The sequence below is a fragment of the Mustela erminea genome, chromosome 11 (genome assembly GCF_009829155.1).
Source record: "Mustela erminea isolate mMusErm1 chromosome 11, mMusErm1.Pri, whole genome shotgun sequence".
NCBI classification, from domain to species: Eukaryota; Metazoa; Chordata; class Mammalia; order Carnivora; family Mustelidae; genus Mustela; species Mustela erminea.
The window spans coordinates 26,176,366-26,320,544 of NC_045624.1; the positions used below are offsets into that span (position 1 = coordinate 26,176,366).

At 34.9% G+C, this 144,179-nt stretch overlaps 1 protein-coding gene, 1 long non-coding RNA gene and 1 pseudogene across 7 annotated transcripts; 2 read left to right on the forward strand and 1 right to left on the reverse strand.

The window, feature by feature from the left end:
- The first annotated feature begins 18,450 nt into the window (after window positions 1–18,450).
- On the forward strand, window positions 18,451–96,212 carry POT1 (protection of telomeres 1). 6 transcript variants are annotated; one of them, XM_032304456.1, is made up of 20 exons: window positions 18,451–18,643; window positions 19,954–20,137; window positions 27,855–27,927; window positions 31,277–31,368; window positions 43,329–43,442; window positions 44,199–44,246; window positions 46,177–46,291; window positions 60,903–61,033; window positions 64,399–64,689; window positions 67,691–67,846; window positions 73,221–73,390; window positions 74,490–74,578; window positions 78,645–78,701; window positions 80,916–81,072; window positions 83,596–83,801; window positions 87,103–87,238; window positions 90,250–90,338; window positions 92,145–92,236; window positions 93,926–94,031; window positions 95,952–96,212. In XM_032304456.1, the coding sequence occupies exons 2-20, from the start codon at window positions 20,015–20,017 to the stop codon at window positions 96,062–96,064; spliced, it is 2,358 nt and encodes a 785-aa protein (XP_032160347.1). In that variant the 5' UTR covers window positions 18,451–18,643; window positions 19,954–20,014; the 3' UTR covers window positions 96,065–96,212. The 6 variants fall into 6 exon arrangements, with proteins under 6 accessions (XP_032160347.1, XP_032160350.1, XP_032160344.1 ...); XM_032304459.1 differs by having other exon boundaries at window positions 19,957–20,137; XM_032304453.1 differs by lacking the exon at window positions 18,451–18,643 and adding an exon at window positions 18,644–18,755.
- Window positions 38,492–38,588, reverse strand: LOC116569742 (annotated as a pseudogene).
- Window positions 96,213–99,294: 3,082 nt separating the features above from the next.
- On the forward strand, window positions 99,295–116,080 carry LOC116568811. Its single transcript, XR_004276750.1, has 3 exons — window positions 99,295–99,870; window positions 103,623–103,789; window positions 115,710–116,080. It is a non-coding gene; the product is annotated as an uncharacterized LOC116568811 (long non-coding RNA).
- Window positions 116,081–144,179: the final 28,099 nt, after the last annotated feature.

Here is a 144,179-nt window from a genome sequence, read left to right on the forward strand (position 1 = left end):
ATAAATTAAATCTTTTAAAAAAATCACTAGATTCTACTCCTGAAATCAATACTATACTATATGTTAACTAACTTGAATTTAAATAAAATCTTGGAAGAAAAACAAACAAACAAACAAACATTGATAGCCAGCACTGAGCACAGTGCCTGGCACAAAATTGATGCTTAATAACTTTGATAAATGCATGCATGCATAAATAAACTAACAAATAAAGATCCAGTTCAAGCATCATATCTTGTAAATTTTTGCTACACACCTTAGTAATTTCTTTCTTGTTATAATGACGGCACCTCCTATATACAGTTGTATTCTATTTCAATAAACACATCTGTTTACTTTCAATATCTAATAAAATATGAGTCCCCTAAAAATTGGGTTATGTATTATTTCTGTTGGAATTCCCAACCACTTAGTATATAGTTTTGTGAGCGGATGAACAGTTTTGAGAAAATATTATTAGGTTTCCAGAGCCATACTGACAACCTGAGAAAATTAAAATTTCATAAGCTATCAGATGTGGAAAATATAGTTTATGATTCAGATAGTAGAGATGTTTATATTATTTGCTTAAGGAGATATATCATAATCTAACTATATGTTTTCTCCTTGCCTATAATTCTGGTCAATTTTATCCACTTCCTTGGCAAAAAAAAAAAAAAAAAAAAAAAAAAAAAAGTCTATTTAATATAGGCAAATTCAAGTCTCAGAAACATTTCTGTTGTATTCTTTTTAAGAATTGGTTTCTAGCCTTATACTTCACCATCTTCAACTTTTAGATGCTGTGGTGCTTGAAAATAATTGTGAGTTTCTCAAGCATGCTTAATAAAAATTCCAGGAGTACCAGAGACTTCTTGACAACAGACATTAGTTTAAAGGAAAAGTCATTTTCCACTGCTTTGCAAACTTTTCGCTTAATAAGATGCCTTACATTTAATCAAGTTAGAAAGAGACAGGATACAAAAATGTGGACTTTTTTTTTTAACAATATAGTATGCATTAAGGAAAACTGTTAATATTTTTCTCCATTATGGATATTAACTCTTGGTCTTTTTGCCTGAACATTTATTTAGAAGAATTTTCAATAAAAGGTATAAGATGTATGTGCTTTGACTTTCTTAAAAGTGATATTATTGAGCAACCAAGCATTCCAGATGCCCAAAGAGTTTCCTGGGATACAGGATTTTCAGTGCTAAAATCAGGCAAAACAGGATGCTTATTCTCCCTAGACTGATATAACACTTTTTTTCTTTTTTAACTTAAATAATACACTTGAGTTTCTAGAATTTTACAAGAATGCATCTCTAAGGTATAAAGAGAGAAAGGTAACTCATTTTTGTTTGAAAGATTGACACTTTTATGTTTCATTTTTATCCCAAGATGATGATGATTATTTATTTATAATAGTTGTAAGGGTACATGGCACTTACAAACACCTAAAAGACAAAGCTCCAGTGAGGTTTCCCATCTAACTCGATTTACAATACGCCATGTAAGAGCAAAAGGGGAGACAGAAAAAGTTGGAAAAAAATCAATACTGGAAGGCTTAGTGAAAGAAATGTGTTCTAAGCTTTCAAGGAGAGATGTCAAGAAATAAAAGGAAGTTTGTTCAAGTAGGACTAATCTAGTTTTAAACCTTTTGAGAATTATACATGCATAAGTAATAGGAAAATGGATTTTTCTACCTTTTTTTCTTACACATCGTCTTAGTGAAGTTTTTTTTTAAAGTCATCATTTTACAATGACCCTCTTTAACCTTACTACTGTTTTCTGCCTTAAACTCTTTTCCCTGGGAGTTGTACAGCTACACCAGCTTCTTATGGTTAATATTTGTTAGGTATATAATCTTTATTCTGCTTTTTCAAATTTACCATGTGACTATGTTTAAGATGTGTCTTTTAAAATAGCATATAGCTGGGTGCCTAGGTGGCTCAGTTGGTTAAGTATCCGACCCTTGGTTTCAGCTCAGGTCATGATCTCAGGGTTGTGAGATGGAATCCCTGTGTTGGGCTCCGTCCTGGGCGTGGAGCTTGTTTAACATTCTCTCTTCCTCTCCCTTTGTCTCTCACCCCTTAGCAAATAGCATATAGCTGGAATCCAGTCATCAAATTTTCACCTTTTAATTGTCGAGGTTATTACTTTTTTCCTTTATCGTGTTTTTTAGTATTTTATTCCTGCCAACTTACTTTGTATTTTATGTTTTTTTTTTTTCCTCTACTGCCTCCAGTTGCACTGACAAACCGTCTTCTTTCCATTTTCTTTCCTTCTAAACTATTGGAAGTTATACATTATTTTTCTGTTATTTTAGTGGTTCCCCTTAAGTTTCTAATATATGTAACCTAACCTAACAAAGTCTAACATTAATCAATATCCTTATACTCCTCACCCCATGATATAAGTAACTTCTAACTCCTCCCCTGTAATTTATGTCTAATATTTTCATCGTCTTATTTTTAAACCACACACAATCAGTCATTATTTTTACAGCAATTTTCATTTAGGTTTACTTCATATTTATCAATATCCATTCTTACCATCCATTTATGAATCCTGTTCCTACCGTCTAGGTACAATTTTCTTCTTGCGATAGTCAATTACTGAGTGGTACTTTAAATGATGGAGTCTCTAGTGACTAAAAACAAAAATCCAGTAAATGAAAAGTCCTTTATCTGAAAATATCTCCACCCTCCCCCACAATTCCTGAAGAATTATTTAGTAGGGTACAGAACTCTAAACTGGTAGTTATTTCCTCTAAACATTGTGAGACTATTACTTTTTATTTTCTAAGCTTTCTTACTGTTTTTGAGATATCTGCTGCAGTCCAAATGCTATTTCTGTGTAGTTAATCTCTTCCTCTTTCTCACCTTTTCTTTCCTGGTAATCTTCTTTCTCCTAATTGTCCTTATTTTTTTGTTGTCTCTGGTGTCCAGCAGTTTCAGTTGGATATTATTGGCATAACTTTATTTGTATTTATTCTGGTTAGAAATCATTGTGCCTCTGGACTGTAAGGAATCTTATTTATTTTTCCTCAACCTGGAAAAACTTTTAATTATTATTATTTCAAATATTGCCCCTCTCTTATTCTACTTAAGTTTTATATATCTATCTCAGAACAGCCCAGAGAGATCCATATACATACATTCATATATATATATATATATATATGATTTTCTATTCTGTCTTTGACATGTCTTAGTCTCTCTTTCATTTGCTTAATCTTTGTATCTCCCTGGGCTGTTCTGAGAAATTCAAACATTTCAACATTTTCTCTTCAGCTTTATTTCATCTACTGTTTGACCTGCTCATTGTTCATTTTTATTCCAAGAATCCTTAAAATTTTTTACTTTTTAAAGTTTTAAGTGATGAGTTTTCAAATCAGTCTGAATTTTTTCCTAGTGCCTAATTCTTTTCTTATGGTTTCCATTCATATATGTTTTTAACTATATTAAACAAACTTTTATTATTTTCTGTCACAAACTGTTTTATTACTCCTTATATGTTCCAAATATGTTTCTTACATTTGCTAGATCTCAGGTAAATCATTTTCTTGTGATTTTTAAAATATTTTATTGTGATCATATCTTGCAAATCAACTATTTACTCCAGAGGCATTTTGTGCAGCATAGATTATAAAAATCTCTTCAAAGTAGTTTTATATTTATTTTTTCCAACTGTGTTAGAAGAAATGGTCATCCAGGAATCATTTTTTTAAACATCTTTATTGAGATATAGTTCACATGCCATAAAATTCATGTGTTTAAGGCACACAATTCAAAGGCTTCAGTATATTCACAGAATTCTGCAACCATCATCACAATCTAAGGCTAGAAAAAGTTATCACTCCAAAAAGAAACACTGTACCTATTAGAAAGTGCTCATCTCTTCCCCTTCCCCAAGGAAATGCTAATATACTGTCTGTCCTTAATGATTTGTCTATTCCGGAATTCTTTTATGTAAATAGAATCATGTAATATGTGGTGTGTTGACTTCTTTAATTGAGCATCTTTTCAAGGTCCGTCAATGCTGTATCATGTACCCATACTTTATTCCTTTTTTTGACAAATAATATCCTGTAGTATGGCTATACTGTATGTTGGTTATTCTTTCATCAGTTGATGGACATCTGGGTGGTTTTCACTTTTTGATTATTATGAATAATGCTTTTATGAATATTCATGTATAAGTTTTAGCATGGATGTATGTTTTTATTTCTCTTTGAATATAAACCCAGGAGTGGAATTACTACACCATATGTTAACTCCAGTTTAGCATGTTAAGGAATTGCCAAACTGTTTTCTGCCATGTTTATAGCATTGTACATGCCCAACAGCAGTGTTTGAGGGTTCTGATTTCTCTACATCCTCATCATTTGTTATGATCTATTGTTTTTATTATAAACCACCTAGTGAGTAGGAATTGGTATCTCATTATAATTTTGATTTGCATTTCCCTAATGGCTAATGATGTTGAGCATCTTTTTATATGCCTGTTGGAATTTTGTATATATTTTCTGGAGATGCGTCTATTCAGATTATTTTTCCCACTTTTTTGAATGTGTTGTCTTTTTATTATTGAGTTATAAGTGTTTATATATTCTGGATACTAGTCCCTTATCAGATAAATGATTTACAAATGTTTTCTCCCATTCAGTATGTTGTCCTTTCCTTTCTTAATGGTATGATTTTCAGAAAAAACAATTTAATTTTGATATAGTCCAATTTACCTGTTTGTTTTCCTTTCATCCACATTGCTTTTGGTGTCAAATCTAATAAACCACTGCTTAATCCAAGTTCATGAAGATTTAGGTTTTTACTCTGATGTTTTCATCTAGGAATTTTATAGTTTTAACTCTTTTAAGTCTATGATCTACTTTGAGTTTATTTTTGTGTACGGTTTAAGGAAGGGGTCCAATTTCATTCTTTTGCATGTGGATATTTGTGGGTTTTTAGCACCATTTGGTGAAAAAGACAATCTTTGTTCTCGACTTGTCTTGGTACTTACAATGATGAATTTTACATGTCCATCTGGCTGGACCACAGTAGCCAGATATTTGGTCACATATTTTGAATTTTTCTGTGAAGGAGTTTTTTAAATGAAATTAACATTTAAACTGGTAGATTTTGAGAAAACAGATTACTCTCCATAACGTGGGTTAACCTCACCCAATCAGTGGAAGGCCTTAATAGAACCAGGACCAAGAAGGGGACTCTAGCAGAGTGCCTTTGGACTCAAACTGCAACTCTTCCCTGGTTCTCCAGTCTGCAAGCCTACCTTAAAGATTTGGACTTGCCAAGCCTCCACAACTGTGTAGGCGAATTCCTTAAAATCCATCTATTCATCATGTATCTACATATCTATTTATCTACACACACACACACACACACACGTTTATCCTGTTTCTCTGGAGAACACTGACATGCCTAACTAACATAGCACCATTGTCAAAAATCAATTGGCTTCAATAGTAAGGGTTTATTTCTGGACTTTCAATTTTCTTCCTTCTATTCCATTTATCTATCAGTCTATCCTTAAACCTGAACTACCAACTTTAATATTTATTTTTCTATTTCAGGATTTACACATACTGGATTCATGCATATGAACCGTAGTTTAGGATCAGAGTTCAAACACATGCATGGCAAACACTTGGTTTTGAACTCTTGTGAGATATTTCTGTATTCTACCCAGAGAACTGAACATACACACGGTAACTTGATTCATATTAGGTCACTGGAAACATTTTGTTACCCCTTTATCACCAAAGGTTAAAAAAAATCAGAGGACCCTAGATTTTGCAAGTTCCTTCATTCCAATTTCGTTTCTCGATTGCCCCCCCAAATCCTACCTTTTGTCTCTGCATGGCCATTAAACTCAAGACTTTGGGCATTGTAACTCATCTCTGAATTTGAAAATCACCTCCAATTGTATAGCAACTTGTGTTCTTAATCTTTATTTTTAACACTTCAAGATTTGCATTCATTCATTGCAAACATACATATAGATACATGTTTATATATTAATACCTGTATCACTTTGAGTTACAATTTATAATGTCTTCTAAGTATTTATGGGAGCTGAGATATTTTCGTCAAAAGCTTTGCTGGAAGTAGAATTCAAATATATTGGTTACCTTTGACAATTTCAAAGGTCCACATTGAAAATTCAAATACAGTTGAAAGAGTTCAAATATGGATTATCTTCTCATATGGAAACAAAAAATAAGTACTCTAAATTACATTATCATGAATACTCTAAAATTATTTATATATTGAATACACAAAGCTATTATCAGGATTAAATGAAATAATCTGAGCCAAGCTAATATATTAATAATTAGAATATGTCAGTTGCCACTCAATAAATGGAATTATTACATTAATTTAGTTAGACATTGAGTTACATGTATGTCTGACTTACCGTTGGAGTTAATATTACAATATTTTTTCTTCATAGGAAAACATACATTCTGAGTTCCAAGTAACTAATTTACGAGTGGATTTTGAAATAAAAAGAAGTGGTGTCTGTCATTCTATATTATATATAAGGCTGTATTTACTTGAAGTTGAAACCATTTAGTCAAATACATAGGCAGGTTATATTGCAGTAAAGCATACAGTTTCTAAATGTTGTTTCTCTCTCACTGCAATGAAACATTCATGGAGATACATGATTTGAATAATTGATTTTTAAGGTCTCCGAACAAATGTTCCAGAGAAAAATTTAACTATTTTACTGAAAAAAAATAATTAGCTACAAGAAAGTTTCTAATTTCAATTATTAATGCATAGAAATGATGCAACAAACCACAATAGTCTTCAGAACATTTACCTCTAATTCCTGAGATGAACTATATCCATCTTTCATTTCTACTAAAGGGGTAATAAGATACTTATTTCTAATTTTACTTTTAAGCTCTGATTGTCTTCACATTGATGATGTTATTCTAAAAGTTCATCTATGAAATATATTTTTAAACTAAAAAAAAACCCTAAAATCTTAAATATTTAAATTTTTTCTTATCAAAATGTCTTTGTTTCTGGAAAGTTATTCCTGTGTTGTATGCTGTCAAATACATTTGAGAAGCAACAAATCAGCATTGTACTAGCACTAACTTTTTCTTAATAAATATTTTAAAGAAACATTAATTACAAATCATAGGTTTTCTTACAAAACACAAGTGATTTCACATGGTCCCCAAAATATTTTCTAGTCATAGAACTTTAACTACTTCTATCTTAGAGAGCTAGCAAGTTTGGTATCTGTATTAAATTTCTATTAATTTATTTAGGAAAGATGAGCAAAAACAAAGATATAAAATGTGCTTAGCATGTATAAATTTACCAATATGGCTTACTCCATCAATTAAAACAACTGCTAAGCGATACACCTCATAACTATATCTAATACATTGTATAGCCATAATTTTTCTTAGCTTCAATACAAAGATTTTGCAAGAGCAGATGGATAAGTTCTACAGAATGTAAAACTGTTTGATTTTATATAACATGCTGAAATTATTTCATATATTTCTGAACTTGTGTTGTGGATGAAAATTAATCTAATTTAAGTGCACTTCCAATTTATTAAAATAGACATTTGGCTCTGCATAATTCTATACATTTAACATAGAATGAAGCTTTAAACATGCTTTCTCAACATGATTAACAGCTGATACAGTCTGCCTTAGTTATGTGAACTTACTTCATAAAAAATTGTTACGCTCAGTTGCATTTCCCAATTGATGTCAATCTCATTTTCTCATAATTTAATCTTTCAAATTCTTAAGAAGTGTTGTTTTTATTAAAGAAATATTTTTTAGAAAATAATATTTCTTCCCCCTGTAGAAATAATCTACTCACTTTCACTTTCAGGTGAAAGTATAAAATTTTTTTTTTTAAGATTTTATTTAACTATTTGACAGACAGAGATCACAAGTAGGCAGAGAGGCAGGAGAGAGAGAAGAGGAAGCAGGCTGCCTGCTGAGCAGACAGCCCTATGCAGGGCTCGATCCCAGGACCCTGAGATCATGACCTGAGCCGAAGGCAGAGGCTTTAACCTACTGAGCCACCCAGGTGCCCCGAAAGTATAAAATATTTTTAACATACCTGTTTTTACAGCTTATTTGCTTTCATATCATTCATCATTTAAAAGATTCTCTTGAGGGGCTCCTGTGTGGCTCAGTTGGTTAAGCAACTACCTCTTGATTTCTGTTCAGGTCATGATCTCAGGGTTAAGATCGAGCCCCACATTGGGCTCCATACTCAGCACAGACTCTGCTTGAGATTCTCTCTCTCCCTCTCCATCTGCCCTCCTCCTGCTCATGCACTCTCTCTCTAAAATAAATAAATATAATCTTTAAAAATAAACAAATACAAGTTTCCCTTGAGTTGTTTGATGTCAAATAACAATAGTGCCATAAAATAAAGGACTTTTCATTAAATAATATAAGATCTAATAGTCTCTCAATGAGTTATTAATAAAAACTGCATTCTCCCCCAAAATGCTAGGAAGAAAAGCCTCACTATATTTATCTCAGAATTTTTTCTGCTAAGATGAAGGGAAAAGATATGACTGCCTACATCACTCATAATTAATAGATAAAAATTCACAGTAAAAAGGGGAATTTATTGCCCATTCCAACAGATTCTGAAAATGACTTCATTTCCCAGATATTAAAACTTAAAAATTAGTTCTAAAAAATTCTTGAATATTTTGAACCAATTAGAATTGCAAGAATAATGTCAATTACAAATATAATGTATAAGTTTTTGTCACTTGTTATATTTACATTTTCTAAAGAGATTTTCATTGGTGTTAAAGCTCACCTAGCAGATTTCCTGATGTGTTCATAGAAAGATTTTGAAGATCAGCATAAGAAAATGGCTAACCATAAAAATTTAGAGTAAATATGACTCTTATTTTTATTTTAAAATATCTTTATTTTTCAGATGATTTGTTTCACATGAGCTTTGTACATGAAAAACAGATTGTGAGGGCATACTCTTCTCACTATAGATTTTGCTGTGTTTTCACAATCTAGGATTCTAGTTACCAAATATTAAAACAGCTAGCCTCTCTGGCTGCAGAGATAGCTTTCATGCTATAAATCAATGCACTAGCTTCTTGTAAACTGCTATGAAGCCTGGAACAATTTAACACCAAGAGAGGTGTGAATTTCCTCTATTTATCTTAATAAAGTGTTAACTTCAGAGTATTTCAGTGCTTGCAGTTATATTCCAACATAAAAATGCTCAGATCCAGTTATGGAAACTTAATTAAATAACTTCATTTCTTTGTGTTTTTCTAAGGTTCTACTACTTAACCAGTACTATTTCAAAAAGGGTTCTTAGAACTAATGAAAATAATTGGCAAAATAAATTTCTGAGCATAAACACAAAAAACATTTTACAATACTTCCAAAAGATTTTATCAACAATAAAAATAACATTGAATTCATCTATCATGTGATAAAACTGCAATGCTACTACAAAGTAATACATTGGCTAGAACAGGAATTGAGCTTGGTTTTAAAACAATGAGTCTGGAGTGAGATTTTCTGGTTTAAGATCTTGGCTCCACTATTTACTATCTAAAGCTTTTTTGGGTAAATTATACAACCACTCTGTACCTCAGTTTAGTCATCTATAAATGGTGTGATAATTGTACTACTTCACAGGGCTACAATAAAGGTTAACTGGGTTTATATTTCTATTTAGAACAATGCCTGGCATATATGTACATTATAGATGAGTTCAAGACATACTCAGTCTAATAACATATTATTACATCAAGTGTTGAATGATATACATTTTCAATTTTGTGGTTTCTATTATCTTTCTGGAAATGGTATTGTTCCAGAGAATAACTAATGCTAGTCAATTTCTCACCTAGAAGAAAAATAAAAGATAAACTTATCCGTTACTAACCCAGAACTGAAATCATAGCTAATACTTGGAGAACACGTTGACATTCAAAAAGATCTGCTAGAAAAAAACGAGCTGAATATAGCCAGATAAAACTGAATCAAAATGTATATAGTTCTATGTTTAGATTTTTTAAATTAAATGCCAAGTCTAGAATAGAAGAATTTAGTTTACCAAGAAAGAGAACTTGACAGCACTATTTGTCACCACACAGTTCATTCTAAATTTACCTGATAATTGACATGACCATCTGTGTGAGTTAATTGGCTTTATCCAAGGGAAAGACAAACTTCTATCTTTATGCTAGGAGGAAGTTTTGCAACTTGGAGAAAGACAGCCACTTAAATGAAGGAAGCTACAGGAATGGGGAGGGATCGGGATGCTATCTCTCTTCATAATTATATTTCCAAGAGACGGCTCACGGGTCCTTGGAAGACATATACTTGGGTCATAAAGCTGGTGACAGGTCTATTTTTCTTTAAAAAGATTTACATACATTTCAAAGAGATAGAGAAAGAACTTATAAGTTTTCTAAAGTTCCCTAAGAAAATGGGTGAGGTGGAGTCTCTTATTTTCAACATGGAGAATTACATCTCTTATTTTTAATTTATATTTGAAGAAAGAAATTGGAAATGAAGAGAAAAAGCAAAGAGAGAGTGTCTGCCATATACCATCAGATTTAAGATGCAGAAGATACAAGTGGATAAAGAGAGAAATTAAGAATATTTGTTTTTCAACTACTTATAAAGAAATGAGTAATATCAAGGCAGATGGTTTCCATTAAAAAAAGAAATACATATCATAGCATAATTTAAAATTATTTTAACTATTTACCATTTATATCTAATATAAGTTCAGCCCAATAAAATTATGCTTACAAATGTGGGGGAAAAAAGAAAACTTTCTTCGTGTCCAGGCACCATTATTTATTTTCCCAAAAAGATAACTGACAAACTAAAAAGAATTGTGCTGGGAAGATCTGTACGACATTACCACAAACTCACTTTTGGGAATGTGCTCTGAGAAAAGAAGAATGCATAGAATAAGAAGAGTAAGTAGGAGAAACATTTATTTTACCTTCCTATGTTGGAGGTTCACAAGGCATATTTCCATATTAAAGCTTCTATGAAGCTTTTAAGAAGTCTTTTTAAATTTGGTAGAAATTATATAGGCTACGCAAATGAGAGCAAACAGCTTATATTTTCAGAGCCGGCTATATACCAAGGGAGTCAGCCACTATCCCTTATCTTGCCTTTTATAGATAAACCAAAATTTAGAATGGTATAAAATATTTAAGTCACACTTCATCTACTTGAGGATTTCCTAGAATTGCTTTATTTTGTTCTCAAATTGAAAAATGCTGTAGAGAAGATTAAAACCAACAGAGGTTTTTTGTTTTGTTTTGTTTTGACTTAGTTTTGGTGGCTTATATACCATAGAAATCTCTCTTTAAGTTCGGGAAATTTATGTGAAAATGCCACAGTATTAGTAAGTCTGAGTCCATTTTAATTAGAATACGATGTCAACCTTCAATTTGTTGTCAAGTGTTTTCTTAATTTTGGGATTTTTTTTCTTGATTTCTATTTTTAAGTCTACTTTATGCTCTAATTGTTCTTTTCTTTCTTATGTGGACCCTGGGTATGGGTATAATGATCTATTTTTGGCAAGTTGTCGCTTATCTTTCTTCCTAGTTATTTAAATGCCTTTTTTTTTCTATTATGTAATTCAATAAACTGGAATTTGTTCTTCATTTAGGTAGATTTGTTTTCAGTGGTGTGGATGCTTCAACTGTTGCATCACTCATATGGTTTTATCTTTGTTCCCACTTACTTTGTTGCGTTATTTCTCCTCTGAGTTCCCATATTTCTGTCTTGACATCTTCACACATGGAGAATTTTTTTCTTTAATTAATCTACTTGATTTCACAGAAAAATACTTCACTAAAGTTTTTATCTACTCCATGTTGAAATATTTTGTTGACTTTGTTTTTAGCTTTTCTTTTTTTTAATGACTTTTTGCCTTGTACGTTCCTTCTATAATGCTACATACCTGTGAAAGTGAGAAGCTCTTTCTGGCTTCAGTTATTTACGGGATTTGATGCAGGAGGAGACAAGATGAGAACTTTGGGGGTTAACATGAAGAAGAGTCTGGTAAACTGCTTTGTTGCAAAAAATATGTAGGTTTTTTTCCTTCAACTCTAACTCCCTTGCCATTCCATGAGGACAAAGGATTGGGAAGGCTTTTTCAGCCCACACACTTGAGCCTGATGTCTAACACAAGAGTTACTTTTTCACTGGATGGCACCAACTACTCGGAAACATGCTGTTCTGACAGATTTGCTCATGATCTGAAGTGGTCAGTGATCTCTCAGCCTTCTCTCTCAAAATGGTCCCCTGGTTCAATACGTATGGTATGACTTATTAAAATATTTTGAAGTTTGGGATCATCTTTGCTATTATCATCTAATATAAAAGTTCTACTTCATCATTTTTCTTTGTTAGAAGTGGACAGAGATTTTGTTTCTTCCCCAGCTTAAAAGTGAAATGTTTTAATCAAGTATTTTTTTTTTTATTAACAGGTAATGTATTGTTTTCAGGGACTCATGTATTTTTCAAGAGTTGATCTTTTACTGTCTCTTCCATTTTATCTATAATTTCTCATTAATTCAGTTTCTATCACTCTAGAGCAAATCTAGATATTTATATCCCCCACAATTATCCATTTCATTTAGCCTTTAAATTTTATTGGTATAAATTTTTACAATTAATGTTGTTTATTTGAACCTTTTTCCTCAATACAAGCATTTATTACATAAATTTCACTCTATTTTCTGTTTTTGCTACATCCCATAAGTTTTGGAATATTGCATTTTCTTTTTATTTTGTTTTGAGACACACTTTTTTTTTGAGAAATATTTTGATTTGCCATTTGATATCTTATTTGGCCCACTGCTTGTGCAGTAATGTGTTGTTTAATATTTACGTACAAAATATTTCATATTTTCAAAAAACTTGTCATACCAATTATTTTATACTCATTTACTATCCTACATCTTTAATAGGTCCCTTTATTATTTCTGATATTTTTGTAACATTTTGACTCACTTTGAATAAGCTAATTAGATTTCTTTTAAAGTCTACTTACTGTTTGCTCTCTACAATCTTGAGATTCATTTCTTGTCAGATTGGGTTTGGTAACTGACATTAGTAAAGCATATTTTCCTTAAAATTTTGGCAATACTAGCTCCTGATATTTTTGTTTGATAATTTGTTTTTGCCTGACTGTGGATGTACATTCTGACATAAGAGCTGGCCTTAGGAGACTATGGGAGCAAAATGCTGGTAGACTATGCCAGAAATTTCTGTCTGATTATGTCTGGCTTCAATGATGCAGGCACTCACCCTTGCCACTTTGTTCCAAGGACAAATGTAGCTGATGCCCAGGGAAGAAGAGGACTCTATCCAGCTATTCCACATGCATTCACCCAAATAATCCCTTCTCTGGGGGCCTCCCCAACTGTTTGAATGTGTTGCTCTGGGCAAGAAGCATCCTTTGGTACCATTTCACATCTGCTGCTCAATCCTCTTCTGTAAGCCTCTTTCCTCTTTTTTCTGTATTTAATGGAGTCCTCAAATGACATGACTAATTGATAAAAGACATTCTAGTTTTCCATCACCACTTTAGATTTAATATTTTGTAATATTTATGGCCATTAAAGGTGATTTGTGTTGGAGAGAGTTTTTATATTTTGTTAGCCATCATCATCCAAGGTCCTTGTTCAACACTTTTGTGATTACTGATTTGAAACCTGTTTTTTCCTGTGGCCTGGGTTAAACATTTCGAGAAGGTAATTTAGTAACTTACAGACTTATCTTTTCTAGGTATGTCTCCAGCAAATATCTCTTCATCTCTCCTTGGAATGCATTAGGTTATGTGCTCCTTCCTGAATCTTTAACTGTGGCAAAGAGGATAGGATTTTTTTGATGGAGGAACAGATGATGTGATATAAAGAAAATCAGGAGGGGGCACCTGGGTGGCTCAGTGGGTTAGGGCCTCTGCCTTCGGCTCGGGTCGTGATCCTGAGGAACTGGGATTGAGCCCCGCCTCGGGCTCTCTGCTCAGTGGGGAGCCTGCTTCCTCACCCTTCTCTGCCTTCCTCTCTGCCTACTTGTGATTTCTGCCAAATAAATCAATAAAATCTTAAAAAAAAAATCAGGAATAAATGGAAGGAAAAGAGGCATTTCCAAGATAAGGAAAAATTAGGATGAGACTGATTAAAGTTATTATTAGCATTTGGGAGTCTAATATGTATAGAATTAGCAGATTATTTGGAGTACATTAAAAAATCTTAATGGTTAGAGAAAAATGACAAAATGAAAAAGAATGTATTTCCTCTTTATCTTTTTAAAAAATTTTAATACACTTACAAGACTGTTAAATAAACATGCCTCTAGACCTTGGACCCATTTACACCATTTTAATATGAAAATAAGTAGGAATGGCAGAGTATTTGTTTTTCTCCATCTGTTGTATTCCTTTGGCTGTGCCAGACTCTGACACTGCACTCTGGGTTGAATATACCCTAATTAAACTGAAGTTTTTCAAATGTGATTATATGGTAATCATTTCTATTCTGCTGTAATCATAGGAAGGATGTGTTAGACTAATTTTTTACTATGGAGAACTAGATAAAAGTAGGGCCAACACAAATGATATTTTACTCTCTAATTAATTCAGTTGGCTACAGCCCTATCATTCTAACAACACATAATCTTTGATGGGCAAGTTGTGGGAAGAAAAGATACACTGCTATTTAGCCATAGAAAGTCTCACTGTTATTGTACACAGGTGAAAAAAGAATGAAATACCTTCAGTGTTCATTAAGGGAACTCTGTAATGTTGGCTTCTCCATTCCTGAAAAAAAGTAGGAATATAATGAATAAATGCAGACTCTATTTAATAGAAGATCTGACAAAGTTAAGAAATGTCTTTTTGTGTTAAAAATGCATTTTGAACCTAAAGCAAATGGTTCTCTATTATTCCAAATAACCATGAGGAATTTAAAAAACATGCAACCTTCTCATCAATTTTCCATTACTTAAAATCTTTTATTATAAAGGCTTTAAAAGCATTCCTGTTTTGGGTCACTCAATAAAGAAAGGAAAAAAAGAGAAAAAATATTGGGCAGATTAAATAGCTACCTGCTATGGTGCTCTCCAACTTTTAGATGACTGACTTTCCAAAACAAACAAGCCATCAGTGCAATATTTTATTCTAAGATTACATAGAAATGAGGTTCTATACGTGAGTGTTACTGCAGGATTTTCCAAGACATATCCTCATGGTATAAAATATAGGGCATGTAAAAAAGAGGCACTCTAAACTCTAGACATAAACCCCTACTTTTACAGTGCTAAGAAGCTGAAAAGATCTTCTAATTTATCCTTCATGTTTGTTAATTTCCAGCAGGTCTTTTCCTCTTATTTTTCTTCATCTCTTCTGTGTGCTGCCTCGGTTATAACGGTATCAATATGAACATGAACAAAGCTCCTTGCTTCCTTACTGTGAGCTCAGTAACTTTACTCTAGTAAAGTTTTTTTTTTTTTTTTTTTTTTTAATTTGTGAATGGAAGACAGCACAAGCACCAGAGAGTACACACCATCTAGCTTTTTGATGGTTCCTCTTTAATTTCTCTCTTCTTCACCTGTACAGAAAAACCTAAGAACCAACCATATTATTAGGCAACATGGTTCTTCCCACACATAGGCACCTGCAAGTCTTAGTTTTGTTCTATAAGTCAACTTGTCAGAGAATCTTTTTCTGAATTAATACTCATGTTAATTTTTTGAATGGAGGTTTTGTTTTCCATCTCAACATGTATCATTAGTATAACTCAACAGAAGGCTACCTCTGTGGAGTCAGCCTATCTTAATCCTTTCACTCAGTATGAGTCACAAGGTGCCATGTGGCAGGATGCAAAACAGGAGAATGACCCTTTCCTCCTCATATGAAAATCTTGGCCCTTCTTGCTTAGTCTAGGCCTTGCTTTGCACATTTAGATTCCCTTTTATGTTACCTTCCTAATATGCACTAAGTGATTACAGACCTCATCATTTAAATTTATTAATTTAAACATAAATTTGCTATAAATTTGTCTGAATTATCTTGTTTCAAATATATCATATAAAAATTTGATGCTTTATTGAAATAGGATTTTATAAATTGATTTAGATGTTCAGTAGGGTTGGACAAAAATTCCCTTAGGTTACAAGGAAATGAACTCTGACCAATGTCACCTAGCTAGGAAATCTGCTAGGGAATCTCAGAAAATGTAAGATGATTTTGTCAAACTGTAGGGATGCAACGTGCCAACAGCTTGCAGGAAGATTGTAAATCACAACAGTAATGGGCTAATGATGCAGCAATTATTGCCAAGAAAATAAATTTGAAGTATTGGGTGATGAGGAAATTCAATTCAGAGTTTCAGGTTAAAAAGTAAAAAGTAAAGAGCAATGTAAAAATGCTAACAAGAGAGAAGTGTATCAGGGAGAAACTTAGCATGTCTGACTCCACATTGCTTGCTTCTTTTGACACTGTGACCTCAAGCTTAGAAACTTCTGCTTAGCCCGGCACATAGGCATGCTACAACTAAGATTTATAAAAATTGATTTTTACCCCAAATCTACCTCATCCAAGGATAAGGAAATACATATAGAATTGACTATGCTATGTTTAAGAAATGGCATGACCAGATTCCTGTATGTAAAGATCAACTGACCAAAGACAAAGAAGTTATACAAGCTTCCTGAGATGTCTACAGAGGTCAGTAATCGTTTTGACTCCAACCTCCCCCTGACTTCCTCCTTTTGCTAACATAAAAGAAACTTGAATTTCATACTAGGGAAGATGGTTGTTTGGGATGATAGTCCACCATCTCCTCAGTTTGCTGGCTTTCCAAATAAAGTTGCTTTCCTTACCCAACATCTTTCCTCTTGACAGGCCTACTGTGCAGTGAACAGAAGTAGAGCTTGGTCTCCATTACAGAAGTACCAGAAATATGTAGATTAATTCCTTTTATCTTTGCTTAATAACTTATAAATAGCACCATATCTTTATATTTATGCTTTTATTAATAAAAATACTTATCAGGCACCTGGGTGGCTCAGTTGGTTAAGCGACTGCCTTCAGCTCAGGTCATGATCCTGGAGTTCTGGGACTGAGTCCCGCATCAGGCTCCCAGCTCCATAGGGAGTCTGCTTCTTCCTCTGACCTTCTCAGCTCTCATGCTCTCTCTCTCTCTCAAATAAATAAAATCTTAAAAAAATACGTATTGACTTTTAGTGCTCATTATTTATTAGTGAGAATCTCATTTTAACTTTGAAAAAATTGAGCATTTCACATTGTAGTATGAAAAATTGACACGACTGCAGCCATTCTGAAATAGAGCCAGAGGGTCCACTGCAAAGAAAGTACTTTGCTTCTTTTGTTTGAACTGGACTATAAAACTTTGGACTGGGGGGTGCCTGGTGGCTCAGAGTCAGTCTCCTATGGTCCAGGCTGGAGGCGCAGGCAGGAGGAAGCGGGGGCGGCCCGCTGGGCGATTCATAAATCCTGTAACCAATAAAAACTCTGTTCCAAACCCGGGGCGGGATTTGATATTAGAAGCTCCTGTGGGCAGGGCACTTCCTGTGCCCCCCGTTTTTTCTACCTAAGACGCAGTCGCCCAGATGCGCCCAGATTTTACGAAGAAATAACTTAATCAATGAGTAATGCTATTTTTAGATAGACTGGATTAACGTCTTCATTGGTTTATAGGGCTATGGCTTGGGAATATAATTAATAAGACGTATTATTAACTGTGAATCTTTTGCTAATTTCCTATTTATATTTCCGATCATTTGATAAAAGTGAAACCCACCTCAATGCAAAGACAGGATGTAATAAATAATTGCATAAATATTTGGTTCCAAGGCTAATCTGGACTAAGATATCCGCTGTAGATATGTATTTGCAGGAGGAAATAGCTATGTTTAAAGTAACTATTTTTTAAGCAGGAAGCATTCTGTTAGCCCACCTTCTCTTTCCCCTCACGCCCTTGTATGCACATACCGTGCACAAATCAGCGGGGACAAGAAGCTGAGTTCAGGGTCTGAACTGTCCATTTGAAAAAAACGATGCTAAGTAAGGCTTAGATCCTCTTCAAGTTCTTAATGCCTCATCCAACTCAGAAATACTGTGCCTTCTCTCCCTAAGTGAAATCCTCCACTTTGGCTCCGGATTCTGGCCACTTTCATTTCACCTCCTATCATGAATTATGTATCTTCTCTCAACAGATTTTCAGCTTCTCCTTATTCTTTCCCCTTGGCATTTAAACATATTTGTCCACAGCCTAAGTTTATTAAGGGCAGGGAGAACCGGGGGCACTGGCAGTGCCCTGCCCACAGGAGCTTCTAATCTCAAATCCCGCCCCGGGTTTGGAACAGTTTTTATTGGTTACAGGATTTATGAATCGCCCAACGGGCCGCCCCCGCTTCCCCCGCCCGCGCCTCCCGCCTGGACCGTAGGAGACTGACCGGCGGCGGGACGAAAATTGCTAGCGGATACTGTACTAAGGACCCGTCCTCCCCCTGGCCCGCACCATCTACGTAAAAGGCGAAACTTCCAGGATACCTTAGCCTAGGAACCATCACGCATGCAGTTCATCCTCCGCGGGCCTGGGAGCAGTAAGTTCAGCCCTAGAGACCGTATACGCATGCGTGAGACCTGGGCCGCCGCACGCGTGTGATGTCACTTGCGCGCCGTTCTAAACTTCCTTGTTTTTCTTTTAGTGCGTAGGTGAGTGAATTTCTATGTCGGTGTGGAGTTCGTTGCATGGGTGTGAAGTCTTGCGGTTTGTGAGCGGGTATGCTTAAAAAAAAAAAAAGGTTTAGTTTAGATCAAAATTTGGTGTCGTTATTGCAAAAAGACCCTTCATAATTGTCTTTAGCGTGAGAGGGCCGTGTTCAGTATCTTGCTTGGCGTTTTGTGAGCCTCTGAGTTGAGTTAGTCTAAGTCCTCGCCCTCACAGAGCTTCAGGGGCCTGGGGAAGGTTGATGCGCACATATTAAAATTAAGTTTTGGCATTGGTGCGTGTCCCACGCAAGACGTTTGAGAAATAAGATTGAAACTACAAATCACAAGTTAGTATCAGTTTAATAGTCCTTGAGATTGTATAGGGGCTGGAGGCAGGAGGCAACATAGGTGGCTCAGTTGGTTAAGCAGCTGCCTTCGGCTCAGGTCATGATCCCAGCGTCCTGGGATCGAGTCCCGCATCGGGCTCCTTGCTCCGCGGGGAGCCTGCTTCTCCCTCTGACTCTGTCTTCCACTCTATCTGCCTGTGCTCACTCTCGCTCGCTCTCTCTCTGACAAATAAATTAAAAAAAATAATAATCTTAAAAAAAAAAAACCTTTTGGTGCCCAATTTTTTTTTTAATTATTTATTTGTTTGACAGACAGAGATCACAAGTAGGCAGAGAGGCAGGCAGAGAGAGAGGAGGAAGCAGGCTCCCTGCTGAGCAGAGAGCCCAATCCCGGCTGGATCCCAGGACCCTGAGATCATGACCTGAGCTGAAGGCAGAGGCTTTAACCCACTGAGCCACCCAGGTGTCTCAGGTGCCCAATTTGAGTACACAATATTACAACTGCTAAGGGATGAAAAAAGAAAACCAAATTTTTCAATCCCCCTCCCCTTCCCCGGTAGCTAGTACATTTTAAAGCACAGTTTTGCCAAAGGACATTGTCAGTGAAGTTTTCACAGGTCCAAAAACTGGCTTTTAGAGGTACTTCTTTAAATAGAAAACTAAGTAGAAAAGGCTTGAGTTTCAGTGTCTTAGGGGAAGGCGTATATAAGCCCTTGTAATAAAATTACAGAATAATCCACTCCACCTCCAAAGAGTGATTACTAACTTAAAGGAAAGAAAAAGCAAAGCTAAGTCAAAGAAACTTAAAACTACTGACTATACTTTGGGTAAAACGCTGGTCTTTGTGTTTTCAGCAGCAAGCTGTCAATTTCCTAGTTGAATTTGCTTTAGACAACATTTTGAAACAGAGCTGATATGCCACTTGAATTAATAAAAGAAGTCAATGGAGTGCCTGAAGTTGAGCTGCTAAGTGAATTAAACAAAGTAGATATCAGTTCTCTACAGCCAGGTTGTGATTATAGCAAAAAATACATCCAGGTAAGAATTTTCATCACTCAGAATGCTTTTTTCTTCTAAAAGGAATGCTTATTTTTATGTTTAGCTTATTTCTAAGAGTTGTTTTAGGAATAGTTTTATGTGTGTCACAATGTTTGTCGTTATTTGGTGCTGTTATTCTTAATTATTTAGTGTTCATTTAGCAAACATTTATTGAATTCTTCTGTGATACAGTGGAATAAATTCCGAGGGTACAAAGATGAATGAATATGATCCTTGAACTAAAGGGGACTGCATTCTTTTGGGTTTGTACAGTTTACCTAATCTCTGATTATAATTAATAGGTTGGTATTAGCATTGTGGTATATGAACATTTAGGAGAGAACCTTTGGTTCTGACAAGTTAGGTCAGGAAGATGGAGCTGGAACTTAAAAGGATGATTGAGATTATACCTTTCATTTTGGGTATAAGCAGCCCTCAAGTGCATGTTGAAGAATTTGGGTGTTACCCTAAAAACTGTGGGAGACCCTTAATAGATTTTAAGCAGGACAAAGACATGATTTACTTTGAGTTTAGATTACTCTGTCTTGTGGGTGAAGAGTATATCAGAAAGGGCAAGAGAGTGGCAGTAATTTAGTTTAGAGTTGATGTTGGTCTGAACCAGGGGCAAGAGGAGATGATGGGATGGAGACAGACAAAATAGTAATGAAATAATAATAATAATAGAATTTAACATTAAGCCCTTTTAGGAACTTGGTAGTGCTTTATGTATATCAACTCATTTAATCATCATAAAACCCTATGGATTGGGTACTATTATTCATGGGCTGTGAGGAGACTGCATTTCTAAAAGGTTAAATGATTGGCTTAAGATGCAGTTAATAAGTAGTAGAGCTGGTGTTAGAATTTAGACATTCTTGCTTTGGAACTGACAAGATAAGAAGCAGAATCAATAGGTTTTGGAAGATGATTAGATGAGAGAGGTTAAAAAGGAGTTCCGGAAATTTCCCTGCTTTTAAGTCCTGTCAACCCTGCAAGAATAATAGGCATACATTTAGGAAGAAAGATAATGAGTTCGGTTTTGGATATCTTTCAGAGATTATTAGAGGTATCCAGGTAGTAATGTCCTGTAGGCAAATAGATTTGGGGTTCTGGAGCTCATAGGGTTCCTCCTCAGGGAGATTTGGGCCAAAGAACAGAATGAGAAGATGTATTGAAGGATGTCAATATTAAGAAAGTAGCGTGAATAAGAGATAGATAATCCAGAGGCCTAGGAGAAAAACCAGGAGAGAGTGATGTTTTGTATACTTAGTAAGGTAAGATTCAAGGAGTAGTATCATAACTAGTAACTCACAAGTAGTAACTCTTAGATAAATTGCTTTCTGGTACACACACTCAAGTGATTTACATATGTTCCCTCTTTTAAGTCTTGAAAGAACCCTGTGAATAGATACTATTATTCCCATATTATAGTTGGGAAAACAGATACAGGTTAAGTCATCCAAGGTTAGCTAGTAAGTGGCTGAGCTGTGATTTGAATTTTCATTGTCTTTGCCACTAACCAAAGCATTAAGTTCCTGCTAAACATGCAAAAACATTTGGAAAATATCTGTTAGATTTAATAATCAAGAAAGTACTGGTCACTTGGAAAGACTGATGTTGCTGGGTTGGCTTTCAGTGGTTTGAGGATTCAGTGTTGGGTGAGAAAGTGAAAGCAGGAATTGTCTTTCAAGGAGTTGGAGTATGTTGTGGTATTTAGATATTTTGATTATGGAAGTCATAGTCCTGTAATAGGAACAGAAAGTTTTTAAATTTTAGCTGAGTCAGTTTTGCATTTGGTTAACAGTGACTAGCTTTTATACTATCTAAAGTCAACTTCACAACTACTGCACTAAAGTGAAATAAAACACATTACATTTTTAAAAATTTATCTGCATTTCCTTTCCTCTTCTATTCTTTCCTCACCCTGTCCCCTTTTCCTCCCAGTACACTCACACTCAAACTCATAGACCACGTTCACAAATTTATCCTATAGCAGTTTAGCACCCTGAAAAGGAGTGGAAGCCCTGGAGACTTCCAGGCTGGTTGGATTCAAGCACAGACCCACCATTTACTAGTGTTGTAATTGGGAAAGTAATTTTATCTGCCTGTGCCTTATCTTTTCCATTTGTGAGCTAGGAATTGTAATAGAACCTACTTCATAGAAATGCAATGAGGATTAAATGTAAAGTACTTAATGACTTCTAAGTATTCAGAAAGTGCTGATTACTGTGGTCAGTATAATAGTATCATTAACATGCCTTTGGACAGGAATTTACCTAATCTCATAGTTTTCAGTGAAAATAATGTATCATAATCTCATTCACCAGAGACAGGATGATTTTGCAATTAGTGAAGTTCAAGCTTCAAAGGCTTTACTTGAACAAGCCCAATACCATGTTAGGAGTCTTAGAAACGAATTTACATTTTCATATTTGTAAAATACACGCAAGTGGAATGTTTTAACCTAAAATGGTTAAGATTGCTATCTCTTTCCATTTTGCCTTCCCCCTCCATCCCATTTCCTGTCTTATCAAGTGACATTGGAATGGCTGAGAACATTTTTGGAACATGTAGGTAGGGGGAAGTTGACTTGTGGAATAGGTTTAATGAGTTGTATTTGTGTGCTTTGCAGTTAGTTCCATTTATAGCCAGATATACCACCTCTCCTGGGGTAAGAAATGTTCTCCAGGAACACTCCCACTCCTTGGGTAGTATAGAAGAAAAGTACAGAGTCAGAAGTTGTAGGAGGGTATGAATATATACTGTTAAACCTAGCATGGGATGTATAGTTAGTGGATAAAAATAGGTACTGAAACAATGGAATCAAGCTACTTCAAGGACAGTTGTTACAAATCTTAGGCTTATATAGGAAAGAAACTTAATAGAAATTTTTTTCAAACTTGTCAGCAGTCCTAAAAATTTACACAAGGTTACTAATAACAAGTGGTGAAGTAAATACAGTTGTTGTAAACTATCAATAACAAAATAATTATGATTTCTCACTTTAAATATTCTATTTCATATTAAAGAATACATTTTGTTGGAAAGAAGAGGAAGGGATGCATTTAAAGAGGATGTAAGATTAAAGGGTTAATAACATTGGGGACAGTTAATAACACAGGGATCTGTCTAAATATGTTATTGTTACTGATTTGTAATTTCTGCAAGATTTCAGGTTTTTTGAAGTTTATTAAGACTTAATTGAATAGGTCGCATATGGTTTGCCTTCCTGAACATTCCTGTAGTTGATAACAATGTGTTTTCAGCAATTGTCTGGTCTGTTGATCTGTGAATGTTAATGGTATAAACTTGTATGATTGTGTTTTCAGGTCTTCTCTATTTGTACTGATTTTATTTCTCCTTGTTCTATCAGTTACTGAGAGAGAGGTGTTAATACCAGGTATGATTGTGGATTTGTCTGTTTCTTCCTTTAGTTATATCAATATTCATCTGTTTCAAAGCTTTTTTATTAAGTGTCTTTGTATTTTGGATTGTCATTTCTTTTTGATGAATGTATCCTTTTGTCATTATCAGCTGTCTCTATCTCTGGTAACTCTTTGAGCATCTGTTTTTTCTGGTCATATAGCCATGCCAGCATTCCTAGATTAACTGTTTGGCTGGTATGTCTTTTATTTTTAATTTATTTATTTTTATATTTTAAGCATCCCTTAGATAGCATTCATTAGATCATGCTTTTTAATCAAGTCTGTCAGTCCAACAAAATCACTATTTAACCGGATGGAGCCACTCTGGCTAAATAGGCCTTTACACTCACCATTTATTTGGAGTGCTTAATTTATATGTAAAGTAATTGTTATAATGGTGTGTAAGTAATACTGTCTTGCTCTTTGATTTCCATTTGTCCTTCCTGTGATCCTCTTTCCTCCCTTCCTGAGTTCTCTGGGTTCTATTAAATATTGTTTCCCATTCTATTCTATTTTCTCTGTTGGTTTGAACAGCACCTGCCTTATTAGTGGTTAATCTAGTACTAACAATACATTCTTATTAAAATCTACTTAGAGTCAATATTGTACACTTTTCACATGACATTTTTTATTTCTCATGTTCTGCTTCATTCTTCTCACTTGAAGAATGAAGTGAATAAAATAAAAGAATTTTATAGCATTAAAATTTCATTTCCTACTCCCCTGTTCCTTGAGCTGTTAGGATATATCTGTTTATATGTATATTATAAACTTCTACCTTACAATGTTAGCTCTTGCTTTTAAATGGGAAATTGTCTTTTAAGGAAATCAAGAGAAGACAAAAATACAGTTTTTTATACTGACTGACATATTTACTATTTCTGATGTGTTTTATTTTTACCAGTAGACCCAGTTTTTCCCTTCATCTTGAAAAATATCCATTAGCATTTCTTGTAGTACAGCCAGAGATGAATTTGCTTAGTATTCCTTCTTATAATTGGGGGTGATACGGGGCACCTGGGTGGCTCAGTTATTAAGTGTCTGCCTTAGGCTCAGGTCATGATCCCAGGGTCCTAGAATTGAGCCCCACATTGGGTTCCTTGCTCAGCAGGGAACCTGCTTCTACCTCTCCCACTTCCCCTGCTTGTGTTCCCTCTCTTGCTATGTCTCTCTCTGTCAAATAAATGAAATCTTTAAAAATGGGGGGGGTGATACATTTAATATCTAATATTCACTTTTATCCTGAAAGCTAATATGAGATTTGTGGAGTATAGGCCAACTATAATTTTTACTCTCAGCAATGACTCAGTTTTCTGTCCCCCATCTTCCTCATTCACGGCAATGTGGTGAGGATCAAAAGTCTTCCTGTGGGTGAAAATTGGATTTCTTGGACTGTAGAAAAGGAACCTTGAAATTATGAATCTGGGAGTTTATGTAGGACAGCTATCCAGCTTTACCCTCTCCCTCTGAGAGACAGGACAGAAATCTCATCTCCTGAATGTAAATCCATCATTGAGAATGTAAAGAACTGTCTCAAGGATTTCTCCATCCCTTATTGAAATGTAAACACATAACTCTGAGGACATAAATCTCCCTGGAAGTCTCTCACTATTCAGTCATCCTTAAACTTCCAGAGCTTGTTGTTTAGTTCAACTTCCACTTTTTTCTCTTGATGTTTGAGGAGTACCTTTTCCAGGTTTGAGGGCTCCTCCCCAGGTGCTGGGCGTCTCTCCCTAGGTGCCGGGCGTCTCTCCCTAGGTGCCTGAGTTTTTGGCTCTCCATTGTTGTAAAATCTGGGTGTCCCATTCCAGAAAGCAGAATGTCATTTTTCAGTCATTCTGAACTCTCACTTAGAGCTTTCATCCAGGTGGATCAAGTGTAAGAGTAACAAAAGCACCTGTTTTAAGTTCATTTTGATTAATTTAATCTGATCAAAGTTCTCTTGATTACTTTGTGTCTTGATAGTGTGTCCTTTCCTGTGTTTTTATATGCCTCATAATTTGTTGTTGTAGGCTGTACCTCCTGTGACGGGCAGTGGGAACCAACGGCAGTAGTTTTTTATTCCTGGGAATGTGCGGGTCTTTCTGCGAGGCCTTTAGTGTGGTGTGTTGAGTTAATCTAGTTAGAAGTTGAGTGAGGTTTCAGCTTTGTTATTTTGGTTACTTCAGTGTGCTATAAGCTTTAAATTCCTTTAGAATTTCTTTGTATTTAGAAGGAAGTTTGGTTGGCCAGAGGGGTTTTCTCATTGTCCTTAGTTAGGTCTTTACTTGTGCTTAACTTCTGCTGAAGTTTCTCTCGCAGCTGTTGTGCCTCTGTCCCAGTGGTACATCATGTTAATTAATCTTGTGATAAGTGGATGTCCTTTGTTCTGCTTTAGTCTTGGTGTTGTCAGGCAAGGTGACTCAGGCAAGGTAACTTGGGTCTTGTGGGTGAGGTCTGCTAGTGATTCTGCCCTGTCCCTAGCTGTAGGTCTGGCGCTCACAGCTGTATGCTCCTTTCTCCTTATCCCTAGAAGAGTAGAGAGTTTTTTTCTGCAGTACGTTTTCACGAAAGCTCTAATGAGAGTCAAAGCTTTTGTCCTCCTAGGAGTTTAAGAGCTTTGCCCTCCTAAGCAGTTTAAGGACTTTATTTTGAGAGAAATATGGGGAAGGGAAATGGGGAACCCTGGCAGGGTTTCCTACAATAACTGCTACCATCCTTACGCTGACTCCTGGCCTGACTTTTGTCTTCAGATTTTTGGAGAAGAGCTTATAAATGGGTGTGAATTCCCGCTTGTGTTTGCAGCTCCCACAAGTTCCAGGTCTTCTCAGTGGCCCACACTTAGCCTTAGCAACTCATTAAAATGTTAGATGAATTTTCTGACAGATGTCAGGCAGCATTTGCCATTTACTTCAGGTGAGCAACTGCTTGCCACCCATCTCTCCTTGAAGATCTTCCCTTTCTTTAAATTTCTGATTAGTTGGTTGCCTTGTGACCTCAACTCACTGTTGCCCCTCTCTTAGTGGAGATACTTTTCTTTTCCTAGATTGCTGGTTAGTTGGTTGTCTTTTGATTTTAGTTCTCTGGCAGGTCAAAAAAAGGTTGAAATTTGTACATTGTCCAACCTTTTGTTGTACTTTCCAGCTTTCTACCTCCAAGTGGAACTATTTTTACTTCTGACCGAATCATGCGTGACTGAAAGCCTTATTTTAATTTTTTTTTTAATTCCTAGTTTTATAAGTAAAACTGGTGTAGGAATGTAGGTTTTTGTTGTTGCTGGCTATATCAAAATCTGGAATATTAATGTGGGAGATATGTATTAGAGATCCATTTTTATTTTTTTAAAATATTTATTTATTTGACAGAGAAAGAGAGAGAGCACAAATAGGCAGAGCAACAGACAGAAGGAGAGGGAGAAGCAGGCTCTCTCCGCTGAACAGGACCCTAGGATCATGACATGAGCCGAAGGTGGCCGCTTAACTGACTGAGCCACCCAGGCACCCCAGAGATCCATTTTTAAATTTTATTAAATTTAAAATTTAAAAATTTTTAAATTTTATTAAATTTTATTTCTACGTGGAAGTTTTCAAAGAGACCTATAATGTATTTATTCATAGGATCGTTAAATTTTAGAGCCAGAAGAAAGTATAGAAACTACCTACATTAAATACTTCATTTTATCTGGGAGACTGTGATTAAATAGCTTTTTTAAGGTGACAGACTTTGTTAGTTATAGAAGAATGAGGACTAAACTCTGTGTGCTGTAGTTCATTGCTTTGCCCTCTCTGCACTGCCCTCATTTATGACATTACCATTTTGCATTTTTTTACTTTTTTAAATTAGTGTTTATTTAGTGTTTAATTAGTTTTATAATTTAGCTATTTTAATAAATTATTAAATAATTAAATTTATTTATTTAGTGTTTAATTAGTGTTTATTTAGTTTAAATTTATTTCTTTCTAGGAGCAGACTCTTCATTTTTCTTCTGTAGAGAACAGCCTTCTGGGGGTTAAAAGGCAGCTGAAGTTGAGCTAGCTCATCTTTATTTGTAAAATGAGGAATTGGATAATACTTAACTAATAAGATTGCTTAAAAAATTAAATTATGACCCTAAATAATTAGGCCTTCTGAAATTTATTCAGTAAAATCACTTTCATTTTTTAAATATGGCGACTTGAACATAGTACTTCGATTTTTTTTTGAAAAATAAAAGATTATTGCTTTTAAAATAGTTTTTCCAATTTTAACTTATCTCTTGGTGTTATAATAAGCTCTTTTGCGTTTTCTGTATAATCATTTTTCTCTCATTTTAGGGAAAACTCTCACTTATTTCTTCTTTAACTCATGGTGGAAACAGAACAGCTGTTTTGAAGATTGCACTACAAGGTATACTGTGTAATAAGACAATTTCTGCTTAACCTTTTTTTTTTTTTACCTTATCATCTACAAATGGATAACTTATATATGTGTACACGCATGAGCACAGAAATGATTTCTAATGGGTAATACATATACAGTAGTGTAAAAAATCTATAGAATAAATAAATTTTTCCATACCACCTATCCTCTTTCCCCTCACCCATTTCTTCTATTTTACTTCAGATTCCTTTAATCTCACATCTAAACTGTTAAAATAGCTAACTCGTACCCCTGCTTCTAGTTTCACTAGTGTGACCTAAACAGTTTAGCAAACTTAAAACACTGCTTTCAGCGTGTTATTTGTTATCTAGGTATAGTTATATGAGATTATGCCTTCTTCCTAGTAACCGTGAAATAATCCTGGTAGGCTAGGAAGATCTGCCATGGAATATTTGAGGACTGGAATAGGTCTCATCTGAGTCGTGAATTGGACTGAAGAATGGCCTGCCGCAGTCAGTGGGAAACAGACTTTGAATTACAACATACTTTAACTACTGAAAAACAGTTTTATATTAGATACTGTTCTAGGTATGGCATATACAGCAGTGACCAAAATAAAGCCTTTGCCTTCATGAAGTTTACATTTTAGGGGAGTACATAAATTCAATAAATAATTACATATGTAGTATTAGATAGAAATGTGGTCTGAAGAAAAACAAAGCATAATAAGGTAGTAGGCCTGATGAATCATTCTTTTGATATATTGTTAGGTTTAATTTACAAGTACTTAATTAAGGATTTTTACATCTAAGTTTATGAAGGATGTTGTTCCATGTCTTTCTTTTCTTGTAATGATTTTGAGTTTAGTATCAGCGTAATGCTCTCTTCCTGGAAAGAGCTGTTAAGTGCCTCCTTCTATTTTCTGGAAGAGTTTATCTGTAATTGCTTTTATTTCTTTTCTTTTTTTTTTTTTTTTAAAGATTTTATTTATTTATCAGAGAGAGAGGTGGGGAGAGAGTGAGCACAGGCAGACAGAGTGGCAGGCAGAGGCAGAGGGAGAAGCAGGCTCCCTGCTGAGCAAGGAGCCCGACGTGGGACTCGATCCCAGGACGCTGGGATCATGACCTGAGCCGAAGGCAGCTGCTTAACCAACTGAGCCACCCAGGCGTCCCGCTTTTATTTCTTTCTTAAATGTTCGTAGAATTCATCAGTGAAGCCAACTGTGCCTGGAAATTTCTTTATGGGAAAGTTCTAAACCCTCAATTCAGTGTATTTATTTATTAATAGGGCTTTTCTTTTTTTTCTTTTTTCCTTGAGTAAGCTTCAGTAGTTTGTTTCTGAAGGAATTTGTCTATTTCATCTTAGTTGCCAACAATATTGGTAAAAAGTTATTCATAACATATTTTTGATACACTTTTAATGTTGGTAGGACCTATAGTGATGTCCTGTTTCATTTATTTGATAATTTGTGACTACCTTCTCATTTTCCCCCTGATCATTTTGGCTAGATATGTATTTTATTGATATTTAAAATCACCTTTTCTTTTCATTGATTCTTTTCTGTTTTTTAGTTTTCTTTAACATTTAGTTTTTGTTAATCTGCTGTTATCTCCACTCAATGTACTATTAACTTCTAATACTATATTTTTCAACTTCGAAAGTTCATTTTGAGATTTTTAAAATATCTTCCATTTCTCCTAATCATGTTCATGGCGGTAATTTTTTTTTACTGGACACCAAACATTTAGAATTTTATATTATCATGTTGGATTTATTTATTACCCATCCTTTAAATATTACTTGTCTTTATTTTGGGATACATTTAATTTTCCTGGAATCAGTTTGATTCGCTTCATTGGGTGGATATAGAACAGCCTTTATTTTCAGACTAATTTGGCCTTATCACTAAGGAAATAACCTTCTGACAGTTCTGCTCTCTGCCTTGTGTATGAGGATTCCATTCTGTGTGGTTGGAACCAGAACAATTCCTAGCCCTGTGTGTCTCAGAATTATTCTGCCTTTTCCTTTCATGTGGTTCTTTCTCTACCTGAGGTACTTAGACCTGAAGGACCCATCTCAGGGTTGCAGAGCATTCTTTATCTGTGCTGCTGTTTTGGGCACTCTGCCCTGCAAATTCTAGCCACCTTGCTGTCCTCGTATCTGAACTCTTCTGAATTTGGTGAAGGCTGCTGAGCTTTGTTGCATTTTAACTCCATTTTCTGCTGCGTGGAAATTCTTCAGGAAGTAAGCCAGGGGTGATGCCTTATTTTCCTTCTCAGAACACTTTCCTGCTCTTCCTCTTGTCTGGTACCTGAAAACTGTTGTTTCATATATTTTTCCTTAGCTTTCTAGTCATTTCTAGTCATTTTAAGACTGGAGAATAAACCTATTAGTCCGTCATGGCCAGACACAGACATCTGATAGGTCATTTAAGATATTAACAGTGTTAGAAATCACGGTGTTTTTATATTTGATATACATTAGTGATTCAGTTTATGTATACGCTTGTTTTGAGGAGTTGAAGAGGTAAGTGAAGGGAGGCAGTAGGCAGCTGTGAGGCAGTTGTTTCACTGCTGCATGCCACCAGCCTGACAGAGTAGCAGATTCGAGAATTCTAAGTCACACAAAAAAGGCTATCATTTTGGGAAAGATCTTTCATATACTCCTGTAGATGCATAAAAATCTGATACAATGGCAGTTTCTTGGAGTAGCTGAATATTTGAAAGCTGATATGAATGAGACTTTCCTCAGATGATATAATCGAGTCTTAGCATTTTGGCCCTGCTGCTCTGGTTGTAGAAGGTGATCTCTGAAGAGTGAAAATTGTGGAAATTCTTTTTTTTCCCAATTAAGTTTCATTTTCAAAAATCATAGATAGTTTGGTCTTTACACATACACTATTCTTTTACTCTTTAATTTGTGTGTGCTGGAGGAGAAAATCACACTTACCTATATTAAAACTTAATGTGCTGACACTAGATTGCTGGAAGTTCAGAAAATGAACTATTTTGGGGGTGATATGTTATATAGTATAAAAATTGAATAATTACCACACTCAATTTCTTTTTATTATAAACATGGAAAATAAATAGAATGTGGATATTTTATACTGTTAATGTAATATTTATCAAAATTTATAAAATGTATTCTAATTGAATCTTATAATAATTTTGGTTTTAGTACCTAATAGTATTCTGTGCATTATCTTTGCATTACTTAAGGTCTTAAACTAAAAGTGAATTATAAAAATTTTACATATTCTTCATAATTATATTTTGAAATAACTAGTTTTTAGAATGTAGTTATCAGTTTTCTTATGTGTGTAAAACTGCTGTATCTAATTAGTGTTTTTCTGTATGTGTTTTTTCCTCTATAGAACAAGAAAATTCAAATTCAGAGATCAACACCATCAATGTATTATTTTTTGGAAAATTAGCAAAGGACTGTGCAAAAGTTTTCTATGAAGGGGTAAATTATTTTCATGTTACTTTTTGTTTTAGGAGTATAATTTAAAATTATTGATGTTATATTCATTCTGTAGATCTTTCTTTGGTTTTATTTTCTTTTGTTTTGTTTTACATATTCATTATGTATTTGCAGGTATATAAAAAGGATACTTCAGAAATAGTTTTAAAATTGTAACATTCCAAAAGAGATTATAAAACTTAACACTGGCATAAAAACGAACAATTTTTTCTTTCACTTCATTTTAATATTTAATATTTAACAGAATGTCTTAAGGATATATACATTTTCCCCTCAATTAAAAAATAATTCTTAATAACTAAAAAGTTATAAGCTATAACTGTATTTTTTTATTATTTTCTGATAATTGTTTCAAAATACATGCCTGTTAAATCCAACAAAATGCTACCAAACTGAGCCAACAGCAGATTAAAAGGAGCAGACACTATGACAAAGTGAGATTTATCCCAGGAGTACGGTTTGGTTCAGCATAAAAAAATCAGTCCATGTAACATACCACATTAATAGAAAAAGGGAAAAAACAGGTGGTCATCTTAACTGATACACAAAAGGCATTTGATAAAATCCTGTACTCTTTTGTAATCAAAACACTTGGGAAACGAGGAACATAAGGAAACTTCCTCAACACAACATAGGGAAATTATGAGAAACTCACAGGTGACATTAAACTCAGTGGGGAACAACTCAAAGCTCCTCACTAAGATTAGGAACAAGACAAGGATGCTTACTTTACCACTGCTTTTCAACCTTCCACTGAAAGTTCTAGCCAGAGCAGTTATATAAGAAAATGAAATAAAAGACACCTAATTTTAAAGGGAGAGGTAAGACTGTCTCTATTTTCATATGACATGATTCTATATTTGTAGATCCCAGAGAATCCAAAAGAAAGCCACTAGGATTAATAAATGAATTCAGCAGCATTGGTGGGTACAAAGTGGACACATAAAAATCCGTTGTTACTATTTACCCATAATGAGTGGTCTAGAAAGGAAGCTATGAAAACAATTCTATGTGTGTTAGCATCTGAAGGAATAATATACCTATGAGTATATGTAACCAATGAGGTGAAGGATTTCTACATTGAAAGTTAAAAAACATTGCTAAAAGAAATTAAATAAGACCTAAATAAGTGGAATGACATTTGTATTCTTGGGTAGGAAGACAATATTGTTAAGCTATCAGGACCGACCAAAGTGACTTGTAGATTCTATCAGACTTTAGAAATGGAAAGGCCAACTCTCAAATTCATTGAGCGTTTCAAGGGACCCTGAACAATCTAGTAAAAGAATAACAGAGTCAGAAGACTCACACTTCATGATTTCAAAACTCAGCACAAAGATACTGTAATCAACATTGTGGGACTGTTATAAAGATAGATATGTATAACAACAGAATAGAGTTAAGGGTCGAGAAGTAAACCCATGTATCTATGGGCAGTTGATTTTTGACAAAGGTGTTAACATCCATTCAGTGTAAAAATGATAACAGCCACGGTGGGAAACAGTTGGACGTTTCTTCTTAGAATCATGATATGACCTAGCAACCCCACTAACAGATATACAGACAAAATAATTGAAAAGAAGAATTCAAACAGATATTTGTACACAAGTGTTTGATGGAGCATTGCAGCAGTTCCCCCCTTTATCTGTGGGAACAGGTTGTAGGACCCCCACTGGAAGCCTGAAACTGTGGATGGTACTGAACCCTGTATACATTGTTCTTTCTATATATACACACCTGTCATAGTAAGTTTAATTTATAAATTAGGCATAGCAGGAGATTAATAGCAATCAATAATAAAATAGAACATTTATGGTAATATACTGTAATAAAATTAATGTGAATGTGGTTTCTTTCTCTGAAAATATTGTACAGTGCTTACTCTTCTTGTGATGATGTGAGATGATAAAAGGCATACATGATGAAAGGAAGTGAGGTGAATGGTGTAAGCACCGCAGTATAGCCTTAGGCTACTATTAACCTTCTAACACTACGTCAGAAGGAGGATCATCCGCTTCTGGACCGTGGTTGACAGTAGGCATCTGAAACCATGGAAAGCAAAATCACACACGAGGGGGGACTACCTCATTTATAATAGCCAAAAGTTGGCAAGAACCCAAGTGTCCATTAGCAGGTGAATAGATAAAGAATGTGCTATAGTCATATAATGGAATATTACTCAGCCATAAAAAGGAATGAAGTTCTGATACATGCTACATCATGGATGAACTTGGAAACATGATGCTAAGTGAGAGAAGCCAAACACAAAAGGACAACTATTGTGTGATTCCATCTATATGAATATGTGGAATAGGCAGATTCACAGAGACAGAAAGTAGATGAGAGATTACCAAGAGCCTGGGTTGGTGGGGGGAATGGGGAGTTTTTCCTCAGTGGTTAAAAAATTTCTACTTGGGGTGAAGAAAAGGTTTGACAATAGGTAGTGGTGATGGTTGCACACATTGTGATTGTAATTAATGTCATTGAGTTATACACTTAAAAATGGTTAAAATGGGGCACCTGGGTGGCTCAGTGGGTTAAGCCTCTGCCATCAGCTCAGGTCATGATCTCAGGGTCCTGGGATCGAGCCCCACATCGGGCTCTGTGCTTGGCAGGGAGCCTGCTTCCGCCCTCTCTTTCTGCCTGCCTCTGTGCGTACTTGTGATCTCTCTCTCTCCTCCTCTCTGTCAGATGAACAAATAAAATCTTAAAAAAAAAAAAAACTTAAAAAATAGTTAGATGGCAAGTTTTCCATTATGTTTTGCTTCAGTTAAAAAAACATGTCTGCAGTGCAATATTTAGGCAATACAGATATGTAATAGAAAATGAATCCTTCAGAGTTCTTATGCAGCATACTTTCTATTGGAGAAAGGTAGATAGTGAACAGATAAACAATTTTCTAAGTGGCAGACAGTGCTGTGGAGAATAAAGCAGGGGGAGAGAGAGGTGTGAGGATATATTTTAATTTGATGAAGGAAAGACTCTGATAAGGTGACATTTGAGCAGAAACTTGAAAGAAATAAAGTGGTCCTTAGATATTTGGAGTAACCAGGAATTTGTAAGTGCAAAGGCTGAGAACATGTTCCAGACACAGCAGGGGGGTCAGTATCTAAATCCCAGCAGGTGTGATTGGGGCAAAATGCTTAACTCTGTTCAGTGTTTTTCGATTTTATTCTTGAAAGATTTAAAAAATTCTTCAAAATTTTTTGTTTAAAAAATTAATCTTTAGAGTAAAATCAATAAAAATTAATTTTAAAATTCTTTAAAAAATCAAGATAGGAGTATTAATACCACCCTTTCTGGATTGTTGTCAGGATTAGAGATAAATGTACCTACTGCTGGCACTGTGTGGGAACTTAGTGTGTGGCCAGTTATTATTGTTATGACTCTATCTTGCTGTAATTAGATGCAGCCCCAATGAGGAAAAGCAGCGAGAGAAAGTGCACCTTGGTCTTAGCCCAGAAGTGTGGCTTCCAGTTAATTACTGGATTTTGAGTAACCATTGATAATCTCCAGATATAAATTTAATCAAATATAAAGTAAGAATGTTGGATTAGCTGAGAATTCTGAGTAATTCTGGAATACTGTGGTTTCAGAAACTTACCATTTATAAATAATTTAGTGGACTTGAGAAATGCTGTTTTTGTAAAACCTGTCTTTGGAGTCTAGAATAAAGATTTATTTCATGTTAACTGTCAGAAAATCTATCTTTTTTTTTTCTTCTAACCAGTGTTTTGGGAATAGATTGCTGAACTCAAATTTTGTCTTTTTGGCGAAAGCTTCTATGAAGAGGTGGTAAATCCATTAATGTTTTCCTAATTCATAGTTTGAATAAAGGAAAGGAGAATCAGTGTAGTGATTTTTCACTTCTGTGAAAAGTTTGTTATTAAATCCCTGGTGTATTTTAAAATTCTAGAATTTAAGGAAATAAGTATTTCCTGTGTGATTGACATCCTAAAACTCCTGTGATATTTCATCAGCCTTTCTCTTAGGATGATAAATAGAGTAATTTTAGGTACAATTTTAAAAATTGGAGATACATAGTTCTAATCTAGTTGTTATGGCATAGCAAAGTTCCAGAAGCAAATATACTAAAAAAGAGGTGTTATCTGACAGTTTGCTTCAGGCCACTTAGGTAGGGTAGAAATCAGTAGCTCTATATACCTATTTTGATGGGGTACTTTTTTGTGGGTGCCTCCAGTAAAGGCATGTTGTCATTACTATTATTATTCCTATTATTATTATTCTTGCCCTTTAAGGCATGACTTTATTTCGGCTTAGGTAAAATAATTAATATTCATGATGACAGTTCGGAATTATTAAGAATTCAGTGCTCAAGGAGATCTGAAGTCATGCCATTTTTTTAAGGGCCATAGTCTCCAGAAATGATGAAGTGGAGAGCGGGAAAAAGGGAGAGAGTATGGATGAAAGTGAGAACATGAAGTAGGTGTTTAACAGGGGAAGATTCACTCGTTAAGAAAAATAACTTATATAACATTTTTCCTTTGAACTGGAAAACAGTATGTTACAGTGCTTTGTTGAGATAGGGAAAAATAAAAAATACATCAGTTCAGTGATGAATTTGCATGTGATACTAAGCTATAACATATTTTCTCTGACTCCCCATCCTTCCAAAAAAAAAAAAGTAAACAAAACCAAATAAATGCTGTTAACAGCTTCCTTAATCTTCAGGCTGCTAGACACACACAGGGAAGTTTTGCCCTGATACATTGAGTTAGTAATATTTGGTTTTCAAGAATTACAGAATTTACGAAATAAATATGAAATGTAGTTTAATGTTCTTATTTCGGATGATTCTTTCCATTCTGTAAAGAGTTCCACTTTTTTTCCCAAAGATTTTATTCATTCATTTGACGGAGACTGAGAGAGAGAGAGCCTAAGCAGGGGGAGCAGCAGGCAGAGGAAGAGGGAGAAGCAGGCTCCCTGCTAGGCAGAGAGCCCAGTACGGGACTTGATCCCAGGACTCTGGGATCATGACCCAAACCGAAGGCAGACACTTAACCAACTGAGACACAAGTTGCCCCAAGAAGTCCACTTTTAGCATTTTTAGACCAACTTGCTAAGATCTTTAAAGTTGCCTTTCCTTTCTTCTGTCCTGATATTTTTTAATAAGTAAGATATTCAACTCTCTGCTTCAAATTCTGGCCAGAGAAAAAAGACAGTTGTAATGCATGGTAAGGAGGGAGGCTCTAGCATCCTTAGTGGCTCAGTCGTTAAGCGTCTGCCTTCAGCTAAGTTCCGGATCCCAGTATCCTGGGATTGAGTCCCTGGAATCAAGCCCCGCATCAGGCTCCCTGCTCCACAGGGAGCCTGCTTCTCCCTCTCCCACTCCCTCTGCTGTGTTCCCTCTCTCACTGTGTCTCTCTGTCAAATAAATAAATAAAATCAACTAGCTGTAAAAATTTTTGTGAAAGGACCATCCGTTTGTAAAAGAAGACGAGTATTCTAGGGTTCAGGGATCTTCAGTGAACTCCCAGCAGTGTACAAATCATTAGAAGAAATCCTTTTTTTTTTTTTTTATTAAATATTTTATTTATTTATTTGAGAGAGAGGGAGAGCACAGAGGGGAATAAAAGGAAGAAGCAGACTCCTTGTCGAACAGGTAGCCCGATTCAGGGTTCAACCCCAGGACCCAGAGAGCATGACCTGAGCTGAAGGCAGATGCTTAACTGACTGAGCCACCCAGGTGCCTCAGAAGAAGTTCTTGAACCAGTTAAATGTGTATGTAAATGTATTTATGTATTATTTTTCCCCTCTCTGAGAAGGTCATTTATAACTCATTCTCAGAAAGATCCATGAACCCATGATCATTAACTGCTTTTTAAGGACAGAATTTCATATGATTCTATCATGGTGTATAGTTGAGTTAATATTGAAGTTCCAAGAGTAATTAGTTATGTGCCCATATACAGAAATAATAATGATTTGATATTGGAAATTAGTGTCTTATAAAAATCCTGTATTATTTTTAGTGGAAGTCCTATAACAAACCTTAGCTTTATAGTGGCTGTCTTCATAAAACTACAGATGACAGTTACTGCGGAAGATTACTAAAGGCTCAAATGATAAACATGTATAGAAGCACTTTGTAAACTGTAAGATTCTATACAAATATAATATCCTAAGTATTGTTATAGAACTTGTAGTAAGTGGAGATACTGCTCTGTCTCCACAACTGTATTATTTTCCTGCTCAGGAAGGTAGCATGGACTTAGATTAGATCTTGTAAATAATTTGATTTAGAAGATTTTGTTCTTTTTGCCTGGTCTTGAAGGTTTTAAAAAAAACATTCAAGTTGTGTGGAAAGGTATGACCAGAAAAGCAGAAGCTGCCCCTTTCCTTCTGAAGCCACTCATAATGCCTAGTGTGATAAAATTAGATAAAATCCCTGCTTCCTTACCTGTACCTTTCCAGCTTTTATGTATATGTGTGTATATCTGTGTGTACTTATGCATGCATGTCTTTATCTATATATGCATGCAGATAAGCTCATACATGCACATTTTTCATCAAATGACAGTACTATTCATGTTTTATAAATTGCTTTATTTAACAGCATATCTTGGACATCTTTAGAGGAGAAGGGTTTTAAAAATGCATGGTATTGAATATTAGGGATCTGTTTATATTTTAAATACATTTTTATCTTTTCCTTGAAGATTCTTATCTTATTATTTGGAAACACAATAAAAGGGTTATAATACAATGAATTAGCAAAATATGTGCAGTGCATCTACAAAATATGTATGATGTATGAGATATTAGTATTTTCCCTAACTGACATATGCAAGGTGTTTTCTGCAATTGAAATATATTTTAAATAAGTATTCATTAAAACAGAATAGAACTATACTGGCTAATTAGTACTTGTCAGCTAACGGAGAATGTTAATAATGGTAAGCCAAAGTTTTTCCTTTTTAAGATATAATTATACAAGACTGAGGTCACAGTTTACTTTAAAATCTTTCTGGGTTTAAAATCCATGAATGCTGATCATTGGGGAGGTCTAATTAGGCTATTTATTTAAGAGTTTATAGTAGTAAGGTTAAAAATTATTGAAAGTCAAAGGTAAAACTCTTTGTGTAGAAGAATGGGTTTTCTAATTCAGTTCTTGTGCAGTGGCCATGCTAATCTTCTCTGTATTGTTCCAATTTTAGTGTGTGTGCCTCTGAAGCAAACACTCTTAATTCAGTTCTTAAACCTTTGTTATTTGTCATTGGCTTATTCCCTTAAGGTTAGCTCCACATTTGATTACCAAAAAAAAAAAAAAAATTGTAAACATTAAAATGAATTTTAACAAAATTTTAGTCCTTGCTTTGCGAGACTAGTGATACATTTTGCAGGAATATACACCCTGTAATTGAACCTTTTTTTGTATGAAATACTTTTTTCAGTTTTAGCTTTCCTTTAAAAGTAAGATTTAACGTTTAATAAATGGACATAAAATATGGAGAAGGACTTTTTCAAAGTATTTTGAAAGTTTAAAAAAACATTTTATCACAAAACCATCAGAATTACAGACGTTTATCAATACATTGTTTTCCCTCCATTTGAGATTTAGTTCTGAAAGATGTTGTAGAGTAGTACCTGTCTTGGAAATTAGGAGATCTTGATTCGTGTCTTGATCTACAACTACTTAGCTGAATGTTATCTTAGACTGTTCATTTATTCTCTCTCGCCCTTATTTTCTTACCTGAAAAATGAAAGTGTTTGATTACATGATCTCTAATGCTGAGATTTTTTGAATTAAGTTTCATAGTACTCATACAGTTTATTTAAGATTTAATGAAGGTATCATATATATAAGTAATATGTATTCACATAGTTGGTTATTCATTTAATTGTCCAAATACTTGTTGATTGTTTTTGGTCTTCTGTGCTGGATGTCCTGAATAAGAGGGTAATGGACCTTGCCATCTTGGGACAATGTTCAGTGGAGCAGAGGAAATTAAACAGTTATTATGTAATTGATTATTTTATCCAGATGTAATATGACTGAAATTGAGTAGTAGAATTAGAAAAGTAGCAGAAAGAATGAAGATGGGTTCTGGGAGAGTGGGTTAGTAAAAGAGAACAACATGTACAGAGCCCCTAACTGAGGAGCCTGGAATGCTAAAAATTACAAAAAGGAACTATTCAGGGGTATGTTGCGTAGTAGGTAGCTGGTGAGGTGGTGGGCATCAGATCACTCAGGGATTTGTAAACCATTTACAGATTTTGGATTTTATGCTAATATTGCCTATAGTACTTCCAATTAAGTTCTTAGCATTATATAACCAAATAGATGTTAATGTTCATAAAATACATTTTTTATATTAGAGAAACATTTTCTGTCAGTCACTGTGTTATCAGTGGCATCAGATTCCTGGCTTCTCCCTTCACTCTTTCACTCTTAATTGGTGTTTTAAAATATAATAACAGGATTTGCAAGGGCAGCATAGTAAAAATCACTTAATGCCTGTCAAAGTCACATAAGTGTTTTTCTTTTCGGTTATCAGTTGTTTCATATTTCCTGTGTCCTTTTCCTGCTTGCTGAAAGTGTAATAACGTGGGAATTTTGGATACACTACCAATTAAAAATCAACAAGTTAATATACTAGTCTTGCAGTTTACATTTTTTTTAGTTACATACTGATTTGTTTCTTGTTCCACTACTGATTATGTTCTATAAGATATTAGCATGTAAAAATGACATGTTAATATGCAAATAAGTTGTCTGCTCTTTTTTTTATTGTTTATTTTTAAGAACACGTCTTTATGTTAAAAAGATCTATGCTATTTTCATTGATTTTTTTTTCTCTGAAACTGGTTTTCAGTAGAATATTCCTGTTGGCTAACCCAAAAGGAAGTTGTTTAATGACCAAGTCTCACCCCTTTTAAGACACTGACAGGGTAGGTTAGACAAAAGGAAAATGACCCACTTGCGGATATCTGAGTATCCTGAGTTAGTTCAAAGATTTCAGGTCTACCAATGTGTTTTTATTTTTAGACCATTGATACACAGATATTAATAAAGCCTTATCACTTTTAGTAATATGGTATTCTTCTCAGGCTGATTTCCTAATAACTTCAGCAGATTAAGATAAAATATCTACTCTGTATCAATCAGAATGCATTCTTAGCGCTGAACTGTGTAATTCCTATTCTTGTTTGAATGGCTTCAATATGCTCTTTTCAGAAGCTTAGAACTTTGAACAATACGTATTAAATCTCATTTTCAACTCAGTCTAATGAGTGTTTATACAAACTAATACTGCCTATTATGTGTTTATCTTTCTTATCCTCTGTGCATTTGAATTAATTTAAAAGCTATTACAATTTGTAAATTCATGGAAACTAGATACTAAGCGTCATTCATTTTTTTTCTCTCTTCTATTTAGGTTTGTACTTTGATTTTACTAGTATTAATTTATTCAACATATACTTGTACTATGAACAGAAGCTCCTTCCAGTCACTTTTATGGTGTATAAAGGTAGATAAGACATTCTTAGTCCCAGGGAGCTTATAGACTTAAAAGCATTAAAAACACTAAGAATCATTTGTAAATAATACACAGGCAAAATATATTAAAATACTGCATAGGAGAGTTCAGAGGAAGGAAGAATTATTTTTCTCAAGAGAGAAACAATCTAAGACCTCATAAGAAAAGTTTTTACACTCTGGGTTTTAAAAGATAGATAGGATCAGATACATGCAAAAGAGAAAAATGCTGTTATTGGGGTTTCAGAATAAGCAGAGAATATACATGGAAAAGCATTATGCATGTAAGAGAATCTGATCTTTATAGTATTAAATAGACATACATGGAAATAAAATAGGCCAGGTAGATTGGGATAGGATCATTGAGGGCCTTCCATATAATTTATATAGATATATTCAAATATAAGTTCATGTTTAGAAATATAATAAATTAAACACATTAGTTTTCTTAAATATTTTTGGTGGTTATTTCTATGTTGTAAAATTTGTGCTAGAGGAAAAGTTATACTACAGCCTTCTACTGAATTATATTGCTAATATTGAAATAGAATTAGACTTTTGAAGAAAATTTTCTTATGAATGCTGATGTCCTGCTTTTAGTGATTTTTTCTATTTAAAATGTTTTCTCCATCATAAAATAAACACTCCTTAAGTTTAGATTATATGGAAAAATAGAAAAATGTTCATCTGTGCAACTAACATTTGCATTTTATGTATTTCTTTCCATATAATATTTAAGACATTTTTCAGTAAAATAGAAAATAACATGAGATAGGTTATTTTTTGTGTGTGCTTTGAAGAGAATTTAGAACTGAAAAACTTCCCTACTTCTGTTTATCTTTCCCTGTGAGTTTGATTAAACAACTTTAAATATTTGACTAAAATCTCAAGTTTTCATTTAAATCAGAAGTTTTAGGCAGTTGAAACCATTGCTTTTTTTTAGTTTTAAGAGTAGTATATCCCAGAAGCAAGCTTACTTTTTATTTTATCCCCCTTTAAAACTGCCTGGGGATGCTTGGGTGGCCTAGTCAGTTAAGGGTCATCTGCTTTCAGCTCAGGTCATGATCCCAAGGTCCTGGGATTGAGTCCCATATTGGACTCCTTGCTCAGTGGGGAGCCTGCTTCTCCCTTTGCCTGCTCTTCCCCCAGCTTGTATGTGTGCACTCTGCTCTCCCTTTCTCTGACAAATACATACATACATACTGCCTAAAAACATGGTCAAAACAGAATATTCAGTGAGAAGGAATATTTTCTCCCATTTGTATGTGAAGAGTTGTGGTTATTTAGCATTATCAGCACGAACACAGTTATGTTCATAGTCTCATGTAAAGAAAGAAAAAAAAATGTAGAAAGTTGCAGAGCTAAAAGTTCTGAACAGGGCTCGAGATTTTAGGAAGGCCATATAAGATCCATATTTTGAGTCATGGTTTGTTAATGGCAGGCCTACTTTGTGCCAAGCCTTATAAATATAGAGCAGAATAGGACATGACCCTGCATGGGGAACCTGGGTGGCTGTGTTGGCGTCCGTGTCTGTGTTCCGCTTGTGTCATAATCTCAAGGTCTTGGGATCGAGCCCTGTGTTGAGCTCCCTGCTCAGCTGGGAGCCAGCTTCTCCCTTTTCCTCTCCCTCCCGCTTCTGCTCTAATGCGTTCTCTCTCCCTCTCTCTCAAATAAATAAATAAAATCTTAAAAAAAAAAAAAAAGACATGGCCCCTGTCTTTCAGGGTGTTCACAGCCTTGTTTAATGGATCTAAATAGAGAATCCTGGGACTTGACACCAGACCCTTCCTCAAATGTGCAAAGCAAGTCTGTAATGCAGGATACTTCCATTTGGTAGAAATTAAGATTATTGAAGGAAGCTGCCTAAAACCCAGGAATGTATCTTAAGATTTTGGTGCTAAAATTAGAAGAGTAGGATAATTATTTTTTTATGTAGCATATATTATTGCATACCCTGGATTTATATGCACATGTATTAGCTTTGTGACAGTATGGAGTTTTTAATACTAATGGCATGTCTTTCTCAATGTAGTCTCTCAACTCTGACATTTAGTTTCATTTAAATTTTTAAATTCATTTAAATTTCATTCTTAATACTTTTGGATCATCTGTTATCTCTTCATTATTTCTGCAAACCTATTCATATAAATTGAGATACACATGGATTTTTGAAGTCCCACTAAATAAATAAAAATTTTTGAGTGATTTAGTTAGTGTTTTCCTGGTCTGTGAAGTGAGACATTATGCTTGTCTAGGACTATGTTGAAGCCCTTTTAGAGGAAGTCGTAGTCTCGGTCTTATATTCAGGAAGCATTAAACCTGTTTTCTAACTAACATGTTGTAGAAATTACTCCTGTTTTTAAATAATAATAAAAATAAGCATTTATGTGACATTCAGAATTACAGATATTGATGATTTAAAACCATTTTTTCTCTGTAGGACACCATTGCAGTAGCTGGATTTACTGTGTTGTCGGCATCTTCACCTACAAGCAGAGATGGTAAACATCGCTTATTTTTGAAAGCATTTGAAGACTTCAGATCAACTGTTTATGTAAGTGTATAACTTTTAGTCCAATCATTTTGTGGTTTTAATGAGGTAAGGGGATGGAATTGGAGCAGTATTTCTGTAAATCTGCAGATAAACTTTTTAGCCTGACTGAATTATTTTAATTAAATATTTTAAGTTTAAAGCAAAAATTCTTTTCAGCTTTATGTTTAGAATGATTCCAGGTAGAAAAGAAAGATCCCTTAAAAATAATTTACTAATGGAATTTTTAAAACTTTGTAGATACTCTAGATCTCATTCTTTACTCTTACATCATCAGCCTTTTTTGATGGTCTACTTGATTTCACTTTAAATTGATCAAGTGCCCTTTTTTAGGTAAAACTGATTTCCTTCTATTTTATTCTTTACAGAGATGCTGATTCTCTGCTTCCCACTTCACCCCTCCTCCCACAGCCCTGTGTGTGTGCATGTGTGCATGTGCACACATGGAGACCATCAGTTTGGTCAAGGCTGTCAGAGAAGTAGAATTGGGCCAAGTCCTGTGCTTGCAGGCTACCATCTGCCTGTTTTTCTGTAGTATACAAAATATGGGCTAGGGGTGATCCTCTGATATTGAAATTAATGGATTACACTGAATCTTAGACAGTTTTGCACATGTCAGTCTTAATGTAAGGCATAGTTTTGTGCTATTCTAGTGAATTTGAATATTACGCAGTTAAGTGTGTAGTTTTGGTGCAGTTAAAGGTCTGTAATCACATTGGAGGATGGTTGTATACAAGTAAATCCTCTTTTTCTTTTCAGGTTTATGTTAAATCTGTCAGAGATTCTTCTGCAGAATCAATGTCTTTGGTAAGATAATACTCAGTTTAATTTAAAATATGCACACCTGGGGTGCCTGGGTGGCTCAGTGGGTTAAAATATGCACACCCACACACACATAAAGATAACACACATGTATGTATTTTGTATATATATGATATCCACTTCTAGTCTAATTTTTAAAATAATAATATAATGGGAAAACAAAATATCTACCTTTTTGATACCTAATAATGTTAAATTTGAGTTATATATTTACCTAGTAATTAATAACTGGTTGTTCTTTTATTTGGAATATCTGTTGGTATTTTCTATAAGCTACACATAAAAAAAATTAAAAGGGAAAACATTTTATTTTGTGAAGATACTAGGATTAGTACTTTTAAACCTCAGGTGGATACTTTTGTTTCTTTTTCAGTTATATTTATAAACAATATCGTGTGCCAAATTGTGATTTACAAATTATTAATTTTAAGAAGTTTATTATACTTGTGATACATTTTTCATTTATCTATTTTTAATATTTTATAAAATTCTGTTATAGCAATAGGAAGGTTCCCATTTTTATAGGTGAGCTACATGTAGCTGAGTAAAACTGGAAAAGGGGTAATATATATGATGAAGTTCAGTATAAAGTTTACCTTCTGCCTATGTTCTTAAACCTTTTGTTTCTAATCGACAGAGTCCAGGAACTTTGTTTTAGTTAACAATGACTATAGGGTACAACTTTTCAATTCTGAATAATACTGTATGGAAATATAATTCAAATTTGTTATTTAAAGAAACTGTAACCAATAAAAGGGTTGATATACATTTTTAAAAGCATGAATTAGGTGCAGGTATTAGTTTTTCTCAAAATTATTTTACATTGCTCAGCTTCAAATATTTGATACATCCACAAACCTGTATATAAGGAAGAAGTAAAGGAAAGAACTTATGAAATTGGTAAAAATGTTTTTTCAGCGATTCCAGATATTCTGATCTATTAGACTATAACTTAGATGCTCTGCACGTATATACTAGCTTATTTACATGGAAAGACAAATTATAATCAAGAAGTTGTTTGTTGTTCATGAATTAACAAGTACATTGCATGGATGACCATAATGGTTAGTGTCATTGAGCTATATGCTGGCCTGCCCCATTCATCTATACATTAGCGAGATAACTTTAATATCTTGGATCTAGTTATTTGTCAGCTAGGTACATATCTTTCCTTTCTGTCCCATATGCTGTCCATTATTTTTCTTCCATCATTTATGAGCTACAACATTTTTTATATCAAAGTTTGATGAGATTCCTAAGCATTACCTTTCTTATACTTGAACTAAAGGATCAGCTTCCTTGAAAAAACTAATTAACTCATTTTGATTAGAATTTTAAAGTTTTAACTCACAATGCAGTAGGTAGTAACCTTATTTCTGGTTGTTGGTGGGATGGATAGGTGATGGGGGCCAGATGTGTGATTGTTTGACTAATATGCAGACATGTCCTTGTAAATCACTTTCCCCTTTCTTTCCAAACCTGTGTACAATTATTTCAGACAATTTTCCTTTTCTGTTTTTCCCATTTTTAATGTATTTATACCATTTACAATCAAAACCTGTAGTAAAATCTTTATATAATATAGGGGGGAAAAAAGAAATATATACCACAAGTTTTGAAGTGATATTACTCAAAGTTAAAATCCAGAACCAAAAGTTCTTAAATTGCATTTCTTAGAATTATGTACAAATTACATAATTTATAATCAAAATTCTTCGTAAGAAAAACTGGTTGGTTTGTATAGTAACCTTTATAAGCTGTGTATTTCCTTTTTTTTCAGGCTATATCCTCTTTTTAGACACTTAAAAGGAAAAAACTGCAATTAGATTGGTTGTTATTTTAAAAATTGAATTATAAAATTATTCTAAAATGTAAATACTTAGTGTTGATATATTCACTGTCTTCGCTTTCTTAGGTTCCAGCAACACATTATATATATACACCCCTGAATCAACTTAAGGGTGGTACAATTGTCAATGTCTATGGTGTTGTGAAGTTCTTTAAACCTCCATATCTAAGCAAAGGAACTGGTAGGTATTAAAATTGGTAAAGATTTTAATGGGCTGGAGCTGCTTTTTTGGTTTCAGAAACATAGCTCCTTCAATACTGTTAAGTCTTAGAAGCTCAATTCTCATTTATTTAATTTTTTTAAATATTTATTTGAGAGAAAGCATACGCACGCACATGGTTGCATGTGAGTGGGGGCAGGGGTTGTAGAGGGAGAGGGGGAGAGGGAATCCTCAAGCAGACTCCCCGTTGAGCATAGAGTCCAACACAGGGCACTGTCCCAGCACCGTGGAATCATGACCTGTGCCAAAATCCAGCATTAGCCATGTCAGTGACTGAACCACCCAGGCACCCCTCAGGTCTGATTTATAATTGCCAAATAATTCATATGCACATTTTTGGCCATTTTCACTTATAAAGTAAGTATGGTCTTTAGATTCCAAAGACTAAATTAAGAAAAGGATGCTAACCTGCAACATGACAGCATATAAAAGTATGACATAGGCTAAATATAAAGTATTTTAGTACTATAATGGTGGTATGTAAGTCACTTTTAATTCTGGTGTAGAACTTAAAAAAGACCAAAATATAAAAACTAAGTACCTGTGAACATGTTAATGAATACACGATATAAAAAGATACCAATTATAACGTTAATAACAAAGTATATGTGAGGAGGAGTAGAAGTATAGTTTTTATATATAATATTTATTAGCTTAAAATAGGTTGTTCTAACTTTAAGATGATTTATGTGAACTCCATGGTAACCAGAAAGAAAATACTTACAGAAGATACATAAAAGGAAATGAGTATGTCGCTACTTTAAAAAAAAAAACAATGAAATACGGAGGGCAAAAGTGCTAAAAGACAGAACAGTTAGCACAATGGCAGTAGTTAAGTCCTTTCCTACCAGTAATAACTTCAAATGTAAAAAAATTAAACACCTCAGTCAAAAGGCATAGTACTTCAGTTGTTTTTAAAGACGAGTAAGATATAACCTACTAATTCTATAAAATACAAGCTTTATTTATTTATTTATTTATTTATTATACAGTTTTTTAAAACCATTTAAACAGTCTGATTTTAAACAGACTGACATAGAAAAGAATAAAAAAACATGAATTTCAGTTTTCTGAGGGTTAATTTAGTAAAGACACCATATAGCTTTACCTTGGTTTAATTCAGTTCAACTGAAATTTAACAGTTACTAATCTATTTAATCTAACCTGAAACAGCATTTGTAAAAGGCACCGTTAATGTATGTATCACCAAGAAAAGCTCTGCCAATTAAGTTATGCTTCACTGTTAATTTTAAGATGTAGCCATATTTTAGAGATACTAAAAATGCACAGAGGTGGTGTTGATGAAATACTGTCTTTATCTACTGCATGCCAGGTGCCATGGTTTTTCCTAGAAACACAAAGATGTTCACATTGAGTTTATATTTTAAAAAATATTTTATTAAATTATATATATGTAAATTTTATTATTGTGGAGTGAACTCAAAGTGTACTCTTTAGTGTGAGATGAGGGAAACATCATATTTTCATGTAGTCAGAGGATTTTGTTAATGCACAATGGAAAGACTTACTCTGTGAAAGTGACTGAAGACTATGAAATCCAGAAAAATCTGAAATAGGTGGCAACTAAGTCTGAAGGCGTCAGAGGGATATGTTATTAAAAACTCTGGTGATTTCTGTTTTAGCAGAAAGGGAATGTTAAACACTAAGGTTGAAGCAGAGAAGTTACTGTTTAAGTGTTTATTTCTCAGATATTTTCATTTGACTTGACTTTATCCCCACAGTCTGCATTCTCCAAGCTCTCATACTTTTCAGTATTTACTTGCATATGTTCATGTTGGTGGTTTGTTTACATCATCAGGTTTATTGTCCCCTGAATCTTAATATTCTGTAAATTTGCTATAAAGGTGTGATCACTGTGATCCTCTTCTGTTTGTAAGTGTTATCTGGCAGCTCTAATTGGCCTGCTGATTTATGAAGAGGCTACATGACTACCAGTTATGTCCATCTGACTTGGTAAAAGATAGAACTTAAAAACTTTTTGAACTTGCTACATCACTAATTCTTGTCACTGAAAGTTTTTATTAAATTAATCAACAAATGTATTCAAGAATAACAAATAATAGTGTAGACTAAAATGATAGTTGTTTTTAAAACACTGATGACTCAATATTAATTTTAAGTTATTACTTGACAGCATAATCATGTTTTCTTCTGACAATGTTATTAAATCATGTGTATATAATGAAAGCCTTGGGGAACTATTATTTTTATTATATATTCATATATATTTTATGTCTTTATCAGATACGTTTAGTTGGATCCAGTCCCTTAATAAAAAAATTCATGAGTAGTAATGAACCATCTGTTAATACGACGATAATATGTTTCTCTATTTTTTCTGAGATACTGAATTAAAATGAATGCCATCAATTTTACCACAACATATTCATTGAAACTCAGTCACATGTCTTTACTGCCAGCAAGGGTAAAGTTTTAAAATTATCTATTACGTAACTTTAGTTACACTTTTTATTTCTATTGATAGCACTCATCCTTCAACATGCTGTAGGAGAGTCGGACAAATAACACTTTCCTGTTGAAGAAAGGATCAACTTCATTAGTATTACTACTGAGATGTACCAGAATAAATGTGCAGGAACAATCCACAGCTCTGCCTTTTTTGTATTACATAAAGCAATATTATTTTGCAAATGTGGGACCACAATTTTAAATACTACATCCAGAGGTACATAACTGGTTATTTGGAGGAAAGTTACGTTTATGCAGCTCAAATTTAGGTAAATGGAAAGAAGTTTATTCTATTCTGTATCATTAGCTGGAATTTTTCATTAAAATTTATTTTATAAATGTTAAATTCAGTGCTACTGAGGCTATTTGGTGCACTCTAGCCTTTGTGCTTCTTGACTAAAATTTTTCTTCAAGACCTTCCTCTTCATTCTAATAGTGATTATATATGACCTACATGCTGCTGTCTTATTTCTGGTAGCAAATGTTTATTCCCCAATCTTTATATTCAGTCTTGGAGAAGTTGTAGCTTTTTTTCTGTAAGTCTGTCAGTCCTGTTGTTAAAAGGATAGTATAGATAATTACATTCTTTCTTATTCAATTGTGATAAGATTCATCATGAAAACCGAGAATTTCTCAAGGATTGTGGAAACATTTAGTAAAAGATAATTGCATCATCAAAATTGATTTTGATAATGATTCATCAGGGGTACATAATATGTCCTCTTTTATATGAAGGCAAGGGCATTGCTGCCTTAGGATTTTGAGATTTTATAATTATCTTTGAAAGCCTCACATTTACTTTTGCTTCAGAGAACTGGCTAGACACAGTTGGGTATGTCAGTTTTTGCCTTACACAGATAACATATTTCTTTAGTTAATATCTGTTAAGAAGTTTAGTTTTAGCTTTGTCTCAGATTCTAAGAAATAGCCTCCAATTTCTTAAAGCTTGAGACACATTTATTCTGTTCCTATTGTCTGTTCTTGCTAAATAGATCAATGTAAGCTGGCCATAAAATACTTCCTGGCTTAATAGTATGTGGCTTGTCCTTGCTTGTTATCAGTATCATAATGCTTGTTCATTCTGTGAGCAAACTGGAGGAGTAGAGGGAACTCTGTTTGTGCTACTTTTCTAATATTCGAATCCGGAGGAAAGGAGAGGATAGCCAAAATATTTATATCATTTTTTGACTGTCCACCTCTGCTCCCTCCTGCCTTTTTTTTTTCTTTCCCCAAACTCTGCGATCCTACAGGTCTCAGCCTTTTTGTGCCACATGATTTGGCACATTGCCTGTTACTCCCTAGCCTACCAGGGGAATGCGTTATGTTCCAAAATTACTTGATTTTCATACCTGCCTCCCATTAAAAGTCTCCATTTTGGAAAGCAGTTTGACTAATCTTGAACAGTTTTGGATGTTACAGTGTTTCGAGAAGCACATCTTTCTTTTGCTGTTCATTATCTTATAAAACGATACCTCTTTTAGCCACAAACTGAGCATTATAATCAAATTTTTAGAGCAGTATCCAAAACACTGGACTTTTGAGAGACCCTGTCTATGGATAGGGCCCTGGGAGTTTTTTCCTGTCTATAGAACATCCCAGCTAGCTCTAGGATGCTATTTTTGGCTGTGTAAAAATATTTTCACTCAGGAGAATGATTTGACATATATACATTAATGTCATTAGCATTATTATTTGATTATTTTCTTTTGTATGAGTAATATTGGTTGCATATTAAATGATTATGTAGTGTTTTAATTTTTAAAAGTATAACGAACTACATATTCCACATTAAAGAGAATTTATTAATTACTGAATAATTTATAACTTATTGGTGTTCCATTAGATCCAGGACACTTCTTATTTATCAAAGAGAGATTAAAGCATCTAGTATGATGTAAAATTACATGTATATTAATTATATTTTTTATATTTTAAAATTTATAATGCATATTTGAAAGGTTTTTGGTTTGGTTTTTTTTTAGGTTTTATTTAAATTCAAGTTAGTTAACACATAGTATGTATTATTAGTTTCAGGGGTAGAATTTAATGATCCATTATTTACATATAACATCCAGTGCTCACCACATCCCATACCTTCCTTAATGCCCTTCATCCAGTTACCCCATCTTCTCATGCTCCTCCCTGCCGGCAACCCTCAGTTTGTTCTCTGTAGTTATGAGTCTTTTTTTTTTTTTTTAAGATTATTTATTTATTTATTTATTTGACAGAGATCACAAGTAGGCAGAGAGGCAGGCACAGAGAGAGGAGGAAGCAGGCTCCCTGCTAAGCAGAGAGCCCGACGTAGGGCTCAATCTCAGGACGCTGGGATCATGACCTGAGCTGAAGGCAGAGGCTTTAACCCACTAAGCTACCCAGGCACCCTATTTTATGGTTGCCTCCTTCTCTGTTTTTTCTTTTTTTTCCCTTTTTTCCTCTATGTTCATCTGTTTTGTTTCTTAAATTCCATATATGATTGAACTCATAGGATATATGTCTTTCTCTGATTGACTTATTTTGCTTAGCGTATTATATTCTAGTTCCACCCACATTGTTGCAAATGGCAAGATTTCATTCTTTTTGATGGCTGAGCAGTATTTGATTGTGTGTGTGTGTGTGTGTGTGTGTGTGTGTGTGTGTATGTGTACGTACATATACATACTGCTGCTGCTTTCTCCATTCATCAGTTGTTGGGCAGTTTTTCATGTGTCTGTTAGCCAGCTGTATGTCTTATTTGGAGAAATGTCTGTTCATGTCTTCTGCCCATTTTTTGACTGGATTTTTTTGTTTTTTGATGTGGAGTTTGATAAGTTATTTATAGATTTTGGATACTAGCCCTTTATCTGATACAGCATTTGCAAATATCTCCTCCCATCTCATAGGTTGCCTTTTAGTTTTATTGATCATTTACTTCTCCGTGCAGAAGGTTTTATCTTGATGAAGTATCCCAGTAGTTGAGTTTTTTGTTCATTTGTTTTGTTTTGCTTTTGTTTCCCTTGCTTTCAGAGATACATCTAATAAAAAGCTGCTGTGGCTGGGATCAAAGAAATTGCTGCCTGTGTTCTCCTCTAGGATTTTTATGGATTCCTATCTCATATTTAGGTCTTTCATCCATTTTGAATGTATTTTGGTGTATGGCATGAGAAAGCGATCCAGTTTCTTTCTTGTGCATGTGGTTCTCCCAATTTTCCCAACACCATTTGTTGAAGAGACTGTCTTTTTTCCATTAGATATTCTTTCCTTCTTTGTCAAAGATTAGTTGACCATAGAGTTGCAGGTCCATTTCTGTGTTCTCTGTTCTGTTCCATTGATTTGTGTGTCTGTTTTTGTGCCAGTACCATATGGTCTTGATGATTACAGCTTTGTAATACAGCTTGAAGTCCGGAATTGTGTATATCTTTGGAAGTTTTAACCCTTTAGGAGTCCTTTACCCTTATAAAAATGTGATGACAGCTGTAGCATTTGCCGCACAAAAATGCACATGCATGCCTAAAGACTTAAACATACCATATCAAAAGTTCATGCCCCCCTCCGCTGAAGTCCAGATTGCAAACTACTAATCTATAGTATGTTCTTATGTTATTTGAATATTCAGGCAAGGGACGCCTGGGTGGCTCAGTTGGTTAAGTGGCTGCCTTCGACTCAGGTCATGATCCCAGCGTCCTGGGATCGAGTCCCACATCGGGTTCCTTGCTGGGCAGGGAGCCTGCTTCTCGCTCTGCCTCTGCCTGCCACTCTGTCTGCCTGTGTCACTCACTGTCTCTCTCTCTGACAAATAATTAAAAACATATTAAAAATATATATTCTTATGAATATTCAGCCAATATCAAAACCACAAATATATTTTTGGTTTAATGCATGGTTTTTAAAATAAATAAATTTATAGTTTTTTTTCATTCACTCATTTCCTCGTTTATTCAACAGACATTTATTAAGTACTTGTTAAATATATATATATATTTCCCTATATATATATATATTTCCCAAGTCCAGGTATTACACTAGACTTGGGAAACGCAAAGATATCTAAGACACTGTTTCTACCCTCAAGGAATGTTTAAGACAGATAGTAATAACAATACAGTGATTATAATTGTTCATGATTTCACTTTGTTTTTAGTCTTTCCTCAATTTTTAAGACTCAACTTTTATTTCTGCACTTATTGTTGGCTATGTAAGATAGACTATTGAACAATGAGTTTACTTACCTCTTCTAAAGGCTAGAGGTTGTGGATTGGGCAGGCATGGAGTTTTCCATTTCCCAAGAGCTAAAAAATTATGTCTAGTTGAGTGAGATAAGACTCTTCACAAGTTCTTGACTGTCTTTCAGGAATGGAAGGCATCTAGGGGGCATGATTAGTCATTACTTACCTCTTTAAGGCCTTGGAGAGGTGAGCTAAGCCTCTCTTCATTACTTTCTCCTGCTTTTTTGTCCATGACAGTAAGAAGTTGGTTTCCACTTGGAAAATGAAGGTGGAGAAAGACCTTTCTTCCCCTGTCTCTGAACTTTTGTATTGCTTGCTTGCTTATATTCAGGAATGACTGTGATGAAGCTTGAGGTCTCCATCTGGCTTTCAGTTCATATCATAGGACTGAGTCTTTTTTTATGACCTCTTCCTCTAAGAAATTATTAGCCTGCTAATTTAGAAAACCACCCTTATGTTTCATTAGTTTATAATTAGAATTGCTTTAGTGGGTCATAAAAACCAGTACTATTATTTCCTCATTCTCTCTTATAACTTAGGTTGCATGCTTTTATTCATTTAATTAAGCATTTTCTTTGCCAGCCTTGTACTAGACTTAGTTGTTGTCCATAGTGATAAAGTGATAAACTCTCAGAGAGTTTATCATGAGGGAGATGAGGAAGACCTAAATTTAATCAACTGGCTAAGGCATAGTTGTGTGCTATAACTAAAGAAGCAAGCAGAGTGCTTTGGGAGTGAGAATGGAGAGATTAATGCTAACAGGGGAAAGCCTTCTAAGAGGTACTGAATTTGAGCTGAACTTTTGAGGATAAATTGGATGTTGATAGATGAGGAAGAAGAGGCCAGCACTCCAAATCTTGGAATTGCAACAGCAGTTGTCAGACTTTTATAATGAAAATGTGGACTTTCAGTTTCAAAAGCTAACTGCTGAAGAAGTTGACTTAAGTATAATTTTAAGCAATGGAATGTCTGCAGGGTACTGATACATGATTTCATGCTCTTGTGGCAGTCTTTTTCAGGGATCATTATTAAAGACTTAGGATACTTTGTGCTGTACACTTTGTTTATATTCTAAACCATAATTTAAAAGTATATTTTGTATTTATGGTTTCTATACATGGTAGAACTGATTTTTAATAAATATGTAACCAGTAACCCTATTTATATGATAGAATTATAATATAGTTGGCCCTTAGAAGATGATGTACTCAGAATTACTACAGATAAAATGTTTTAAGCAGCTATCAGTGGAATGCTTTGCTACATTACTTCTCAGGTAAAATGGATTATAGTAATATTTAGGTTCACAAAAATTACTTTCAAGTTACAAATTGCTTTGTTTTCCATCTGCATTTTTAAGTTCTTCTATTTCAGTTTACTGCTTTCTCTCCACTTTACAAATCATGATTGAGAAAAATCAAAATGTATACTCTTTTTCAGTTTGGTTGTCTTTTTTTCAGCAATTTCTGGAATCTTCTTATGTGTTAATGATATTAGTCTCTTTTGTCATAAGTGTTAAGATGTTTTTCCCGGCATTTTAGTTAGAGTACTGATGGTCTTTGAAATACAAATGTTTAACCTGCATTTGGAGTTGTAATTTTTTTTAGAGAGGCTTTTCCATCCATTATAAGATCTGAAAAACAGTAGCCCTGATTTTCTTAAAATTCTTTCATATTGTTAAAAACAGATAATTGCATATATTTCCTGGAATTTTGTTTTGTATGTAGTGCAAAATGATCTTTTTGGTGGCAGCTCACTTATTTTAAAAGCATTTATTAAATAATGTGATGTGTAAGTCACATACAGTATACATACCTGTACATAAAGATCTGTGAAGCAACACTTATCAGAGAGCCTAAGATGAATTTTCTTCTCACAATATGTGACCCTGTGATAGTTCTCCTTAACTGAGAGGAGGACTATTCAGATGTTGTCCAATTTTTAATCATTAGAGTATTTGCTGCAATCTCCACATAAACTTTTTGGAGATATAATAATACAGTCTTACTGTTAAATTCAGTTTTTTAGTTCTTCATTTATCATTTTAGTATTTTTTTAAGACTTGGAGGAATATGTTGCTTGCATTTGCAGTATCCATGCTAATTTGCTTTCTGTCTCTATCCCCTTCTGGACACTTCATATAGATGCACTCATTCAGCATGTGGTCTTTGCTTCTGGCTTCTTTCACTTGACATAATGATTTTGAGGTTCATTTATGTTGTAGCATGTATTCATTTTGCTGAGTATCAGTATACTTTTATAATTATTTAAAAAATTATTCTAATTGTTTTGTCTTTCTTATTTTCAATACGAACTCTGTTAGGATAGAGACCATTGCTAAAGTATTACCATAAATCCTCATACCCAGGAATACCATCTATTGTGATTGCTCAGTACATGGAGTAAAATGTAAAACTCCAGAACATAATTCCAGAATAACATTTATGAACTTATGAAATATCAGCCTGCATACCTATCTATCTATTCTGTGGGTTTTGTTTTTTGTTTTTGTTTTAAATTTATGTATTTATTTATTTTGGAGAGAGAGGGAGAGAATGTGAGATAAAGTGTGGCAAGGGGCAAAGGGAGAGATCTTTTTTTTTTTTTAGATTTTTTAATAAACATGTAATGTATTTTTAGTCCCAGGGGTACAGGTCTGTGAATTGCCAGGTTTACACACTTCACAGCACTCATCACAGCACACACCTACCCCTGCACACACCCACCCTAGTGTCCATAACCCAACCCCCCTCTCCCGACCCCTCTCCCCCCAGCAACCCTCAGTTTGTTCTGTGAGATTAAGAGTCTTATGGTTTGTCTCCCTCCCAATCCCATCTTGTTTCATTTATTCTTTTCCTACTTCCCAAGCCCCCCATGTTGCAGCTCCACTTCCTCACATCAGGGAGATCATATGATAGTTGTCTTTCTCTGATTGACTTATTTCGCTAAGCATAATACCCTCTAGTTCCATCCACATCGTTACAAATGGCAAGATTTCATTTCTTTTGATGGCTGCATAATATTCCATTGTATATATACACCACATCTTCTTTATCCATTCATCTGTTGATGGACATCTAGGTTCTTTCCATAGTTTGGCTCTTGTGGACATTGCTGCTATAAACATTCGGGTACACGTGCCCCTTCGGATCATCACTACATTTGTATCTTTAGGGTAAATACCCAGTAGTGTGATTGCTGGGTCATAGGGTAGCTCTGTGTTGGTATGTATATTTCTAGCATAATATTTATGCTTCTCTTTCCTTCCTTCCATTACCTTTTTCAGTATAATCAAAACATGAGGGGATATTTATGTAATTTCACACCAACATAATAAAGCCAGTGCTGGGTGCCTCGCCTTCAGCTCAGGTCATGATCCTGGAGTCCCGAGACTGAGTCCCACATGGGGCTCCCTGCTCAGTGGGGAATCTGCTTCTCCCTCTGACCTTCCCCCTCTCATGCTCACTCTGTCCCATTCTCTCCTCTCTCTCAAATAAATAAAATCTTAAAAAATAAAAAAAAAAGCAAGTGCTACTATATAAAATCTCCCTGTGAAATTATAAGATTGTAGTATATAATATTGTCTTGATTCAGTGATTTGCTTTTATAACTTTTACTTGGGTGTTTCAGTAATAAACTTTTATATAAATGGAAACTTACTGAAATACTGATTGGTTTATAAACAGTGCTATAGTAGATAAAAAGAGGTAAAACAACTTTCATGGGGGAATTTTCTTGTGGATTGTATAATTTGTACGTGCATGCATGCTTCTTTGATTGGATGAATTACCAGCTTTCCCTTATAAAACTCCAAGGCAATTTACACTTAATCATGCTGATGAAATTAGGTGAATTACTCAAGATTGCAGAATATAGGACTTAATTTATCATTTGTTATCTTTTCCAGATTTAATCAGGTTACATGAACTTAAAAGTTAAATACTTTGTCAGCAGTTTACATATGAAGTCTTACTAAAGCATGGAAGTCAAGTCTTTATCAAGTTTAAATATATATTTTAATATCCTAAAATGTATTTTAAGTAATTTATATTTATTTTTATATTACATTAGCACCTAAATGCACTATTTAGGTAGGTAAGGTAAGAATACTGATTTATGGAAGCTCTTTCTATTCTTCCTAACTTTCCTGCTGCTGGTGTTAACTATCAAAATGGACTGTTGTCTTTTAATTTTGTAACTTCATTGTTAAAATATAAAGTTGTAAGTTGGTTGTAATTTCGCAAGTTATTCTTCCTACATTTGGGAATAAGTTAAAATGAGGCATTGGGAAAGAAATTATTTTTATTAGTTTATGTAGCCTTTTTTGATGGATTATTTATTTGGTAAGACACTTCACTTCCTTGAAGCAATAAAATAAAACATTTAGCAGTTTGCCTTGTTAGTATTTGTTAAAATGGGTAGCTTTGTTTCTACTCATGAATCATGTTAATTGAAAGAACCTGAAAGCTATTTAATATGTCATTTAGATTGTTACTTGTTTTGTTATTGAGAGCTAGTTATTGGACAGATTTTTTTTTTTAACATTTTATTTATTTCAGAGAGAGCCTGCATCTGTGGGGGGAGGGATGGGCACAGAAGGAGAGGGAGAGTATCCCAAGCATACTTCCTGCTAAGCATGGATCCTGACCTGGGGCTCAATCTCAGGACCCCAAGATCTCAGTCTGAGCCAAAATCAAGAGTTGGATAAACCCAGGCACCTCTGGACAGATTTTTCTGAATGCCACTTGTTTTCTTGAATCTGAATTTTTGTTTCCTTCTTTCTTTGTTAATAAAAATCATATTAATTTGAAATCATAAACGATAAAAGTCATGGATGATACTTTCAAAAAAAAATAAGCCAAGAGAAAAAGTAAGGAACAGGGACTTAGCGTATGATAGCTCAGATAAATGGTGTACAAATATGCTCCATGTAAGGAGATGCCACTTTCATCCACATAGTCACTTATATGAAAACATGCAAGTGTGGCGATTTTAGGCTTGTCACTCAAGTCCTGATGCAGCTGGAGACTGCCCTCTTCCACACAAATCTGCACAGCGCATGGAGCCAGCCCGTTTACCCACTCAGAATTCTGAGCATGCCCTTACCCATGTGGCACACACATACCTGTTGTGATGCTCTCTGGGCATCCCCTGAGGTTGCTTTTGTCTCTCCACAGTCCATTCCCACCCCAACTCTGAACCTGACACAGATCCTAACCACCCTAACTCTGAACGTGACACAGATACTGGGGCAATGGGGAGAGGGAAGGGTCTAGAGAAGCAATGTGTACATTGCAAGTGGCATTTGTGTCCCTCTTCCTTTTTTTTTTTTAAGATTTTTTTTTATTTATATGTCAAAGAGAGAGAGCGCGCGAACACAGGCAGACAGAATGGCAGGCAGAGGCAGAGGGAGAAGCAGGCTCCCTGTCAAGCAAGGAGCCCGATGTGGGACTCCATCCCAGAATGCTGGGATCATGACCTGAGCCGAAGGCAGCTGCCTAACCAACTGAGCCACCCAGGCGTCCCTGTGTCCCTCTTTCTGATGGCTTTTAAGAAAAGGCTGGATATAGATGCATGTGTGGTTGCAGCCAAGACTTCGCCTCTCTTGGGCTCAGTAAACTTCCTCTGGAAAGGTTTTTGGGTTGTGCAATATTTCTGTTTGAAAAAGGAAAGGCTTTTTTTCATTTTCAGGAAAGCAGTGCAAAAACTAGGGGTTGCCTTATAAAGACTCTGTAGATAGTGGACCTGTTCTCAGTTTCCCATGGTGTCTTTTGCCGTCCACCAAGTCATTTTTTGGAAACAAAAACAAGATACAGGAATAGAGATGATCAAGATTCCATAATGCATGTTGGGTTTATAGAAGGGTACAGTAGAGCCATAAGATACTTGCAAAAAAAGAATGTCATTCTGTTAAAAATAAATAAAATTGATCTTTGATTTTTTTGTAAGACTGCTACGAGAAAAATGTCTTGAAACAATACTCCTCACAAATAGAGCTACTGAAAAAGCAAACTTAGAATATAAATTTGGTTTCAGTGGATCCTGCTGATGTATTAAGAAGTGAGATGTAATATTATTTACTCTTTGAAGATGCTTACCAAGATTTTGATTTTAAGTTTTTTTAATGTTCTCTAAATTATTTCCCCTTCCTCAAAGAAGCAAATTTCTTTTCCTCCCGCCTTCCTTCTCTCTCTTTCCTCCCCTCTCTTCTTCCCTTTCCCCTCTCGTTCCTTTTTCCCTGTCCCTCCATTCCGGCTCTCTTCTGCTCCATCTCTTTCTCTCCCCTCCACTCTGCATTGTCTGTCCGTCCTTCCTTCCTTCCTTCCTTCCTTCCTTCCATTTTTTGCTCTATGTCTGGTAATTGTTTACTGTCTTCATATTTTAAAATGTAGGTATGGTTTATTCTAGGTTATAGACACTCATCTTGTTTGCTTTATATGTAAGTACTTTGTTTTTCCATACTTTTTGGATTACTGCAGCTTTGTAGTACATCTTGAAGTCTGAGATTGTGGTACCTCCAGCTTTGTGCTTTCTCAAGATTGTTTTTCCTATTTATCTCCTCCTGGAATGGGAAATCAAAACTAGTAGAATTTTAATAAGGCGCCTTGATTGATAATGTCACTGTGGGGTGGGTGGGAAGAGAGCTGCCTGTCTGGCTATAGGCTCCCTAATGTGGTAATTCAGAGGGACTTATTCTGGGTGGTAACCCCCACACCAGAAGCCTTAGTACTTCCCGGTTAATCAGTGAAATGTCCTTGAAAAACAGCTTGTGTTCCTGGATGTGGTCTGTTTAAATATTCTGCCTCCCAACCTGAAATAATTTTCCTGGGCAGTAGAGGTCAGGATGCATGGTTATGGAAACAGTTGCTGTGTGTGTCAACTTTTAATTAACCTTGATTTTGGCTCTGCTTTTCACTTCCACCCTTAATCCCAATGACTCCCATCTTCACTGTAGCCACTTTATGCTATCTTCTGGATCGTCTCCCCTCTACTTTTTTTCCCTAACCCTTTGCTTTCCCATCTTCCTGAAACATAGTGCTATCTTCTCCCCTGTTCCTTGACTCCCTTCTCCTCTCTTCCTTCACTGTTCTGGGTGGATGCTCTTCAAATATTGATACTGTAATTACTATGGTACTAGGTAAGACTAGAAGGCAACACATTTTCTCAGTGTGCAACTTTCTGAAACATGCATATCAAAAGGCAACATCTGTTACAGTTTTTACTACCACCAGTATTTGAAATTTTCATTTTCATAACATCGCAACTATTAATTTATTTTGCCAGCTAAAGTGTATATGTTTCTTGTTCTAACGTGTAATCTTCTGTAAGAAACTAGCAAATCCTTATTTTTATTTTTTTTGAGCTGTTGTTATAATTTTCTATAAATTGTTTGTTCCTTTGAATTTCATAGTCACAGTGAAGTCCTGGGCTTTATAAGCAGTTTTCATAGAATTTTTATGCAGTATACTGACTCTTCATCACATTTGCTTCAAATATCTTCTAGTCTTTGTTTTCACCCCAATTTTAATTACATTTACTTTATAAATTATATTTTAATTGAACATGTTTATCTGCTTCATGATTTCTAAACTTTGAAGTAATAAAAAAGTTACTACCCCTCCAGATAATTTATTCTAATTAAGAATTTTAGTTTTGTTTTACTAAACTTTCTAAAATTAATTTTTGTGGAATACTCTTGCAGAATAATTTGGCAGTGCATTTTGAGAGCCAAGAAACTGTCTCTGTATTTTGATCCTGTTCTCAGAAGGTTTAATTAAAAGGAGGGATAAGAGTTTGTTTAGTGGTTTGAATTCAACCATATTCTTACTTTGTCAAAAGCTTTGAAGTACTAAAATGTAAAATATTTTTGTGTTTTCCAGATTATTGCTCAGTTGTAACAATTGTGGACCAGACAAATGTAAAGTTAACCTGCCTGCTCTTTAGTGGAAAATATGAAGCCCTTCCAATAATTTATAAAAATGGAGATATTGTTCGCTTTCATAGGTTGAAGGTATAGTTTGTACTGTCCAGAACTCATATCTGTTTGAAGAGAACTGTGTATTTTTCTAGCTAGCCCTAATTATATAGTTGCTATGGTAGAACATGGCAGTAAGCATTTCAAGAGACAAGAACAAATATAAATAATATTAGACATCAAATATTAATATTCAGAAACCTCTTCATTTGGACAAACGGCCTGCCTTCCCTCCACAAGAAATGCCTTAGATGCCGTAATTTAGCCACGTTGCAGCCTGTCTTCTCACTTCGGAATGTGGACTGATGCTCTGAAGGTCCATGTAGAGCTGATTATAAAAAAACAAACAAAAAAACACCCTAAGCCAACAGGGCTTTTCTTTTTTTTTTTATATAAAATAATTATACAGTGATTGAGAGGTTGTATTATTTTTCCATTTGTTGTATTAATTCATGTACACTGAAAAGCATTGAGACATTAAGTATAAAATCAAAGTAAGTTGAACTTCATTTATGAAAAATGTGTTAAAACATGAACAGATATGTTGGTACTTTTAAAATTATGCTATCAACTGAATGTAAGGAAACCTTTAATATGAAGGTTAAGCTATCAAATAGTATGTGATTTTTTAAAAAAAATTAAATACTTTAATATTTTAAATCCCTTAGGGTTTAAGCATTTCAATCCCTTCATCTTTTCCTCTTATTTTATGGGTTTCCATAAAGTTCTTTCATTATCTTGGTTGTCTTTTTTCTTCTAATACTTCAGTTTATCTATGTCCCTCATGGTCAGTGCAGTGCCCATAGATGAGCACAATATTCTGGTGTGTTCTCTCTTGAGTTTTGGTGGGAATTACCTTCTTTATCTCTTATGCCTTTCCCTGAGAATAGATGAATAGTAGAGAATATTTGTGTAAAGTTAAAAAGGAAATAGAAATATTATTATTGTAGCAAATTTATCCCAACTTCAAAAAATAACTTATTTCTCACATACTATTGTTTCAGACAGTGCACTCTTCCCTCCTCATGTTTTTAGTTGTTATTCTTGCTGTTGTTTAACTGAAGTAGGATATGCATCTCTCAGTTCTATTTATTTTAAAGAGAATAGACTGTAGGTTTTGTTTTGTTTTGTTTTTGTTTTTGTTTGTTTTAGATTTTTGTTTATTTATTTGACAGACAGATCACAAGTAGGCAGAGAGGCAGGCAGAAAAAGAGAGAGAGGGAAGCAGGCTCCCCACTGAGCAGAGAGCCCGACATGGGGCTCGATTCCAGGACCCTGGGATCACGACCTGAGCTGAAGGCAGAGGCTTTAACCCACTGAGCCACCCAGGTGCCCCTAGGTTTTGGTTTTTTAATGTCTGGCTTATACTTGTGTGAGTCAACCATATTACTGCATATAGTTTCACTTTGTTCATTTTCATTGTTAAGTGTGTGAATGCATCAGAATTTATATATTCTGTGGGACATTCAGTTTGAGGATATTATGCTGCTATAAACAGTCTAATACATAACTTTTAGTGAATATATATATTAATATTTTTATTATTAATGAAAAATTTACTGGCTAGGCTTAGTATATTAGCTGTATTATGTTTACTTGAACATAGACCAATAGAATTTATCTAATCTGAAGAATAAGGATAAATAAGAGATTGACAGAACCCTGGGGACCTGTGCAATGATATCAAATTGTGAAACATCATTTGAGATGCACAAGAAAACTGTGTGAATGGGAAACAGAAATATTTATAGGAATACATAGAAATGACCAGAATTTTTCTAAATGTGATAGAAAACATTGACTTACAGATTTTAGAAACTCCGTGCACTCCATGCATGGCACCACAAAGCAAAGCATGCCTAAACAAATCCCTGTGAAACCACTGAAAAAGATTTGAAAAAAGAACTTGAAATGAGCTGGCAGAGAAATAACACATTCCGTATAGGAAACTTTAATACGAGCCGTCTTTGATTTCTTATCAGAATTAATGGCACTTGAGTAACAAAGCAATGATAAATTTAAAGTGGTGATAGAAAATTGATTCACCTGGAATTTTGTAGAAAGAGAAAATATTTTTCAAAAATGAGAGAATCCACGGTCAGCATATCTTTACTACTATTAAATGCTAAAGGATGGTGGTCAGGACAAAAATGAATGCTACCAGCCAGAAACTTGATGGTTAGGAAATAACTAAAAACAAAGGAAATGATAAAAGACACTGTTTAGTTTTTCTTCCCATAATTTCATTAAAAGATAAATGACTATTTAAAAGAAAAATGGTGACATTAGTAAACATGGAGTTTATAAAATATGTAGAAGAATATGAACGATAGCACAAAGAATGGTTAGGGTGGTTAAGTGGAATTAACCACCGAAGGGTTAGTACATACCTTCAAAGATTATTACACTTTAAGTGTAAAATGGTATATGGGCAAGTGGGAAATATGACCTGGAAAGGAGGGATGATACAGTGGAACTATATTGATTCCAAATAAACTTTGAGATAAGGATTCTTTTATAGCTCAGAGGAGGTAAACAATACTAGTAAGTTCAGTGTTACACAGGAAAGGAACAATAGAAAAACAGTTTTTAAAAGGCAAAGAGGACACAAAAGGAAAACAAATAAGATAGACTTAAATATAATCATATCAATAATTTTATGTAAATGGACTAAACACTGGACTGAATAAAAAAAGAATAAATGCCAACTTCCTACAAGAAATGAAGACTTCACAAACAAGTTATAAGTAAAACTGTAGAAAAGATATACCAAGCAAACAATAAGCGCAAGGAAAATGAAAGCACTTTATTAATATCAGACGGAGTATTGAGGGAGATTAAAAGGGGGGGGAATTTCATAAGGATAAAAAGATTGCTTAATGAAGAAGATGTAACCATGGTAAATGCACCTGCATCTCCCAGCCAGGCCTCAGAATTCGGAAGCCAGTCTTTGTGGCTTATCTTGGCCCTCAGCCAGACCGGTGACACCTTCGCCTCCCTGCTTTTTATTCACTTTGAAGTCTTGTATTTAAGCATTCTGATTTACCTTGTAATGGTCATAAATAATTGTCACTTACTTATTTTTCCCTTTGTAAATTATACGCTAGTAAGAAAAGTAAATGTAAAAGTGCAAGCCTGGTAGGATCAGGGAGTCGACTCCCTAGACCTTTAAAAAATAGAAATAAATACTACATAGTGTTCTAAGTTTACATGGTGCTTGTGAATCTTGATACAGCCCAGTTGACTTTTATAATTTTGTGTGCTAATTAAGTAAAATATATTAAATAAGCATATCCTCTATTAACTATCCTGGCAAGACTTTAGAATCTTTCAGATTTCTTGAGTTTTGGGGTTCTCCATCAGTAAGCTGTTTTGTTTTCTGCTTTGCCCAACTTCGTTAGATCCAAGTGTATAAAAAGGAGACTCAGGGTATCACCAGCTCTGGCTTTGCATCTTTGACATTTGAGGGAACTTTGGGAGCTCCTATCATACCTCGTACTTCAAGCAAGTATTTTAACTTCACCGCTGAGGACCACAAAATGGTAGAAGCTTTACGTGTTTGGGCATCAACTCATATTTCACCTTCTTCGACATTGGTAAAATTGTGTGATGTTCAACCACTGCAGTATTTTGACCTGACTTGTCAGCTCTTGGGCAAAGCAGAAGTGGATGGAGCATCATTTCTTCTAAAGGTAGGTATTTTAAATACTTGAAATTATAAATTAGCACCACCTACATATCTAAACAGAGCTTATATTTCACTCTGGTGGGATAAATGTGCATACTATGTATTATATTAAGAACTTTAAGTCTAACTTACCATTTTTGATAAGCCTTGGTATTCATGCAACTCTACTCTTGAACTTACACTTTCAGAGAAAAATAGCATTCTCAATGGTTTAAATATAGTTTATGCTATATTTATTAATATTAGTATTAATTAATAATTAGTATTAATAATTTAATAGTTTTTTATGTTATATTTTAGTTGCAATTCTACATACTCATATTTCTGCTTCCCTGTCAGGGTAGCCTTCCTATTTACTTATTTGGCTAATTCATGTTGGGTTCTTTTCCCATGTCATTTCACTGCCTGTTTCATTGGGTAGATCACAGATAGTTTTGAAGTGTTTATCTTTGTTCTTGTTCTGTTTTGTTTTTAAATCAGCATGATTTTTTTTTATTTCTTTTCAGCGTAACAGTATTCATTGTTTTTGCACCACACCCAGTACTCCATGCAATATATATCAGCATAATTTTTAAAAAGTAATGTAGGGGGCACCTGGGTGGCTCAGTCTGTTAAGCGTCTGCCTTTGGACTCAGTTCATAATCTCGGAGTCCTGGGATTGAGCCCCGCATCAGGCTCCCTGCTCAGCGGGAAACCTGCTTCTCCTACTCCCCCTGCTTGTGCTCCCTATCTCTCTGTCTCTGTCTCTGTCAAATAAATAAACAAAATCTTGAATAAATAAGTAAATAAATAGTAATGTAAGACCCATCTGATATTTGTTTATACCTACCTCAATTTACTCATGAGTAGCTTCTTTTAAAGAAAAAAAAAAAAAGACTTTATTTATTTATTTGACAGACACAGTGAGAGAGGAAACACAAGCAGGAAGACTGAGAGAGGGAGAAGCAGGCTTCCAGCTGAGCAGGGAACCCGATGCAGGGAGCGCAATCCCAGGAGCCTGATCCTAGGACCCTGGGATCATGACCTGAGCTCAAGGCAGACGCTTAACGACTGAACCACCCAGGCTCCCCAACTCATGAATAGCTTCTGAAAAAGTCAGTTGTCTGATATTAATCCACATCTACCCATCCTATGCAGAATACATTTAAACAAGCACTGCTTCAGTTCTGCTCCTATCTGACTCAAACAGTGGGATAAGAAACAGTACAGAAGCACGAGTATTGGGTTTAGCTTTATCATCATTTATACCTTGCCCTTTTGAAGGAATGGGGAAGATAGAAATCCCTGAATAAAAGATGAAGTTTTTAAAGTTGAAAGTGGCACATTTATATGCACGTGAAATACTGTAAAAAAATAATTGCATGCTATAAAAAAAGTTAAGTTGGGGAACCTGGGTGGCTCAGTGGGTTAAGGCCTCTGCCTTCAGCTCAGGTCATGATCCCAGGGTTCTGGGATCGAGCCCCACATCGGGCTCTCTGCTCAGCAGGGAGCCTGCTTCCTCCTCTCTCTGCCTGCCTCTCTGCTTGTTTGTGATCTCTGTCAAATAAATAAATAAAATCTTAAAAAAAAAAAAAAAGTTCAGTCAAGTGTCTGCCTTCAGCTCAGGTCATGGTTCCAGGGTCCTGGGATTGAGGCCCACATCAGGCTCCCTACTCAGTGGGAAGCCTGCTTTTCCCTCTCCCACTCCCCCTGCTTGTGCTCCCTCTTTCTCTTTCTCTCTCTCTCAAATAAATAAATAATTGTAAAAAAAAAAAAAAAAAACTCTACACTGTATGAATAATATATTCATGATAAACAATCATCATTTCAGATTGATGAAGACAGATTGTTGAATAGTTATTGTTATCTATTTGGAAAAAGGAGTCAGATCTATTTATAAAATATACAAATTCCTAACGGATTAAGTATTGATACAAAATTAGAAAAGTTCTAGAATTTATTAAAAAAGAAAAAAAAAGACTAGATTGTAAGTGATTAAAACTGAAGCATAAAATAATGTAGGAACACTACTCTCTCAGCTCCTCCCCCAAAAAGACTGGTAGCTTCGTCTAGAAAGCTATTTTGAAGTCACAAAAACAGTATACATGAAATGAAGGAACAGTTTCCAAGGGGAGAAAAATGTTTGGGACATATAATGTAACTATTCCCAAAGTGTTTGTTCTGGTTCTTTGAATAATCTAGGGAACAGTGAGTGACCCAAACTCAGCGATTGTTTATTTGAAATTTGGCAGTCACCAACATTATTGAATACTTCCTCTGTTAAGCTGACCCTGGCAGACAACCTCACTTGTAGAAAAATCAGTGTTTTCTGTTCAGTAAGCCTGTTTCTCTTGTCCAGCCAAATTTCTTACATACAGAGGCATTCTTACCTCATGCCAGATGTCTCTTGCCATGCCCTTTATAACAAAGCGTAGCATTGTCTTAAAAGCCTAGCACAACACAGGCTAGCTGACATGTTGAGGGTGATGTAGTGCATACTTACTCATCCTGTGCCCTTTGTCTCAACATGGTTTACATAGCAATCCAATATATCTTTTCCTTTTCCAGCACCCATGATTTTCAGGCATTTGAATTCATAGCCTCTACCATAAACCAAATGTTTCTATCTGTACTTTAAAGCCCTTTTCCAAATTAGAACAAAGTGAAAAAATGAGCAAAGTTTAGAATACATTTCTAAAAGTTAGGGATTTATACTAAAGAAAATTAGCAGATATAATCATAAGGGTTTATATATAAGATGGTAAGAAGGATAAATTCAACCATATGTTAGTACTTTTTTTTAAGTAGTGTGAATTTTTTTCCTCTTTACATTTACTACATTGTCCTATATCTATGCAGTCCTTTACAATCAGAATATACACCATATTTAAAGTTTAGCCGGTATTTGGGGGGAATACCTTTATTGACGTTTAAGTTATATTATTAACAGCAAATAAAACTCTTTTAAAAATCTTTTACAGTTACACAAAATGATCATTAAACTTTGCTCTACCCTATCATGGCAGGTATGGGATGGCACCAGGACCCCGTTCCCATCTTGGAGAGTCTTAATACAAGACCTTGTACTTGAAGGAGATTTAAGTCATATCCATCGGCTGCAGAATCTGACAGTAGACATTTTAGTCTATGATAATCATGTTCAAGTGGCAAAATCTCTGAAGGTGATGTTGAGTAGCAAGTGTTTGCTCTCTTTGTTTTTATAAATGCGGGTTAAATCACATTTACAGATGATATTTGAGGTCTAGAAATTAACTCCAAATTTATTTTTTCTTTAATTTTTAATTTATAAAATATATTGGAAAAAAACTCAATTATTGGAAGATGCATTAAGTTATAGTGGCTTAACAACTTTTTAAAGTAAAATTAAATTCCCTGGAAATTTCCAGGAAAAATTTTTTGTATGAGGTTGTATAAAATATTTGTAAGCTTAAATGTTAAGCTTTATTAATTGATTTTTCAAAATCTAACCTACAACTTTGTACTCATTAATTTAAGAAACTTTTTTTAAGATTTAATATTTTATTTGATAGATCACAAGTAGGCGGGGGTGGGGGGGAACCAGGCTTCTCCCTGAGCAGAGAGCCTGATGTGGGTGTGGGGGGTGGGAGAGTGGATCCCAGGATCCTGATGTCATGACCTGAGTCAAAGGCAGAGGCTTATGTCACTGACCCACCCAGGTGCCCTAGTTTCAGAAATTGTTAATCCACCTCATAAATTGTGTGTGTTTATACTATATAGTTTATTAGAATTTGCTCACTGCTTTTGAGTTATTTTTTAGGTAAAAGTGAACTGTCCAGATATGACACTTCTTGATTATTAATAGTGGGAATATTTTATTTTATTTTTTAAAATTCCTTTATTTGCAAGTATCTTTTCTAGCAACAAGTGGCATCAATAATAGCAATAATAATAGTAATATTTGTCCAGCACATCATATGTATTTAGTACTATCCTGTGCGGTTGGTATTGTCACCTTTCACATTTTACAGATGGGAAAACTGAGCAGTCACAGGTTAAGCGCAAGATTTCATGGCTACTTGGGTGAAGCCAGTATTTGAATATAGTGTTTGTTTCCAGGATCAGTCCTTTTAAGCAGTATAAAGAAATGACTTTCTTTATTGCAAATAGATTCTGTCCTACCTTTAGGGAGTTATACAGCCTACTTATAGAAAGTTATATGGCCTACTTATGGGAAGAAAACAGTAAAAGTAAATTGCAGTTGTTTTAGATCTGAATTTTATGCCCAGTTTCCCTTTGTAAATAAATGTTCTTGAAGAAGGAAATCGTTTTCACACACACAAATAAACCCACCCAAATAAACTCAAATCAATAAATTAGGTTAAAGTCAGGATCCAAGAAGGTGATAACTGAATTTTCTTGTCCTTTTATGTGTGTGTGTGTACATGCTTTCATACCTAACATATAAAATGACGCTGAAGATGCATTTTGATGCTTTTCCCTAATTTTCTCTACATTGATTACTTTATTTTGAAAACAAATGTAATGATAAAACCAACTCAGAGTCTTTTTTAAATACAGAGTTTTGGGGCACCCAGGTGTCTCAGTAGGTGAAGCATCTGTCTTGGGGTCAGGTCATGATCCTGGGGTCCTGGAATCAAGCCCTGCATCCTGCTTTCTGCTCAGCGGGGTGCCTGCTTCTCCCTTTCCCTCTGTCTCTTACCCACCAGCTTGTGTGCTCGCTCCATCTCAAGTAAAATAAATACAATCTTAAAAAAGAAAACACACATAGAGTTCTTATGAATGAAAAAGATTTACATTTTTAGATTCTACTTTCACAATTTAATTCCCTTCTCTTTCTCTGTGCTGCTTTTATAGGTTTTTCTGTTCTCCCTCGCTTGTCCTGATTCCCTTGTCCAGGTCATGAACAACAGCTAGCACAGTGTTTTCCTTATAGTAAGGTTGAAGTAAATAATATCTGCTAGTGAATGAGTGTAAATTTATGTCAGATTTTTTTCAGATCCCTTTTTGTCTGCTTTATCTCACCCACTAGAGGGTGCTCTGAGCACACATTACTAAGAAACTATAGGGCACTTAATCTTTTTCTGAAAATACCATAACATTACATTATTTATCTGTAATATAATAGAAAAATGAAAAGGATTTTCTCTCTGTAAGTAATGTAACTGGAAGCGTTTATTTAATGTAAATGTTTATTTGTTTTAAGACAACTTTATACAATTTGATATTAAGAAATCCTGAGTCAGATGACATTGATACAAATGAATTCTTATCAGTACTTGAAGACAGCTGTTCGAAATTGCATTTTTATACTGAAATACATGGAACAGAGTTTTGTTGTATAGGAACAGGAAAAATTTTTTTTAATAAAGAATAATTAAAACAATCTTAAAGTATAATATAATTGGCTTTTATATATGTTTTATAATTGAAATCATTCGTAACATTTTTCCTCAATTTTGCTTTTAAGTGTTAACACAAGTACACATGCATAAACCCACATATACATGGAAACACACACACACACAAATATTTTGAACTTTTTGTCTAGAAATTAAGTCGTTATATTCCCAATCATTAGTCCTATCCTGACATAATTTAAAAATAATTATAAAAAATACTTAGTCATAATTATGTTTTGGCCTTCGGGGACCCAAGGGCTATAGTTCAGCTGGTTATTTTCAGACATGTAGAGGGAATTTCTTGATAGTTTGTAAGGAATATTAAAATTATTTCTAAAGAGATAATAATTTCTTAATAGCTTTATTTGCTTTGCTTTATTTTTGATGTTTACTGAAATGATTTTATCACAGTTTTTGAAAGTGCATTTTTATAATTTTGGTTATGACTCCCTCACTTCTATGTTTAGAATCTTATCCCATTACTGACAAGACTAAGCGATATGTGTCTATTATAGTAGAACATCTGGCACATTTCATAGTATATTTAGCAAGCTTAAAAAAAAAAATACAATGCTGCCTCCAGAAGGAATTTCTGGAAATAACAGTTTGTCATCTTGATAGACTATATAAATAAATTCTCTCTTGGTCTTTGTTGTTTTATTATGAAAGACAGTAGTAGAAAAGTTAGTGTAATAAATATCCATGTGCCTATCAATCATCTAAACTTAACATTTCCTTTAAAACTTAACATTTTTAAATGCTCTACTACACTAATTTCAGGTACTTTTAATTTTTAGGACATAAAACTCTACATACTGAATCTTCTTTGTACCTCTGTTCATTCTTTTTTGTTGCTCCCTATTATCTTCCTTCTGTTTATCCTAATATGTAGTTATGTACACCCATGTTTATTATGCTTTAAGTACTTATCTCTGAAAAATACGTATGGTATATTCTCTAATTTACTTTCTTTGAAATTATATTTTTAAGATACATCCATGTTTATATATGTATCTGCATTAATACCACAGGGTCTTAATTATTATAGCTTTATTTTTATTTTTTATAGCTTTATTTTTAAATGATACTTTGTAGGGATACCTGGGTGACTCAGTCATTAAATATCTGCCTTTGGCTCAGGTCATGATCCCAGGATCCTGGGTTCGAGTCTCACATAGGGCTCCTTGCTCAGCGGGGAGCCTGCTTCTCTCTCTGTCTCTGCCTGCAGCTCTGCCTGGTTGTGCTCCGTCTCTCTCTCTCTCTCTCTCTGACAAATAAATAAATAAATAAATATTAAATAAATAAATAATATTCTGTGGATCAAGCGAACCCTCCCCTCTCCCTTTCCAGTTTAGTCTTCAGACTTGACTTGCTGTTCATGTTCATATACATTTTCAGATCAGCTTTTCAAATTCCGTAAAAGACACTGGGGATTTTGATTGAAATTACACTGATTTTAAAAATTAATTTGGGGGGGAGGATTACTATCTTTATAATGTTAAAGTTTTTTGTTTATGAATATGATATCTTTCTCCATGTGTTTAGGCCTTTAAATTTTTTTTTTTTAATATCTACACAGTAGGACATTTCTCTAGAGGGAGGTGGTTTTTATTTATTTATTTATTTTAAGTAAACTCTTCACTCAATGTGGGACTGGAACCATGACCCCAAGATTAAGGGTCACAAGCTCTACTGACAAAGCCAGCCATGGACCAGCACATGTTTAGGTCTTCTTTAAGTTCTTTTTATATACTATCCTGGTGTGTTACCTATATTTTAAAAGAATCACAGAGTGATAAATGTCCAGAAAGAGTGAGACAAAAGTAAATAGAAGTTTTTTCTTCCAGTGTCTTAGTTTGGACACCGTGAGGAAAATCAGTTTTGTTGTGTTTTCTTTTTTCTTTCTGTGTTTTCCTTCTCTGACTCTTTTTATCCTGCACCCATGCCATATTGTAGTTGTCAGTGGAAAAAGAGAAAAAAAGACCTAAATCCCTACCTCCTTACAGTACTGGGAGGAAAAGGTTTATATAGCTTCTTTCTTTGAGTAGGTGTCAGTTTCTTTGATTAACATTCTGTATCTGTCATTTTAAGTCTTCTACATTAAAAGAACATCAAATACTCTACATTTAAGGGACATTTTTAAGATTAAGCAAAGTATCTAAAATTATAGAATATTTAGTTCAAAATTATAATTGGTTTAATCTTGTATTTGAACTCAGAATTGTATAGGCACAGTGCTTATTACAAAAGTTTTCTTTCCATAAAACTTGTGGAATAGGGGAATATTTTAATATTACATTTTTAAAAATTCCAGTATTCTCATAAGGAGAATATTTTAGCAGTCATTTAAGTCTTTTTTTAAAGATTTTTTTTTTATATTTATTAGAGAGAGAAACAAAGATAGCGACAGAGAGCATGAGTGAGATGAGTAAGCATGAACAGAGAGGAGGGGGAGAAGCAGATTCCCCACTGACCAGGGAACCCCCTCCCAAGGCGGGGCTTGATCCACCTGATCCAGGATCATGACCTGAGCCAAAGGCAGACGCTTAGCAGACTGAACCACCCAGGCGTTCCAAATCTTACTTTTAAGTAGCTAAAACAAGTTATTTTCAGTAACCTCAGTTTTCCAAATCAAGTAGAGGGCTCGAGTTTGAGTTTAAGCAATGGTTTCTTAACTACTGCATTTTATTAATACTAAGACTCAGTCTTACTTCACACTTTAATATCTCTGACATGGAAATATGTCTTCCATTTGGAAAAAAAACATACAGATGGATACATATATATAGAGAGAGATACATGCATGTTTACATGTACTGATATATTGTATGTAGATGTGTATACATGCATTTATGTAGACATATATATCTGTATGTGTGTATATATAGATACACACACACACACCCATGTACTTTTCTGTGTATACACATGTGTGCATGCACACACAGAAATGCACACACATTTTGGTTTTGATACAGCGTCCTTAGGGCTATTATTACCTAGCACAGACCGGTATAACACACCAGGACCTTTCTGATCAGTAAGTACCCCTGATTGTTGGTCTTATGCCCCACATTGCTTTGTTAAGTATTTTATGTATCAGAAATTATTTGATCTTTTGACATTTTCTAAATAGTAAATCATATATTTTTAGGTTGGAAGCTTTCTTAGAATTTATAGCCTCCATACCAAACTTCAGTCAGTGAATTCGGAGAACCAGGCAACATTGTTAGCTCTAGAGTTTCATCTCCATGGCGGTACCAGTTACGGCCGGGGAATCAGAGTCTTGCCAGAGAGTAACTCGGATGTGGATCAATTGAAAAAGTAAGCATATTATATGCCTATTTAGAAATTGTAAATAAGGTATTAATTAAGCTGCTTCCAAGATCCTGTTGTACTGGACTGGGGTGGATGGATCTGGTAAGTTCTTTGTAATCGATCCTCATAACTTGTGCCAACTATCCATTTGTTTAAATAGATGAACCAAATGAAATAGAAATCAAGCAATCACAGGTTCAAATAGCTAAATAATAGCAGAGCTAGGAATGTAGTCTTAGGTTTCCAGTAGTTACTTGTGCACTTAGGTCTACTCTGTGCTCGTGCTCTTTTTTCTTCCACCATTTGGCACATTTCCCAAGTACACCAATAGACAGTTGAATCTGGAGTTTAGCTAGAGTTTGGAAGACCTGATACATATCTAGAATTCCAAACATACATAATTCTGCCATGAAAAATATTATCTGTTTAAAGTGCCTGTGACTGATAAAATAGGTATCAGAAGTGTTTTGGAGTATCATATTTTAAAAACTTTTTGATGTCCCCATAAAGTGAATAGTATCTTAAGTCCTTCTACATTGGCAATTTTCTTTTTTGTGACACATCCCTAATGCTCACTGTGTACAGAAACCTTTTCACCAGTAATATACAAAAGTAAAAATAAATCTTCTGCATATCTTCAAAGAGCTCTAGAAAATAAACCCCATTCAGTAAGTTGAAATGAAATAATATTTTTACATTTTAACGTATTGAAATCAGCATGACTTTTAAAACAAATTAAATTAGCTATTTTAATAATCTTGTCTCAGTTTTACTTACTTCTTATATTGCCCGATACAGAGCACTTTCACTTTGGACTCTGGAATGAGATTCTTCTAACAGAATGCCATCATTAAATTCCCAGTTTATTTTTGTTTGCAGCATTTCATCATCCTACTGTTTTACACATATCTTTGTAGAATCAGGTTTTTTAAATTTAGAGTACCTTTGGGGTAGCCATAGACCTTCTACTGAAGAAGTTATACACATACACACATAATTTTTATACAATTTCAGTGATTTCTTGGTTTCTAAGGATAGAACTAAACTGATCATATCGACTTTGTTTTATGCAATTTGATTTGAAATTATATTCTTTCAATTGTAGGGTTTTAGAATCTGCCGATTTGACAGCCAATCAGTGTTTTGATGGTATATGCCATTCAGAACACGAGGACAGCTTTCGGACTCTTTCAAGTAAGGACAGTTTTTAATGTTAATGGTTTAGTCCTTGCTAACTGAAATGGCTTTATCAGTATTAGTTCTCTTTTTTAATATCATCCCATCTCTGCCTCTCTTTTTTGGTTAAATCCATATTCATTGTAAAGGAATAGGGTAAATCTATCTCTGTGTCCTATGTAAAGGTAACATTATTTCTGCCTTAATTGTATAATGGCATTTTCAAATTGGAATGGTAGGGATTACTTAATTTGTGATATACGTAGTTATTTATGTATATATGATACGTTATGTGTATATATGTGTACATGTGTATCTGTTCATTAAAATTCTGTATTTCCTAGGCAACCACTTGCCAGTTTCTAAAATGAACAGTGGTTGTTTTTGCTGCTTCATTTCAAAGAGCTAGATTATTTTTTGATCATACATATTTTAGAAATACACATGGTCTCCAGTCTTTATCAAATTCATCAAGTTCCTAGTTACAGGATCTTAAACAAACACTTGGTTCTATATTTATATTATTGCCTACCTGAATAGGTGACTATTCAAATCCAAATTGAAATTTTACAGATTTTCTCCTTCACAATTTTGCTTTCATAGATGCTGGTACTTTCTGGGGCCTAGATGTCATGTTTTTATCCCATTTTTTTTTTTATTTCAATGTAACTCCTTCCATTATGATATTAAATATTTTATGAGTATTTTCTCTTCTATACCAGTAATGATAAGCATTAAAATTAACATGTATTACTTGGTTTAGCCACTTACTAAGTACCTAATCTTAACAGCACTCCCTTGAGTTTGAAATTTTTTTGTCCCTTTTATAGGAAACTGAGGCTTTGAGTGACGGGGGTCATGTCATTTTCCCAGGGTTACTAAACTATTAACTGATGGCAAAGTCAGATTCAAGTGCAGCTTATTTATTTTTTTGTACATATTTTAAGTTTATTTCTTTATTCTCTCTGCCTTATTTAGTCTCTCCACATTTCCTAGCATCTTGGTGATGGCATTTTAGCCAATCTGTGATTACTTAAACTACCATTAACAGGCCAGTCTACTTCAATTGACAGTCATTTGGGGACAGCATAATTTGTAATTATGCTTTTTGAAATGTCTTTTCTCCTTTTACAAAGATTTTTAAATTGTTTTTAAATTATAAAGTTAATACATGTCATGATATCAAGTTACAAAGCTTCCCCATGCCCTTGTGCCCACTTCTGAGGTTATGTTAATAGTTTAGTGTGGTTTCTTCAACACTTTCATGTTTATACAAATATATATACCTATACATAGACGGACACGACTTTCCCCTCTGTTTAAAATATCTGTCAACTTGGAGCACCTGCGTGGCTCAGTTGGTTAAGCCTAACAACTCTTGATTTCAGCTCAGGCCTTCATTTCAGGGTTGTGAGTTCAAGCCCTGCATTTGGGCTCCACGCTGGGCATAAAGCCTACTTAAATTTAAAAAATGGGACCATACTCGACTGTTGCTTTCTTTATCAGTAGATAATAGACCTTTTATAGACCTTTTATCCATGTTACTCGAACTTATTTTTTTAATAGTATACAGTACTTCATAATGTGATTCTAACATTGTAAACCCAGCTATTTTCCGTGTGACAGACATTCAGGTTGTTTCCAGTTTTTAGCTCTTAACAAATAATGCTTTGAAAACCATCCTTGAACAATTGTATGTTCCTGCTTTTCTTTCTCTAAAATAAACTAAAAGGTTGGTAAATCAAAGGGTAAGCACATCTTTTATTTTAATAGATGCTGTCAGATTATATGACAGAATGTCGTAAGATTCATATGCAAATAACACTCTAGGAAAATGTCCTTTCCTCATACTCTCAGTGGTATTGGAGGTTAGCAGTGTACGTTACATTTTGACAGTTTGGCAGGTTAGATAAGGTGATATCTTAGTTTCCTGAGTACTTGGAAACCTGAAAATATTACATATTTATTAGCCCTTTTTACCTCCTCTTCTTTGAATTGTCTGTTCTTATCCTTTACCTGATTTTCTGTTGGATTTTTTAACCTTTTTTTTCCCCTCAGTTTGTGGGAGACCATGTGTATATTTTACACTTATTATTACACTTACAGTCTTATTATTTGACTGCTTTTAAGGTTTTTGCCATTGCTTTCACTCATGCAGAATGGCTGACATTAAGGAATCAGATTCATTGAAATTATACTTTGCCAGCTTGAGTTGTCCATTCAAGTTCTCTTGTCATGGATTCTTAGAACATTTCTTAGTAATGTTGAAGAAGAAGGACAATGAATCGTATGTTTATATATGATGCCACATAAAATAAATTAGAACTTACTATACTATTATCTGTAATAGAATGTAAGCTAAAGTAATTGCAAAATATGGATACCTTTTTAGTCTCAAACTCTTCATTTTAAAATGAAAGTACTATTAAAACCTACTGCTCTGTTTACTACTTCTGCTTTCTTTGTTAAAGTAAAATCCTATGTTATGGTGTTCGTCAAGTCATCCTATTCAGTTTAGTAAGTTTAATTAATATCTTACCTACCTCTCCCTTTGTTTCATTTACAATGTGTTTTTCCCAAAATAATAAAAATTTTCAAACATGCAGAAAAATTGAAACAGTTGTACAGTGAGCACTCAAATACCTACTACCTGGGTTGTCTTTGCTCTGTCATACACTTCTCTCTGTCTTTTAATCCATTAGTCCATCTTATATTTTGACATATTTCAAAGTAAGTTGCAGATGTAAATGTACCTCCTAAGCACTTCAGAATAAATATCATTAACTAAAATTCAGTATTTGTTGAGGAATTTTTTTAATTTTTGGTGTAAAAAAATTTTTTTTTAAAGATTTAACTTATTTACTTATTTGACAGAGAGAGAGAGAGACGGAGATCACAAGCAGGCAGAGAGGCAGGCAGAGGCAGAGAGAGAAGCAGGCTCCCCACTGAGCAAGGAGCCTGATGTGGGGCTTGATCCCAGGACCCTGAGATCATGACCCAAGCTGAAGGCAGCATCTTAACCCACTGAGCCACCCAGGTGCCCCTGGTGTAAAATTATATACAGTGAAATGGATACGTTAAGTGTACCATTCCATGAGCTTTGGCTAATATATAAGCCCATGTAAGTTAAATCCCTTTAAAAATCTAAACATTACCCTTGTTGAAGAAAGTTCCCTCGTGCTTCTTCCCAGTCAATCCTTATCCCCACTCCAGCCCCATGAATTCTGATTTTTTTTTCCCCAACATAGATAATTGTGCCTCTTCCAGAACTTCCAATAAATGGAATAATATATTATGTACTCTTACGTACTGTGTGTTTTTAAAATTCATCCGTATTGCATGTATTAGTAGTTTGTTCCTTTTTAATTCCTAGTAGTATGGTATGAGGTAGACATTTTCTTAAATACGAATTTCCAGTCACTGTAGCACCATTAGTTTCCTTTCTATAAGATTACTTGTGTGTCTGTCAGAAATCAAGTGAATATAAACATGGATTTATTTCTGGGCTGTCCAGCTGGAAATACTTAATAGTATGGTGTGAAGTAAGCATTTTTTTTTCCCTTATACTAATTTCCAGTTGTTGCAGTACCAGAGTTTTGCTCTCCTTTTGGATTGTCTTGCTGCCTTTATCAAAAATGAAATGCAGATTTCTTTGTAGGCTTTCTTTGTAATTTTTGTTGCTAGGTTTGTCAGTCTTTATACCAGTATCATATATTTCCTTGATTATTACAGCTTTATAGTAAGTCTTGAAGTCTGGTAGTATAAGTCTTCCAGTTTTGTTCCTTTTTCAGGATTGTATTTTATATTCTAGGTTCTTTACATTTTCAATTAAGTGATAGAGCCTCTTGTCTTTTTCTGCAGCAAAACCTCCTCAATTTTGATTAGGAATATATTGAATCTATAGTTCAATTTGGGGAAAATTGATGTCTTAACAGTTTTGAGCCTTCTAGGCGATGAACTTAGCAAATTTTACTCTTGTTTAGATTTTCTTCAGTTCCTGTCAGCAATGTTTATAGTTTTCAGTGCCACATGGGATTTTTTAATGGATTTTAAAACTGTATAACTTTTTCCCTTCTTCATGTAGGCTCTGGATCAGTATCGCTATATGAGGTAGAAAGATGTCAGCAACTATCAGCTACAAGTAAGACCGTGTATCATTTCTGAAATGTGGGTGTAATACTGTGCATAATAAAGTCTGTCGTTACCAACTAAATTTGTTTCTATCTAATTTTGAGAGCAGATATCCATGAGGGCAAAAATGTAGCACTATTTATATTTTATTTCCCTCCCTCATAGTAAGTGGCATAAAATGGCACTCAGAAAAATAAATGTTTTTAAATCAGCTATATATTTAAGTTACATAGCTGTAAGATTTATAAAATATAATCTATTTAACAGTGCAATGGGGTTTATTTTGAGAATGTAAATACTTATATGACATAATTTTTATCTGCTCACCCTGTGTATTTCGCTCTGTGCTCATAAAGAAGCTCCTTACAATATACCCCAAAACGTTAATGTTAGCAGTGAGAGTAAATCTGTCAGATGCCCTCTTCCTGTTATTTCAGCTAAGGTTAAAAAGTTGAAGAAAAAATATTTTTATGCAGAAGTCTATTAAGTGAAATTCTGTAATATATTTATAAAAATACAAGTTTCTCATTATTGGAGGAAGAACATATAACTATGAAATGGGGGAAGCTCTAAGAAAGAAGCTTGTTTGTGGTGGTGTTACTGGAATAGGAAGTGTCTATATGTACTCATGATTTTATAGATAGATACAGAAGTAGATGTAGATAGGTCTTTGTATATATGTATTCATTCAAATACATATTCATACATATTATAGATGCATGTGTGCAAGTATAGGTATGAACACGTGTGTGTATATATACCGTACATCTGTGCAGTTAAAGGGCTTCAAAATAATGGCACAGCCCACTAGCAGTGAATGCACCTAGTACACAAATCTTGGCTTATAAATAATATTACCCCTTAAAAGGAATCAGGGCAGCTTAAAGAAATACCAGACTCCAGGACTGGGGCAGGAGAACTACAAGATGAGTCTGGAACATCTTGTGCCATGCTCAGTGAATGGTGGAGCATACCAAATTTGATATAATTTGAGCAGCAAAATGAAAAACACTAACGATGAAATAAAACTGAATAAAGTAGGAATTCATTAGTCCATGTGGGTAATAAACAAAAGAACAAATGAGTGAATAAATAAATGAGATGAAATGGAAAGCTCTTAGTTAAAGTAAGAGTGTCGACTAGTAAATGTAAAAGGAATGATGAAGTTAGGGAAGAAAATCATTCTGCAACCATGATAGTAGTAATTGATTTAGCCGTAAATCATCAGTGGGCCCTAAACTTTCAGGATCCTAAATGTTACTGAGGAGTGGGATATTTGTATTTCCCCAAGTACTTTCTTATTATAAAGGGGAAAATAATAAATTTATAGTGGAGAGACCTGCTGAATACCACCCTAACCAACTGAGCGAAGTTAGCATTCCCAGGAGTGAAAACACTCATAAGATATATGGCTCTTTAAACACACACACACACACACACACACACTTAGTTACATATATGTAACTAAAATGATAAATTATATGTATAATAAAAATATAAAAATTTTTATAAATTATATATAAATAAATATATATTTAAATTTATACATAAAATTATAAATTATTACACATATTATATATAACATATATATATGCCTCTTAATATGATACAGAGAAGGACACTTGTAGCACTTATTATATAGTATCCTGCCAAAAATGCATGATCTGTATCTGATCGTGAGCAGAAACAGACACACCCAAATAAATGGCCTCTACTCCAAATATTATCAATGTCATGAAAGATGGAAAGCTGAGGGACCATTCTACATCAAGAGAGTCCAAGGAGACAGGAAAAACAGATGCAGTGCGTGGTTCAGGATTGGATTCTGGACCTGAAAAAAAAAAATCTAAATAAGAACATTATAGGCACATTTGGAGAAATTTGAATAATGTCTGTTGATTCAGTGATAATATTACATCAACATTACAGATTCTGAGAGTGAAAATTACACTGTAATAGGTCAATGAAATTTTTTGTGAAATACACACTGAAATATTTAGGGAAAAAGGAGCATGATATCTGCAAACTGTTCTCAAATGATTCATATATATGAATCTGTAAGGAGATATATATGGAGAGAGAGCTAAAGACAGATGATGATAAATGTGGCAAAATAACAAAGCTGACAAGATATTTCAATTCTGTATCTGGTTTGGGGGAGTTCATACGATGAATATTCTTATTATTGTAGATTATCCTAATTGAATCTAAAAATTCTTTTCAGTACTTACAGATCATCAGTATTTGGAGAAAACCCCAATATGTGCTATTTTGAAACAAAAAGCTCCTCAACAGTATCGTATTCGAGCAAAATTAAGGTCATATAAGCCCAGAATACTCTGTCAGTCTGTTAAACTTCATTGTCCTAAATGTCATGCACTGTAAGTATTTTCCATAATAAAACAAGTTTTTATTTCATAATGTTCATGAATACATGGTTTCAAATATATCAGTTTAAGTCCTGGCAATGAGTAGATTATGACTTTGTGTATTGTATTTTGAAAGAGTGGTAACATTTTTAAGAGAAAATACTAAAATCTTAGTAAATCGTTCTGATATTTCTTTTATTGGTAAATAAAAGTAGGTGCTTTTTTGAAATCTGAAATTCAATTTAGTAGCTCTGATACATGCAAACAAATAATAAACTATAAAAATATTTGGGGAGGGGCATCTGGGTGGCTCAGTCAATTAAGTATCTGCCTTCAGCTCAGGTCATAATCTCAGGGTCTTGGGATCCAGTCTCATGTCAGGCTCTCCGCCCAGTGGGGAGTCTGCTTCTCCCTCTCACTCTCCTTCTTTGAGGGTGTGCACTCTCTCTCAAATCTTAAGAGAAATATATATATTTGGGGAGACTCTTTGTTCACAAAACTTCTTAAAAATAAACCTTTAAAGCCTCTGCCTCTGGCTCCGATCATGATTCCAGCGTCCTGGGATCGAGCCCCGCGTCAGGCTCTCTGCTCAGCAGGGAGCCTGTCCCCCCCCTCCATATATCTCTGCCTGCTCTCTGCCTACTTGTGATCTCTGTCAAATAAATAAATAATATCTTTTAAAAAAAGTAAACCTTTAATAACTAAAATTTTTTAAAGAGTTCTGGGTTTTTTTTAATTCTTTTTAATTTCTTTAATTCTTTAATTCTTTTTAAAAGAATTCTTTTTTTTTTTTTTAAGATTTTATTTATTCATTTGAGAGAGAGAGACAAGAGAGAGTGCACAGAGGTTAAAGGGAGAGGGAGAAGTAGACTCCCTGCTGAGCTGGGAGCCTGACCTGAGGCTTGATCCCAGGACGGGGTGCTCATGTCCTGAGCCTAAGGCAGATGCTTAACCATCTGAGCCACCCAAGCACTCCTAGATGAAATCTCTAAGTAAGTTACAGAGAAAGACTTGTTGGCAATATTTCTATCTTAAATATAGCAAATATAATTTAAATTTTTATTAATCATTAAGAATTCCCAGTGAATCGGACTTTATTCCAAACATCATTTATTATATATAAATAAATTTATGAGACAATAGAATGAGTATTTACTTATTAGCTTAAGACATAATCTGAAATTATTTTTAAGCTCTTTTTCTTTTTTATACAATTTGACTGTCTTCCCTCTAAATTTATAATGTGTAAATAAAGTACATTTCCATTTTAAAGCACATATTTGTGTGTGTGTATATTATTTGTATGTACACATCTGTGTGTACACTAATACTAATATATGTATATTTTTCCCTTCAAAATCTGAGTATGGTACTGTTTGTAGAAATTTTTTTAAAAAATTATTTTATTTGGGCGCCTGGGTGGCTCGGTGGGTTGAGCCGCTGCCTTCGGCTCAGGTCATGATCTCAGGGTCCTGGTATCGAGTCCCGCATAGGGTTCTCTGCTCCGCGGGGAGCCTGCTTCCTCCTCTCTCTCTCTCTGCCTGCCTCTCTGCCTACTTGTGATCTCTCTGTGTCAAATGAATAAATAAAATCTTAAAAAAAAAAAATTATTTTATTTATTTATTTGTCAGAGAGAGAGAGAGAGCGCACACAGGCACGAAGAGACAGAGGGAGAAGCAGGCTCCTTGCTTGGCAGGGATGTGGAACTTGATCCCCAGCATGCTGGGATCATGACCCAGGCCAAAGGCAGCCACTTAACCTACCAAGCCACCCAGGTGCCCTATGTTTGTAGAGATTTTTGATCATCAGATCAAACCTTAAATAAAATGGGGACCATCTGCTGCCCATTTGAGCTTAAAATGATAGTTGGAATTAAAATATAAATACAGATTTTAGGTATTTGCTGAAGTATTACTAAATTACAGTTTGTCAAATTCTCTAAAGTCATATAGCTTTGCCAAACAAAATCATCCTCTCTGAGCATTTTTTTAAACAAGTAAAACCATCTTAAAGGTTAAGAGGTGGTACCTAAAGTTACACAGCTGGTTGGGGACAGAATCAGGATGAGGATATAGACCTTTTGATTCCAGATCATGCCATTTCTATTGTATACATACTTTACCATGTGACTTTTTGAAATTACTATTCTAAGTTAAAATTAGATCCCCTATGAAACGGGAATTACTTAGGTGGTAAATGGATATTTAATGGGCAGCTGTCTTTTTATCCCCCACAGAGAAGTTTAATGTTCTTTACAAGAGGAGAATGAATTGGTGCTAGAAATAGTTGTAAGATCCTTGTTATTACAAAATCAGATAAGGAAATTGCTGGCAGTTAATGTAATTATGATATGGATCTACTCAGTCAGTGACCTTTTTGGTTGAATAAGAGTCATTTAATCTGCAAAGTGAATTATCTCTGTATTTTAAAATAAGTAGCTGGCCCATCAGCATATTTTAAATTGGATAGTTTGTTAAATTTGAATTTCTAAGCTTATACCGATTGTTTTGTATTATTTCGTTGTGATGATTTTAGGCAAGAAGTTCCACATGAGGGTGATTTAGATACAATTTTACAAGAGGGTGCAAGTAAAACCCCAGATATCAAACTACAAAATACATCATTATATGATTCGAAAATGTGGACCACTACAGATCAAGGAGGACGAAAAGTAGCGGTTCATTTTGTAAAAAATAACGGTATTCTTCCACTTTCAAATGACTGTCTGATTTTGATAGAAGGTAAAGTATTTAAGTAACTGTTTTACTAGAATACAGCTTTTGTTTATGTGATTAATGATTGTTAAATATACGTTAGGGGCAACTTGGGACATATAAAGTCAAAATGTTATTTTAAATCCCATATATTCCATAAAATGGAATATATTATATATAGTAGGTAGATTTAAATATATACATACACACATACATAAATTAATCTGAATGACATTTTGTAATTACACATTGAACTCAGGTGTTTGTATTTGTCCATCTTAGATGTTGGATATAATCTTAATCAGATTCAAACTCATTGTGGAGCTGAGTATCAAGAGGCTTCTTGTTATATACAGTTGCTGCTGTTTTTGCCTCTGGATGTCACTGTTGTTCCATTAAAGTAGAATGACTAAAGTCATGTATTGATACACAAGTCAAGGGGCCCTTGAAACAAGTAAAAATAACTTGTTTTAAAACATATGTTTTTTTTTGTTTTTTGTTTTTTGTTTTCTGTTCAAATTCTTTCCTTTTATTATTTACTAACATTTTCTACTGGTGTAGAATATATATAACATATGTTTTAAAAGAATGAAACTCTTACTTATTTTTGCATTTCCTTTCCACTTTTGTCTAATTTTAATTTGATGTTTATCTCATATATATACCAAATATTTTTTCCTTTACCAATTTTAAAACTTCATTATTTTCCTTGAGACTTTTATTCCTTGAGAACATTCCAGAATAAAAGGAGAACATCATCTTTAATTTGCAGAGAAATCTTTAGTTAAATTTTATAAATGAACTGACCTTTCTTACAGTAGATTATGATCATTTCTATTACTGACATTTTTCTGTTTATAAAAGTAATACGTAATTGTTTTAGTCTATATGTATGTATGAATACAGATGAATATTACCATTGGTATTATTTTCATGAACATCTTTTATTTTAGTGTTAAAATTATTTAAAATTATTTAGTGTACACCATTTATGGTGTACCAGAAATGATTTTCATTTCTATATACTTATATATATTTATTTAATTTATATATATTTAATCATCACAATAATCCTATTCAGTTGGTACTATTATAAGCTGTTTTTCATACATGAGAAAGCTGAAGCATAGGGAAATTTTAGGTCTTTCCCATAGGTAGTAAGTGGAATTGAATTGGTTTCTATTTCTTTGACAAGTAACTCTACAGTGACGTTTATCTTCCCTCTGGATAATTAGAGGGGCACAAGGAATTCAGTAAATGTTGCCCAGTTACTTTCCAATAAAGCTGTCATACTATTCCTATGCTTTAGTAGCATATAAGATTATCTGTTCCCCCATCCTCATCATCATACACTAGCACTCAAAAAAATTTGTCCACCTTGATGAGTGAAATATGGTATCTTATTCCATTAGCAATACTTTAATCTCTACCAGGAAGTAGATACAGAAACAAAAGACACAGACACCTGCAAACACAAGAAATGGAATAAGACTATTTGTGTACCCTAAAAATAAAGCTCTGGACCTACCAGATTCTGTAAGAACTATACTTGTAGGACTAAGAGGATATTAGATATACCATAGAGTTCTTCTGGGTTATATGGCCTCCTACAATTCTGTGCTGAAGCCAAGTTAAACTTGAGAGTCCAAAAGAAGCTTGAAGAGGTACCTTTAGCTCCTGATCCTGTCTTTAATTACTGCTCATCCCACAAACCTTCAGTCTCCTCTCGTATGATTTCTCAGTTCTCATTCCACCTTCCAGCCATATCGAACTGGTGGCAGTTCCTAAACCCAGGATATTTCTCTGTGCCTCTTTGCCATTCCATTGCTATTCTGAGAATTTTGCTCTAACACGTGTTCATAAGTAACTCAATAATTCCCTTTCCTCAGCAATTCATTTGAAATATTTAATGAGCATCTACAGATACCAAGCAGTCTTCTGATTCACCAGGCAGTTTTGAGTGGTTCTTACTGCATAGCATATGAACTTTCAGTTCATCACTTTTCTTCTTGTATTATATTTGCATTATTTCTGTCTGTTTATAGACTTGTTTGCTTAGTAGAATGTAACTGCCCTTAAGTGCAGGGTGCACGTTTATTTTAATCTGTATCTTCAGCACATAGGGTAGGAGGATAGGCATGCAACTGGTTCTCAGTAAATATATAGTGAGTGAATAGGTGTATTCAGAGTAATAACACTTTACCTTACAGAGCTTTTTAATGAAAGTCAAATGAAAATATATCTGAAAGCACTTTAAAACTTAAAAGTGTTTTATCAAAATGCAAGCTATTTTTATCATATTTCTGAGTATTATAACCCTAATCAGAGCTGGGATCTAACTGCAGAATGACATGGCAGAACTGTGGTTTCCACAAAGTTGTGGAAAGAGGGGAAGTTGCTGTCCTTACCGATATTTATCTTTTTCTGAATAAATACTCCTTGGATTGTTTCAAGACTTTGGTTAATTTCTAGAGTTCCAGAAAAGTAAAATTTGACAACTTTGGCCAATGTTCTTTTTCCTTTTATGGAGAAGTGTATTTTTGGACGTTCTTATTACTCTGCTGTGCTGGAAGTGCTTCCCCCTCACGATTGAATTTAACATTACAAATTTTAGGAGTACACAAAAAAAAGTATTTGTATAAGCCATATTCTCTTTCCTTAGAGAGGAAGAATTATCATCTAAGTGACAAATACACCAGAAGAGGTACCAGTAGGTTTGAGTGATTAGAGAGAATATTGCCTTCTGGTGGTAGCACCCAACTGGGTGTCCTCTTTCCTTCCAGCCAACATGATGGCTTTAATGGCCACTTTGTCATAGAATTGGAAATAGCAGGATTTTTCAGGAAAAAGCAACAAATGCTATACATGAACTGTTTCCATTTGTATTTAAATAAAATGTTGATCTGAAAGTTTGAAAGATGTATTTCAAACTCAAGACTAAACCTAGACATTATTAGTATATAGCAAATTTAATGAGAACCCTGTTATACTTTGGCTCTCAGTTTTATTTTCTTTTGAATACTTAACCACAGTGTTGAGGCATAAAAGCAATTTGTATAAAAATTTAGGAAAATGGTTAAAATTTCACAAGCCTTGTATTTTGCTCAAGTCTCAGCACTTTTGTGCAGCGGTTTCTTAAATCAGGGCAGGATACTAAGTTTACAAATTACTGTATTTTACAATAAATGTATAAATGTATTAATCATCTAAATTCATGCCTTCATTGTCTTTTTCTTTCAGTCCCCTTAGTCTTTTTTACTGTACCTTATATGTTACTTAATAGACACTCAATTTTGCCTAGAAGGATTTATTTATTCTTTGTTAATAGGAGGTACACTTGGTGAAATCTACAAACTCGCAAACAAGTTTCATAGTGTAATTCCTGTGAGATCTGGCCAGGAAGACTTGGAAGTCCTTGATCTTTCAGCACCATTCCTTATACAAGGAAAAATACATCACTACGGGTATGCTTTCAAATCTGGGAGTTTTGAGAAGACTGCATAGCAGTAATTTTTATTATTTTATCCTAGTAGTTGCTATATATATATATTCAATGGATACTTTGAAAAAAAAAATATATATATATATGTACAATTTATATGTACTAGATTTTTCTGGTATATATTTATTCTTTTGATAGCATATGCATCAGTGACCTCCAATGCACTAAGTATAAAGCTAACACTCATTTGTTTTCTTTCACAAAGATTTAGATAATGGTACAGAGAAAGGCTCATAACTATATCCTCATAAAAGTTAAGTCATTGAATTCCAAAATTTCTGTGCCAGGAAGTTACAGTTTAGTTACCACTGAGGAGGTAGGAGATAATCAGAATATATTAGGAGTTAGAAAAAGGCATGTCTTTCAAGAAATTTGTAGTCTCTCTTGAGCCTGTTTAACTTCATGGTTTCTTTTGTTTTATAAATTTTTAAAATATTAATATGATTATATTTCTCAAAATGCTTGTGAAACCTTATAGGATTTCCTTACTTAGGCTTTAGTTACTTTACTCAGAATTCTGGACCTGATTCTTTTTAAACAATTTTAAACTAATGCTTCAGTTTCTTTAACAGTTATCCATCTCCTATGGTTTTTTATTTCTTGAATCTATTAATGAATTTTTTTTAGAAAAGTCTTCATCTCTTATGTAAATTTAAATTTAGTGACATAAAATTGTTTATAGTACTTTTGATGATCTCTACTTTGTTCCTGAATCCACTAAATACTACTTGCACCTTTTTTTTTTACGTTTTTTTGCCAAAGCAACTAGATTTGTTCTGACATGCTCTATTTTTATATTATTTTTCATATCTTTATTTTTTGCATTTACTTTTTTTGGGTTTCCTTGGTTTTTTCTTTTTTTATCTTTATTTACAGCATTTACTTCCTTTAAGTTTGTTTTTTCTTTTTCAAATGTTTTTAATTGAATGCTTATCTCAATTATTAATTTTTAGTATTTTTAAAATATTTACATTTAAGCCCATATTTCCCTCGAGAAAATGGCCATAGCTTGAAACCAAGATTTTTTTTAAAAAATATTTTATTTATTTATTTGACAGACAGAGATTACAAGTAGGCAGAGAGGCAGGCAGAGAGAAAGGAGGAAGCAGTCTCCCCACTGAGTGAACAGCCGATGTGGGGCTCGAGCTGGAGGCAGAGGCTTTAACCCACTGAGCCACCCAGGCACCCCTTGAAACCAAGATTTGATATGTAGTAGTGTTTGTTCTTTTTTTTTTTTTTTTTTTTTTTTGTCTCTTCTAAATTTTCCTAATTCTCATTATGGTTTTTCTTAGGCCCATGAATTATTTAGCTGTGTATTTTAAAGTTTTCACACACTATATTAGGTACTATTAGGTACTTTTTTTTTTGCATTTTAGTCAGATTACTTTTTTTCCAAATAGATTGCTGTATTTCATAATGATTTTTTGAGATTCATTTAGCTTTGCTTTATCCCAGAATATGTTTACATTTTATATATATTGCCTATATTTAAAAAAGAAGATGTGTTCTTTAATAGTTGTGTTTAATGTTTAATAGTGTTTAGTTACACACATTAGTCAAGCTTGTTAATCATATTCAAAACTTCTTTTTCCTTTGTAACTTTGTCTATTTAATCACTTCTTCAAGAGTGTGCTTAATGTCCTCTGTAGTGGAACATTTGTGATCTTTTATTCTGTCAGTATTTGCTTTGTATATTTTGAGGCTCTTTTGCTGGTTTGCTTTCATGTTTCTTTGTTGTTACATTTTAGAAAGTCTCATAAATAAATAAGACTAGATTTTAGTTTTTTAATAGATGAATTTTAAATATGTTAATTACTGATATATTTGGGTTTTATTTCTACATTTTATGTTGTTCTCCACTTACACTATTACTCTTTCTCCTTTTTTTTATTATTAAGCTTATTTTTTCCCTCTAGTCTTCTATTGTTAGGTTTTTTCCTTTTTTTTTTAAATTTTTTATTTACCCTGTATTCTTCTATTGGATTCATTTATAAAAATGTTCTTGATTTTCCCCTTTTTCTGCTTTTACTGCTTTCAAAGTAATGAATTCTGTACTTAATATTTACTTGTTACCCTTACATTTTAATTTATATACTTAATTTTTAGCTTGCATGCTTGCTTTATCAATGTCTAAACTTAGTATCACAGCCTATTTTTGAGGAAATAATATGTTTTCATTCTATTGCCTTTCTCTGTTAAAGAAGAAATATTTATATATTTGATGGGTGGAGGAGAAGAATATTTAATATAGGGACCCTCTATTCTTCTCCAGATTAGAAGTGAAAAGGAGTCTGCATGAACCTTTTGGACATTGATTTTTATATTTGTATTCAAGTATATTTTCTTATCAATATCTCCTAATCTTATGATGATATATAATAAAAAGTAATTACTTGTATTTATTTGTATATAAGTAAAGCAAAATACCTATACAATAATAATACCTATACAATAATATTGTATAGTTTCAGATTAATTTCTGTTACAAAAGATAAGTATAATATTAGGCATTATAAACTGTGAACCTCTGAATATGCATTCACTGCATATATTATCCAAAGTCTTATTAGTACTGACTTCCTTAGAATAATTTTCTCCTATTGATTATATTTACTTAAGACCTTAGCTGTTATCACAGAGCCATCGAATGAGAGTCCTAAGAGATTGTCCCTTTCAACTTTTTCATTTTGCCAACAAAATCAGCCAAATTATCAATCTGAATCTGGACTCTCTCTTATTCTCAACTTAGTTACTTATTCTGAACCATACTATCTTTTTAATTGCTTCTATTGTGAAAAGCTTATTTTTTTACAATTCTGCTTGTAATATGTGCATTACACTATGAAAGGTGCAATACTGTTATTTAATAATTAACTTTAAACTGTGCATGTTTGAACAGCGAAGAAAAGTTATAATTAAATGAGTTATAATTATTTTTAAATGCCTATTTTTTTTTTCTGTCATTAATTTCAGATGTAAACAATGTTCTACTTTGAGACCAATACAAAATCTAAATTCCCTGGTTGATAAAACACCGTGGATTCCTTCTTCTGTGGCGGAAGGTTAGCAAATTTCTGTGTCCTGCAACTGTAACTGTCTTCATAAAAGGTGACCTCACTGATTCTATTTCAGTTGTCAATCAAGTAAAACCAGAGCAAAGACTGAGCTAAAGTTTAACTGTACTTAAGCAAAACCTTTCACGGTGATTATAATAAGACTATAAAGTGAAGTTTAAAATATATGAAAACTTGCTTCCAGGCTTCTGCCAATATTTTTAATCATTACTATATTTATTGTTCAGTGATTTATTATAGTATTAATTATTAATCACAAATACAGATTCTGAAAAATCCCTCCGGTTCACAGTATTTTGGGATTAAAAACAGATTTAGAGATGGCTCTTACAGCTCTTTACCCAATACACATCTTTATCTGGAGCAAGAAACTTCTTCATCCAGCTTGGCTTAAAACTCTTTCAGTGACAGGATACTCATTACATTGCAAGACAGCATACCTCTTAATTTTTAAGTAGTTCTTAGTGAAGCAAAACCACCTACTTATAATTTTAGCACAGACCACATTCTGTTCACTGGACTTAGTGTACATGCCTTCTATAAGATCAGCAGGCTTTGTGCATTTGAAGATACCTGTCAAACCTTCACTGACTCTTTATTTCTCCAGCTGGGCACCCTCACTTAACTTGGTATTTTCTCACATTCCCTACTATTTTGTTTCTCCTCCTTAGTAAACATTTCACTTTACCAATGTTCTTAAGTTTGGCATTAAAAGCTGCAAATAGCGCTACAAATGTTGGCCAATGCAGAATATAAACAAAACTTTTATTTTTCTAAAATTGGACACTTTGCTTCTACTAGCCTGAAAATTTTATTGTATTGATATTTATTTATATACTTGGTTTTGTTTTGGTTTTTTCCTTAGTAATCTAGCTATAGATAGTGTTATCTCATATTTTGTTTGTGGTCCAGTGAAATTCCAGGCTCCCTGCTTTCCAGCATGGTCTCCTCATCCCATTCTTAATGCAATTCTTTGTGTGGTCTTTGAGGGTAGATTTTATGTTCATTCTTCTTGGTTTTAGCTCAGTTTTAACCTGTGGAGAGCTTTAGAATCCTATAAATCGGTTCCTCTGTATTAATAATTTTAGTCATGTCTATATGCCCTAATTCATTTCTCTGTACCCTGATTCATTCTTCTTATTTGCCCCTTAATTAATCCTTTTACATATGGATTCCACAAATGGAAGACAGTGTTTCATTTTATAAACATATTAAATGTCTTCCATTTCCAAATGCAAAGTACCATTTTAACCTATGAATTTTCGTATCATTTAGTATCTCTTTAATTTCTTCTTCCTCATCTTACCAAATCATGAAATCCCATCTTCTAACATTTTTATCCATTCTACCAGATGATATCTTAAAAAATAAGTGATCCCTATGTTTATAATACAAAGGGGAGAGATACATTACAAAACCATAAATATTGAATTGCATGCAGTTTTTTTAGAACATTCTGGTATTTTAATTTTGTCTTTCATGAGGCTATCATGCAATGAATTATAGTTCGTAAATCGGTTTTTATGTTTTCTATCAAATTATCAAAGATACTTTATATTAATATTTCATCAATGCTTATGGGTCATTGTCCCTATAGAGATACAATGTAATGTCTAAAATGAATCTGTTAAATTAGTTTAATATATTGTTATTGGAGAACAAAAGGCATAAATATAAGTTATTTATGTTTATTTTAGTAAACAAAACTAACATAACATCATAAAGCAATTTTCACTTTACTTTGATTATAAGGATTAGAAGATTCATATGGTTTCATCTTCTTTCCCTTACTAGTACTGGGTATTGTACCCCTTCAACATGTGTTTGTAATGACATTTACTCTTGATGATGGAACAGGAGTATTGGAAGCTTATCTCATGGACTCTGTAAGTAACAGAGGTAGTATAGATATTTCTAAGTAAAATATTTTTTAATTTTGATGTATTTATTCATTCCCACTTTATTACTGAGAGGATTTAACGCAACCTAAATAAAATGCAAGCACATAAATCTTGGAAGTGTCTATATGTATATCCTGTTTTGGTTTAACTTTGTAAATTTAATATCCATATAATGAAAAATTGAAGAATAGGAATTTGAGGAGAGGCTCTTCAGAAGTTTTATTCCAGGAGTCAAAGTCAGGTATTGACCACACCTTCTATCTAGCAGCATTTCACTAGGTTTTTGAAGTCTCCACATTTCCATTTTAGATGGAACTAAATTACTTTGGAAGGTCAGTGGTTATATTATGTGAAACTAGGGAGCTATCCATAAACCTCCCTCATTTCTAACACCACTTCCAAGTTTGGGGGTTCTCAGGACCACCCTTAAGTTTTGATAATCCACTGGAAAGATTCCCATTAACTTCCTATAAGTTATTATTGCTATTATGATTTATTACACCTAAAGGATACAAATTAAAAGCATCCAAGGGAAGAGGTACATAGGGCAGAGTCCGGTTGTCCTCTTCCCATGGAGTAGCAGGCAGTGTTACCAGCCTGATAATGATTTATAAGGAGTACATATGTGATAGTATTGAGAGCCAGGGAAGCCTCACTGAGCCTTAGTGTCTAGAGTTTTTATTGGTGCTCTGTCATGTAGTCATGGTTGACAGCCCATATAGCTGGTCTTAGTTTTCAGCCCCTCTGAAGATCAAGCTAATATCATATGCCCCAACCTCCCCTCCCTATATCTCTAGTGTGACTGACATACAAGGACATTCCTAACAGGCATATTTTAAGGGCTTAGAGATTATTTCCAGAAGCCAAGGGCAGAGACTAGATTTCTGTTAGTGGTCGAATTTTTTTACTGCACGCATTCTGAAACAATCTGGGGTAAAGTTGAGAGATTTTTTTCCTCCTGCTTAACAATTCATTTGTCCATTTATTGAATAAATATTTAATGAGCACCTGCTCTGTGCTTAGGTACTGTTGTATATGATGGGGTTATAGCAGTGAACAAAGCAAACAAAATCCCTTCTTTCTTTTAAGAAAGTATAGTATAATATGTTAGAGAAAAGAAAAGTTAAATAAATATACAACATATATTCTACTCTTTTAACCTTAAGACTACATTTTTTCCTATATACAAAGAGAATGAGAGACCTCACATTTTTCTAAATACCATTATTATTATTATCATTAATTCAAAGTAATTGGATTTTTTATATGTATATCTTAATGCTGTTCTTAAAGTAGTAAATTAGATTTTAAGAGATCAGACTAGAATTCTGTGACTTCTACAGTCTTTATAGAGTAAAATAGTCTAGATCATTTTCATTAAAATATATTGAAATACTTTCATGTTAATTATGACTTTAAAAAAAGATAAACTTCCAAGGCGCCTTGGTGGCTTAGTCAGTTGAACATCTGCCTTTGATTCAAGTCATGATCCCAGGGTCCTGGGATCGAGCCACTTGGGTTCCCTGCTCAGTGGGGAGTCTGCTTCTCCCCTTCCCTCTCCCCCGCCCCTAGTAGTTGCACGCTCTTGCTCTCTGTCAAATTAAAAAAAAAAAAATCTTAAAAAAAAAAGAAACATTAATTTCCTTTTTTCCTTCTGTAATTTTTTTTTTTAAGGACAAATTCTTCCACATCCCAGCATCAGAAGTCCTAATCAATGATGACCTTCAGCAGAGTATGGATATGATCATGGATATGTTTTGTCCGTCAGGAATAAAAATTGGTAGGCAATAATATTTTTAACAATCTCATCATTCTTTTTCTTGAAACAGTATTTAACGTGTCTAATCTGTAGACTTAGAGGATGAAAACTTTGAAGTCTGATTGTAAGTAAATTATTGTTTAATCTGCTTTTTGATGAAAACAGTGGCATGGAGAAAAGAGTTAAGAATCATAGTTTGTCCTCTGCCTTCAGCTCAGGTTATGATCTCAGGGTCCTGGGATCGAGTCCCGCATTGGGCTCTCTGCTCAGCCAGGAGCCTGCTTCCTCCTCTCTCTCTGCCTGCCTCTCTGCCTACTTGTGATCTCTGTCTGTCAAATAAATAAAATCTTAAAAAAAAAAAATCATAGTTCCTGAAATGAAAAAATTTTTAATTTTTTGAAATAATAAAAAAGGAGGGAGGCCGTTTTGATCACAAGCATGTTTGATATGTGTTTATGCAAACTTTTTTTTTTGAAGTTATACCAACAGAGATGAAATTTTCTCAAGAATCATTTTCTATAACAGACTTCATTTAGCCAGTTTAATTGATTCATGAATTTCTGTTCAGTATTAACCAGTTTCAGATTTTATGCATTTTATTTTACTAATTGTTCTTTTATCAGCTTTAGTTCTCTGGATAACATTTGTCCATCAACCAGATCTTCAGATCAAATCATATCAATTATAGTTACTGACACTGGCTTCCGTTTGTAGCTATTATTTCTGTTTACATTGAAATTTGAAGACCTCAATCATAGTAAGATGGTTTGACTCTTCTAACAATTTTTCATAAGTAACAAATTTTGCCAGCTGCAGGTTTAGATGCTGTCAGTTTAACTTTTTAAAATTATTTCTAATCAGACTTTATTTTCTCCTGGTCAGTCTTTACATCTTATAACGATTCTGAAAAAACAGCTGTAACAAGGTTTAACTTACATACTTCTCTTTGATATCACTTTAATTTTGGTTTTAATTCATTTGGATAGATTTCTGGAAATAAAACTCTGATTAAAAAGCACAGGTGTGGGGTGCCTGGGTGGCTCAGTTGTTACATACCTGCCTTCATCTCAGGTCATGATCCCAGGGTCCTGGGATTGAGCCCAACATCAGGGTCCTGTTCATTAGGGAGCCTGCTTTTCCCTCTCCAGCTCTCCGTACCTGTGTTCCCTCTCTCACTGTCTCTCTAATTAATACATAAAGTATTTAAAAAACAAAAACAAAAAAAACCCACAGGTTTTGTAGGCTTTTGATTCATGCTGCTTCATTCATGCTGCTGATTCATTCAGATTGCTTTTCAAGAATATTTTACGTATTTGTAGTACCACCAGCAGTAGAGAAGAGGCCTGTCTTGCTTGACTCTTGCCAATATTGACTATATTAAGTGTGTTTCAAGCTTGAACTTGAAGAAGCGTTAAGCACCTTTTCTAGAAGTTTTAAACAGATTTATTGTAGTCATGACCAAAGCTTGGAAACAGCATCTACAGCTGCCAACATTGTCTGGACACAGTGCCTGGTACCTGATGGCAGTTTCAGCTAGACAGGTGTTTAAAAGCCTGAGCTGATGTGAACCTCAGGTTCGGTTTCTTTACAGTCAATCAAGGAAAAAAAAAGAAGAGAAAAAAAGAAAAAAAACCTGGGGTGGTCAGCAGCAGGAAGAAAACTTGGTAATGAGGTGGCTGCTACCTTTGCTATCAAACATTTGGAAAACTCCACATTTAATTGTTGTTTTCTGTTGGGAAAAAGTCAAATTAGGATTGTTACAGAACAGTAACAAGAACCCAGTGTATATCTGGAAGAGTAGATACTATTAAATTTGGTAAGTGTATTTATTTTTCAAGCTAAGTTAAATGTTAATTTTTCTAGCTAAGCATTATGGTTAGGTATATATTTCCGAGATATTTGGTTAGTTTTAATGATTAACCTTTTTTTTCTCATTTGTAGATGCATATCCATGGTTGGAATGTTTCATCAAGTCATATAATGTCACAAGTGGAGTGGAGCAGCAGATTTGCTATCAGATTTTTGACACCACAGTTGCAGATGATGTAATCTAATATTGTCATTCAGCTTAGCGTGTGTAAAATACTGTAATTTTAGAAAACATTATTTTCTGTGAGATTGTTACAAAACACGTAAAAGGTTTAAATATAGTTTATCTTCCATTTTAACCACAATGTAAATTCTTTTCACAAATAGTATTGTGTTATCTTAATGCCTTCTTGTGAATAAGTTTAAAATGTTCCTTTTGCTCAAATTTCCAGTATGGTGGCTGCAAGGGGCATAAAGGAGAAAGGGGAATAAAGAAGGACTATCTTCATTTACGCCTTGCAGCCCTTTCAGAGAACTATTCTGATACCCTACACAAGAAATCACTTTCCCTGTTGGATTTTCCATCTGTCATCCACTGATTGGTCTGCCCGCCATCATCCATGTTTGACCTTTTCTTGCCCTGATTTTTATATCAGTAGTGTTAGTGATTTTAGCATAGGTGTGGAGTTACAAAATGTCCTTATGTTAACTCATTCAGCTTTTACTGAGTGGGAGGTATGTAGTGGCTAGCAGTTTGGTTTTGTACAAAGGCATCTGCTTAAACAAGTAGTCTTGTTTAGAAGTGCCCTTCTGAGTGAGTTAGAAGGCACTCACAGGAGTGGTTTAAGTGTATGTGGCAGAATTGCTGTCTTTCGGTGCTGTTGACCAATTTAGGATAAATCCATTTTTTAAGACCTGAATTATGTGCTTTTGATTGCTTGTTTCTCTACGTGATATTAGAACTTATTGCATTCCACCTTGATCTAATAAAGCAGTCAGATTTATTACAGTGTCACTGACTTACTTACATTACCCTTTTTTAATAGCATTATGTAATTTATATCTGTATTTCAGATTGAACATGGCATGAGATATTAACTCAGTACAGTAGTCTGCTTTTTATCTGACAATGTGAAGTTTAAAATCATGACTATTCAGGTTTATACAAATACTTCTGTATACTTATATATATGTATAGACTTATGTGTATTATTTGGTAAAGATTAAGACATACAGATCTGCCTAATCCAGTATAAATGAAGAATAAATTAATGTACATGTTTCACGTGTTTTCTTTATTTGCCCTGTGTTGAGTTGAAGTGTAATTGAAGGTAAGGAATCAGAGCAGGAATGCCAATATAGCAGATATTTAAAACTGTCTATACAATAGGTACTGTGCAAAGCATTTAACATATATTTGAGTTTCACAGCAACCCATTTCCTGATAAAACTGAGGCTTGATTGATGAGCTGACTTCACCAAGTTCGCAGTTACTAAATGGTAAATCAGTTCTCGCATTCAGGTGATCTGTGTTCAGGGGCTGCACTGCTAACCACTCTAGGATTCTAGGGCAAAAGCTAGCATGGGGTTTTCTGCACATGAGTCCTCCCTTAAGTATTTGAAGTAACATTGGAAACAGATTTATGAGAGGAGTCTGTGTTATGTTTTCTTACACTATCAAAAGGCTTTTAATATTTTATTTGCAAAAAAGGCAAATATCTGATTTCCTCTGCTCATAATAACCCCAGATTCTAGTTCCTGCATACATTAGCCCATCCCCAGACCTAAGTACCCATCTCCCATCACTGAGTTACAAGGTTCTCGGAGATGGTAGAAAAAGAGGCTGATGCTGCTGTTTTGGGGATATAAACTCCTAGTTCAAAACATCTTCAGGGAAAAGTTTAGGAACCTTGTAAATGAAGACATAGGTTTCAATATCAATGGTACATGGGGGAAACAAAGACGGGAGGGCCATTTTTTCTTCAGGAAACACTCAGTCTAGAAGAGGAGGGATCTGAAGTTACAGCGGGTCACGGAGTGGTCTCCAATTTATAAAACTCACATGAATCTTTACAGTGATAGGTCATTTCTCTCTCTCCTTTTTTTTTTTTTTTTTAATAAACCCTCACATTGTCCTCATTTGTTTTGTTTTTAACTTTCAGCTTTGAACAAGAAGAGTTCTGTCAATACCTAGTTTTTATCCAGTGATGATGTATGCATCTTACCTTAATCAGGAGCCCAGAAAGCTAGGAGAATTCTGTTTCCGGAACAACAAGTAGACGGGCATTCGTTGCTCCCTCACTTGAGCCATGTCCCCTTTACTGCCCATGTGAATACTGGTAGCCTTCCTGTCAGATATAAAATTACATAAATTTAACAGTATAGTTTGTGTACAGCCTTTTGCTCAATTTCCAGTCTCTGCAGCATCCATTACTGGATTGTCTTGTTAGCCCCTGAACTCTTCTGTATGAGGAAGAGAAGGCGTAGCTTAGAAAATCTGAGGCAGTCTGCTACACAATGAAAAATGCACTGTTCATGCGTTTTTTCTGTCTTTACCCTCCACTACACTGCTTTATTTGAGGGAACTACACCAGCAGAGATGCAATGCATCATCCCCCCCCCACCCCCTTTTTTTTTTTAACCCCTGATCATGTTGCACATTGGGAGTGGTTTATGAATGGAGAGCTGGTGTGAATGGAATAGAAGAAGCCAAATACACCTCTCTACCTGAGAAAGCAGTCCCCACGCAGTAGGGCTAGGGTTAGGGTTTGGGCTTGTGTAGATCCTGTGCTGTAGCGACCTACAGGTCACAGGGGTGGGCCAGAATCTTTAACTGGCTGTGCTCTTCTGTTTCCCAAATCAAATCAATGCATGAGTTTGTAACAACTTGTCACTCTTAATCCAGCCAATTCTCTAATACACTTTCTGGAAACTTTCCTTGGTATCTGGGGAAATAGCTAGTTTCTTCTGATTATTTTCAGTGTTTTGAATTTTGACCATATATTTGACCAAGTTTTGTTTTTATCCAGAATTTTTAAAAATAAAAGTAGTATGTATTTGTAAGAATTGAAACAATATCAAGTATATGAAGCTGAACTAATTCTTACTCTTTACTAGTACCCCAGAGGAAACCACTTTTAACAGTTTGGTGTGTAATTTTCCAGGTTCTTTTCCCTAAGAATGGGTAAATATGTGTATATATACTTTTTAAAAATAGCATCGTGCTATAAATGTATTTCTTCAACTTGCTTTTGTCGCTTTATAAAGTAGCCTTTACTCTTTATGTCCATATACATAGAAGGAGAAACTTGTGTGTAATTACTCAGCATAAGTGACTTTTTAGGGAATTCTCTGATTATTTCACTTTCTATTTTTGTCATGGTTTTTGGTCTGTTTAAGTATTCTTTTTCTTACTGTAACAGTTTTAGAATTTTGTATTTTATAAGAATGTATTTGTGTTACCTATTTTGTTTACTTTATTGCCTTATAGTTATTCATAATAATAATATAGTTATTCATAATAATCCATAATAATAATAATACTATTATTACTTTAGTCTGTGTTTTGTCTGGTGTTATTTTCCCTTTAAATAAATCTGAACCCCCTGGGACCTGGTTTCACTGTATCTAGTGGAGGTTCTTAAGGTGATGAGAATCTTGAAGGCCTGTCCAACTTCTGGTACAGATCAGGATTCTGCCATGACACAGTTGTCTTGAAATACTCTTTCATGCTTCAAAGGACTCATGGGGGGAGGGGCAGAGGAATTTATGGTAATGTAAGAAAGAATGCCTCCTGTAATGCTTTTCATTACAAAAAAAGGCTCTGAGGGCCATGATGAGTCACCCCAGCGTTCTAAAACATTATTAGAGAGGAAATAAAGATATCTCTTCCTGTGCTTGCCCTCTGGATGGCGTCAAAGCCTCCTTCCCACTCCAAGAAAAAGACCTAGTCAGCTAGTAAAATCTGGGCCTAGTGATCCTTCTTCTCTTCCCTCTGGTACTTGGAAATAGTATCAGAACTCACTGAACAGGAAGTCTGCAGTCTGCTCAGGTATGTGAGATCACATCTTTGTTTGGCAGCCAGGGAATGAATCAGTAGCACCATGTATTATTTTTCTCTGCAGTATTGCGATTTAAACTGTTAGGAAATTTGAGATCACTTAGGGTTTCAAAGTGATGGTCATCTTACATTGAGATAAATGTCCTTCCATTCAGGACTGCAAATGATGGGTTGAGAAGTGTTAGGTATCAATTACAGGGATAAGGATAATGCATTAATGTGTACGGGAGCGCTCCCTCAGATGGGCCAGCTGCTGAAACATGGATAGTTCAGAAATGACTGCTATTTTTAGACTGTAGCAACATCTTAATAAATGTCTGTTTTTCCCCCCTTGAAATCTAGGCCACAGAGGCACATTGGTATAGCATGCACACATGTGCGCATGTGTGTGCACGTGCTTGCTTTTATTATCTGCTTGAGTTCACTTTGCAGGGTACTATATTGGAATATACCTGACAGACTAGTCCACAGCTAGCAAAGAAAGACATCTTCAACTTGTATGAAAAGTTTCTTTTATTTCATCTGTTGACAGTAGTCTGAAGATTTGGAGCATGTGTTCATTGAAAACCTTCTTATCATCTATTAATACAGTCCATCAAATATTGCTACAGTTTTAAACAAATACCTTTTTATATACGACCCTGAATCTCTGGTATATACTTTTTTTCCCCCCCTCCACTTTCAGAATGATTTTTTTCCCTTCTTTGAAATAGGAACTCGCGGATAAACTCCAGTTTATTTTTACATCTATTGCTCAGCAGATTTTTGTCCTCCATTGGAGGGCAGAGTCCTAGAATTTAAAATCTTATACCAGATTAGCTACCTTTTAAATGACTTTCTGTCTCAAGTTTCCATAGCAGGAAATAGGGAAGACAACACATTTTAAATCAAAAATGTTAACTTGGGAGTCACATGAAAACACCTGCAGTAGATAGGCATCGTTGTGGTTTTATTTGATTAGATAGGAAATCCTGTGTGTTTATTCCCATTAGATTAGATTCAGGAGCAAAATTAAATTTTAGAATCATTGACAAATATTTCTGCACAATGATCAAAGCTTGAATGGAGATTAAGAAAAAGAATACAGAGTACAAAATAGGTATATATTTTAAAGTCAGCTCAAACATTTACATTCGCTTGTTATTCATATAGTGTCTGTATCCGTAAAGAAATTCATATGGTTTACAATAAAATGACAGGCCTAGGACACAACCTCTTGAAATAGGGCAAGAAGGCAAGAGCCAAATAGGGGAGTGACTATTAAAACAGTTCATTATTCCGAACCTAAGGGATGCTATAGGCTTTGAACAAAACTTATTACACATGCAAATGCAACAAGTTATATTGCTCTTATTAACAAAGTTCTTATATCATTAGTAGATACAAACCTTTTATTTATTTTAACATTAAGAGTAACAAGGTGGATTTTTAGATTAGGTACACTAAATAACAGAATATTTTATGTAACTAATAGTAGTTTAAAAATGTAGAAACTTGATCCAAAATGGTAGGATGTAAACTCTTAAGATGGGAGAAATAGAGCAGGGGAATTTTCTATGGACTCTCCACATTTTGGCTCTTTTTTTAAGATTTTATTTATTTACTTGACAGACAGAGATCACAAGTAGGCAGAGAGGCAGGCAGAGAGAGGAGGAAGCAGACTTCCCGTTGAGCAGACAGCCCAACATGGGGCTCGATCTCAGGACCCTGAGATCATGACCTGAGCCGAAGACAGAGGCTTTAACCCACTGAGCCACCCAGGCACCCCTCCACATTTTGGCTCTTATTTGAAGCACTTTCTTGTTTGTTTTTTTTTTTTATTGTTAATGATGGATGTTAAATGTTTCCAATATCTCCACATACTCAAGAATTATTAGAGCCATTCATTACTACAGGAACAATTTGTTTTTCTGGTATTAAAAAATCAATTCCCTTCTGATACAAATATCACTGAGAAAAATAGCTCTTCTTACCTTTACCTATTGTAGTTACTGGTAATGAAATAACTGTCTTGTTTTCAGTGTTTCAAGTCAGGAAGAATACGGGTTCTAATGAATCACAGTTGTTTGGAAGATACGTACTCCTGTATTTTGCCTTCAGTGATCCATGGAAGTTATAAATAAGACAAGCTTCATACTGTTTTATTTATAAAACTGGGAATTTTCTGGAAGAGTATTTTACCTATACCAGATTTACTAAGTTCTAAATGCCCAAACATTAGATCTAGTCATCCTTGATCCCTCTCTTCATTCATGGCCCATAGCCAATCCATTTGAAAAAACATTATGGTGCATTCATTAAAATATATCCAGAATTTGACTACTTCTTACCACTTCTCTACCAGCATGCTGGCCATGCTACCAAATTCTCTTACCTGGACTACAGCCATAGCTCCCCAGTTGGTCTTCCTGCTCCTATAGTTTCCCCACACAATATATCCTCTATACAGTAGCTAGGCTGATCCATTAAAACATAAGGCAGATAATGTCACACAGAGTTGAGATTACCATGGCCCTCAGCACTCAATGTGACCCATTTCTTAAAGATTTATTTATTTATTTATTTATTTATTTATTTATTTAACAGAGAGAGAGAGAGAGAGACAGAGATCACAAGTAGGCAGAGAGGCAGGCAGAGAGAGAAGGAAGCAGACTCCCCACTGAGCAGAGAGCCCGATGTGGAGCTTGATTCCCGACCCTGGGATCATGACCTGAGCTGAAGGCAGAGGCCCAACCCACTGAGCCACCCAGGCGCCCCTGTGATCCATTTCCTTACTACCTCTCCAACATCTTATACTATCACTTTTTTTTCTCCTCTCTCACTCTTGTGCAAACACTGGTCTCCTTGTTTTTTCAATGTACCAGACAAACTCTCCCTTCACAGACTTTGTGCTTTTCTGTTGTTACTTCAGTCTGTACATTGTTGACCTCTTCCAGGATCCATGGTTCACTCTCTCACATCCTTTTACCTTATCAGAAAGCCTATCCCTGACTGACTTTTCTTTATTGCATTTACCCATGTGACATATATTTGTTTGCTCATACTGTTCCCCTTCCCCAGCAGCATATAAACCCTTTGGGGAGGGAGTTGGGTTTATTCCCTGCTGTTAACCAGTGCCTACACATTCCTTTTTTATAATAGATGCTCAGGAAATATTTCTAGAATAAATAAAATGATCATGTGATATTTGAGAGCCCAGACTCAAAATCAGAATACTAAAATGTATTAGCATGTAAAGTGATTTTGGAGCAGTGGTTACTGTGGACCCAGAAATTTGCATTTAAAAATAAAATGTAGGGGGGCACCTGGGTGGCTCAGTGGGTTAAAGCCTTTGCCTTTGGCTCAGGTCATGATCTCAGAGTCCTGGGCAGGAAGCCTGCTTCCCTTCCTCTCTCTCTGCCTGCCTCTCTTCATACTCATGATCCCTGTCTGTCAAATGAATAAGTAAAATCTTTAAAAAAATAAAATAAAATAAAACGTAGGTAGTTTTGATGGAGACTAAACAAAGATTTTATGGGGCTGAGTTTAATAATTTGCATTTGTAACAATCTCCCCCAGTTGATTCCGTGGCAGGTAAAAGATTTAGTATCATTATTCTAGAAGTTAGAGGATGGGGTCTGTATCTGCTTGCTTCAGACATACTACCTGAATGATCCTGTAAGCATTTGAGTTGAAGCACCTCGATGTTGCCTCTGGACCAGTCAGTGATTCTTAATCCTGGCTTCATATTCTAATCATCTCAGGAAGGAGCTTTCAAAGCATCAGATCCTGGGATGTCACCCTTAGCCCTTGCTCCAGACCACACGGATTCAACCTCTGGCCGCACTCTCACTAGGCAAGTTGGTAGTCCTCTCTGGGAAGCTGTGAGTAGTGATAGTGCCAACCTCAGAAGACCATGGAAGGGTCCAAGGTAGATGAAATTATATACAAAAAATACTCAGAATCTGGCAGATAGGAAACCCTCATAAAGGCTTCGATATTATTATTATGTTTTGGTGACAAAAACTCATCCTCTTTACTGCTACTCTCCTACAAAGAAGATTTGGGATTTATTTTATTCTACTTTGCTGATTCCTTAATGTTCAAGCAAACCCAACAGCAGTGGGACAGAGGGAAACAGCTACATACTTGGGTCATTTCAGGTCCAATCTAGTGAAGCTGCTACAAAAATGGGAAGGGAATGGAGTGAATAGCATTGAACCAATTGACCAAAGAATCCTCTGCTGAGAGGGTCATTTTGGATAGTTTTATTATTTCAAATCCCATTTTCTCAGTATTTCATTCTTATTGTGAGAAGGAAGAGAAATAAAAGAAATTCAAGATAAACATGCATCATTATGTGTCAGTAAGGCCACTACTTACTTCAAAATAGGGGATAGCTTGACTAATACACGGAGGAATTTGAAAGTAACACTGTGCAGGCACTAAAAAAGAATGGAAATATTTAGTTTGATTAGAAAACTCTGAAACGATGGTAGAAGAGGAAGAAAATGTTATATGTAAATTTTATGCCATGTGGAAATTCTTTGGCAGTATAGTCAGTTTATAAAAGTCTCTCCAGTTTATTTGAGTCGCTTAAAACTAAGATACAAATAAATCTGTGGGTTTCCCAGTGCCTTTATTACTCAAAAGAGGTTATCCTTAATGTCACTCACTAGCCATCACATGTTTTTCAGAAAGTCCTCAGGAAAGTTTTTTCTTAATATTTGGAATAGGCTTCTATGAATCCATGTACCTGTCTCTTCTTATAATAGAGATTTAAACAAAGAATAATGATGTAATACACGACTAGTGTTGAGTCCCTATGGTTTTAGTTAAATCTAAATGCAAATCAAAATGCATTTTTTATGCCAGGATATTTGGTGAGATACTTTAATGCTTATTTTATGGTTCCACAGACCATAACTGACACCTATTTGAAAGCACTGAATTTCCCATAGTGAATGTGCAAAATTACTTTCTACTCTAAGATCACGAAAAGAGCATGTGGCACATAATTTATCTGCCTCAGAAAATAAGATTTCATACTTATAAAAAGGATACATGTTCAGTACTTAAAATTTACTGAAACTTGGCTTCCAGGCATTCTTCGGTCTTTATGGCACAACATGTGGTTATCCTAAGGCAGTGATAAGAAAATCCTTCAGACAGCACTGCACCCGCAAAATCATGGCAGAGGTTAAACCACATGCTATACTCCAGTTACTTCCCTGATAAGGGACCCCAACTCTGCAAACATTCATTACCTAATTCGTACCTCTTGGTCCTAGTGCTAAATTCATCTACTCCTAAGCAAAAGCAAGGAATCAGCGCAGATTTCTCACAGGTAATTGTACAATTTTTAAAGCTTTTTGAAATGTTGCAAATAGTTTAAAAATCTCACTTTCTACCTGTTGCTTTTCTAAAGTCCTCCAATAGTTCAGAAATTCAGATTGTAAGATTTGTAAGATTGTAAGATTCAGATTATCTGCCAACCAGATAATTTTTAAAATAATTTCTTTCCTCTTCCAAAAATGAGACCATCTCTTTGGCATCTGAAAGATCTTTCTCGGAGAACTTTAAGTTGTCCACAGTCATTTCAGTGTTTTAAGGAAAAAGAAAATCAGTTACTTAGCTCCTTCTTCATCTGGAGTTCTTTTTTTAAAAACTACTGATTTCAATCTTAGTAGGTCAAACACTAGTGTTCTGGCAAACCAAAATGTAACCATTAATAATACTGTTTAAGTTCCTGGCAGTTCATTTAGGAAGTAGGTGGTATTCTAAATGGAAAATTACAGACTTAGAAGAAATAATAATGTACATTTGAATGACTTTCTACAATTTGTAATACATTTTTATACCGTCCAGATTGGTGGTTTTGATGTGCTCCAGCTTCTCTTAGGTACCCCCTCCAACCTTGGAACAATAATTAATTTGATTTTCTCCATTTGTAGAATGAATTCACAAATATGACTCTATGTATGCGGTATGAGTTAAATAGATAAAGAGATAAATAATATATTACAACATTTATTTAGAGTCTACCTCTCTAGGGGATCATGAGAAAATCTTCAAAAGGCCTTTCATCCAGTGACAACAGATAAAAAATATTGTGCTCTTTTGTTCCCATCTATGTATTAGAAATTCTTTTTCTGAAGATAGATTTTTAAAAACACCTTCGTATGTTGTTAGGAGTTGAACTTCCCTGTAAGGTTATTTAGTGGCACAAATATAAAGCTTTTTAAAAACTGTCTTCTTGCTGTCAGTTTTTCCTTTTTTACCAACTATGAAAAATTGAGAATGACTATAATACCCAAAAAATGATGTTTAAAAAAAAATGGAAGCAACTATAATGTCCCTAGAATACTGATTAGATAAATTACTGATCACCTAAGGAAAAAAAAAAAAAGGGAATATAATGCAACCTTCAAAGCTTATGTTTTAGAAAAATCTTAAAACATTCTTACATTTATTGTTACATGAAAAAAGAAGTATCTTAACAGTTTGGCCCCATTTCAGTATGTAAATCAGATGCATTTATTCAGTGAGCAAATTTCACTGAGCATTTACTTTGTTCAGAGCACTGTGATAAAATGAGAGCTGGGAATGCCGCAGTAAACAAGGCAGTCCCTTCTCTCAAAATGACAGGCATTCTAAAAATTACAGGCAGAACCAATCAGAATGCTGACAGTTTAGGGTTTTGGTGTCTATTTTTTTTTTTTTAATTTAAAAAGACATTTAGGAGACTTCAGTTAATGTTTTCATGTTTGATTCTTACCCACTCCAACCACCATTCCGGCAAGAATATTCACCAGTTGGTGACCTGGAAAATGCTCTCAATCTCCCAGGTCTTCCATTTGGAAACTCTCAAGAGGGTTGTGCCTCACAGCACTGTTGTGAGGCTTCAATAATTCCATCTTCTGAAAGTTTATAAATTGCAACACAGTATGCAAAGCCGTTTGTCAATGTTAACAACCATAAGTCTAGTACTGTACTATCTCCACTTTAGCCAATACTACATTTACAAAAATAAAGATTTCTCTGAAGAGAGTTATGCAAATCCCTGTATTACTGGCCATGTCTTTTGTCAGATTTGTTACTCAAGATTCTAGTTCCTTTTTTAAATCTATCTGTACTTTTCAGGCTCCTAGGAGGATCATGTATCAACTCATATCTGGACTGAAGTATAAACATGTTGTAACTTCATGTATAGTTGAGAAGAGACCATAGCAGAATAGAAATGTTTTTTTCTGAAGCAGCTTGAGAAAAGCAATCTCAGTGTATCCAGCTTATGGTAGTCTTAACATGTTGCTACTCTCTAAGATAAAGAGAGAAAGGAATAGAAAGAGCTCTCTGGGTTTTGGTATTTCCATTTTTCACCTAAGAGAGGCATTATGTTAAAATGAATCAAATGTCTCCACGGAGAATTGATAGGAAAATGGAAGAACTCTAGTATATTACTAATGCTTGGACTATTCAGAACTTGTGTAAAAATCACTAATTTACTATCTATCCAATAAAGTAGAATACTACAAGTGGCCCATCATTTTTAATTAAGCTGAAAATCCCACTTAAAGATGTAATTAAGTACTTGAAATATCAATTCATAATTATCATTAGAAAAACTTTTTTTTCATTGTCCAAAAGATTCTATAATTTATTTATGAAAAAATACATATAGAAATGGAAATCAAATAGTTCACAATATCATAAATTCCCTGAAGAAAAGCAAAATAGATCTGTGACATGGGACTTTAAAAACAAAAGTACATAGAGTAAGGAAGAAAATTAAGAAATACATGTATATCATTAGAAAAACTTTTGATTCCACTGCGCATAATTCAAGGAAACCATTGCTGATTTTAAGTTAACATGTAAAATAAGTCTTACACATTTTTCATAAGTTTAACATTAAGCAGAATTTATTATTTCTTAGGTCCTTGGTGAGGTCAATTTTTAGGTCCTGATGAGGTTAATTTTTGTTAGGACTTTGTGGATGAATAGAAGTTCAAGTTAATACTAAAAGATTTGACAGGAATTTTTGCTGCCTTTTTTAGTTGTGAATTGGGCCATGATTTTAATGATCAAATTTTGCTACACCCTTAAATAGATACCAAAATCATGCTACAGAGAAAATAACACACTTGAAATAACTAAACAAATTCAAATCTCAGCTTGCAATAGGCCATTTGATCCTTACTCATAAAATTATGATAATTGATATATGTCATTGCCTTCACTTTAGCAGCTTTGGGTTTGATAGGCAGAAAATAATCCATTAGATCTTTTCTGTGATACTCAAATTTTTCTGTTTCACTGACTGAGCAGATGTATGTGGTTTGTGTACTTTGGATTTGTTATTCCTCCACAAGAAATTTATGTGAAATTGCTTTCCACAAGGAGAAGGGAATGAATTTGGGGCTTGTGCTGCCAAATAAAAACTTACTGCACATGTAACAGAGATGTGCTTTAAACATCAAGCTTTAAAATACTTTGTATCAGATGCCTAACATTCGAGTCATAAGTATGATGGAGAATGTCAGAATACTAAACAGTTTTTCTACATAGCCACTATCCATATTTCTTTAGAGAGCATCTCCTTTTGATCCCAAATAAATCTGAGTGAAAGTATCTTAAGGAAAGTTCTATGAGATTAGTCTCGTGTTAAACCCAAACCAAATTGTCCTTGCTCTTGCCCATTCCTATCCTGATAGTCTAAAACTATAACAACAAAAACAAGAAAACTATGTCTATTTGAAAGCCAATATTCTTCTAAAGATTGAAAACCAGGCATGAATTTAGATGAGTTCAGGAACCTTTGATTCCATAGTTTTAATCTCAAAATTTTTGTTACTCAGTGAATTTTACTGAATAGTTTATGTGGTTCATTCAGGAGAGTCTTTTGTCCTTCACTTAACATATATGCGTAAATATCTGCTCTAACAATATAATTCATAATCCATTGTGGTTATCATGAACAAATTCCACAACTCAGTGTGAGATTCTGAGTAAGAATGGAAATCTCTACTAGGCCAGGAATGTTCTTATAACTGAGTAAAGTCACTGGACTCAAATATCTTACTGGTTCTAGCATTCTTACTGTGTGATCTACCACAGATAATTATTTCTTCGGGCTGTGCACTATTAACTACCTGCCTTCTGCAGTGAACTTTTGTAAGGGTTAAGGAAGATGCTTTTGTAAATCTTAATCAGGTATTTGTTACAAAATTAGTGCAAACCATTTTCATTAAGGTCAGCAGAACACTTTCTTCAAGGTTTTAGAAATCTTCATTTTCTGATCTCACATGCCAATATATTTGGCCTTTAAATTTCCCCCACAAGTTAAGTCAAAATCACAAAGATTATTTGCAACTTTGTCCTAAATACCAGATTTTGCTCTTCTGTAGTGGTAGAACGAAATAGCAAAATAAATATTTTATGGATGTGTTCCCTCATATGAGAAAAAATGTGCTAAGGTAGATTTATTTAATACTGATTTTATTTCAATTAAGTAGAGGCAGAGAGAGTCCTAATTTAGTTTGATGGTTGCCCATTCACTCTTCAGGCATCCTTTTTTAAAGTCCAGACATATAACACTGTAAATGTAAGGTATACAGTGTGTTGATTTGATACACATATATTACAGAATGATTACTTCCATTGCATTAGTTAACACCTTCATCACGTCAAATAATTACTCTTTATATATTTCTCACCACATATAACAACTGATGAGACCTCTCTGCTCCCCTAATACATTTATTTGAAACTCGGATTCTCTCTAGTCTGTCATTCTCTCCTTCATGACTTTTTCTTAGAAATGAGACATTCTCTGATTAAAATGAATCAGATTGGGACTTCCAGGGAAGATGATGGGTAAGAAAATCCTAATCTCATCCTTGTCCCATGGATACAACTAGATAACACATGTATTAGTGTAAGTCACCCAGAAAACAACCAGAAGACTGGCAGAACAAACTCTCCACAGCTAAATGTAGAGAAGATTCTACATCAACATGGCTGGGAAAAGTGGAGACAGGGTCAGAAGCCAAATGGACCCATGGGAGAGAGGGATCAATAGGAGACAGGGCTGCCACAGATGTGAAGAGGAGAGAGGATAAGATCCTCAAACCAGATACCCCAGGCATAGGAAAAACAAATCCCCATAACATTTGGCTTTGAAAAGCAGAGGTGCCCAACAATCCATGGGGCTTAACACATGTAGCTTTAAAAATGAGCAGGCTCTGCTCTGAGAGAGCCTGGAGGGTGAGAGGAAACTGAGTGCCCACCCTTAAAGAGACAGCACATTAAACAGCCTTCCTCACATTAATACAGCATAGAAGTTTGAAAAATACCTGGGCTATATGAGAGAGATTTATTTACTAATCTCAGAGCATGTGCTGGAGGGGCAGGGAACTTTAGGAGACTTGAGGAATAGCTGGTGGGTACCATTTCCCTCCCCAGCCCCCAGGCCAAGACACATGGACAACCCGTGGGAAGTAGCTCAGTGCCACCACTCTCCTCCTAGTTTGCTAACATTGTGTCCTGTTCCCCATGTTCTCCATGGACATGCCTTCTCCAACCCAGCACCTGGTTGGGGGTTTCCCCTCACACAGCAAACTGGCAAGAACCTTGCTGGCAACTTGTGCACTGCCCCCATACTCTCCTGGAGACACCCTTCCAACACTATGATGGGAGTTATCTAAAGCAGCTCCAGGTCCCCCCCCACAGCAGACCTACACAAATCTTGCTGATACCATGTGCTCTTCTCCCATGTTCTCCATAATCCTGCCCCCCACCCCCAATACACTATGGGCTGGAGCCCATGCAAAGCAGTGTCACAAGTCTGGCAGCATGTAAGCAGCCTGCAGCCCCACCAGGGGCTAGCACAACTCCAAAGTGACTCTTGCCTTGTGGAGAGGGAGAGATAACCACACATACCCCTCCGACTGTGGCCATAGCAATGGGCTTGGGGCGGTCATCTGGTCTGACTGCAGGCCCTGCCCACCAATGAGTCTCTCAAGGGACAATACATGAAAAGTATCTTACAGTTCACTACCACTGCATTTCTGGCAAGTTCCTAATCTGACACAACTCAATCCCAAGGCAGTCCCAGATTGGCCCATTAACAAAACAAGGACAACACTCTGCCCACAATAGGCAAAGAGAGCCATTGCAGATAACAGGACTGAAGGCAAATACAGCTTAGCCACAATAGCAGGTCACATGCAACACAATAGGAGACACCCCTGGACCACCAGATTCTAATTATTAGGAGACTGCACAGCAGGGCACTATAGGACCTATTCTTCATAAGGCCACTAGTTTCAACATCAGGAGACAGCTGACTTCCCTAACACAGAAACAAAGAGATTTATTTATTTTTTATTTTTTATTTTTAAAGATTTTATTTATTTATTTGACAGAGAGAGATCACAGTAGGAGAGAGGAAGGGAAGAGATCACAGAGAGAGAGGAAGGGAAGCAGGCCCCCCGCCGAGCAGAGAGCCCGATGTGGGACTCGATCCCAGGACCCTGAGATCATGACCTGAGCGGAAGGCAGCGGCTTAACCCACTGAGCCACCCAGGCGCCCAGAAACAAAGAGATTTAGATAAAATGAAGAAACAGAGGAATATGTACCAAATGAAAGAATAGGACAGAATCGCAGTGAAAGAATTAAATAAATGAAATAAACAATATGGCTAATAGAATATTTAAAGTAATGGTCATGAAGATATTCACAGGACTTGACAAAAGAGTGGAGGACCTCAGTAAGGCCCTCAACAAAGAGATAGAAAACAAAAAAGAACCAGAGATGAAGAACTCAGTAAGTGAAATTAAAAATACACTAGATGGAATAGACTAGAGGAGTCAGAAGAATGAAGGAGCAACTTGGAAGAGAAAGTAATGGAGAGCAGACTGAACTAGAGATAGGAAAAAAATAATAAAAAATGAAAATAGATTTAGGGAACTCAGTGACACCATTAAGCTTAATATTCCCATTGTATGACCCAACAGTTGCACTACTAGGTATTTACTCCAAAGATAGAGATGGAGTAAGAGAAGGGACACATTCACCTCAATGTTCCTAGCAGCTATGTCCACAATAGCCAAACTGTGGAAGGAGTCAAGATGCCCTTCAGCAGACAAATGGATAAAGAAGATGTGGTTCATACATACAATGGGATATTACTCAGCCATCAGAAGGGATGAATACCCACCATTTGCATGGACCTGGATGGAACTGGATGGGATTATGCTAAGTGAAATAAGTCAGGCAAGGAAAGGTAATTATCATGGTTTCACTCATATGTGGAACATAAGAAATAGCGTGGAGGACCACAGGGGAACATAGGGGAAACTGAATGGGAAGGAAACAAACCATGAGATTCTGGACTCCAGGAACCAAACTGGTTACAGAAGGGACAGGGATGGGGTAACCAGGTGATGGGTATTAAGGAGGGAACATGTGGTGTGAGCACTGGGTGGTATAGGCATTAATTGTTGAACTCTACATCAAAAACTAATGATGTACTATATGTTGGCTAATTGAACCTAATAAACAAAATAAAGCAATTGAATTTAAAATTTTAAAAAATATATTCCCATTACAGGGATCCCAGAAGAAGAGAGAAAAAAAGAGGCAGAAAATTTATTTATAGACACAATAGCTAAAAACTGTCCAAATAAGGAGAATGAAACAGAAATCCAGATCTAGGAGGCACAGAGATCATGGAACAAAATCAACCCAAGGAGGTCCATACCAAGACACACAGAAATTAAAATGGCAAAAAGTAGTGATGAAGAGGAAATTTTAAAAGCAGCAAGAGAAAAAAACATTTACATAGAAGGGAAATCCCATAAGGGCATCCACTGATTTTTCAGCAAACTGAAGGCAGGAAGGAAGAAGCATGATATGTTCAAAGTGCTGAAAGGAAAAAAACCTACAACCAAGAATACTCTATCCAGCAGTGCTATCATTCAGAATAGAAGGAGAGATAGAGTTTCCCAGACAAACAAAAGTTAAAGGATTTCATCACCACTAAACCAGCCTCACAAAAAATGTTCAAAGGGGACTCTTTGGAAAGAAAGACCATAAGCAGAAGACAAGTAGGAAGCACAAAAGCAGTAAAATTAAGTATATCTACAAAAATGAATCAAGGAAGGGGCAACTGGATGGCTCAGTCTGCTAAGCATCCAACTCTTGATTTCAGCTCATGTAGTGACCCTGGGGTGGTGGGATGGACCCTATGTCTGGCTCCTCACTTAGTGGTGAGTTTGCTGGAAATTCTCTGTTCCTCTCACTCTGCCCCTCCCCCCACTCTCAAATAAATAAATCTTTAAAAATAATGAATCAAGGAATTCACATAACAAAAGGATGTAAAGGATGATACCATATACTTAAAATATGAAGGGGAGAGGAATAAAGAAGGGATTCCAACAGAGACAAACAAAAAGCTGACTCTTAATTATGGAGAACAAACTGGTGGTTACTAGAAGGGAGGTGGATGGGGGATGGGTGAAAAAGCTGAAGGGGATTAAGAGTACAGTTATCATCATGAGCACTGAGTAATGTATAAAATTGTTGAATCACTGTATTTATACCTGAAATGAATATAATACTGTATGTTAACTGTACTAGAATTAGAATAATACATTTTAAAAATGAATCAGATTTAAACTCAGTGTGAGAAACTGCATTGTATTATATTTTCCAATAATTATTTAGGGTTTAGTTATGAAATTCCTCAGGTCTTTATCCTTGAAGTAAGATTTTGAAACAGAGGGAAACTTAGTAAGGAAATCAGTTGAGCATGTGTGCAATATTTTTGTCTTACTTTCTCATATTTATTATAAAGTAGAGAAAGATGTATGCATTTGGTACAAGGGAATGGTCTCCACTTTTCTTATTATCTCACACATACAAAAAAAAAAGTCCCTAATACTTAACAAGCAGCAGAGATTAAAATCTATGAACATCTTCAAGTGCCAAATGGTTTTGCAATGTAATATATTTTTTCTTATTTTCCCTTTTATTTAGGTGTATGTGTGTAAGGCAGGTATGAGGTTGGAGTTAGGGTTATAGAGAAGTAGAGAGAGAGGTGTAAGTAGCAGAGGTTCTTTTTTTTTTTTTTTTTAATGATTAGCGTTTACTGTTAAAAAGTAACAAAAGCAAAAATAAACTATTGGGATCTCATCAAACTAAAAACCTTCTGCACAGCAAAGGAAACAATAAGGTAAAAAGGCAACCCGTTGAGTGGGAGAAAATATTTGCAAATCATATATCTGATAAGGGACGAATATCTAAAATATAAAAAGAACTAATACAACCCAATATCCCCCCCAAAAAAAAAAAAGGACAGGAGATCCACACAGACATTTTTCCAAAGAAGACATACAGATGGGGAACAGGTACATGTAAATATGCTCTACATTAATCATCAAGGAAATGCAAATCAAAACCACCTCTCACCTGTTAGAATGGTTATTATCAAAAAGATTAGAAATAACAATTGTTAGCAAGGATGTGGAAAAAAGAGAACACATGTGCAGTGTTGCTGGAAATGTAAATCAGTACAGCCATGATGGAAAACAGTTTGGAGATTCTTCAAAAAGTTAAAAATAGAACTACCATATAATCCAGGAATTCCACTTCTGGGTCTTTATATAAAGAAAACAAAAACACTTAACTAAAAAAATATCAAGGTATCAGCACCCCCATGGTCACTGCCACATTATGTATAATAGCCAAAATATGCCAACAATGTAAGCGTCCATGGATAGGTGAAATAATGGAATATCATATATATATGTATATAGATAGATAGATAGATAATGGAATATTAGATATAAATTTAATGGAATATTAGATTAATATGGATGAATATATATAATGGAATATTATTCAGTCATAACGAAATCTTGCCATTTGCAACATGGATGAACTTTGAGGGCATTATGCTAAGTGAAATAAATAAGTCAGAGAAAGATTAAACTGTATAATAAATAAAAACTGTATAAAGATAAAACTATAAGCGAAAGATAAAACTGCATAAACTCTCATGTAATTGGAGTGTGTGTGTGTATATATATATATACAGATATATGTATGTGTGTATATACATATTTAGAAACAACCAAGCTGATAGATTCAGGAAGGAGGTTAGTAGTTGACAGAGGTTGGAGTACGGAGGAGATGTGAGGGAGAAGCAATGAAGAGTTTTGGTAAGAGTGTAAAGGTGAAAGCCACTGCTAAGTATCTTGGTTTTTTTTTCACTGTTTCTGTTTATAGGGAACACAATTGGTTGGTAGACCCAATAGCTATCAACTAGCCCCTTCTCTCCAGTGACATTTCAGCGAGTGATGACCATATAATACATTTCTGAGTCAGAGATATAAGTAACAGTTAACTGTTTTTTAGGGGTTTTGCTTTCCTGATAAAAAGAAGTTGAGCTGGCATTCCACTCTAACATTTATGCCTCTCATTCTTTCCACCTTTCTCCTGTATGGAATGGAGACATGATTCCCAAAGATATAGCATCACTTTACAATCATGAGGCAATAAGTGTGAATATAGAAACCTCTGCACTGGTGATTGTGGAGTACAACATCAGAAAAGAGCCTGAGTCCCTGATAGCATCTTTGGGACACTGAACTAACTTCCCACCTCTGGATTTACTGTTCTGTATGAAAAATGAATTCCTGTTTGCTTAAACTTCTGTTTCTGTTCTTTGTTATTTGCAGCAGCCTTCATTCCTAATCAATAATTTTAAAACTTTCAGTTATCTGTTATTGAGTACCTATGTGCCAGACATTGTGCTAAGTATTTCATATGTACTAATTAATTTCAGCGACATGATGGCCATGAGGAAAGTGACACATCGCTGCAGATAACATGCTGGTGGATGAGTGAGTGGATCCTTGTGTGACTGGAATGGATGTATCAAATGAGGAAACTGGAGCAACTTTGCACAATGAGTAAGTTACAATCCCGGAATTCAAACAGTGTCAGTCATATTACCAAATTTCATGGCTCTCTAATTTCCAGGACTTAAAAGAAGCTCATTTTTACTTATATTTGATTTATGGCAGTGCTGAAATTCTCTTCAAACTCATTTGTCTTTATCATGAATTTTGCCCACTTTTCTATCAGGGCCATCATTCTTTTTATTAGAAATTGGGCTGAACCTCTTCCATTCTTTCCTCTTTGCCATTTGTCATTTTCAGTATGTTTAAGGGTTTTATTTTATTTATTTTGTCATGCTAAATAATTTTATTATGAAGTTAAATTTATTAATAATCTCTTTTATACTTTCTGGTTATCATATCGTATATAGAAGTTTCTGAGACTTCTAAGAAAACCATATTTATCCATATTTTATTTAAGTAGTTTTATAGTCTAATTCTTTCCTTTTATATCCTTGGTCTACCTAAACTATATTTTGGTGTAAGATGTGAGTGTGGTAAGATTGTCACTTTCCCGGTTTACTAGAATGCCACCTCTAGTGTATGCAAAAAACGAACCAAAACAAAAATAAAATCCCATATATTTTGTCTATAATCAAAGTTTCTGTTCCTTTCTATTGATTTCATGATAAAGAGTATCTCCTTCATGATTGTAGTCATATCATAAACATGGTAACCAATAGAGAATTATAGAAAATCTTTTTGTTTTATTAAGCAAAAATATAAGAATGTGAAATTATTCTATAGCTTTTTAGGATTCTGGAGATTATGGCTGATGTGTTAAGTTACGAAACTGATCCAGTAGCATAAACATAGAGAAATAAAACGAAAATTTAAATATATGCAAAAATTATCTGATATTAGAAAATCTAAGCATTAACTGGAAAATTATTAGAACTAATCAAAACAACTCAGTAAATCGGCAGAACGAAATTTAATTATTCCCAAATCATTAGTTTTCTTAAATATAGTTGAGGCTGGATAATTTTTTGAAATTATGATTTATGTTTCTTCTTTATCTCCCCTCGCCCTTACCAACATCCGCAATTTAAGTAAATCCAAGGTCTGCATTTCATTTCATCAGGGGAGCATTGACTGAGCAGGAAGCAAAAATGGTTTGTCGTATGTTCTGACTTCTTTGTCCAAAGACTTTCGAATAATACCCTTTAGAAGTCCTTGGAGGGTTTATGGGGAAGATAAAGGAGGTATAGAGCCAGAGTGCCTTGGGATGTATATTCTCAAGATATTGGAAGTCTATCCATAGAAAGTTGTAATCTGTCTCCTTTCTCCTTTTTAATGCATTCTGCATTGTGGGTTAGGATGATGGTCTTAAAGATTAATATGGTACACCTGCTTCTGAGGCAGAGGTGGGGTGGGGGAAACAGGCCAGCAGGTCAGGATGTGATCATGAGGCTGATGCATGCCAGGAGGGCCACGTGCTCTGAGTTCTTTGCCTCCTTTTAAACTTAGTTCTGCCAAGTTTTCATGCACTGGTTTTGAAGACCTTAGAGAGGCTCTTAAAATAAGGCTGTGTGATTTTTGTATGTAATGAATTCTGATCTATTCCTAATTAATATGACTGCTTAAACATTCAAGTCTTGTAGGATCACCAAGAAATCCCCCAAAAATGGAAATAGATTTTTAAAAATGTGTTAGACTTTCTGTAATATTTACTTTAATAATTTCAAGTTTAAAAAATAAAACACTTGTGCTTCTTATAACTAATATTTCAATCAAGGGCACATGTTTGCTAAAAATATGGACAAGTGTTGGGAACGATTCCACGTTAAAATCTGTTAAACCCCTAGGGCCTGCCTGGGCCTACTTAGCCATAGTGACTCCATGTTGCCTAGGTAGCCATTTTGTCGTTTAATAAATGCCTCAGCAGTTACTGATACCGGTTCTGGGTAACCATTGCTAAAACACATACCTAAAACAAGGCCATTTTGTTGTTTAATAAACGCCTCAGCAGTTACTAGTATTGGTTCCGGGTAACCTTTACTAAAACACACAGGTAGGAGACATCCAATTAGCCAAAGCCACATATGTAGATGTCTGCGGTTGTGCCCTATAAAACTAACCTGTAAGACCAAGGAGGGGTCGTTCTCTTTGGAGGTGGCCCTGGCCGGTCAGTCTGACTTCTAATGCTTGGCATAGAATAAAGCTTTACATAACTTTCACTTTGTCTAAGTCTCATTCCTTTGATAACAAACCCAACATAAGAAAGAATGAGACCTTCTTGTCTTACCTCTCATCAGTGGTCTATGAATCCTGAGTGGGTCTATGAACCCATTCATTTTTTTCTTTTCCTGTTTATAACCTCAAATTTGGGATTTGGGCTAACTTGAAAGCTATTAAAACTCTTACATAGTTTCACTGCAATTTTTGACGGACTGCAATGTTTTTATTAGCAATTTTAGGCAAACACTTACAGCATATGTATCTGACAGAACTTGTCAGATCATTTATTGAACTGCATATAGTAATACATCTTCTAGCATCTACTACATAACAGGCATTGTGTGATTGACTCTACAAAGGAAGGAAATGTTGTTGATATATAATCTCATAATCTATTTGGGCAAACAACATAGCTTCTTAGGAAAAAGTGGCCATAATAGTGGTTCCAGCTCTTCCAAGCTGGGTCTTATGCAGCTGTTTAAGTTTTAACTATCCCTTCACTGATTCGTATGGTTTATCCCTGGAGATTCTTTGTATTTAATTATCTATAAACCAATTATCTGTTTAACATGTAAGCTATATTCAAATTTAAGAGTCAGGCAAATCTCTGGAAAACTGTCCTGTTTTGTGCAATTTTAATCATTTATTGATTAGGATAGCTCACTTGACCATAAATCTAAAATTATGTTTGAGCTCTTTGAATCTAGAGACTATCTTCTTGTTTTTGATTTGGATGTATTCCAATTATCACATAAAAAATTTGTTATCTTATAGTTTTCTTTCTTATATACATCTTGTTACAGAATTTAGTGTGAGCAAAGTATAATGACCTTAAGCAACATTTTAGTCAGAATGCTTTAAAAATGTTATCACCTATTTTTAGTGTGTGTCTACATGGGTTTTTATTGGTCTATTTGAAGAAGAAGTCTTCTTAAGAAAAAAAAAGAAAGAAAGAAAGAAAGAAAGACGGGCAATGTTACCCTCCAGCAGCAGTGTGCAGTTGTTTAGGGACAAAAAAAAAAAAAAAGAAAAAGAAAAGAAAAGAAAAAACATTCTCAGTATTTAAAATAAGGAATTTAGCACAGGAAATGGATTTTGTGGGTGATGGAAGAAGTGGAGAAGGCTATCCAGAGTCAATGAGGCTATCCAAAGGTTGGCAAAATCAAAGCTCACACCATTTTCAGGCTGAACGACAATGGAGTCAAAGGTATGATGGTAACCCATGGCTGTGGGTTACTACATGAAGGCTGAAGCTAGTGGGCTTTTCTGGCAGGAACTGGAAACTTGAAAGTGAAAGTGGCTAGTACAAAGGCAGAAAAAGGAGCTCCTTGGCTTTTCCCTTCCTCCTGCCTATGGTCTTGGAGCCTGGGAAGCCCTGGGCAAGCAAGCTCAGGGACCTTCCTGAATACAAGCAGAACTGAGGATAAGGGCAAACATGACCACAGCAGGCACAAAGGGCATGCAATTCAAGTTGTTTCCAAAAGTAGGGATGGATTTGCACCAAACAGCCCATGTTGCTTCTCCTATGAGTCACTTAAACTCACTGTTTTCATCCCGTGGGACAGCAAAAGGGAGGCATGCAGCCAAAATGTCAGAGTCCCTCGGAACTTAAATCAGTGACAGTTGTCTCATTGATCTAATAAATCCTGTCAAACAGACAAGCTACATATAAAGTGACTTATTTTCCATAGCTTATTTTTGCAAAAAATATACATTGCCACTTCACCATCCTCCTTACCAAGAGCCACAGGGAATATTTTTGGACTATGGTAGTAAAAGAATTCCCTAATTAAGCACTTATTTATTTATTCTCTTAGTGGTTCTTTTACTCACAGTTTTACTTATGTGTGATACATGGAGCAATTGAGCTGAAATGAAAATACAGTATCTCCCTACTTCACTAGAATTTCAGCTCTCTAAAAATGGGGAATTTCTCTATTTTGTTCACCTTTGCATTGTTAGAGTCAGGAAGAGTGACCAGCATGTAAGATGAGCTCAGCAAATAAAAAGGCATTTAATGAATGAAGGAAAGAGAAGCTTTATTCAAAAACCATCGAGCCAACTGACCAAACAGATGTTCTGGTTCTGGTAATGGTGGAGTAAGTTGTATTTGATTGACATTCCTCCCACCCCACCTTATGTAACAATTATAAAATCTTTTTTCCCCCAGTTTTTTGAGATGTAACTGGCATACAACATTGTATAAGTTTAAGGCATACAACACAATGATTTGATATATGTATATATTGTGAAATGATTATCACAAAAGTTTAACATAACATCTATCATCTTGCATAGTTACAAATTACAAATCTTAAAAAGAAAAATGATGAAGCCACTGGAGAATGGCCAAAGTAGAATTTGACCCTTGACATAAGGGGACTACATTTGTCCTTCTTTTCCACTACTTTGCATAGTACAGGGCAGCAAGAGACACCTCTCAGGCCAAAAGCTGCAGTACTCTTGGTTTGAGTGTCAAAAGACAGGATGTAGGGCTGCCTATGTGTCTGAAAATTTCCCCCCAGTGAGGAAAGAGTTACAAAGGAGGGAGAACCACATTATAAATGTTCCTAATATCCTTGGTAACTGTGTAAGCATAAGGGAGAATCCAAGGAAATCAGTGAAAAGCAATAGCTTGGAAGTTTAAAAGGTCCAATAGAGATGTTAGCTACTGCCCACCATAGGGAAGACAAATATTTGGAGCTAGAATCATGTGGCAAATTAAAGGGCTTGATGAATACTTTGGGTGTTTTATTCAAATGCCACACTTGTAGACTAAAAACTGTATCACAGGATTTGCCATATGGGATCTTCCCTGAGATATAAACAATCTAAAATTAGGCCTGCTTTAACAATATGTAAAAGCAAGCATTTACAAGTTCAGGGTGAGCAACCAATAATGCAACTGCTTGGGGAAAAAAGTAGCACTCAGAGAATAATATAGAACCCAGTTTCTCACCAATGTATTATCTACCATATTTAGAATATAATAAACATCACTAAATATGGAAAATAAAATTACAATGCTAGGTCAAGAGGAAAAGCAGTCAATAGAAACAGACAAACAGACCCAGATGTGGATAAGATGCTGGAATTATTTTAATAATTTTAATTTATTTAAATTTAATTTAATTTTAACCAATTTTAAAGCACTTTTAAAGCCACCTTTATAAATATGTTCAAGGACTAAAAGAAAAAGATGATCACACTGAATGAACATGTGGAGAATCTCAGCATAAAAATGTTGACCATAAAACAGAATATAATGTAAATTTTCGAGCTGAAAACTAAAGTATCTGAAATGTCACATGATGGATATAAAAGTAGATTGAAGATGGTGGAAGATCAGTAAAAATTATCCAATTTAAAAAATAAGAGAAAAAAGCTTATGGGCAAATAACAGACATTCAGAGATACGTGGGATAATATCAAGTTGTCTAATGTATGTATACATGAAATCTCAGCTGACAAGAAGAGAGAAAATGGGAAAACACATATATTAAAAACATGTCTGAAATTTTCCAAGTTTGGTGAAAAACATATACTTCAGGTTTTGAAACCTTAGAGCATTCCTAGTAGAATTAATATATTGAAAACCATAAGTATACACATTATAATCATACTGCTGATAACAAAAAATAAAGAGAAAATGTTGAAAGCAGTCAGAAGTGTGTGTGTGTGTGTGTGTGTGTGTGTGTGTGTGTGTGTGTGTGTGGTATGGTCTTGTAATATTATTATGTACAGGGAAATAATCCAAAGATGATTGAAATCTCACCAAAAATAGTGGAGGCTAGAAGACAGTGGAACACAATCTTTAAAGTGCTGAAAGGAAATTCTCTCAATTCAGAATTCTATCTTCAGGATAAATATCTCTCAAAAATAAAGGCAAAGATGGGGGCGCCTGGGTGGCTCAGTCAGTTAAGTGTCTACCTTTGGCTTGGGTCATGATCCTGAGGTCCTGGGATGGAGCCCCACATTGGGCTCCCTGCTCAGTGGGGAGCCTGCTTCTCCCTCTCCCTCTGCTGCTCTCACTCTCTCTCTCAAATAAATAAATAAAATCTTTTTTTAAAAAAAGGTGAAGACTTTTCAAATAAATAAAAGCTGATAACCTCCTAGCAGCAGACTTACACTACACAAAATGCTAAAGGATTTTCTTCAGTTTGAAGAAAAGTAATGACTAGAAAACTCAGATCTTCAGGAAGGATTGAAGAGCAGCAGGAAAGATAAATATGTCCATGTATGTGAAAGATATCTTTTTCTTCCCCCTTTAACTTTTTTTATATTAAAAGACCACTGCTTTTTCTTCTTTTTTTTTTGACCACTGCTTTTTGATGCAGATATTATAACATCTGCATATAATATCTATAATATCAGATTGTATTGTAGGGTTTATAATATATGTGGGTTTGAAATATATGTCAATAATAACAGAGAAAATGGGGATAAATTGAGTCATGCTGTTAGGCTCTGGCATCTTAAGTATGGAAAAATGTAACTCTAAGTAGACAGATAACTAAAAGATGCAGATGGTAATCATGTATAACTTACTGGAAAAAAAATCAACACAGAGGTGGAGCTAAAAGCCTAAAAAATTTGAAGCAGAATGATGGTTAATAATTAATCCAACGGAGGGCAAGAAAGAGATTTGTGCATTTCATAGTATGTGTAATTTTACCTTAATAAAACATTAGAAAAATACAAAATAAAATGAACAAAAATAGATCTAGTGGATCAGAATTAGGGCATGAGATTCAAGAACTTGTAGAACACCCACTTCCCCCATATGTGATGATCACTTATGTTTGTTAACTACTGATGTAGGTTGACTTCCCCAACTTTCTTGTGACTCTGACAAGAGGGCAAGGCCTTTCTCAGGCTATTCTCTCCATACAGACACATCTCTCAATTGTAAGAGTAGCAGGAACCTCAGACTTGTCAGTTGGAAGAAGCTAGATATGGCCTGATGGTCTGCAAGAACTGTATTATCAAAATGACAGCAGTTACGACAGCCTTGGAGAGCTTAACAGCTTGATATTTTCTCTTTTATTCTTACATACCGGTTGCTAACTTTCATCTTCCCTCAATTTGTCTGCCTTTTATAGGCATTTGATGGAGAGAGAATTATCATAATCTGACACTTCCATTTTTACAGGAAAAGGAGACTTGCAAGGGAATATCAGCGTTCTCTGTCAGCTCACACATTGATGGCCTGAGCAGGTTTGGCATTAAGGAGACAAGACTGTGGTACTTACTATATTTATATAAACCAAAGCTGTGTGAAAGATGGAGAATCTGTCAGAAATGCTAGACAGTCCAATGGGACCTGCAGTACAACATCAGGCAAATCATGAGAGATTTGATATAAGCCTATTTCTTGTGCCCTGGATGTCACCTTCCATCACGGTGAGGCAAGAATGTAAAATAAGTCTCTTCAGGAAATATGCTGATTCTAAGTCATGAGAGGAATTTATAGTGGTAATGGGTATGTGCTGAACAGGAAGATTACACATGCAAATCTCAATGTGGATTTTAAAAAAGGGTAGAATTCTTGGATTATAAATGCTTACTTAATGTGATAAAAAGTAAAGGCAATTTTAATAGAAATACTGATTTTTTTTTCTCACTAGCCTTTCAGGATGGCACATAAGGTTCGATATTTCCAGGTACACAATCTCATAGGAATCCTTTAGTTTCTTAATTTAATATCCTGGTTTAAGGTTATGCCTACTTAATTTGATGTCTCTATTTCTGACTCTTTGAGTTGGGATCCTTTTTCATTCACTTAGTATTTATTAATATTAATGAATATTAAGTAGTTAATGTATTTCAAACTGTGCTAGGCCACAGGGGTTTATCCCTATCCTACCTCTCTCAATCTAATGAGAGGTGCCGCAGTTAGATTTAGGAGATCCTGTATGAAGTGCTCTGATAAGGAAGTATATTCACATAGGAAAGGGCATGTAATTCAGGCTCAGGAGGTCAAGGAAAGCTTCTTGAGAGATGTGATCTCCAAGGTGAAACTTAAAGAATGATTAGGATTTGGGGAGCCACAGAGGAAGGGGATAAAGTACGGAAGAATGTTTCAGGAAGAGATACAAGTGCATGCAGAAGCCTATAGATGGGAGAGGGCATGGCAGATTCAGTAAACCCGAAATAACTCAGTCTACCTGAAACATGGAGTGGAGGTAGAGCGAAAAGGTAACTAGAGTGGGAGAGAGGTGTGAAGAAAGTAGGTATGCTCTAGATCATGAAAAATGTAGAAGTGATATTTTAGGAATTTGTAGGTTATTCCAGAAGAACTACAAGTCATGACAGTGTTTTAAAGAGGGGGCTGACATAGTCAGATGTGTATTGTAGAAAAATCACTCTGGTTGCAGGGTAGACAATGGGCTGGACAGGAAGTTTAGAAGGACTAAGACCAGGATGACCTATGTGGAAACTGTTAGTTAATCTGTGTGCAAGGTAATGGTGACCTGAAATTGGGTGGTGAAGTGGAATAGAGTGAGGAGAGCAGATTCCTGAACTATTTAAGCAGTAGAATTTTGTAGGGTTTGCAATTAAAAAAAAAAAAGGATCACTGGAATCTAAAATGTTATAAAAGATGTGAATAACAAAAGGAATTCATTGAAGTGGTTTCAAGAGAACTTAGATCACTATGAAATAAAACAATGTTCAATGAAAGTAACAGACTTCGAGAGCTGGGAGAGTAAGACTTTGTGCACAGAATGGGACTTTCGAGTCATCAAGATTTCAGAGGTGGACAAATGTCAGTGATGATAAAACCCAGAATGTGGTATTGGGAGCTTGTGACTGAAGTTAAGCGGAGGTGTAGGTCACGGGAGGCAGGGAGCCAAGGAGGCAGGAAGTGTAGTGCTAGAAGAGATTGCCACATTTCTTTTTAATGTGAAAACGAAAATTGAGGCTAAAATGAAAACCATGAGTCAGACACTAAAGGCTTCAGGGAATAAGAGGGAGTTACCCAGAAGTCTATAGATGACAGAAGTAAGGAGGCGTAGAGGTTAGTATAGATTGAATGACATGATAGTAAGCGAGCCTGTCTGTATAATTCAGAACAGGCAGAAAAAATTTCCTTCAGTGACATTCTTCTGTAGCTTGCCAAGTCTCCCAGATGGAAGCTGATGAGTGCAGTGTTGCTTTTCCTGCCTAGCTACATCTTTGACATCTCTACCTCATTTATCCTCTGCTGATTCACCACTATAGGTTCCCGTTGAATCCCAGTCCTCCTGGAGTCCTACTCCACTGGTTTCCCCTATTCTAATACGTATAGGTCCTTGGAAATGTGTGCCTGTGTGAGTGCGTGCGTGTGTGTGTGTATGTGTGTGTGTATCGGGGTGCCTAGACCTGGGGATAATGGTCGTTCTGTCTGTATAGTTTTTGTGTTCCTATTTTGGCTCATAGAAATGATGATTCTTTGTGAAAATAAGAAGATGAATCCATGATGAGAGGTCAGCTAGCTGTCCAAATGTAGTCAAGAGTATATAGACAAGTACGTAAGAACAGTGTAGTCAGGATGGACATAGACAAGCATGAAGATCGAAAACATGAGAAGTTGAGAATCACAAAGAGCAGCATTGAGAGGAGAGATGTTTAGTCTCCACCCTGTTTTCGATTGACGGCTCTCCTTGAGGTTCTGGGTTTTTAGGACTGGAGCCAGAATGAAATCTGAGGTCTGCAGGAGTATATCTTTCTGTTAACAGGGGACAAGGGAGAAACGAAAGTGAGATGGAGACGCCAAGTAGTATTGATAGAAACAATGAGTTTGAGGGCCTCTCGTTCCAAGTAAGTTCTATAAAATGGGGAGGGCAGTACCGTTTACATGTCTCTAAACAATGAGATCATTGAAAGCAAAAATTGTACCTCATTATCTTTACTTTGCTGTTAGGGGTCCCTTCAACATTATTATAAGATTTTGAGGTATGAATTTATTTATCATATTCTGCCTGAGATTCATTGAACAATTCATCTGCTATGTAATCCTTTTATTGGGTTTCTTTAATATTTGCTTTTTCAATTTCTTAAATTTCTATGTTTTTAATTAAAGCCTTAAGTTCTTTAAATAAAAATTTCCACTCAGACTTTCTTCAGACAACAAAAATGATAATTTGGACTAGGGGCTCAGGTGAAAGCTTGCTAATGGTTATAAATCCTCGGCAAAGACATTAAGTTCTTTGTTATTGTCTTCTAAAGAGAGAGTTTAGTTCTCATTCATCTTTACTTTGAGAGTTTAGTATACTGGGGTCTATGCTGTGTTGAGGCTGTAGACTTTACTTCCCACTTCCTTCCACCCAGTCCTGCCCCATCAGTTGTCAGAAACCACTGATAATAAAGCTAATTTTGTCACTTACCTCATGTTCTGGCTTTCACTTCAGATTTTGACTCTATTCCTCAATTTTGTGCCAGGTCAGTAGGCATTAAAAAAGATTTTTTGATGTTACATCTAACATTTTTGTTGTTTCAGTAGGAGGACCATTCAACTTGAATGGTCTTGAAAGCCTTTGACTTCACCGTGAAGTAGGAGGAAGCCAAATTCTGAGAGAGACAAGAAGCGAGGACTTCCTGAGAGTAGACGGTTAACGTTCCCAGGAGTAATGAAAGCCCGGGGAGTTAGTGAGGCTACTAGAGTCAGCAGGACGAGGCAGGACTCTAGCCTGATGAGCACGGAGGTGCTCAAGAGCTAAGACAATAGTGGTAAAGAGAAAGTTTGCTTTGTTAAGGAAACATAGTATGTGCCTCCCAGGAAGAGTGCAATTTATATTATAACAGAAAAAAATGTTGCTTCCCACCAGCCACTTACTGGGAGATCTGCTTTGGAACATATAAATTGAATGTGCGTTATATGGTCAAAAAAGTATCCTTTTATTAAAAATCAGGGGGAAATGCCAAGTGTAATTAATATGAATGCAAATGATAAATCTTCCCTGTGAATTCAATGTTTGTTCCTTTTTATCCCTGAAAATAAAACAGAACTGTAAAAGCAAAAGCAACTAGGGTGACAAATGTATCATGGGAGGTAAGGTAAAATGGTATCACTACATCATTTGGGGGGAAAAGGAGAGGGATAAAATGAGTGGTTGAGGTCAGGAAGGAGAAAACGGGATGTGGGCAATATGGCTCGAAGATAGAAAGGGAAAGTAGCATGATGAGCAAAAAAAACAAGAAGGTAAGTGCAGATAATATAAAAGGGATGGAAGACTGGGAGAAACACACAATGAAGGTGTTTGGAAAACTAAAAGTCTATCTGAAGAAAAAGAACAAAACAAAAGACAAATAGAAATATATAGAGAGAGAATATAGAGAAATATATATAGAGAGAGATGAGGCACAGAAAATTTTGAAAATGAAAGAAGTGCAGAAGAGAGAAGAGGCCTGGAAATCTGAGAAAAGAAAGGAAGTGTAATCAGTGAGTGTGTGTCCATATCTTTTTGGATTAGCTCCAAAAAACATGATCTCCAGCCTTTGGGGGAATTGATTGATTATCCCTGTAGATGAATTAAGTATAGAACAAAATGGATAGAAGAATGGTAACCATCCTGTGGGCAGTGACACAAACTTCATAAATAATACTTGCTTGGAACTTCTTAGGATTTGACTTCCTTTATAACTCTTCAGAATGATTTTTTAGAAAAATTCTTTAAATAACATGTATATTGAGTAAATATCTAAGAAAAAAAATGTACTTTTCCTATTCTGTAAAGTCTGCAAACAGGTACAGGACCCACTGTGTTTAGATCCCTATACAGGCAGGCTCCATGATATTTTAATCAAATTTGCGACACATAATTACAAGGCAAGCAAAAACATTAGATCCACTTATTTAAAGACAAAACGTTTACAATCTGATTCTTGCATTAGTAAAATGCACTTAAAAGTACTTTGAGATATCCTGTGGGTTTGCAAATATGCCAACACACACACACACACACACACACACACACACACACACACACACACACTTGTTACTTTTGAAAGACTTAACTCTTATTAAAAATGTATGAAGACAGTTTCCTCAAAAGGGCCTTAGATTTAAGGTGGCAACATTATCATGTATCTAATTCCCTCTATGCAGATTGCCGTTAAAATAGACAGTGGATTATTTAAGCAATATACACATTATAAAAGGAAAAAAAAAAAAACCTTCACCAGTGCAGTTAAATATAGAATAGTGAGGGCCACTCTCCAGAAACAGAGGTTTTTCTCCGTGTAGAGCAAAGAGAAGAATGAAGGGCAAATGTATACTGCCACTTCTTAGAAAAGTGTACCTGGGAATAAGTGGATAACATCTTGAAGAAACCCTTGATGCTCACCATCTGGGGAGCCTGTGACATTATTTGGTGCTAAAGTGCTAAAGTCACAATGAGTATGCTGTATCCTTCAGAGTGAATGTGTCCTGGTTTATTCTGCACAAAAAAATAGTGTCCTATTCCAGCTGATTTCTGGTTACCTATCAAAACAAAACAAAAAACATAGTATCTTCAAAGGAGAAATATGTACATCTTTATTTCCTTCAGTCTGTTGGATCTCTCAGCTGGTCAAGTAAATTTCTCCCTTTCCTCTTCCTTTGCACCCAAAAGATTTGGACAGGGGATCTGTACCAAGGTCACATTTCAAGTATAGACCTTCCTTTAAAGGATGGAGTCAAGGAAACCAAAAAAAAGATCATTATTAGACTAGTAAAAATACATTCCATTCACAAGTCCAAACATTTTCTTTGTAAAAAGAAAACAACAGGAAATTTGAGAAAAAAGTTCCCATTTTGTTCAGTAAGTATGTGTAATCATTTAAATTAGAAGTAATATACAGAATGCTTCCCAAGTAGCAAGCAAACAATATCCATTCAAAGTCATCTCATACATCTCCCTTTATCAACTCCGTCCCTGCTTTGGCTTCAACATGTGGCATTTGGGATCAAAGGGTATCGGTTCAAGTCCTGACTCTAAATTCTATCACCTGAGTGTTCTCCAAAACGTTGCTGAGTAACTTCATCTGTAGAAATGAAAAATATCCTAAGATGTTTTATGCTTAGAGTGGTTAACATGAAAAATAAATGGAGGGAAACATATTAAACAATACCTATCCCAGGGAGAATTCTAAACATTTTAGTGTCTCTTTCTTCATCTCACCTTCTCCTTTCTTTCCATCACCCTCTTGAATGAATGGTGCGTGTTTCTTCTTCACTTACAATGAGATTTCTCTAACGGACATTTTACAATTGTCATTCTTCACTTTGTTATACCCATTCCTCTCTCTGTTTTGTGTTTAATTAGCTCACCGATTAAGTTAATCTCTGCCCAGATCCCCACCAGATCCACTTATCTTCTTTCTAGTTATCCTTGATTGACTTCTTGTTGGTTCTCATACCAAAAACTAGTATTTCTCCTTCTTGCCGTCTTGGCGTTGTGGGTGCTCTCTTGAATCCTCAACTCCAGTTCCACACTGTAATCACTGACCAGTAGTGTACCCAGGAAATGGCAAAGGATTGTGGGGAAAAAGCATAGTTGTTAGTCAATGAATTTGTCCAAAATCTACAGTGTAGCGGTTAAACACTTGGAGTCTGGAACCAGACCTTGGTTGAAAACCTAGTTCCACGAGTTCCTGGCAGTGTGAGCTCGGTCAGGCTATTTAATTCCCTCTGCTCTGGTTTGCTTAGATTTCCTTGTTTTCCTGAGGTTTGAAGGGGATAATGAATGTAATGCAATTAGCACAATGCGCCATACATAATAGTAGCGAACATTTGGGGAACACTCTGTAAGTGTTAATTCATATTAATTTGAGGCTTCCAAACGAGTGATGAGAACTAAATAAAGCGCAGATGAGTGACATTACTGAAAATTACTTTAATTACTTTTGTGTTTATCTTTTAATCTTATACTTTTTCAAAACAACTCCTTCCTAACAGAAGTTGAATTTCATGATTAAGATTCAGAAAGTGTAATACCTTTTCAAATATTTATGAACAGAGAGAAAGAATTTGATCTCAGAATGGTTACTTAAATATACTCATTTTAATTCTGAAGACATGCCTGAGAACTCTATTTAACTGGAATGAACATTATAACAACACATTGTGATGGAGGTTCCTGGTAAGGTTTTGAGTGTTTTCTTCTTGCATTTTGAGTATTTATATTTTATATTTCACCTATTGCCACCAAGTGAAAAATTATTTTGTGTTAATTAAAACTCTCTTGACCTTCAGCATATCTATAGGTAAGACAGATCTTTCTGTGGTTTGTGTCATTTTCATTACAAGGCTAAAGCCTTAAATTTTAATATTTGGCATTCATACATCTGTCAAAACTCATTTTAGCTCATGCATAAACATGTCATTTGCATGTTGATTAACTGCCACAATTTCCTCCGTAACAATCTCAGATTGTAAGTGCACATAAATCACAACTGAACAGATCCCTATTAATTCCAAAACCTCATATGAAATAATTGTTGTTTTTCGGGAGAAAATCTGTAGTCAATGTGCAAATTATACATTTTGTTTATACAGGCAGTCTATAGTTGATGTTTTAATTATACATTTGTTTATACAGAAAACTTGGATTTCCAAATGAAAGACTATAAATACAGAAGAAATTTAGCCAAACTAAAGTGCAAACTTTGTGTAATCAAATTAACTGGTTTGGCTGCAAGAGGCAGTTAATGAACCTACCCTGGCAATCTCCCGCCGTGGCATTACCTTCTAGAATCAGGCGAGGGAGCTCTTCCCCATAGTATTCTGGCCTAATGCTCAGGGGACATTTTTCAGGTGTGAGAAGCCAGCCCAGTCGAAGGAAACACCCCAGGAGTCTGGGCAGCATCATGGTGGTATTGTGTTTGGAGACCTTGAGAAACATAATTAGACCCATCACAGCTGGGAGTGGGAGGCCATTTCTCTTTGATTCTCTTGAGGTTTTCAGAGATTCTGAATGGTTTTGGAGGAATATGGAAGTTACAGTGTCTACTCAGAGCTAAAAACGGAGGGCTTTCAACTCAGGAGGTTCATTTGAGTTCACTCGCAGCCTACAGTGTGAAGTGTGCTGGAGCCAAGCTATATATGTGGGCGAGTGCCTTCTAATATAGGCAGTGGATTGTGGCTTCTGGATCCCTCTCTTCACATGTCCTTTAAGAGTTCTGAAATACAAAGAAGTTCATGATCTTTGGAAGGCTGAAGTTTTGAACTGCCATTGCACTCTCTAAAAAATGGTTTTAGCTATATATTTTGGGAGCTTAACAAAATCCTCCTGCGTTTTTTTATTCTGCTTTAATTTGCACTATGATTGTCACGAACCTCGTTTCTTTACTTAAAACGTGATAGCTTGGAAACACTTATTTTTATTAACAACGAGAGGGAACATTGCATGCTCCCCATCCTTAAGACTGAGTATCCACAGAGTGGCTATACTGATAACATCTAGGCCCATTTTTGAAGCAGAGTTGATAGTGAAATGTCATAGGGTGAATAGTTCCCATTAAATTTGTTCTCAGAAATAAATAAAAAATGTAATCTGTAAGCATACGTTATTATGCTGAAATGATGACATTTTTCAATAGGTTTCTTTTTTTTTTAAGATTTTATTTCTTTATTTGACAGAGAGAGACACAGCTAGAGAGGAAACACAAGAGGAGAGAGAGGAAGAGGGAGAAGCAGGCCTCCTGCTGAGCAGGGAGCCCGATGCGGGGCTCGATCCCAGGACCCTGGGATCGTGACCTGAGTTGAAGACAGACACTTAATGACTGAGCCACCCAGGCTCTCCTCAATAGGTTTCTAATATTCAGAAACTAGTTAAAGGGTTTATGTATGTTTTCAAGGAAAAGTAAGAAAAATGGAGCCTAAATGGCATGTTAACAGCAAATTGACATCTAGCTGTTCTTCAACTGAAATCTTTGGCTAGGGAGGCAATTGGGGCCATCAAGGAAAAAGCAGGAAAGTGAAGACATCTGATCCTGGGTTTACCACTAACTAGCTGTATCAGTGCAATGTCTGTTTTCTACTCTGAGTCTCAGGCTACAGAGGTGTCAACTGTGCAGAATGAGGCATAGCAGGTGGAAAAGTCATCTGAGGAGTTAAAATTATTCATGTTTATATGGTATTAGAGGAAATGAAAGCATATATCTATGTGTGAAAATTATTATATTATATAATAATTTATAAATTATTTTATAAATTTATAATTTATATATTTTTATATATTATATATTAGGTTTTTTATATTTATAATTTATAAATTATAAAATATATAAATACACACAGCCATAAAGAAGTAATAACTATATGGTAGATATAGATAGATAGCTATGGGTCCACAAAAACATGGCCAGAAAAGGCAATATGGTGAAATAAGAAGTAAAAGGTACAAAAGGATGGAGAAAAATAGTTTGTGGGTAATAATTTTCTTCTGTTTTTTTTTTTCACAGCAAAGTTGTTTCCAGGTTTCTTGAGTTAAAAGGAAAAGAAATGTAAAATATTTATATCCTACAGAAATAAGTTTTGTTTTGCTTTCAAATTGAGTGAATTGCTTTGACTTAATTATTTAAGTCAAAAAGTTTCTTTGGAAATTAATATATATACTTTACTAAGCAGTCCCATTCTTCACTGTACCCTCAGCTCCTGGAACAAGTGCCTGAGGTTATCATAGATGCTCAAAAAGTATTTGATGAATGAATAAATCAATAGAAAAATATTGGATAATACTCCGCCTTAACAGTCTGTACACCATTAAGGGTATATTTATTGAAACATTTATATCCTTGAAAAGTTATGTTAATTCTAACTGTATTAGCTGAGTTTCTCCAGAAAGACAGAGAGATTTAGTGATGAATTAGGTCACACAATTACAGAGGTTGGGAAGTTCAAAATTTGCAGGGTGGGCTGACAAACTGGAGACCCAGAGAAGAGCCAGGGTTGCCCTGGAAGTCTGAAGGCAGCTGGCTCACAGAATTCCCTCCTGCTTAGGGAAGGTCTGTCTTTTGTTCTATTCAGTCCTTTCACTGATTGGACGAGGCCCACCCAAAGTGTGGAGATCCTTTACTAAAGTCCACCAATTTCAATGCAAATCTTTTCCAAAAAAACCCTCACAGAAACAGTACTTAGAATATATCCCGCAAATCACCAAACTAATTCTTTTCGACTTAAGTAATGAAATAATTCAGCTCAAAAGGCATTTTGAAAGTTTAAAATTTATGTATTTATTATGTGTTTATTACACGCATGGCCCTTTGCTTGGTCCGACCTTACACAGGTGAATGAAATAGACTTCCCCCGCCATAGTCATAGAGCTTAGAGTTTGATGGTAAGATAAACAGATTAGTAATATCACATTGTGATTTTCATGTTGCACATGAAAAAAAAAAAAACAAATTATCTCTCCTTAGGGTCACAATTACACATCTATGGTGCTTTTTGTTCTCTTCGTAATGCTCACCCTGTAACTCCTTTTCTAAAAGTTGCTCCACAAAGGCCTCACTTGTGTTGATCAAGACCTCAACACTATTGCTTGTTGATTTGGATGAGTTTCTCTCATGCCCAGAGCCTCGTCTCTTCATTTCTAAAGTGAGCGTCATAATTCCCATGTCATCACAATAGGATGGTAATATGATTAACATAAAAATAAAAGGTTTTCGTGACAAATGGTTAGGAAACTTAGAGACAAGACACCAAGAACAGAGAGCAGTTACATAAAGCTGGGGTTAACACAGGTTTCAGAGGTGCAGGTATGGCTTCTCATATTCCCCCGGGATTCCAGTGGAATGGTGCAGTTTCCGGTGACCCTGCCTGAACAGAGTAAGGATCCCATTAGGTGCGAGAAGCTGCCTTTGCCATTTTCAAGGGCTTTTTTAAAGACCCTTTTATTGGTATCAACCAGGCTGTTGTGGAGACTCTGGCTACACTCCTGCCTCTTCACTAGGTGCAAATAACTAGAGTAAAATAAGATTAGCACCTTCCCGAGTGTTTATATGGAGGTGGGATGAAGTGAGGTTCTATTACCCACGATCAGGCTTCAGCAGGCCTGAGCTTCAAGCTCAGGATCCTTCCTGCACTCAGCAAGCTCCCAAAGACTCAATGTGGAAATGTTTAAAGCACCTAACGTATAACAGGCAATCTACTAAAAACTGGAATTCTGTGACATGTGTAACATTGTCCATAATTCTGTAGGTATATTACTGAATTATTAAATTAAATTGAAAAGATGATATTCCAAGAGCTGCATTCTTGCTAAAGTCAACCATAACCGTAAGTTATTGTATTATTATTAATGTATTATTCTGTATATTATCATTCAGTGTACCGTGCTTCGACTGTATTCAGATTTTTCTTATTCCCAACCTCTGCCCATTTACTATACTGCAAATCCTCTAAAGGAGCGACACTATTCATTTTTGAGTGTAACCAGATACTGTATTCATTATTTGGCTCAGGAACAGCAGTATCTATGTTTAAAGATGATTATTCAAACATTTAATTGGTCTTTGTCAGAACGAGCTTTTTCTTGATTCCTTTCATGTTAAGAATAGCAAATTATACTACTTTTGAATACAAATTACACATTTAAAAGGCATTTAGCTGTGTTATATTACAAGTGAAGAACATGCAAAACTTGTGATGTCTCCTGATTTAATATTTTCTTTATATATGATGTTATATTTGTGTTTTCCACAATGTAAATATAAGCCACTTTATGTTCAACTTCAATTAGTCTTACTATATAAGAAACTATTAGCAAGGACAGTTGTCTGTTGGTAAAATTCAGAAGTGATTCAATAAGAGTATGAAAGCAAACCTGAATATGCCTTTCAAATACCCTGACACCTGAGAACCCCCCCCCAAGCAGACACACACACACACCCCTGAACATTCCATTGACTTTGTAGATGACTCAGGATAGAAGCAAGCCCTTTATCATGCCAATGAGGTTCTTCATGATTTGGCTCCTCTGTCTCTCTTCAGCCCTGTTGCCAGCCACAGCATCTTGGCACTCTCTGCTTTAGCCACAGGGACCTCCTTTCAGTCTTAACTGATCACACTTCTCTTTCTGCCACCATGCCTTAGGACATGGATGTTTACTCTGGCTGGCGTATCCTTCCCTCCCCATGTTGAGCTAACCTCTAAGAATCCGTCAGAACTTCTTTATAGAACCCATCTTAGACCTTCTGAATTGGGTAAAATACTCCAATCACAGATTCTAAGCATCACATAGCGCTCCTTTGTCATATTTTGTTTCTAGTGAAATTTTACACTTACTTGTGTGAAGATTTCATTGCTATGTTTGCCTCTCCATCCCCATTAAGCTGTGTTCTCTGTGAGGGAGAATTCTTGTCAGTTTCTGCACACAATTACCTTCCCCGGGGTGCCCAGCACTGTGCCTTGGAATAGTAGAAGCTTGGTGAAGACTTTGTAGAAAGATTGAAAAATGAGTATGAGTAGTACATGAAAGCATATCATGTTGTCCAAATTTCAAGTTCATCTCTTTGTGCAATGGAATATCAGAAGATATCAGAAGAAATAAATGGTTTAATTTATTTGTTTGGAATTTTGAAATCAAAAGATTTTAATGAATGAAGTGCTACTTGTTTCTGCCCTGGGTTTTGATTCCTTAGGGCACCTGCTAATTTGTCAAATGCTTTTGATGAAACTGTTTGCATTTGGTTTAATTTTTATTTGTTTTCTTGTCATCCTGAGGGAGCAGAATGCCTGTCTGACTCACCCTGACAGATCAGCTATGGCAGGTCTGCTGTTATAGAAAATTCTCCACCTAAAGGCTCTCCTGCAGGGAAGGCTCATGAGCAAATGCTGTCATTAGCAACCATGCATTGCTGAAGACATGCAGTGCGAAAATATGTCAGGCATTGTTTCGGTGTATAGGTTTTAGTAGAAAACTATGAAGAATTTCAGGATATTGAATACAGATTAGAGCCACAATGACTTCTAACCTAAATCTTGAGAGTTTCCCTTATCATTTTTATTTTTTATTTTTGTTGCCCATCTTTTAAATTAATACATTTGCCCTTATATTTTTCAAGGAAATGTGCTTTCATAAGAGAATATGTTAGCTATACTATTGGATTTCCCTACACTTTTCACATAGTCTATTTCATACTTCTGGCTTAAAATTATCAAAAGAAACCTTCCCTAAAGCTAGAACCATGGACATGTCAAATTTCCTTATATAAGATCTCTTTTTTTTTATTTTTCTTTTTTTAATGTACATGCAAGCACACTGCATTGTCTTGTGCATAAGAGATAACCAGTGAGTATTTGTCGAATTAATATTTCTCCTCTCACAAACCATTCTGGGAGATAGTAATTCTTTATTTAGTCAAGATATAATGTTTATTTTTTAGTTTTCAAAATTTGGAGTACTAATTCCTGGTTCTGCATGGGCCAACAAAGTTGGATGAATGGATTGATTTGACAAAGAATGAATTTTCTTTAAAAAAAATAGCAGTAGTTAGAATAATAGCCAGGATTAAAAGCATATTATTAACGGTACTTCCAAGATAATTGTCTTAAGGCTGTTTTTTTTTTTTTCAGGTTGTTATAGTTCAAGAGGGATCTATGCTTTGTTGATAATTAAGAAGGATTCCAAAAGGAAGGAAGGGTTTGAGATTCATTTGTGAGACTAGTAGGAAAGGAACCACAGAAGGATTATTTATCCTACTGTATCTAAAGAAATAGTTATAATAGGAATTTTCTTATCTGATTCAAGTAGAACCTGTAGTTGGTTATATCATTGAAAACCAGTGAATGTGAGGGGTCATTATAAAGCGATTCATGCATGTCTTAAATATTTTAATCTAAAACATACATTTATTGTTTCTGTAAATTTATTTCTGAATCTCCTTCATTGGTCTTCCTAACTATGGATTGCTTTTCTCTGAGCCCTCATTCTCATTGGAAACATGGCTGCCAAAAGCTCCTGTCTAAAGTTCTAACTAAAGTGGAGCTACCCCCTCTACCTTCCTTCTCTTTCTTCATTGGCAAAGTTGCAGGCTTGGGATTAATTGGCTAAACTTCAGTTAATTTGACCGAGCCAGTACTAGGACAATAAACTGCATGGGCCTACTTCCCAGAAGAGTGCATGTGGCTGGTGGTAAGACAAAACAAATGGTTCTTGTAAAAACTTCAATCTCTTCATTGATATTCAAGCAACTAAAATAAATCAGATAAATAACAGTTACTTACTGACTGTGGGTGTGTGTCACAGTACGCTCTCATTATATATGCATTACCTTTTCCATTATTACAATAACTTTACCAGTCTATGAAGTGAAGACCCATGACTTTTCCCACTTGGAACCCCTTCTCCATTGGGAAATGCCCCCACAATTTTTCTGTGATTTCACTTAGCCATTAGATATCTAGCACACGTGGCATAGTTTCTGGCATAGAGGAAGTAAGCAATTGTAATTTTGAATAAATAAAATATTAATATGTCTTTTAATATTACTAGGCTCAGAATAAGTAGATCTCTAATTCAAACATCATCTAAGTATTGTACTAATTAAGCCCTCCTCAAAAAATAAAAGTGACAATGAGCTTTTTTCTTTAAGAGCACTAATTCTCATACATTACTCCTAGCAACACCAAACTATATGTTATTCCATACACTTCATCATTTGTCTCATGTCCCCATCTTTTCTGGAATCGATCCCTCTGCTTGCACCACGGAGTTCTCCTCCACCCACTTCAATAATCAATCCTACCCACCTGCCTTTTTGCTATCCACCTCCTTCAAGATGCCTCTCTGAACCACTAACTGGTGGCCCTTTCTCTTCACTGTCAAAGAACTTGATTTTTAGATCAAGTTCTGTTCTACTGCACTGCATGACATAGAGGAAATTACCTCACCCATTTTGATCTCAGTTTCCTTAATACTTTTTTAAAAAAGATTTCTTTATTTGAGAGGAAAGAGAGAGAGAGAAGAGAGAGAGGGGCAGAGAGAGAAGGAACCGATACCCCAGTGAGTGTGGAACTAGACGCAGGGCTTGATCCCAGGGCTCTGAGATAAGGACCTGAGCCGCCTAACCAACTGAGCCACCCAGGCGCCCTTCAATTTCCTTATTTCTAAAATGAAAGGCATTGTACTAAATTATTGGTGTTTAATTTCTTTTTAGCAGTCAAATCTCTCATTTTATAAGTAAAGTTCTTTCATGAAGTTCAATATATACATTAATGAAAGTCTTGTCAGAGGATGAAAGTATCATCTTTTCTCTCATAAGCTAAAAAAAAATCTTGAAATCATGGAAACTACCCCTCTCTCTACACTGCCTAAAAAGGGCCACTCTTGTGGACATCTTGCAATCACCAGGGGGCACCTTCCTTAGAAGGTGGAGCACTGCAGGGGGCCTCAGTCATATTACATATGTCCTCTCTCTAATACAAGAGAAGAAAAATTATACTGGAAAGGTTTATTGTTTCCCTTTTGTTGACCAATCTTTAGGGTAGAGTTTTATGACTCTCACAAAGAAAACCTTGTTTTAGGACCATTTATATTTCAACTACTAATCAAGAAAATAATTGCTACAAGTGCCAAGACTCAAGGCTTAGATGTAGGCATTGAATTGATTTTTTTGCCGGGGCTAAAATTTAAAAGGTTGCTGAGAGACAGCCAACTCAATGGTGTATGCTCTTATTAAAATCCTTCTATCTATCTCAGTCTTTTACTTTGCATATAGAAATACATGATCTTCCTTACTGACTCTGTATGGAAAAATTGCATTCTGGTCAAATTTACTAGTATTTTTTAGTCTTAAACAAAGACAGTGCATTAAAAGCTTGACTTGACTTGCTTTTATACTGTAACATTAAAAGCTTGACTTGACTCGCTTTTATACTTGAGTATTATTCAGTATCAACATTACACAGAAAGCTGATTTGAAGAGTGACGCTTGGTCATAGAGGGAGCAACAGGAGAATAGGGTGATTTGTTCTGGAGAGTCTTAGAAGGAATCTTACTGATATAATGTCCAGCTTGGATCCAAACAACAGAAGAAGGAAGTAGAATATGTATCTTGATAATATTATGCTTTCTTTGGGTGACTGTTGAAAAGTTCTGCCTCCTATGATTATTTAGAAGAATAAAACCAAAGTAATATAATTGTTAGGGAAAATACATTATTTGAGAAGTTATGAGGGACTAAAGTCTGAGGTTCTCTCTGGTCTCCTGGGAATCACTGGCTCATTGCCAACTAAGTATCATTGCTTCTTATGGATTTTTATCAAAGGTGGTTTGTATTTGATAAAACGTTTACCTTGGTAAAGAGCTGTGAAAGGTTAGAATGTTTGATTATATATGCATTAATTAATCCTTAATTTTATCCCTTTCTGCATTCAAGTTTCTTTCCAGTTTAAAAAAAAAAACAAAACAACAGATTTAGCTACGCAATGTAATGTAGTGGTTTAAGCAGATTTTATGCAGCCCAACAGCTACATATTTTTTTCTGGCATAAATAAAGGACCATTTTAATTATTGTTATTTCATTTAAAATTTTAAGTATTTTTAATATTGATGTTTTATTTTTAAGATAGATATAATCATATTAGTGTTTTATCCCAAACAGTACTTTTTTTCTGTTAATTCTAATTAGGCTCTCGTTTGTAGCAAAGGGAAGGGATAGAGTAAGTAGTCAAGAAAAACTACCAAACTAACATTTAGTAATTTAGTGACAGAGTTTGCAGCAACAAACTATAAAAAAAGACATATTTTGAATCTCAGAAAATAATAATCTATTGGTTGCATGTTATAATTTCTTTTACAGAAATGATCCTTCTGAATTCTGTGAAGCCAAAAGGAAAAAATATTACTTGAGAAGTGAATTGGATGCTGAGTAAAACTTCTATGTTCAGTGATGTATCTTAAAAGATGAAGTAGTCATTTCTCTGATTTTTGTGATGTTTCTTAACTTTAGCACACCAAACACTAAACATAGTGTAATATATTATACAGAAATGCCAAGCGAGGTAATAATTTAGATGTTCTGTTTTGTATATTAAAAAAATTAATATTATATAGCTTAAACCCAGTAGAATGCTGACACGGAAAAATCCATGTTCAAATCAGTTCTTGTCCAGATAAATGATCTCTGATGTAAACCAGACAATAATTTGCCAACATATTTTATGATCTATATTTCTGTAGTAGAAACTACAGAAATAGATGAATTATAACTATTTCTGTTTCAAAAACTATTTACAGGTGAGATAAGCTTTGGGAAAAGATTTCAATGACATTTGTTTTTCTTTTTGAAGTGAATGCCTTCTCAATTTTCTTTCTTTCTTTTTTTAAAAATTTTTTATATTTAGAGAGAGAGAGGGAGGGAGGAGGAGCAGAGGGAGAGACAGTCCTAAGCAGACTCCACACTGAACACAGAGCCCAGCGTGGGGCTCAGTTTCAGGACCCTGAGATCACAACCTGAGCCGAAACCAAGAGTTGGCTGCTTAACTGAGGATGTTACCCACATGCCACTTCCACAATTTTCTTTTTATTTCTTTTTTTTTTTAAGATTTTATTTATCTATTTGACAGAGAGACAGTGAGAGAGAACATGAGGGGAGAAGGTCAGAGGGAGAAGCAGGCTCCCCGCTAAGCAGGGAGCCTGATGTGGGACTTGATCCTGGGATTCTGGGATCATGACCTGAGCTGAAGGCAGTTCTTAACCAACTGAGCCACCCAGGCTCCCCCTTCTGCAATTTTCTTATCAAATAATTCTGTTACTTCAGAATTTCACTTAACAAGCATGATCTCCTTCATGGCTTACATGTTCTTGTAGTCATTTAAATTTTGCTAGTAGCAACAAATAGTTGAATAGTGAAAGGAACAAAGAAAATATTGTACAATTTATGAAGTCTTTTTATGTTTGCCTCATCATCATATTGACTTGGGTGGGCAGAGCTGAAAGCAGGTATGACTATCATTGTTTTACAGATCAGAAAATGGTTTCCAAGAGGATAAATGATTACATCGTCCCAGACTCCAGCAGGAATGGCTGAAGCTCTCTGTAGTCTTATTCATGGCCACAGAAAACCTTTACTAAAGGAGCCAGGGTTTGGCCACCCTCCTAATAGAAAGGCACTATTGTTCAGGTGGGCTACTTATGAATTAGGAGGTATCATCTCAGACAGGCAAAGGCAGCCCCTCCTCCAGGTTTTTCCTAAGCAACTCCCCAAGCTGGATACCTTAGTTCTTCTGCAGCTTCCACTCGGAAAATGATGCCCTTCTCTGGGCAAGCATGTGTCTCTTACAGTGGGTTTCTGGGAGGGGTGCAAAGGGATTTTTCCCTATTGAGTTTGGATTCCTTTCTGGATAAAGGTGAAAATTAGTGACACATTATTGTGATCTAGAGTAAAAGGATAGAAAACCAGCTTACTTCTGTAAACCCAAACTTCAAACTAATGAGGTAAGAGGGGAGGCAATATCTCTGGTTTTATTTTAGCAACTACTTTTTTCTTGTTCCATAATTAACTGAAATTACCTCCTCCTGAATTTTTTTTAAAGAAACAAAATACAAAAATTATAGTTAGAGTAGAAACTCTCTCATTCCATTCCCATCCCTCTATCCCGAGAGGTAACTAATATTCTGAAGTTGATGTGTATTTTTTCCTTCTATATATTTGATACTTTTATGATATGTCATATATGGTTTTACCATAGTATTTTGTGTTCTTTTTGAGAGTTACATAAATGGCAGCATAGTATAGCTGACATTGAATCTTGCTTCCGCCCCCTGACATTTATATTTCTAAGATTCAGCCTTGTTGATATGTGTAAATCTAGTTTGACCTTTTTATAAATATACTACAATTAATTTTTCCATTCCTATATTGATTGACATTTGCAATGTTGCCATTCTTTTTATTCTTAAAAACAAGTATAAATATATCCTTATGCCCACATCAAGAGCTCCTCTAGGGCTTATTGTCATGGGTAGTATTTCATATTCACAATGTATAAACATCATCAACTTTCTAAGGTATTGACAAATTACTCTCTTCTGAGAGCAGGTTATGACAGGTCTCATTTTTTCCCTGTCCTCTCAAACAGGTAGATATTGACATTCTCTTTTATAGTCTAATAAAGGTAAAATGGCATGCCATTGTTATAATAATTTGAAGTTCTCTAATTATTAGGTTGAACATATTACCACATTTTTTAATGCTCCTTTAGGTTTCCTCCTCTGTGAAATTCCTGATTTCATTTGTCTATCTTTTTAAAGGTAATCTTTTTTTCTTATATTTGCAGGTGTTTTTGTAGATATTGGAAGCTAGTCCTTTTGTCCCATTGAAGACCAAAAAGTAAATTCCAAAGAGCTCTGTAGAATGTCGATTACTTGAGAGAAAATGATAAAATGATAGTGAAGAACCTCAAGTCCACAACACGTGTGAGTGTTTCCATATTTGTTCCTGTTAGCCCCAGAGCAAGCCTTTATAAGTATGTTCCAAAACAGGGATACTGCTGGGGGGGGCCACCTTGGAAAGTCCTCTCAGGAGTTTTACCAATGTGCTTGCAAATTCATAGAAATTATATTATTTTGTTATGATCACTTGTGTAATAATAATTCAGCTTTGAGTGAGTGTGCTCAAGTGTCACACTATAAAATATTTCTAGTGGGCAGTTATAAACCTGTACCATAGCATGTTTGGGGTCTTTAAAAGACCCACTGGAGCTAGACTTTTCTCTCAGCACTAGATCTCACTACTTCTTCTATACCACAACCAGCACCCATTCTGTGGCTTGATTTTAACTTTGTTGATGGTTTCCTTGTTGGTTTAGAAATGTAAACTTTAAGTAAATCATATTTATCATTTTATCTTTTGTACTTTTTCTTCTGTAAAACCATTCCACTTTTATTTCATAATGACATTTTCCTATATTTTCTTCTCAATGTTTTAAATACTTGGTTTCCATATTGAGATCTTTATTCTGAAATATATTTTATATATAGTATGATGAAAGAAATATAACTATTTTTCCTCTATGGATTGTCAATTTGTTTCAGTACCATTTATTGACTAGTTCAACTATCATTTTTGTAATGGCAGTTTTCTTGCTATATCAAATTCTCACATAAGTTTATGCATGCTTCCCTGTCTTCTGTTCTACTTCATTTGTGTCTTTGGTCCTCCCTGCACCAATATCATGCTCTTTTTGTGACCATTGTTAAGTAAGTTTTGATATCTGGTAAGTTACAACTAGTACTTATGTAAATGTTAATTCACTTTAAATTTTGTATGTAGGCTTATCTAATCTACAAAAACACCAATTGTACTTCTTCACTACAACTATTTATTTTTCTTGTCTTATTTCAGTGGTAAGTATTTTAAGTACAGTGCTGATTATAGAAGAGGTGATCCATGTCTTGTTTTCATTTTAAAGGGAATGTTTCTGCTATTTTGACATAAATGTTTGCTTTATTTTTAGATTAACATTTGTTATATTAAAGAAGACTTCTTTTCTATTTCTAGTTTGCTAATAGTTCTAATAATGAATGATGATTGCATTTAACCAAATGCTTCTCCTGCATGTTGAGATTAATATGCTTTTTCCTTAACTTCATAAATTGCTTGCTTTTGTAAATCATTAAAAAGTATTCTAAATGTTAAGGTATCCTGACATTTCTGGGATAAGCCCTATTTTATGCCATATTAAAAAAAAAAGAAACAGGTGGTGTTGAATTTGCAGGCTTTTATTTGGGATTATTGGATTATATGTTTATAAGTATTCAAAAATCACCTTCTTAGAAAGGCTTTCACTGGCTATCCTTATAAAAGAACAGATTTTCCCCATCCATTACTCTATTTCCGTACTCTCCATTCTTCTCTCCATAGTAATCATCACCTGACATATTGTATATGTACTTGTTTATTATCTGTCTCCCCCAAGAGAATATAAATTCAGAGGGAGCAGACCTTTCATTTGTTCACTGCTCTCCTGTATAACATGAGCAGAATATTTGTTTCATGGACTAATGCACTTGAGATAATTAATTATTTTATGTCAATGAATTAGTTAATGTATAAATGAGTGCTATTAGCCCTTTTTTTCTTTTTTCTGCCATCGTCTAATTTTGATATTAAGGTTATTACGACTTCATAAAATTAATTGGGCAGTTATGAAACATTTCATATAAAGTATAATTACTCCTTAGGATTTGATAATGTGTAGTGCTTTT

What these genes read in the sequence shown, in the direction of transcription:
- POT1 (XM_032304456.1), top strand. Translation starts at nt 20,015, where the DNA reads ATGCCACTTGAATTAATAAAAGAAGTCAATGGAGTGCCTGAAGTTGAG. An exon ending in TTTGAAGATTGCACTACAAG is followed by an intron (nt 27,928 to 31,276) that starts GTATACTGTGTA and finishes TTTCCTCTATAG; the next exon opens with AACAAGAAAATTCAAATTCA. An exon ending in GATGTGGATCAATTGAAAAA is followed by an intron (nt 73,391 to 74,489) that starts GTAAGCATATTA and finishes TTTCAATTGTAG; the next exon opens with GGTTTTAGAATCTGCCGATT.